Raw genomic sequence first — 144,179 nt, 5'->3', positions numbered from 1 at the left:
AGGTTTAAAATTCTCATTAAGTACTTCTGCTCTCTTCTTGTAACTATTGATATGTAATCTGGTTTTGCACTGTCAAAAATCACTCATGCATACAAAGATGCTCAGATTTTAGTACACATGTTCTCCATCCCTTTCCTAAGTCCCGTAGTCTTTTCTTTATAACACCCTTCTCAGAGGAGCGGAAAATGTGATTTATGGCCAATTTCAAGATGGCAGCACTGAAGAACAACCAATAAATTAGCCCATAAACCAACAAAAGGGCCAATGTGTTTCCGTAAATGAAAGTCTCTTCATTTCCCGGTTAAAATTTGTTTTCAACAGGCGTCTTGAAAAGGGGTTGAAAAGACATACTTCCAAACAGAACTGGAATGTTGTAAATCCACTGTGGAAGGAGGGATGGGGACACAGCGGGAAAACCTCAGCCTAGGTTTCTCAAACTAGCAGCATCTGTAGGATGTTTAATGGCTTTTTGGTGAATAGACAGCTCTCCAAATTTATTTTAAAATTCAATATATTTTAAAAGTTATTATAGTTCTCTGCTTGGTAAACAAAATAAAACACATTTTAAAATTAGGAATAGCAGTTGTTTATATCAGTGAACAGGCTAGTGTTGTCCCTTCTTTTAAGAAGGTATCCATAGTTTGTTAATGATGTATAGGTTGAGCCAAAAGTCTGGCTACAAATCCGACTGGTTTTGTTTCTTATTTTTCATTAGTTGCTTTATTGGCCGGTGCTCTCTCTTGCCAGTGATAAATCTCAAATTAGCTTAATCTGAAAACAGAATTTATTGGACTTCCCTGGTGGCTCAGTGGTTGAGAATCTGCCTGCCAATGCAGGGGACACGGGTTTGATCCCTGGTCTAGGAAGATCCCACATGCTGCGGAGCAATTAAGCCTGTGTGTCACAACTACTGAGCCTGCACGCCACAACTACTGAAGCCAGCGTGCCACAATTACTGAAGGCCACGTGCCTAGAGCCCATGCTCTGCAACGAGAGAAGCCACCGCAATGAGAAGCCCGCACACCGCAATGAAGAGTAGCCCCCCTCACCGCAACTAGAGAAAGCCCATGTGCAGCAACGAAGACCCAATGCAGCCAAAATTAATTAAAAATTAAAACAGAATTTATTGACTTGCATAATCAGAAAGTTCAGAGGCACTTCCAGTTTCAGGCATGGCTGGATCTAGGTGCCCAAAAGAAGTCAAGAACAAGTCCCTTTTTAGCTTTTAGCTCCATTTTTGGTTTTGGTTTTGTTTTTCCTGAGTTGCCTTAATTCTAGGCCCTCTGTCCATGTGGCAGCAAAGATGACCCCAAGCTACTCCAGACTTACATGACTTATTGCCTATGTTTCCAAAAGGACAGAGAGTGTCTCTTTCAACAAAAATCTTGCAAAAGTCTCCCGAAGGGCGGATTGATTACAGATCCATCCTCCTAAATCTAAACCAATCACTGTCCCAGGAAATGCCAGACCCACTGGACAGGGCTGGATTTGTCCCGATCCTTCAAACTTAGAATGACAGCCGCATGAATGACACAGACTGGGAGCAAGGAAGGGCCATTTTCCATATAAAATTTAGGATGCTGTTATCAAAAGTGGGGCATAATGTCTGGCAGGGAGAAACAGTACTGGTCCACTTGGTACACTAAATTAGAAAATCCTCACTAACAGTTTGTGTCATTGAGAATGGCAGTGAATATTTGGTGGCTCTCTCAGATAGTAATGAACAAGCCAGAACAAGGACAAGAAATCATGGGCAGGTCTCCCAGGAAAGTCTCTTTCCAGGGCTCGTTACCAGGTTACCCCAACCAGCGTGTGTCACACTCGTTCTGAAAGATTCCATTTCCGCTTGGCAAGGAGCCGAGTATGAATTCCTGTCTCCTCTTTGGTTGCTGCTGGCATGGAAAGCATCTCTTCTTGTGTTAAGCATTTGGATGTGATATTAAGATTATTTCCAAAAACACATCATTGAGTTATTTCTTCATCGAGTGTAGAAAAGCATTGATTTTTCAGGGAAAAGAAAAGCAAACTCTTAATGGTTGAACCACGTGCACCAGAGTTTAGTCTCCTTAAAAATCCAAATCCCAGGACATTCCTGGTGGTCCAGTGATTAAAATTTCGCGCTTGCACTGCAGGGGGCACAGGTTCGATTCCTGGTCAGGGAACTAAAGATCCCGCATGCCTCATGCCACGTGGCACGGCCAAAAAAAAGAAAAGTCCAAATCCCTTATGGACTCAATGTTAAAGACCGTGCAATCTCATCCTCAGGTAAGGGGTTCCAGCTTGTGCAACTTAAGTACAGAACCAGTCACAACAGAAGTGGTTTTTATTGGATTATCGAGGTTATGGAGAAATGTTTTCATTACCATTCAGTTCTAAGAATTTCTTAATTTCCCTTTTTCATTTCCTCTACAACCTATAGAGGTTGGAAAATATATAGTTTTCCAGACATATGGCATTTCTGTGGTCATCCTGCATTCTTAAATTCTCGTTTTATTGCATTATGGCTGAAAAACATGGTCAATATGGTGTATGTGATCCTGATTCCTTTGGAATTTATTGAGGGTTCTTTTATGGCCTAATTCATGGTCTACGTTTTCAATATTTTTTCCATATGTATGTAAAAATGTGCAGAAAAAGATGGCGTGTTCTGTTTTTTTGGTTTCTTCTCTCTCACTACATGTTACACCTAGCAAAAATCTGAAAAGTGCAATTAATAAATTCAAGATGTATAAATATCTATATATATTACATGTGTATGCGTACATATGTTGCACATGCACACATATAATATACATCAACACCTCAGCCCAGCAGGGACTTGTGGTGCTCTCAGACACCAGTGACCTAGGATTTCTGTGGTGAAGGGGGAGATCATAATTGTTTCAGAGCATTTTGGGGAAGAACCAGGAGCGGAACTTGAGATCTTTCCTCCATCCTGATCTCTTAGTGCCCCTGCAGCTACCATCATGCAGGCTAGAATCACTAATATTCCCACAGCCACATCAAGACAGGTGCAGGCTAGAGTTTCCAAATGTTTGTTATTGTTTTCTATTCTTAGTTTATAGAAGCCACATCCATGTGTGTGAGTGTGTGTGTGTATGTGTGTGTGTTTCATAGTTTCTCCAAGGTTGGTTTTGGGAGGAAAGAAACAGCAACCTAGATTGTCTTGCCATTTTGACAGAGATCGGAAGACACTCTTCAGATCAAAGAAATGTATCCACTTAGCTTTCTTTTCTGAGTTGTCTGGGAAACGTGTGCTGCTGGGATATTTCAGAGTACTTCCTGCTCGTTTTATTGCACACCATGCTGAAAGTATGCAAGTCAACGACAGAGATCTGATTGTCTTTGCAACGGAAACAGTTGAGGTATGATCCATATACCATACTATTTTAAAGTATACAATCAGTGATTTTTAGCATATTTACAGAGTCGTACAACCATCATCACTATCGAATTCCAGAAATTTTTCATCACCCCAAAAAGAAACCTTATGCTTATTTACAATCACTCCCCATTCCTCTCTCCCCCCAGCCCTGGCAAATACTAATCTGCTTTCTGTGTTATGGATTTGATTCACTTCTTCTGGATATTTATTAGACATGAAAGCACACATATGTGGTCTTCTGTGTCTGGCTTCTTTCACCTAGCATGCTGTTTTCAAGATTCATTCTTGTTGAAGCATCTATCAGTGCTTTATTCTGTTTTATGACTCAACAGTATTCCATTGTATGAACATAGCACATTTTATTTATTCGTTCATCAGTTGATGGGTTGTTTGCACTTTGGGATATTATACATAATGCTGTATTGAATATTTGCATACAAATTGTTGCGTGGACATACGTTTTCAATTCTCTTGGATATATATCTAAGAGTGGAGTTGCCAGCTCCTATGGTAACTCTGGGTTTGACTTTTTGAGGAGCTGCCGAATGGTTTTCCAAAGCTATCCTATAGTCCCACAAGCAATATATGAGGGTTTCAATTGTTCTAATCACTCCTTGCCAACACTTATTATTGCCTGCCTTTTTTTTTTCTTAACTCTTTTTTTAAAATTAATTCTTATTGGAGTATAGTTGCTTTACTATATTGTGTTAGTTTCTACTGTACAGCAAAATGAGTCAGCTATACATATACATATATCCCCTCTTTTTTGGATTTCCTTCCCATTTAGGTCACCACAGTGCATTAAGTAGAGTTCCCTGTGCTACACAGTATGTTCTCATTAGTTGTCTATTTCATACATAGTATCAATAGTGTATATGTGTCAATCCCAATCTCCCAATTCCTCCCGCCCCTCCCCTTTCCCCCTTGGCAGCCACACATTTGTTCTCTATGTCTGCGTCTCTGTTTCTGCTTTGCAAATAAGATCATCTATACCATTTTTCTAGATTCCACATATATGCATTAATATACGATATTTGGAGACTTCCCTGGTGGCGCAGTGGTTAAGAATCCGCCTGCCAATGCAGAGGACACGGGTTCAATCCCTGGCCTGGGAAGATCCCACATGCCACAGAGCAGCTAAGCCCGTGCACCACAACTACTGAGCCCACGTGCTGCAACTACTGAAACCCGAGCATCTAGAGCCCGTGCTCCGCAACAAGAGAAGCCACTGCAATGAGAAGCCCGCGCGCCACAACGAAGAGTAGCCCTCGCTTGTCGCAACTAGAGAAAGCCCGCACAGCAACAAAGACCAAACGCAGCCCCAAAAAATAAATAAAATAAATTTATTTTTTAATTTTAAAAAAATACGATATTTGTTTTTCTCTTTCCAACTTACTTCACTCTGTATGACACTCTCTAGGTCCATCCACATCTCTACAAATGACCCTTGTCTGCCTTTTTGATGATAGCCATCCTGGTGAGTATGAAGCGGTATCTCACTGTGGTTTTGATTTGCATTTCCCTATGACGAATTAGGTAGAACACCCTTTCAGTACTTATTGGCCATTTGTATGCTTTGTTTGGAGAAAATCAAATCTCTTGCCTTTTTGAAAAATTGGGCTATTTTTCTTTTTATTGTTGAGTTGCAAGAGTATATATTCTGGATACTAGACACTTACCAGATATGATTTGCAAATATTTTCTCTTGTCGTCTGAGATGGCTTACACATTCTTGACAATGTCTTTTGTCTTGATGGACAAAAGTTTCAAAATTTGATCTAGTCCAAGTTATCTTTTTTTGTTTCTTTAGTTGCTTTTGTTGTCACGTCTAAGAAACCATCTACTCAAGGTTCCTGAAGATTTACTCCTATGTTTTCTTCTAAGACCTTTACAGTTTTAGCTCTTGCATTTAGGTATCCGATCCGTTTTGAGCTGATTTTTGTGTGTGGTGAGAGAGGTAGGGGTTCGACTTCCCTCTTTTGTCTGTGACTATTCAGTTGTTCCAACACCATTTGTTGAAAAGACTATTCTTTCCCTATTGAATTGTCTGGCACCCTTGTCAAAAATCAATTAACTATAAATATATGGGTTTATTTCTGGACTCTCAGTTCTATTCTACAGATATGTATCTGTCCTTATGCCAGTACCACACCCTTGATTGTTGTAGCTTTGTAGCAAGTTTTGAAGTTGAGACAGAAGAACCTAATTTTGTTCTTCCTTTTTAAGATTTTTATGTGTTTATTTGAATATTTCATGCAGTCACCATTAGTTACGATATGTTTCTTTTTACTCTTTTTTAAGGAGCTATTAGAAATGTTTAAATTATATGTGTAGCGTGCATTATACTTTTATCGAACAGTGCGGATACGAGTTAGGGCAGGTTCCCGACATGCAAGGTCAGACACAGCCTCTTTCGTCATTCTCTTGGTCCTTCTCTCTTTTGTATGTAAACATTATGTCCAAGCTGTTTTCACTCATAGTCACAGTAACCGCCAGGTAATATTCAGGTGACATGGTTTTTTGTTCATGTCTAGCAAGAGAGAGGAAGAGGAAAGGGGAAAGAAAGAAGAGACTCGGGCTTCCCTGGTGGTGCAGTGGTTGAGAGTCCGCCTGCCGATGCAGGGGACACGGGTTCGTGCCCCGGTCCGCGAAGATCCCACATGCCGCGGAGCGGCTGGGCCCGTGAGCCATGGCTGCTGAGCTTGCGCGTCCGGAGCCTGTGCTCTGCAACGGGAGAGGCCACAACAGTGAGAGGCCCGCGTACCGCAAAAAAAAAAAAAAAAAAAAAATGCCAATAGTGAAGCCAGGACATAAGTCTTGTGAACCAGAGCATCCCTTCCAACAGTGCACTGTGTATACTTGAGTTTTCTTCATCCACAAAACAAAAATAACCATCATCTCAGAGCTATCTGAATGAATAACTGCAATGAGCTTTAAAAAATAAAATCTATTATAAGCAGGAACTATTCTATGTACTTTTTGTGGTTTGCTTCTTTGGCATCTCTCCCCATCTTGAATCCCCCCAGACTAACCTGATCTTCCTTTGGGGAATGTATCCCTCTCCCATTCTCAGCCATGAGGGTTAAATAAGATAATGTTTATACACAACACATAATAAATGCTCAAAAAATGCTACAAGTTATTACTCTTCTTGCTGCTGTCACTGCAGATATTGTTGCAGGAAGGGGGACCCCTTCCATGGCCCGAGAGAAGGCTCTTGTCTAACGCTCAGAAATGAACTGTCTGAGGAGAAACACGCGCTGACAAAGCAAGAGACTTTATGGGGAAGGGGCACCCGGGTGGAGAGCAGCACGGTCAGGGACCCCAAGGGAACTGCTCTGCCACGTGGCTCGCAGTCTCAGGTTTCATGGTAATGGGGTTAGTTTCTGGGTTGTCGCTGGCCAGTCATCTTTCTTGGCCCATAGTCTGACCCAGCGTCCTCCCTGGTGGTGCAGCTTTGCATTTCTCTGCCAAGATGGATTCCAGCGTGAAGGAGTCTGCGAGGTTGGTCACCTCCTCCTTTTTTGGCCCCTCCCAAATCCTCCCGGGGGTTCAGAGGCAGCACCATGTTCCCTATCTGGACCTCCTGTTGTGAGACAGCTCAGGCAAGCTGTTATCCTGCTTGTCCAAGGTGGGAGGTTTCGGTCAAGATTCCCTAACAATATCACTGCTTTTTTACATATGTATCTTTATAATTATTACTTTTATTATTCTAAATATACACTTAAGATAGTAAACTTCTTGAAGGCAGGGACTATGGCTAACAGATCTCTGAATATTTTGAAGTTACCAGCACAGCCCTTTAATAGGATGATCATTTAAGTAGTTTTTAAAAGTCATGTGTCACAATATAAACTGAATTACTAAAGCCATTTAAACAGGCTAAAACTGATTTTTAAACTAAAATTAAAACCTTAGACTAATATTTTCATGCATCTACTGCAAAGATTAAAAATATTAACTTATGAATATAATAAACATGAATATCATACAATAAAAATGAATATCTGGATGAACCTGAAAAATACTAGTTATTTATAAATTTGATAAATAACAAAAGATCATTAAAAATGTGAATATGACCCACATGTGCAGTGATATCCTTCTTTAAGAAAAACCCAAACTGGTATAAACAGTGCCATAGATCCTGAAAATCCTGACTTATTTTTAAGGTTTCCTACAATGATCATCATGGAATTTAATGCCTAATGCAGACAAGAAACTAGAATCAAGACACTAGGAATGAATTTTAAGTGGCACGTGGTAATCTATTTGGTGTTTCTCTCTGGATCTGTGGTTTCAAAGTTAAGTCATTGGGCTGTAAGTTCAGAGTGCCTGGTTCCATGGTGAAAGGTGAAAGGTGGGGACAACTTGCTTTCTAGACCTTTCTAAGGTTATAGGCACAGAGTCTGGCATCCCAACCAGCGCCTCCATCTCTAGGTCACAGGACCATCATGTGACATGGGTTTCTCTGCACACTGACCACCTTTCTACCCTATATCCATGTTACTGTGACTGCTTTCTTCTCAACGTTAGTGCCAAATTGGGGATAGGATTCACCTCAATTACCTCTAATTAAGAAAAGAGTTTCTGCTAAAGTCAGTTTCTCTGCCAGGGATGGCATCAGCCTCTTTTTCCTGCATCCTTCCCAGAGGTTTGCTAGAAGTGCCCATGGCCTACCCCTCCCATCTCGGGCTGTACCAGCTTCTGTAATGAGGAGTCTTGGATGTAACTTGATCCTTGGAAAAACAAAACCACACTTTCTGTTCTGTTTGAATCAGTATTCAGAAATTGCCAATGTTGCCTGAGATTATCCTGCCTGGTTTCTAAATGGAAAAGAAAGTAATCATATGAAGGAGCATAAATGAGCAATTAGATTTTGATTCTTAAAACTTTTTAAAAAAAGAATTTCACCTTAAAATAGTTTTCTCTCTGAAATGCTGAGAGAATTAAAATAAACGCTTTCACCTATTTTTATTACCTTGGCGAGATCCATGTCAGCTTCATCCTCGTCTGGTTTCTTGCTCTGCTCCAGAGTGAAGGACGTTCTTCAGGTTCATATTCAAAGATGTCATTTTCACAATACACTAAACTCATCATCTCATCTTGCATTTATTCATTCTACAAACATGCTTCAGTACCTGCTACAGGTAAGGCACAGTGACAGACACAGAGGAGATAGAAATGGTATCTCAGTTTAATGAGCACCTTGATACTATGTGACAGATGCCATGAGAAATGCTTCATGTGCATTCTCTTTATCTTTATGATGACCCCCATCCCCGCCGCTGAGGTAAGTTTTTTTATTATTATTATACCTTTGGTATTATTATTGTTATTCACTGAGGCCTAGAAAAGTTTAGCAGCTCTCCAAGGTCATCCAGCTAGTAAGTGGTAGAGATAGGAGTCAAACTCAGGACTAGCTAAGTGCAGAGTCCAAAACAGCCCCAAGTAGCAGAGTCAACTTTCAATTTTACAGAGGTGAGTAAGTCACAGTCCCTACCCTCCTGCATCTAATGGCCTCCTGCGGACAGACTGACATATACCAAGTAACTGGAGGAAGCATGCTAACATGAGGGTAGATTAAAAGAGATATACATTCCGGGGGACCCAAAGAGGGTTTCCACCTAGAGGTCAGGAAAAGCAATAAGAAGGCAGGAAGAAGAAGAAGAAGGAGAAGCAGAAGCAGAAGGAGAAAGAAGAAGAAGAAGAAGGAGGAGGAGGAGGAGGAGGAGAAGAAGAGGAAGAAGAAGAGGAAGAAGAAGAGGATGAAGAAGAAGGAGAAGAAGAAGGAGAAGGAGAAGGAGAAGGAGAAGGAGAAGGAGGAGGAGGAGAAGGGGCTTCCCTGGTGGCCGCAGTGGTTAAGAATCCACCTGCCAATGCAGGGCACACGGGTTTGAGCCCTGGTCCGGGAAGATCCCACATGCCACGGAGCAGCTAAGCCCGTGTGCCACGACTACTGAGCCTGAGCTCTAGAGCCCGCGAGCCACAACTACTGAGCCCGTGTGCCACAACTACTGAAGCCCACATACCTAGAACCCGTGCTCCGCAACAAGAAAAGCCACTGCAATGAGAAGCCCGCACACCGCAATGAAGAGTAGCCCCTGCTCACCGCAACTAGAGAAAGCCCGCACACAGCAACAAAGACCCAACGCAGCCAAAAATAAATAAATAAATAAAGTTATTTTTAAAAAAGAAGAAGGGGAAGGAGGGGAAGGGAAGAAAGAAGAGGAAAAGGAGGGAGAAGAAGGAGAAGAGGAAGGCAGTAAGTTGAATCTGGTCTTGGCTGGAGACACTACAAAGCAGTGAGCGAGGGAAGGACATTCTGAAGAGCAGTAGTGTCAAAGTAGTAATGCAAGAACGTGAGGGGCTTGAGGAAACGTGCGAATTCTCACGCACTATGTCTGGGTGTGGGGGGAGCTAAGGCTGGACAGGGAGGTGGGAGCAGATCGGCGGGAGAGCATGGAGCCAGACACAGCCTCAGAGGAGGGGACAATTTGAGATGTGAGGGAGGGGTTGAGAGGGCTAGATTTCTGCACACAAGGAAGACAATCCTTGGGGCTGACAACCTCTTCATTACTGCCTTCGTGAAGGTCAGCTGGGTCCAGAGAAGGCAGGGATCAGGGACCAGAAAAGCTTGTTCTGCACCCTTTCAGCTCAAGGTTATGGATCCAGACTTCCATATGTGATTGCGATATGGTTAATTAGATCCTTAAGTATCTAATTTAAGGATTTAAAACAGGTGTTTGCACCCAAATTCACTTTTCAGACCAGACTAAATGAGGGTAATTTATTCATCCCATCCACAGCATCTATTGTATGCAGGACACTGTGACAGGTGTTGGGGCAGGTATAAACGTAGCCTTGGACCCTGTCCTGAGATAATTAATAGTCTAGTGGGAGAGATATGACGTGTATGCAACTAATGAGGATTACGGGGGAGAAAGGTCTAAATGCGATAAAAGAAGACCATGAGGCCTAGGAAGTACAGAGAGTTTAGAGATGGGTGTGGGAGGGGCGGGATTTCTCTCCACCGTGGGATGAGAAAGGACCAGGGAGTGGCTCACAAAGAGGCAGGTGGAGACTGAATAGGATGTGAACACATGGACACACGGGAGAAGGGTTTCCTGGGAGAGGAGGAGTTGGGAAGAAAACCAGTCTGGGGGTTGGGGGGCAGAGGTGAGTCAGAGGGAATGAAGCTGCAAGGTTAGTTAGTGATCCTCTTTCAGACAGGACAGACTGTGAATCTCAATCCCATGGGGACAGGACCAGGGTCTGTCTTGCTCTCACTGAATCTACTCTGAGTGAATGGATGAATCTGGACTAACTAAACCTCACCTCCACACCTAGTCAACTTAGTGATATAGTTAGCAACTTTGTCACAATTCTGGCTCAATTAATCTAAATGCGAACAGTGGGGTGAAAACAGGTAAAGAAGGCAAAATGAAAGGAAAAATTTGAGAGTAAAGTACATCAGGTTCGTTCTTATAGAATTTCCAGAGAAAACAGTTAAGAGAAAAAATAATTTTACACTTAATGCTCTATTTATCTGTTTTCTTATTTTTGCTATTAGAGGTAATCTCATATAATATTTTTCTTAATAAATGCTGTGTGTGTGTGCATGCATGAGGGAAAAAAAATGAATTTTCCTCTAGGAATTTGTAAGTGCTTTAGGGGAAATACATTTCTTTCTACTGGTTGATAATGTTCTTTAAAGATGTTTATATTAAAAATAAATAATGTATAGTATGAAGCAGTAACAAATTCTCCCAGACCTCACATCAAGACTTGTCTGAATCCCACATGTTAATCTGCAGCTAAACATGTGAAAATGCTAAAAGAGCTGTAAACATGATGAAGCTTGTCTTTTCTTTGATTTAATACATTTTTTTCCTTTCCATAGGAATAATCTTCCCTTAGAAGTTCACATGCACAGAAAAAGAACAAAGTGCAACCAAGTGCAAAAGATTCAGCAGCGAGTATTTAGTGCTACACTTTAAGGAAAAATATTGTAGATCTGTGAAAAACCAAGTTTATCTGCAATCATGGCCTCCAATACAGAAATCACTGACAGAAAAAAAAATAAAAAGAATTCTGACTGTACTGTTATCTAATATTATTATAAGATAATACAAATAAAATGTATTTGGTAATAAAATATACCAGTGCTGATTTCCATTATATTAGGCATGATCAGATGCCATTTTACATTATTACTATATCTTTGTGATGATTAATTGTACGTATCAATTTGGAGGGTGGTTTTAGATGACATTAACATTTAAATCAGTAAAATTTGAGTAAAACAGATTGCCCTCCATAATGTGGGTGGGCCTCATCCAATCAGTTGAAGGCATGAATAGACCAAAAAGATATGCCTCCATGAGCAAGAAGGAATTCTTCAGCAGACTGCCTTCAGACTTCATCTGGACTACACACTACAGATATATATATATATATATATGTTATTTTAATCTTAGCCCTTTGCAGAATTGCTTTCTCTCAGCTACACTTTGTTGTTATGCCCCAGCTTGGCGATGTTATAAGAATCAGGCGTAGGACACTCAGTATATTTGGGCCACAGGGAGGTTGTTGAGGTACTTGTACAGAAACATTTGTTGTACTAACCTCTTGTTTTTTTTTCTTCCCCTTTTTTTCTTTACATATTTTTATGTATGCATGTATGTCAGCCACCCATACTATTCTAAGAATGAGGTGGAGTAGAATAAACAAATGAATACATTAATGATTTTTCCTTTATATGTTTTGCTCAGACATCTTACCAGAAAAAACAGCGAAGCCAGAAAGGATTAAAACACTATTACAATATTTATTAGTCTTGTACATACCATTCTTATAATTACACTTCTGCTTTTAGAATTGTAACTACTTGTTAAAATATACATTACAGGGCTTCCCTGGTGGCCCGATGGTTGAGAATCTGCCTGCTAATGCAGGGGACACAGGTTCGAACCCTGGTCTGGGAAGATCCCACATGCCGCGGAGCAACTAGGCCCGTGAGCCACAACTACTGAGCCTGCGCGTCTGGAGCCTGTGCTCCGCAACAAGAAAGGCCACGATAGTGAGAGGCCCGCGCACCGCGATGAAGAGTGGCCCCCGCTCAACGCAACTAGAGAAAGCCCTCGCACAGAAATGAAGACCCAACACAGCCAAAAATACATAAATAAAATTTAAAAATATATATATATATATACATTACAGACTTAGAGAAAAATCTTTCTTGCTATTTTCAAGTCAACTTTTGTTCTATTAATTCTGTAATCTTCCAATTCAAGGAGAGAATATACAATAAATTTTTTAAATTAAACAAGATATTATGTTATGTTGTACATCTAAAACTAGTACAAATTTACATGTCAATTAAGCTCAATAAAAAATAATAAATGTGATTATTGTAAAAAAAAGATTACAACTGATAGTCATTTTTTCTCTGATTCAAAATAGTAACTTTTATATATACATATTATACATTCTACGTTATATAAATATATTTGCCCATTTTATATTAAAAATTTTATGTTACATATATTTGTATGTTTATATAATAATTTTTTTTACATATTCCTATATATATGTTATAAAGTATTGAGTTTGGTTCTTGTTTTTTTTTTTTTTGTGGTATGCGGGCCTCTCACCGCCGTGGCCTCTCCCGTTGCGGAGCACAGGCTCCGGACGCGCAGGCTCAGCGGCCATGGCTCACGGGCTCAGCCGCTCCGAGGCATGTGGGATCTTCCCAGACCGGGGCACGAACCCGTGTCCCCTGCATCGGCAAGTGGACTCTCAACCACTGCGCCACCAGGGAAGCCCTTGAGTTTGGTTTTTTGTTACTGAATGTCCCTATTTGACTGCAAATGTCCAAGTTCCATAGCGACATTTAAAGAGGCTACAACATGAAGTCTTAAGTTATATAACATTATGGCTTTCTTTGTTTTGCATTTCCACCCATATGTCACTTGTAATAAAAGGTGAATTGCATATTATTTTTTACTTAAATAGTTGTTATTGTTGAAAAATGCCAAAAATTTAAAAAAACAAATGTTTATAAAATGAATTTTTAGAGTTTTTCTCATAAAGTAAGGGATACCCCAATTACTCTATTTTTAACCCCAAATACGTCCTCTTGTCAATTATGAAACTTTCACTTATGAAACTTTCCTGTAGTAATTTATATAAACACAATCAGAATAATAGATTTTAGAACTAGAAGGGTTCTTAGGGGTTTGGTCTAGCTCCTTAATTTTACAGATGTAAAAATCAGGCCCAGAGATATTAGGCACCGTAATTAAGGTCATACACATTCTTAAAAAATTCTTAACCACAAATTCTTAAAAACAAAACACTAAAATAGTTTCCAAAGTCTGAAACAAACATTTTAAAAAGAAACACAGGAGCCAGTTTTACATTGAAGCACCATTTATAATCCTACATAAAAGATTGGTTTACTCCCTGCTGAAATATATGTTTGCTCCGTTGTAACTGTAGTCGTAATATTACATCACAGTCAGCTATAAAAAGTGGTTGGGGTATTGTAATTTGTGATGCCACCTGGGTAAATAAGAAGCAATTCATACGTATGATTATTGCTACCTTTAATCATATCAGAAGAAGAAAACGTTCCAAAAACATTGCCCAGGGCGTGTGGGTTTCTCATGCGTTGGTCTCTCTCTCTGCAAGTAGATACAACCCTGACTGGCATTAAAGGATATTAAGAGGCTTCAGTCTTGCTAGTAATTTTTTTTGACATTTGTTCTCAGGTATTGTTAATATTAAACTTTCCATATTGCCATCTTTATGTACTGCACCATGAAATACGTCTAGAAAGAGTCAAGGTCCCTCTTTAGTCCAAATGGAGTCTGAGTTTGTCGATATCTTTAGCTCAAGTAAGCACAGTGTGAAGAATCGAATGTTCAGTTTTTTCTTGTTAGAGGGTTCTAGTTGATTTTGGGCAAGCTGCCTCTTTGGCTCTGCTAAGTGTAGTCCTGATCTTATAATAGAAAGACATTTGGCAGGAACAACATTCATTATTAAAAATAATTGGGGGAATGATATATTATGGATACAACAACACTATTTTGCTCAAGATTCAACCTTTGTACTAATCAATTTTTTCTCCCTCAATCAGAATGATGTTGATTAGAGTTCATGCATTCTCAACAGCGGCAAAAATTAGTTTCTTGGGGGACACAAAAATCTAAGCCACAAACATTTAAATATTCTTAGCATAAATTCTAAAAAGAGGGCTTCCCTGGTGGCGCAGTGGTTGAGAGTCCGCCTGCTGATGCAGGGGACACGGGTTCGTGCCCCGGTCCGGGAGGATCCCACGTGCCGCAGAGCGGCTGGGCCCGAGAGCCATGGCCGCTGAGCCTGCGCGTCCGGAGCCTGTGCTCCACAACGGGAGAGGCCACAACAGTGAGAGGCCCGCGTACCGCAAAAAAAAAAAAAAAAAGAAAAAGAAAAAAAAATTCTAAAAACAAAACACCAAAAATTTTTCAAAGGCTGCAACAAATATTTTTAGAAGAAATATCTGAGCTAAATTTATATTTAAAAACCATTTATAAGCCCAGAAATAAACCCTTGCATATAAAGTCAAATGATTTTCAGCAAGGGTGCTAAGATCATTCAATAGCAAAAAGATAATCTTTTCAACAAACAAAAGAATATTCTTTACTGGGAAAACTGGATAAACACATGCAAAAGAATGAAATTGAATCTTTAACTTACATCATATATAAAAATTAACTGAAAGTGGAACAAAGACCTAAACATAAGAGCTAAAACTATAGAAGAAAACTTAGGGGGAAAGCTCCACGACATTGAATTTGGCAAAGATTTCTTGGATATGACACCAAAAGCACAGGCAACAAAAGCAAAAATAGATAAATCGCAGTACATCAAAATTAAAAACTTTTGTTCATCAAAGGACACAATCCACATTCTCAAAAGGCAACCCGAGAATAGGAAAAAATATTTGCAAATCATATATCTGATAAGGGGTTTATATCTATCATGTATTAAAAAACTCTTACAATTCAACAACAAAAAACAACCATGATTGAAAAATGAGCAACGAACTTGAATAGATAAATAAATGGCCAATAAGCACATGAAAGGATGCTCAACATCAACAGTCATTAAGGAAATCCAAATCAAAACCGCAATGAGATACCACCTCCCACCCATTAGGATGGCTACTAACAAAGAGACAGAAAATAATGTATTGATGAGGGTGTGGAGAAACTGGAACCCTTCTGCACTATTGACGGGAATGTAAAATGGTACAGCCACCATGGAAAACAGTATGGCCGTTCTCAAAAAATTAAAAATAGAATTACCAAATGATTCAGCAATCACACTTCTGGGTATACACCCAAAAGAATCAAAAGCAGGATCTTAGAGAGATATTTGTACACCTGTGTTCATAGCAACATTCCACTAAAAGGTAGAAGCAACTCAAGCATTTATTGACAGATGAATGGATAAACAAAATGTGTCCTAAACATACACTGGAATATTATTTGGCCTTAAAAAGGAAGGAAATTCTCTCACTTGCTACAATGTGGGTGAACCTTGAGGACATTATGCTAAGTGAAAGAAGCCGGTCACAAAAAGACAAATACTGTGTGATCCCACTTATATGAGGTCCCTAGAGTAGCCAAATTCATAGAAACAGAAAGTAGAATGGGGGTTGCCAGGGGCTGGGTTTGGGGGAGGAATGGGGAGTTATATTTTAATCGGAGTTTTAGTTTCATGAGATGAAAAGAGTTCTGGAGATGGATGGGGGTGATGGTTGTACAACAATGTGAATGTATTTAACACCACTGAACTGTACACTTAAAAATGGTTTAGAGGGCAAATTTTGTTATGTATGTTTTACCACAATTTTTTTTAAAAGCTGTTTATAATCTTACACAAAAGATTAATTTATTCCCTGCTAAAATATTTGTTTGCTCTTAAGTAACTACAGCCATACCATTTCACCAGGGTGTAAAAACAACAGTTATACATAGAGTACACAAACAGATATGCAGTGTACCTATGACATTAAAATCTCATGGTAAGGAAGGGTCATTAGGAAAAAAATGTCTAAAAAGGCTTCTGGGATGGGGGAGGTAAGGAAGAACAAGTTGAGAAATACTCCGTTTCCTTAATGAGTTCCTGCTCCATATTCCAGTTGAGCAGACACATGTCTAATGGTGAGACTGGAAAATGCAGAATAATCTACAGTAGGGTTTCTCAACATTTTGACATTTGGGGCCAATATGGTTCTTTGTCATGGAAGGGGCTGTCCTGTGTATGGTAGAATGTTTAGCAGCTATCTGGCCTCTACCACTAGAGGCCACTAGCATCTCCTGTCCACCTATGACAACCCAATTTGTCTCCAGACATTGTGAAGCATCCATTTGGGGGCAAAACCACTGCTTCAAAATTAGTTAAAGTTCATCATAACTTGGACAATGGGTAGGTTTTGAGTAGGGGCTCACGTGTCTCAACCCTGCCAGGTATTGGCAGGTGCTGTCTTGGCTGTGACATGTGTAAGGCTGCCTTATATTAAATGGTGATCTCTGCGACAAAGGAATGCCATGCCTTCTGAACCTGTTTGGGAAGCTTTGGAAAGGTATCATTATTTCTATTGTTAGCCAAAGAATCTGGTGATGACAACGAAGTTTAAATGTTTGGGAGGCGTGGAGGAGGCAAACAGTCCAATTAAACTGGAAGAGAAGCGAATTCACAGCGCAGGCCTAGAGTTCTCGCTAATATGTTCTTGCTAATAAGTTCCTGCTAATAAGGCTAACATGTTTCTATTACACAGGTCACATTTAAATTACAAAACAGTGCACAGGTGTTTATCAATCTGCAGTTGTCTACCACTGTTAGGATAATGCAGGCATGTACAACCCTGTTTTCACTCTAAGGGGTGTAGAATATGTTTGGGACTTAAAAAATATATATGCAGTCCCACCACAATGGGAGAGAGTATTTGATTAATTGCTGATGGCTATTACGCAGGGATTCATATAAAGATGAAGCCATCATTGTGGGCTCGACTCCTGTACTGGGTTGAACAGTGTCCCCCCCAAAATTCATGTCCACCCAGAACCCCAGAACGTGACCTTATTTGGAAATATTGTCTTTGCAGATGTAATTAGTTAAGAAGAGGTCATATTGGACTAGGATGGGTCTTAAATCCAATGAATAGAATTCTCACTAGAAGGCCACACGAAGACACAGAAAGACAGAGGGAAAATGACCATGTGAAGATGAAAGATTGGGAAGGCTGTGTCCTCAAGCCAAGGAATGCCAAGGCAACCACCAGAATCTAGGAGAGAGGCATGGAACAGATTCTCCCTTAGAGACTCCTGGAGGAACCAACTCTGCTAACGCTTTGATTTCAGATTTCTAGCCTCCAGAATTATGAGAGAATAAATTTCTGTTGTCTTAAACCATCCAGTTTGTGGTACTTTGTTGACGCAGCCCTAGGAATCTAATATAAGTCCTAAGGGAAGATTTCATCAAAATGCTGAGGAGAGAAGGGGTGATGAGTGAATTCTAGATGAAAATCAAGGTGAAGAAAAACAGGGAGCAAAGCGTTTCCAGAACACAGGTGTGGGTGGTGAGACGTGGGGACTCATGTCAATGATGAATGAGCTCTGTCTGGGTAGGTAGGACAGGCGGTCCTGTCCATAGATGTCCTGGAAAGAGACACACAGGAGCTTCCAATCTGGGGAAACAAATGCAGGCTGAGGCTTTACCACCTCAGTGCTGTCTGCGTATTTCTCTACCTGATTTATCATCTATTCCTTCTCATGCTGTTTGCTATTTCCTGCTGAAAAATATTTTCACTTTGTGTCTTTGTTGCCAACCTATATGTTTTATTCATGCTCTCATGGTGATGTATCAGTGAATTAATTCTGCCTTCAAGGAAGATGAAGCCTTTAATAAACTTCCCTTTGTATTCTCTAGAACAAAACTACACTGGCCTCTGACCTTGTTACACTCGTGGTTCTGAAATAGGAGTGAATGCCGCTACTTAGGGACATCTGTGCAGGAAATTCCGAACATTTTAACAGATTTATTAATGTGTTTAGTTCTAAATATGTGGTATAAGAGGTGTGATGAAAAATCTTGATACAGTGCTCTGAATTATTTTTAGAGTATGGATTACAGTTATTTTAGGGGTCATGAATTTGAATTGGTTAGAAATGTTAGCATCTTGGAGTTGATTCTTTCTCTTCTTTTCCTTATTTCTACATGATTCTTTATTTGTTGCTGTTCCAATCCAGCAAAGGATACTAGACAAACCACTACTGTACAAAATACTATTCATTCACTTTTGTCCACCCCTCCCCAACATCCCTCCCTTCTAAAAAGATGATTTGATATGAGCATGTATTACGAAATGACCACTACGGTAAGGCTAGTTAACATCCGTCACCATACATAGTTACAGAAAGTTTTTTCTTGTGATGAGAACTTTTAAGATCTACTCTCTTAGCACCTTTCAAATATGCACCAAGGGATTATAACTATAGTTGCCGTGCCGGACATTCCATCCCCATGACTTATTTTATAACTGGGAGTTTGTACCTTTGACTCCCTTCACCCATTTTACCCACCCCTCACCTCTGTTCTCTGTATCTATGAGCATGTTGTATTTGTTGTTGTTGTTTTCTTTTTTTAGATTCCACATATAAATGAGATCATACGGTATTTGTCTTTCTCTCTCTGACTTACTTCACTGAACTGAATGCCCTCAAGGCCCATCATGCTGTCATAAATGGCAAGATTTCATTCTTTTTTATGGCTGAGGAGTATTCCATTGTGTGTATATATAAAAATATAAAATATATATACACACACACACAATGTATATGTATATGTATGTACATATATATGTGTGTATATATATACACACAGTGCATCTTCTGTATCCATTCATCTACTGATGGGCACTTGGGTTGCTTTCTTACCTTGGCTATTGTAAATAATGCTGCAATGAACATGGGAGTGAATATATCTTTTTGAGTTAGTGTTTTCATTTTCTCAGATAAATATCCAGAAGTGTAATTGCTGGATCATATAGTAGTTCTATTTTTAATTTTTCTTAGAAATCTCCATGTGGTTCTCCGTAGTGGCTGCACCAATTTACATTCCCACCAACAGTGCACAAGAGTTCCCTTTCCTCCACATCCTTGCCAATATTTATTATTTCTTGTCTTTTTTTCTTTTTTTTTTGCGGAACGCGGGCCTGTCACTATTGTGGCCTCTCCCGTTGTGGAGCACAGGCTCCAGATGCGCAGGCTCAGCGGCCATGGCTCACGGGCGCAGCCGCTCCGCGGCATGTGGGATCTTCCCCCCACATGGACCGGGGCACGAACCCGTGTTCCCTGCATCGGCAGGCGGACTCTCAACCACTGCGCCACCAGCGAAGCCCCTATTTCTTGTCTTTTTGATAGTAGCCATTCTAACAGGTATGAGGTGATGTCTCATTGTGGTTTTGATTTGCATTTACCTTATGATTAATGATGTTGAGCATCTTTTCGTGTGCCTGTTGGCCATCTGTATGTCTTTAGAAAAATGTCTATTCAGATCCTCTGCCCATTTTTTTTTTTTTTTTCTTTTGCGGTATGCAGGCCTCTCACTGTTGTGGCCTCTCCCGTTGCGGAGCACAGGCTCCGGACGCGCAGGCTCAGCGGCCATGGCTCACGGGCGCAGCCGCTCCGCGGCATGTGGGATCTTCACGGACCGGGGCACGAACCCGTGTCCCCTGCATCGGCAGGCGGACTCATAACCATTGCGCCACCAGGGAAGCCCTGCCCATTTTTTAATAAGGTTTTTTTTTTTTTTTGCTATTGAGTTATACGAGTTCTTTATATATTTACTCTTTATCAGATGTATTTTCTCCCATTCAGTAGGTTGCCTTGAAGTAATATTGAAAAAAAAAAAAGGTGTGGGGCGCAAACCCTCACGGAACACATGGGGAGCATAAGGACGCCATTCTAGTCTTACACTGAGCCCTGCTGTGCTTTTGTGAGCAAGTCCAGGCTGCTCCACTAGACCCTAAGTTCTTGGGATGCAGGGTGGCGTTTTTGTCCTTCTGTGTTCTCCCTAGTGCCTAGAGAGTGTAGTGCTAAGAACACCTTGATGCCTGGGAAGCAGCATGGCCAGTAGACAGATCGTGGACTTTGACCCTGGACGCGTCCTTGAACCCTGCCTCTCCACCAGGTGTGTCCCCCACAGTCTGCGCTTCAGCGTCTTCACCTATAAAACAGCAGCCACTGTTGTCATTGTCATGAGCCTTAAGTGAGAATGTAGTAGAAAGCACCCGCGCAGACTGGCACTCAATAGAGGTTCCCTCCTTTCCCCTTCTTACCTTTAAATCTCACCACGGCTAAGATTCGTCTACACATTTGGAGGCTGCAGTTTTTGCACTGAAACTGTGCAGCCAAAGGAGTCCATCATGCAATAAGCTGTATCTTTAGTCCCCAGAGTTTCTATCTTTGAACTTCATTCATTCGTCTTTAATCTGAACCCAGAATCCAAGTATCGAATCTTCCAGTTGCTGGTGTGCTTGCTCAGATGTCATTCCTTGCTTGGGTAAAGGACTTGGCAGAGGGATGGTGAGTGGCAAGGGTGAGGTGGAGACACTGGAAGAAGAGACTCTGGATCTCGTTCAAAACAACTTGCATTCAGGGGGAAAGGGGGCTCAGTATTTTTTAAAAAGTAAGTGATGTATTATTTGAACAAGATATGAGTTCATCTGATGCAGTTGCTCTTAGACACTTAATCCCTTTCCCCCTGATGTTCTTGCTTGACAGTCCAGGGAGAGTATTTAGAATGGTCTCTTTATGGTCTCTTTAGATATTTAAAAAAAAATACTTCCCAATTCCTACCCCAGTTATCTTGGTTGAGGAATAACTAGTTGAGAGCATGTAGTAGCAGAGCTGCCTGTAGCAGTTCTCAAGCTTTTTCTTGTTGGGGGTTGTGGCGTGGGGAGTAGAGTTTACTTGTTAAGCCCGCAGCTAACGAGGGAGCTAAACTGTCTAGGTTCAAAACCTGGTTCTGTTACTAACTAAGCTTTCCTGGCCTCCATTTCCTCATCTGTCAATGAGGATAGTGCTTATCACATAGTCTTTGGTCAACACATACTTGCTCCAATCCAGCCACATCCGAAGAGGGAGGGAGGAGACTTTTTTCCCACTAAAAATATCTATGTAGCGTTTGTTACATGCCAGACACTCTTCTGGGTACCGGGATGATGAATGGTGATGACTGTCCTCTGTAATGGTACGTCATGCCAAGGTACAAAACTGGCCGGGACCTGTGCTAGATGTATCTGTGTAAAGTGGAGTTTCATTCCCATTGTAGCTCCAGACAAAGAGTGCATTTTATATTTCCATACCCCTAATACAGAAATGGCCCATGAGATGTGATGAAATGTCTCAAAATCCTTCCCTCATCCTTTAGCAATCTCTTTTACCTTTTCAAAGAGACAAAAGAGTAATATTTAGCATATCAGATAATAAACATTCATGAAATCACATTGTATTATCAATAGTTCGTATCTTTTTTGGATTAAGTCGACAAAATATATATAATTATTTATCCTGAGCAGTGGCACAAGTTGAAAAATATAAAATGTTCAAGAAACATATGCAGATGAAAAATAAACGATGGCTGATGAAGGGGGGAATTTAGGAGTGCTGAAGATATACTCAGTGTAGCAGGCTAAATAATGGTCCCTAAAGATATGTTCATGTCCTAATCCCCTATGGAAAGAGGTTTTTGCAGATGTGATTAAGTGAAGGATCTTGAGATGAGGGGATGATCTTGGATTACCTGGGTGGGTCCCAAATGCAATTACATGTTTCTCTAGAAGAGGAGGCTAGAGGGAAATCCAACCACACACAGAGGAGAAGGTGATGTGAAGATGGAGCAGAGAGTTAAAGATGCTGGCCTTGAAGACTGATGCAGCCACAAGCCTAGGGACACTGGCACCAACTAGCATCTGGACGAGGCAAGTAAAGATTCTCCCCTAGAGCCTCCAGAGGGAGTGTGGTCCTGCTGATGCCTTGATTTTTGGCCCAGTGACACTGATTTCTGACTTTGGGCCTCTAGAACTGTGAGAGAATATATTGAGTTGGCCAAAAAATTCATTTGGGTTTTTACGTAAGATGCTATGGAAAAACCCGATCGATCCTTTTGGCCAACCCAATATTTCTGGTGTTTTAAGCCACCCACTTTGCGGTAATTTGCTGCAAGATCTACAGAAAACTAAAACACCCAGTCATTTTAGATTAATGACAGGGAGGACAACCACTGACTACTCAACCATCTGACTGTCAACCATCTCTTGGCATGATGCTATCTTGTACATGTTCTGGTTCACTGTGTCACTTCTAGCTTAATGTTCCTTTATTTTCCTTTGCATTCTATTGAATGCCACACGGCATATAGCTTTTTAAAAAAGGTTTTTGATTTGTACATTGGTGTTTTGACTGTGGATGGAACGGTTGAGTCTCCCTCCCGTTCTTTTTTTTTTTCAGATACTCCAAGTAATTTCGATGCAGGGATCACGTTGGGAGGCACTGATTTAGGTAAGGGATGGAAGACTCTGATGTCTGCTCTGATCCACAGCAGAGTACACACTTTTAGTGACATGCATGCAAGTATCTCTTAAATCTAGGGTCTCTTTCCCTTGAATATCAGTGGAAGAAATAAGTAAACGCTTGAGGTCTGATTTTATTTTTTTCTTAGGCTCTGTGCTGACCCTGTCACTTTTTAAGACCTTGATAAAAATTTATCTGATGAGATTATCTTCATTTGTTCAGTATACCTGACTAGGTCGTTAGCATCATCCCTCCACAACAAGATGATAATACATGTTGACTCATCATGTTTTCTTAAAATTAAACCCTAGTTACATAAACGGATTTGTGTGCTCCTTCAGAAGTTTCCAAAGAGTAACTGCGCTTTAGTATGTCTCCTCCTTAGGGTGGGGCTTTTCCACGGAATCTAATGTCACCCATTTCATTTAGATTCTTCCTGCTTTCATTCCCAAGGCTTTATCTTGAAGTGATCATGGCTTTAAATACCATCCATACGCGATAGACCCCCAACTTTCTATCTCATCTCCAGCCTGCACCTCTCTCCCCCACTTCAGACTCCTTGCCGACTGCCTGCTAGATGTCTGATACACATCGCTCCTTGGATGTCGAAACAGACATCTCCAACTCAACCCTGTTCATCTCCATGAGAGCAGTCATTCGTTGTCACCCAGGCTGTCTGTTGGCTTCCTCGTTTGTAAATCACAAGTTCCACAAGGACAAGGCCAATGTCATGTTCTGTGCTGTAGCCCCAGCACGTAGCACAGTGCTAGACACGTGGCGGGCAGGCAAGAAACACTTGTTTGTAATGAATGCGCAAATAAACCCAGCTGCATCCACCCTCTTGGAGCTGGGTCTTTTTTGGGGGAGGCTAGACTGGTCCTTTAGGAAACAGGGAAAAATGGGGTCTGTGTTTACTCATTTGACAGGGACATAGTGATGAACCCATTTTCCTTCACCCTCTGCCTTTTATTAAAGGCTGTGGGTTCTTGCAGTAACTTTCGATCGCGCAGAATCCCAAGCCTTTGGCGCGGACAGACTGGTGGCGGCGAGCCCCGGCGCTGACCGCTGGGGTCCGCGGGGTCCCCGTGAGGATGGCGCGCGTCGCGGCGCGTGCGGCCCAGGTCGTCGAGCCCGCGAGAACAGAGGTCGGGGCCCCGGGGCGAAGACGCCTCTGAACCAGGGCGGCCCGGGTCCGGGCCCTCGGGGTGTGTGCAGCCCGGGTCTGGGCCCTCCGGCAGCGGCGCGTCGGGGTCTGCTCAGCCGGGGGTCGCGGCCCTAGGCTACCGCGCGGGCAGCGCGGGTCCCGGGGGCCGTGCGGCCGGCGCCAACCGACGTCACTTCCGACCGGAGCCAAGATGGCGGAGGCGCGGCCGCGGGCTCCTGGGCCGGCGGAGGGGCGGCGGCGGCTCGGGCGGCGGCACTCGGCGCTCTGAGGCGCGGGGCGCGGCGGGCGCAGGTAAGAGGCGGCCGGGGCGGGTGGCTTCCGGGACGGCGGCGGGCTCGGCGCCGGGACTCTCGTTCCTGCCCGCGAGGAGCGAGGCGGCAGGGGCGACACGCCGGGGACCCGGGCGTGCAGGGCCGGGCGGGCCGGCGGGCGCGCCCCTTCCGAGGTTCCTGTGTCCCGCGCCCGCGGGAGCCCCGGAACGAGGCGCGGCCCGCCGGTAGCCCGGTGGCGGTCCGGGGTCAGTTCGTCCCGCGACGAGCACCTCGGCCCTGCCTTGGGGCCCGGCGCCGGGAAGTAGTAGGGTCCGCTTTGTCGCTGTTGGTTTGCCGCGCGCCCCGCGGGGAGGACGCGTGTGGGCTGCGGGGCGGCGGCGCCGGGCGGGCGGCTGCGACCCCAGCGGGACCCCGGGCGCCCGCGGGTCCCAGGGCCGTTCCAATTTCAAGTCGTCTTGCTTCTCTTTTCTGTGTTGCAGCCGAACGTGTCTCTCACACTTGCGTTCTGAATTTTTGTGTCTCGCGTCTTTGTGTTTCCTCAATCCACAAAGTGTGGTTTAAGCCTGGGAGTGTTCTCCCTCGGTAATCCCATCATAGACCCACCGGTGTTTTTGTTTTTAACAGACGTGCAGTTCTCTCTTACTCATTTTGTTACCAAAGATACCCACGAACCTGTTTTTTCATGGTGGCAAGTGAGACACGAAGTAGACCAAACAGGTCAGCGTCTTTCCCACACCTCCGTGGTTGCTCCCGACCCACATGTGAACCACTGAACCGGGAATAACCCCACATCGACCTGGGAAGCCCACGTTCCCTCAACTACGCAGCTGTGATTTCCCCAGAGAGGACACGCATGCTGGCCCCTCATCTTCCGTTCAGCGTTGCTTTGGGGTTTTGGTTCTATTTCAGAGGTGGAACGCCCTTTGGTGAATCCCAGTTAAGTCTTTAAATCCCTCTAATCAGACTCTAAAATGGTCCTACCCAGAAGGCGATTAAAGTGTTACTTAAAGTTTTTGTTTACTACAGAAAAGCAACCACAGTGTTTAACAAATGGAACCTTTCAGTGATTCTCTTAAGATGCCAGACTTCATCTCCGTTTGATCAGTTGTGTGCAAGTATTGGGGAAATGTAGGCCTTTAACCGTTGGTTGATTTTTTTTTTAACATGTTATGAAATGTGCTGTACAAATATTAAGGAGGAGGAACTGAGAGACATATCGTATGTTCCTTTTTAGTAGGGTCTTGCTTTTGAGATGGCATGCAGCTGCCCCTTCATTCTCCAGAAGCTAACTTACACTCATTTGCCCACATTCTTTTACATGTAGAATCTCAGTGTAGCCTTGAGAGGACCTTTAAAGGTCGTCCAACTCCCTCATTTCAAGCGATGGAAACTGAGATGGAAATTCATAGCAGGACTAACATTTGTTCACAGGTTCTGGTGTTCCAGGGCTCTTTTTACACATCTTTTTTGGTTTGGTTTAAATAAGTTAATACATTTTAGTGGTTAGAAAAGGGCCAGGCACGTAATCATAACACTCAATAGAGGTTCGCTTTTGTTGATTCTGAAGGTGGTTTCTTTCATTGAAAAGTTGGCATATTCACATTTGTTTTTTCTCATTTTGTGGCCAGTTCCTGAAACAGTTTGGTATAAATTTGTAATAATGTATTGATATTCGTTTTGTAAGTACAAAACGTAACAAAAGATTCTCACTGTAGCACAATTTGAGAATGGAGAAAAGCACAAAGAAGGAATAGAAATCAGCCATTCCCTTCCCACTCCTCAGATAACCACTGTGAACATTTTGGCAGACCTCATTCTCCTCCCTGTCTCTCTTGGTGTGCAAGAGTATTTCTTTCCTTGTATATATTTATTCACTTCTATATATTTACATTTGCTACAGTATTGATATCATATATACTGTTTGTCTTCCCTTACGATATTGTGAGCATATATCCAAGCCACTAAATCTTCTTCAATATGATTTTTAATGGCCATGTCATATATGCACTGGCCATAATTTATTTATCAATTCCGTATTGATCAGTAAGGTTTCTATAGCCTGAGATTTTCTTTTCGTTAAGATTTGTTTAAAAGGTTTTTCTATTGTGAATTTTAAAGTTCTGTCATCTTTTAAGATACGTGAGAATGTAAATTCTGTTTTTTAGCCTCTAAACACTCATTCTTCCTGCCAATGCAGTTTTAAGAAATAGCACTCCATTTCAGCTCCCTTTTTTTTTTTTTTTTTTTTTTTGCGGTACGCGGGCCTCTCACTGTTGTGGCCTCTCCCGTTGCGGAGCGCAGGCTCTGGACGCGCAGGCTCAGTGGCCATGGCTCACGGGCCCAGCTGCTCCGCGGCATGTGGGATCTTCGTGGACCGGGGCACGAACCCGTGTCCCCTGCATCGGCAGGTGGACTCTCAACCACTGCGCCACCAGAGAAGCCCTCAGCTCCCTTTTATTCTCCTCCTTCAGCCGGGTCTGTGCAGTTACATACATATATCTGCACGAATATTCTTTTGATGATTATTTTACGTTAGATGTTTATTTATTCATGGGGCTGTTTCTTTAAGCTGCCCATCTCTTTTCAAGTTCCAGATCTGATTTACAAACCTTTTAAGTCCTGTTAAATCATAGACTTTCTGGGATGGAAAGCACCTTAGGTTATTTACTAGTTTCATGTCTTCTGACTTGATTTTCATGCTATTTTTAATCCCCATGCAGAAGAAAAAAAGCCTGTGGGCTGCACTAGAAAACTCCACAGTGGGGACTGAAAAGGGAGTAGGTGGACAGTGGGGGAAAATTGTCAAGCTTGCGTGGCAATGTGTAGATCCAGGGAGTTTCCAAATGATGGGGATGTTACCCGACAGAGACTACTACTGATACTGCTGACGTGTGTCCGGGGCTGTGCCGTTTGCCTGGAGCTCCTCAGTTATGCTGTCACTCCTCCCGGCACTTGGTGAGAGGTCTGGGGTCCTGTTCTGGCTCTTTACTTTTGAAGTTAGTTGTTTATAGTTAGAGCCGATAAGATCATCTGAAGGCAGTACTTAGGTTCCACTAAAGCAGGGTTTCTTGGCCTCAACATGGTCGACTTCGGGGTTGGGTAATTTGTGTGGGCTGACCTGTACCTTGTAGGATGTTTGGCAGCACCCCTAACCTCTGCCCCCCAGATGCCAGTGGCACCTCCGCCAGGTGTGACAGTCGACAGAGTCTCCAGGCATTACCAGATGTCCGTCCCTTGTGGGGGCAAAATCGCCCCAGTTCGCAGCCACTGCATTAAAGGAAAGTCCATCAGACTGGGTGGTTGAATCATTGAAGCGGTTTATGGAATCACTGTAGTCACAGAACTGGCAGAATATACTATTCAACGCATGGTTAACCTCAGGTCCCCACTGAAGCCAGGGAATGGACCTACTGTGGAAGTTCTTTCCTGAGTTTGGTTTTATGACTTTGTTGAATGGTCACTTTCAGAAATTTTGCTTTGGCGTCCCTTTCGTGGCAAGAGGTAAAGCAATGTGAGGTAACCTGGAAACTACGGAGGAGTTTTCATGACATAGGATCAGCGTTCCCAGTGTGTAGGTTAAATTATTAGGAATTTTAAATAAATTTGCATAGAGTTGATACCTGGTGAATAATTTAAGCTTGTGGTCTGTTATACTGAATAACACGGAAACAATGGTCTTTCCTAGAAAATGAGACTTAGTGAAGCAACCCCTTAAAAACTGATGATAAAAGTCTAGTTTTTCTAAAATTTTTTTTTTTTTTTTAAACCACCGGTTCAGGGTTATGTACTGAAAGTGATAAATTTGTCCTGAAGAAGTAAAGTTTACTTTTGAAGTGCTTACTATTACTTTATAATTTAGAGATAGGTTATTGATTTTTATGGCAAACATGCAACTTCCCCTGAGGAAAAAAGTATAAGTTGTCAAATCTTTATTTGAATTATTTAAAAGAACAGTATAGATTGAAATTTTATCGAGGAATAAGTAATCTTTAATCAGTAGTAATAATAATAATAATGAGTAATTTAGCACTTAACAGATAAATAAAGCAGAAAAGAAGAGACGTGCTCTTGGACCACATTTGGTAATGGGCTGGTTTTCTGAATTACAGAGTATCTGAATGTACAGAATCACATTCATGCACTGGGATGAATGCATGTGTCATTTAAATATTCTTTCTTAAAGAGAATGCCTTTCATTCCCCACCCTGACTTCCCTGAAGCATGTATTAGAGTTATTGTATGTAATAAATCTGGTTCATTTGGAGTGAATTATACTTACAATATTTTTCTCAGTACTATATAATACTTATTCTCAGGGTCTTGGTTCACGTCATCTACTCTGTTTTCATTTATTAGTCCTTTGGAGCCTGCAGTAAAGGAGGTTTCACTGAATACTTATATACTGGCCAGCCATTTTGGTGAAAAACGTATTTTGTAGCTCTTGCAATAAATCATATGATAGGCTTTGCTTTGGAAGAGCTAAATTACTTCTTGGCACGGTTTGCCTGAAATATGGAAAGCTAAGTGCAACTGTTAGTTTGATTACGGTGGGCAGCCTGTCTGGAAATTGGCGAAACTTACAGATTTTACATGTGCACATAAGTAGTTCCACTAAGACTTCATTAAACTCTGGTGGGAAAATTCTGTGGCATTTTGAAATAATGTAAATGATGCCATCAATATTTGAAGAGAATTGTGAGATTCACCAAACCCTTATGTATCAGTATGAATTCTGCACATTTCATAAGACCTTAGTAAGGCAGTGTAAATTAGGCATAAATTGGAGTATCAGTATAAAAATGAGATTCTAAGTGTTTCCCATTCCGTGAGTCTTATTTTAGGGACTTTGCCGTAATTCTGAGAGGCCTAATTTTGAAGTACATCTAAAAGTAGGAATTTTAAAAAGAAGGACTCCTGGGATAAATTTAGATTCTTCATTGTGAAGCTCTGTTACCTCTGTTAGAGGTTATTGAGCAGGTCAGGTCACTTGTTCTGGGTGATAAATATTGTATCAGTGCAATTCCCTGGTAATTTATTTGAGCGCTGCCTCGATATACAGAATAAACTATCTCACAGATCAAGCGCAGGGACTTCGTTATTTCGGGCCGTGGTAGGGGTAGGACAGTTATCTTCTCTCTGTTCTTCCTGTTTGAAAAGTGTGGACAGTGATTACTTCTGTCTTTTCCTGGGATGTTTTAAGAAGAATAGGTGAATATGTGAGCAATTTGAGATACCTTAGGTTTTTCAGAAACATTAATAGCGTTTTTCTTAGGCACCTGTTTAATGTAATAGGTATTGAGGGATAACGCGGCAGTTATTTTCAAGAGAAACACTTCCAAGTTCTCTCTCAGTCCTAAAGGTTTTTGGCCTGTCCCATCCTCCCCCTACTGAACATGGTGGAGGGGGCGACTTTTTCTCCTAGTTTTTTCCACGCCTTTTGCACAAAGGCCAGTCCTTCACCTTCTACTCTTCTCTCTGGATAATTTTTCTCTTGGCAATTTCCTCTGTCCCTAGGCACCCCCTTGTGGCTGAAGACTTTTAAATCTCTGTCCCCCCACCTTGAAGGCAGTCTGTGGTGGGACCTTTTTTTCCCGTTTGATGGATGCAGCCTCCCCTGAATGTCTGGCCTCTCCTCAGAGCCTCTAACATGGAACTCACCACCTTCCACTTAAATGCCATCCCTACTCCTGGCTGCCCTGTCTTTAAAATGTACACATTCTTCTTGTCAGTCACATTCCAGATTTTGAACTCATCTTCACCATCTCTTTTTACCTCCTGTTCAGTTAGAAAACACATTCTGTTCATTCTTCCTCTGCGGTGCTAGTCATATTTTTTGTTTCTTTTCAGCTGTCATCTGTGTTTCAAACCTTTATCGCTTATCATCCAGATTCTTAACCGGCTTGCCTGGCCCCAGTCTTTCTGGCTGCCCTTTCCTCTCCTGCCTCCTCACTCTTTCCTGTCAATTTAACCTTCCTAAACTGTTAGGCATTGCTTTGTTTGTGGCAGTTCTCTGTCGGAAACTCCTCTGGGGCAAGTTGCCCGCCCCAGGTGGCCGAAGCTGCCTTGCTGATGGGCAGTCCTGAAAGCAGGCTCTTTCCCTGGCCTCCTGCCTGCATACGTTCACCGGCTCTGCTTTTAAGTAATCCCTCTTCCATCTTTCTCTGAAGACCCTCAGGGCCTGTGGAGTGGGTCAGGAGGCAGGCTGGGTGGATAATAACTCCTCCCTCACTACCTGGGGAACGAACGTTACACACAGGCCAAGTTTACTTTTAACCTGGAACTTAAACGCCCCTAGAACTATCCCATCTAGCCTATCACTGCTCTGCACAGACCCTCACTTGAGTGGCACTGGCTGGCTTTCTATAGTGGATGGTACCAAGGGGTTGTCTTTCATCCTCTGTATCATACATGGGGGGCGGGCATTCCTCTTTACCTTGAAACAAGAACCACAAATAATTTATTTTGAGGAAACATACTTCCCTTTAAACAATAAAAATTCATGTGTGTACAGAGCTTCTTAAACTGTAGAGCAGTACACAGACATTACTCTGCAAACAGTAGGTGTTGCTGTTATTTTAAAATGCTCTCGAGAACAGAAATAGTTACATATTTAGAGGATAGGCTCCAAACCTCAGTTTTATTTAAAGTAGAAGAGTCACTCCCTACCAGAATAATAATAAACTCTTGGGAGAAGACCTCTAGGATCTCGTGGTGATTGTGAGCCCGGCATCTTAGTGAAATCTAGTTTCAGTTGTCCCTGTATGTGGTGTAACTTGTGATTTTGCCCTGTTATTCGCTTATGAATTTCAGAAGCCTCCATGTCATTTATGTGTAGTTTGTGGAGGCTGAGTTTTTCTATGTATTTTATTGTGTAGGAAAAACCAAAAAAGCTCCGAGCAGCCACGTGTAAGGTGACTGTATTAATGCTCAGAAAGTGAGAAAGTGCATACTTGAGAGCCGGGACAAGAGCCTCACGTTACTGAAGCCTTCTTCCCTTTTAAAGGAGATTCAGAAGTATTTTGGGCGTTCTTGAAAATCTCTCAATTTTACATGTTTAATCACATAAGTAACATCTGCATTGGCAGCTCCAGTGGAAGAACAATAACTCAAAGGGCTCAGTTGAGAACTCATTTTATTTTGGGAATTGTGAAGTGAACTGTCACGGGGCATCTTTTGCTTTTAGAAAATTTGTGTTTGATTTGGAAGCTTGGCATTTGAGTGTTAGGAAAGAATCGACTTAATTTTCCTTTTATAATAATTGGAAGTTTTTACACATCTAACATAGGGGAAATGTTAGAGAAGTATCATTTCATAGGAAGTTCTTTGAGTTTAATGCTGTTTTGTAGAATATACAGTCAGCAGCTGGTTCAGCTGTCCTTTTCTGGGGAGAGATGGGAGTTGTAATAATGATCTTGAATCTGTGCACAGTTCTCATCAGACAGTGGGGACTCGCTGGAAAGATGGAGAAATGGAAAGCATTTGTAGAATTATTGTAGAAACCCTAAACAAACCCTGAAATTTTTGATGTAATAAATTAAACGTTCAGCATAATATAATGACATAGATGTACACATTTAGTCAAAAGAATAGGGAGAACGTATAATAGTAGCCATCTATAACAGCAGCAGGTAAATGATAAATAATCAGCAATTGCTATACATTTATTGCTAAGCTAGCTCTTTATTAGTGGATGCTTGGAGCAGTGTTTTTTGAAAATTTTCCTTTTAATTTTTTTTTTTTCAAGTGGAGAGATATTCTAAGGGAAGAAAAGAACCCTAAAGTGCCGTAATCTAACTTTGGATTTATAGTACTCTCCTAGTTTATCTGCTGGTCTCTTATTTAACATTCTACTGTGGTGTTGTTTAACTTAGATGTTTCAAACAAAAACTCTAATCAACCTCGTTGTCTCACCGGAGCTCCGTGGCTCTGAAGCCATTCAAAACAGCGGACCTTCTGGTTTTCCCCTCAGTTCTGCGGAAACTGTTGTCAATATCGAATTATCTCACCTGGAGTAAATTCTCTAATCTCTGCTTCCTTATTTAGGTTGGTGTCAGGACACTGCTCTTTGAATTTGGGGAATCAGGCTCAGGGATATTTGCCTGTGGTATTCTGGGCCTCATTGAGGAAACCAGTTTATTGAAATGGGAGAAATCACTGGTTTATTTGTGAGCGTTCTGTTCTCTTTGTATCTCTTAATATACACTTTAGGTGGGGAAATTCCTCTGTGTGATATGGTTTGTTAAACCATTGCCTTTTGCCTTGGGTGGAAATCATTCTAGAGGGTAAGAAACATGAGCAGTTTAAAGCAGTAAGAGTTCATATTCTCTGATTTACCAAAGAATTACCAAATCCTTGCTGTATTCTCAGTCTCTTTACACGCACACACACACACACACACACACACACACCCCAACACACAGACTCCTTATGCTGAAAATGATAAACGTACCAGTTGTGATGTTTTCCACCTTAGCGTATTTAATTTGGTGATATCGTCTGCTTTTTACAAGGAAGGTTGGGGGTACATATTCTTCAGTGTGAAACCGGATGTTCTGGATGATTATTCCTGTGAAATTTATATATTATTTCAGAAAAGGAAAATGAATGATTTTTCATTTAGCAAACTGCTAGGCAGATTCAATATTTATGAATTATGTGCTTTTGCTTAATCCAACGAATAGATGCTAAAAGTTTTCATATTGATAGCTAGAGTTTATAGATTGTAACTTGGTGATTCCGTTCTTCTGATAGGAATTATGAATGGTAGCTTTTTATAGTGAGTACATCAGCTGTGTTTGTTGATAAAAACTGCATTTGAGAAGTTGGCATAATTTAGATATTTTGATTATTTTTCTAGAAGTTTCTGGATTGCAAGAATCTTTTGGTTGAGAAAGCTGAGTGTTAAGCACTGTAAATCTACTCCGCAAAAAGCTTAATCATCTCTGTGCTTACTACAATGATATTCATTTACCATGAGAGCTCTACTGTATGTAGTGATGAGTTTTAGAATAATTTTTTTTATGTAGGTCATAAACTTTCCAAGACTCCTTTTACAAAGTGATATTTTTAAAACTTTTTTTTGGCATCTAGTCCATTTTCCAGTGTATTTATGATTTTAAACATTTTGATACAGTCATGCTAGTTCTCTTATTTCTGTTTTACTCTTTGTCCATAAGCTGTGTGTTGCTTCCTGAATCTTAAAAGTTAGTTTCTTCTGACTCTTGATGTTACAATGTGGGATTTTTTTGTAATCTAAGAGAATAATTATAATATTAGTGACCCCTAAGTGAATGTTGCAAATTTGATTATTTTCCAAATAGCCCAAAAGATCTAAATTGATTCAAAAGAATAATTGTAAAGTAATTATCAGTAACTTATAGGTGAATATGCGAATCAAATGATTATTTTCCTCATTCTTTCCCTTTCCTCCCAGACTTAAACTAATCTTAAAGAATCTGCTATTGCTTTTTCTTTAAAGGCTTTTCATATCGTTTTGTAGGTTTCACAAGTCTACAAAGGACAGGTACGACAGATTGACGTGTTAGACGTATTGCATTAATGTTAGTTTGTTGTCTTTTTTTTTAATCTGCCTTATCTCAGAGGATGCGTGATAGAGGTATGGCTGGGGCTGCAGAGCCGGTCTGACCCTGGGACTGCATATTTCTATGGGGTTTCCTGCATATTTCTAGATTTTCTAGTCTCTGGCCTCCATGTCAGATGACAGCAGCTTAACAGTTGCTGAGGTTGTCTTGACTTTCTAAGGGACTGGCATTTGAATAAAGACCCTAATTATTTTATTGTTGCTGTATTCATACTGATCATGTATAATCAAATCATCTTTATGGTATTATTAAGCTAAATATTTGTAATGAAGATTTGCCCTGGAATTTGAAAGCAGTATCTTGAAAAGTTAAGTACGTGTATATTATTAAAACCTTGGATCTGTAAAATCAAGGTTAAGCTCTTAGTTTTGTAGGAGTGTATGCTGTTAGTAAAGTATAGTTGGTGATAGAAATTCACATGCTCTAAATCTGTATATCTGTCTAATATACTTTATCTGAAAAGCGTCAACAGGTGGAATAGAAGGGAAATGTAGACATACTAAAGAAGATTTGGTCAGGCATAGAAATCCAAAAAAGAAACTAAGACAGAATCCAGGGTCAGAGAAGTCCTGGGGATTTTAAGATTTTCATTATTTACCATTGGAAAACTGAAGACACTTAATTATTAAGCATTTTTTAAGGTTTGATAGAATTATTAAGTTTCGGTGATAGGTGTGGAAAGATTTCTCTTTGCTTCTACACTGATAGGATTGATACTTCAAGTTCTCACATTTGATAAAACTTAGACCTTGAGATATCTGAGTTAGATAAGGGGGTATATAAATCAATGCTATTGAAGTCAACACTGAATGTGAAAGGTACGTAGAATTGCCAGGCACTTCCACAGGGGTTTTGCAATCCTGGAGGAATCTTAAGGAAGTTATTCCAATGACAATGTTTAGAATCTGTAGTTGCTCTAAAATATATTATCATATTGTAGCTAGGACATGATTACTACAGTTCAGAGGTTCTCCACTGGGAGGGTATCTGGGGATGTGTGTAGGTATTTTTGGTTGTCAAAATGCTCGGAGGGACTGCTGGCATTGATTACGCAGGGCAGTGCTGCGTGGCCTTAATGGAAGGGACAGTCCTGCACAAGAGTTCTCCAGCTCAAAATGCAGTGGTTCTCTGTTGAGAGAGACTGCTAAAATCTCAGTTCTTTTCTTGTAACGTCCCTTGTTTTTAGTATAGTTTAATAAATCTAATTTAAAATATCATTTGAGAAGTCAGTGTCAGATTTGCAATGTTTTTGATTATTGTAAAATATTTTAGATATATAATATGACAGTGTTGTGAGTCAAGAGGGAGAAAGAAAAAAAATGAGGGTGTGGTTTTTAGCAATTAGGATTAGAAGTGATGGGAGGATCTAAGCATACAGGGTAATTGTGAACCCTTAAACAAAGGTGTTAAGATCCTCTAGTCTCTGGAAAGAAATGATAGGTGCATTCCTATTTGGACCGAGAAGGAACAGACAGTGTAGAAAGTCAGAGAGAAGATTATTAATATCTGAATTGTATTGTAACTTTTTTACTAAGAAAAAGATTCATTGAGATAAATGGAAGACTAAGATGTTTCCAGTACTTTCATATTTTAGTTATTCAGTTTTAGATGTCACAGTATCTAAGTGGTTTGGTTTGTGCCTGTGAGCCAGCAACTACAAAACGGGAGGAAAAGGAAGGGAAGATGTTTTAAATAAAGAGGGAAAACAGATGACAAGCAGATGGAAAGAAGGAGGCAGCCTCTCAGAAAATGGCAGCTCCATTCTTCCATGTCCTTAGGATAAAAGCCCTGGTGTCATCCTTCACTTCCTTTTTTTCATACATAGTATCGAATCTGGCAGCAAATCCTGGGGACTCTATTTTAAAAATAGATCCAGGATCCAATGACTTCTCATATCTCCTCTGCTACCTGGGCCAAGGCACTATCATCTCTTGCCTATATTGGGGCATTAGCCTCCTAAGAGGTCACCCTACCTCCTTACGGTCTCTTTTTAAATCTAAGTCACACAAGGTCACTTCTGCCACCTTAAGCCTCCCAGTGGCTTTCCATCTCTGGTTGGAAAAGCTATAGCCATTCTGGTGAACAGCGCTTACCTTGCGAAGCCTGTCTTAAATCTGCCTCCCCTGTACCCCTCTCCACTCTGTACCATCACCTCCTGCACTAGGCCTCTCCTCTACTGTGTACAGTCTTACTCCCTTACGATGCTCCTCCCCCATCCCTTCCTGACTCTCAGCTCTTCCCCTTCCAGCTTTTAGCAGATGTCCCTTCTCAGTGAGGCCTTCTCTGACCATACTGATGGATTCACAGGCAGTGAGATAGAGACAGTTTAAAATCCCTGTCTCCCTGTCCTTCGTCTCCATGTGCCTCTCTGTTTTTCTCTAAAGCACTTTCATTATCTGACTTACTACACATTTTACTTGCTTATTTGTTTACTGTGGTCTCCTTCCTGAGAGGGCAGGGATCCGTGTGCTCACTGTTCAAAAGCAGAGCTTGGCACATAGTAGGTGCAAGGTGAGGCAAGAGTAAAAAGCTGGTGAAACATGGTTAAGAAACCATAGCAGAAACCAACATTCTGATACTGTGGCGGAGTTACCTTAACTTCCTTGAGTTTGTGTCGTTAGTTGAGAGACTAACCTTGTGAAAATTAACAGAGCTGATTTATTTGACGGTAGCGCAGTGCCTGCTGGTCTTAGAAGAAGCTTCATAAATGATACCGATGATTCTTGTGAGAAGGAAAAGGCAAACCAAGGGAAATGATAAAGCATCTTTCCAAAGATCTTTTTCATTAAAACATTTGCATTTTACTGCAGGTTTTTTCTCAAAGCGAACCCTTCGTGGCCATCGTTAGTAAATCCACCTCTGAAAGTTTAGTGAGAGGGCAGGTGAAACCCCTGCCATTTCATTCACTTCTGGAGCCCTAAGGTGTCACACAAGGTCCTCCTGGTGGAACTGTACGGCTGTCAGTAGGCATTTGGTAGAGGGGGTCGGGCGTGCACGCCTCAGGGGCCACTAATCTCATCACTGTTTGACAAATACACATTTTAAACTTTATGATGATTTCAAGTCTCATAGAAAAGGATGATTATATTCAATAAAGGATGTATGTACTAAGGAAGGACATGTTAAAAATATGTGAGAAAGATGCTTAATGTTAAAATTTAAAGGAATGGACTTCATGGGTTAACCACCAGTTTTCTGAAATTGTATTCACTGAGTATTTACTTCATAAAAGTTTATGTTTGTATAGCACTGAGCTCTCTGACAAATTCCAAGTTATCAAATACATTCCCTGTGCCGGTTATGAATAAAAACTAGTTCAGGTGACCAGGCCCTAGCTTAAATATAGTTCCTTTGTTAAAGGTGATCCAGGTGAGTGTGGTTAAAGAGCTCAAGGAAAAAAAAAAACCCCAAACGATCCATATTAATGAAATGGGGTGAAATGTCAAAGCACTATTCTTTAGGATAGTGGGCAGGCTATCTGTCCAGTGGCAGGTATATTCTCGGGCGAATAATATCCCTGAATTATACTTTCTTTGGTTTATTAGCAGTTAGAACATGAAGTTACAATGTGAACAGAGTCTTGTGGGTCTAGGTAGAAAACATAAATATAGGTAAATTCATGAAGAAATAGAATTATGCTTAATGATGTGTATGTATACATGCTGAAAACAAGAATATTACAGTGGAAGTGCTACTCTCATGATTTTCATATATTATGAATGACATCAAATGACTCCTAAGAGAGAACGTTGCAGAAAGGACCATCTTCATAGGTTGTTATCTAGAGACAGGTATGTCATTTGCATTTCCAAGAAATGATTTTGTCGTCTTGTTACTATACTCTGAATAAACTGAAGAAAAATTTTAAAGGAATAAATGTAGGTCTTTCCAAACAGCTTTTATTAAAACATTTGCATTTTACTTCAAAGTTTTCATTCTTTTCCTCAAAGAGAACTCTCCATGGAAATGTTAGTAAATCCACCTTTCTACTTCAGGAACTTGAAAAACACAATAACTATACGTTATTGTGTTTTTCTAATTGTGTTTGTATTCAACACAGTATTGATATAAGTAAAAGAAGAACATTTACATTGCATAATAAGTTACTCAGCACTGCTTTGTGTTTCTGTTAACAAAGCTAATTTATTTCTTCTTAGGGATGATTCCGTTCCAAAGCAAAAATTTGATGTCATTCTAATGAGTCTGCTTTCAATTGTAGAGTACAGTGAAGCCTCAGTAAAGAATAGTAAGACATCTATTTTATTGTAGATAATAAATCTGCAAAGTAAGTTCTCAGCATATATTGAAGTTGACCTGGCACGGAGTTGCTTTATGAGTAGCCCTTTGAGCAAACTCTGCAGTTCTGTGTGTAGTTTTAAATCACTGTCAATTTGTAGGCAGGTACATATCACAATTGTCTGTTTTTCTTTTTAGGGCTCATGTAATCAAAGAAGTTTCTTTGTTGTGTGTATCTTTTCAGAACACAACAGGAATTGAAAATGAATCAGGTGAGTTTAAAAATAAGAATTCATACAAATACATTACCTAGATGTTAGACCAGTTCTTGATTTTTAAAAGATAGTAACACACACCTTCATTCCTCCCAGATTTTCCTTTCTGTTTCTTAATACCATTCATTAGTTCATCATTTCCATAGTGTGTGTTTGTTCGTGGAGTATGCATTGTTTTGGCATGAGTTGGCTTTTCTGTGGAACCCTGAGTAGAGGACTCATTCTTAGGGACCTTAGTTCAGACTTTCTTTTTTTACCTTCCCTGCCACACTCTAGTGTTATTTTTTTGTTTTGAAGCTTATTAAGCTTTCATTTTTAGTACTTTTTATTTTGTAATAACCCATTGGTTGCACAGGGAAAATTGGAAGTTATTTTTAGAGACCAAAACTGAATGGGAAACTTTAAGCTTTCTGTCCTTGAAAAACCCGTTTAGAGGGCTTCCCTGGTGGCACAGTGGTTGAGAGTCCGCCTGCCGATGCAGGGGACACGGGTTCGTGCCCCGGTCCGGGAAGATCCCACATGCTGCGTGCGGAGCGGCTGGGCCCGTGAGCCATGGCTGCTGAGCCTGCGCGTCTGGAGCCTGTGCTCCGCAACGGGAGAGGCCACAACAGTGAGAGGCCCGTGTACCGCAAAAAAAACCCCAAAAACAAAACAAAACAAAAACCCGTTTAGAATAAAAACAAGAGGGCAGATATTGAAATGTAAGATGTATTTCTCCTTACAGGAGGGTGTGGGGTTACCTGGAGATTAAACAATTCTGTATTTCTGTAGCCTCAAGGGTGTTCTGATAAGTAGAACCAGTTATATAGATTTTATATGTTCTAAAGTAGGATTCTTATTTTCTGGTCTTAATATCATTTCACTTGCAGTTCTAGAAATGTATGGATATCAGAAACATTCTCTTTTGAAATCTTTATAAAACTCTTTTTTTAAAAATATGAAGGACAGAACTTAAAAGTGTGTAGTCTGTTATTTTTGGTGTTTAGCTTAAAACTATCAGGCTTGAAAACATTTTGTACTCTCAATCAACTGAAACTTTGGACACCTTTTTTTACCATTTACAGGTGCGTCTAACTGGAGCTCACAACTCCAATTTCATTAAGTGACCAAGTTTAATAAATTCAGTCCTGTGTTGGGGTTGAGAGGTGTGAAGTTTTTGGAATGGATTCTTTTGATTTCTTTTCATTACTTTCTTTATCAAAAATTCGTTGATTTTAATGCAGAGGACTATACATCATAAAAAATGAATCTGGCAAACACATGGGGCACATGGTTGCTATTATTTTAAAGCTTGCAGATTTACTGACATGCTTTTGAAGGCAAATTATTTTTGAAATGGTGAGATGGGGGAGGGAAAAGAGAACAGAATGGATTTTTCATAGTCACTGTCCTTCAAAGTTATGTGCGGATATATGTCGTAGAGTTCATTTATTTTCCTTTTTTAAGATTGAGTCTTAATGCTGACCTGGTCTCCCCATGGAACTTGCTTTCCTCCTGCCTCGGAGCTGTTGCTAGAAGAGTCTCGATTCTGGAATGGAATGATGGTGAATGCTTCCAAAGTGGAATCTAAATACTGACATCACTTAGGTTACATCACTCTTCAACAGCCACTTACTTCAGGTGGCTAACTGTGCTAAGCTAATAACATTTCATTTCGAATGTATTTAGACCTGTTTGACGCCTCACACTTTCGCTTTAATATTCCATTTGTATCAAAAGGACTTGTGTTTGAAGAAAGTGCACATGCCATTCAAAAGAGTCGTGGTAATAACCGTTTCTTTTTTTGGCTCTCTTACAATTTGGTTTTGCTCTTGACAAGTTTTAATATCAGATCTACAGAGGACTGCCTTTGATACCAAATGCCAAATATCAGTGGGGAAGTGTCCTCTTATGTTTCTAGTGGCTAGCACATTTTCTGATTTGGGTGTCATTTAAATGCTCTGGTAGCAGTGAAACTTTTATTTGGATTATAAAAATTGTCCGCTTTTTATGAGTAAAATTTTCAGCATCATTAGTTATATTTTTATTATTTGAGGAGTATTAGTTCCATGATATTGAGACCTGATTACTATAGCATGACATACAATCTATGAGTGTTTTTCAGTAATTGTCCCAGTGATCTTTAAAAATTAAGAATTGTTTCAGGACACTTCATGTTTTTCCCTCTTGTATTTATTCTTATTTTCAGCCAGTGAAATTGAGCAGTAAGTGCTTGAAAAGCTTCAAAACAACTACACAAAAATTCAGATATTAAAAAAGTTTTAACTTGAACCAGATTGATTTTTAATTAAAATCTTGATGGTGAGTTTAGGGTTAGATTTTTCTCTCTAGGGACTTGATCAGCATTGCTTTGGTGAATTGTAGCTGTCAGATCTGTCTCTTATGATTGGTGTAGTTTCTAAGACAATAGCACAGAATCTTTCATTCATACATGCCTGACAGTTGAGTTTTAGGGACCAAAGGATCCCAGGAGTGAGCATACCATATTGTTTACAAGTGAGTCCTTTAGAAGAAACAGCAGAGTCCAAAGCCTCCTGGCATTTTAAACACTGACTGTTGAAGCAGCAGTTTGAACTGCTGTCTTATCAATATGTTTCAAGTCGTTCCTGGTATGGCTAGCCGGGCTCTCCCTCCACTCTCAGCCCTGGGCTCCACAGAGCTCCAGACCCACATGCTTTTTGTCCTTCATTCTCTTTCTGTCTGTTCTCAGCACTTAGCCCCTTCTTACTATCTCTTCTCTTTCTAATTTAGAATCCAGCCTTTGCAGCCACTGTATCTCCTCCCCTCACTCTCCATTTTCTTTTCTTTCCACTTTCAAATCACAGATATCCTTTACTTGCTTCATTGTCATTCCACACCCGTCCCTATTAACTTGGAGTTGTTCCACTATTCTTCTTATCTTTTCCTAGATTTATCTAGGAGAATCCAGAACTTTATAAATGGCTGTCTCATGGACAGAGAGTTTAGAATGCTTTACTTTATAGAGCATCCAAGGTGAGCAAAGTTCCGTAATGCACATAAGCTCACAGTCCCTTAAAGTAGGTGTTCTGGGGTTTAATGCCACTTGCTGCCTCGTGAGCGCTTAACCAACACGCCAGGCACCGCGATGCGTATTACAGATATAGTCTTTCAATTCAGTCTTTTGCAACCACTCTATGAAGAGTAGGTATCATAACTATTTTATGGATGAAGACATTAAGGCCAGAGGCCTGTGATTACTCAAACAGTAAGTGATAGAGCTCTGATTCACTCAGACTCAATCTGAATCTGATTCTGATTCAGGCCAGTCAGATTCCAAAGCCCAGGAGTTCTTGGTCACCATGCTATACTGCTGTACCGGTCAGGATAAGCTGTGTTATGCTGCACTTACGGACGGGCAGCTCCAAAATCTCAGCGTCTTACGCAGGAACCATTTATTTCTTGTTCTTGCTGCACATCCAGTGTGGATCTGCTATTTTAGTTGCTTAAGAACCAAGGATGATGGAGGCTTTGTCTCAGTATTTGTTTCTTCTTCTTCTGCTTAACTGGCTAGAGTTACTCCCATGGTTGCATTGAACTTAAAACTCAAGTGGGGAAAGCAGTGCAAACCCATCAGGTGCTTGGGAGGAGAAGAGAACTGTAATATTTAGGTACAGCCCCAGTGATTTTTTTTTTCCTGCTTTATTGAGATATAATTGACATATAGCATTGTGTAAGTTTAAGCCCTAATGGTTTAATACTGCTGTCTTGATTACTAACTTTTAAAGAATTTTTATATAACTCAAATTGTTACTAATATATGAAACTTTCTATCAGTGTAGTAGTTTTATGATTGCAGCATGTCTGTATACTGATCAGTCATCTATGGCAAGGGTCCCCAGCCCCTGGGCGGCAGACCGGAATTGGGCCGCACGGCAGGAGGTGAGTGGTGGGCAAGTGAGCGAAGCTTCATCTGCAGCTCCCCACTGCTCCCCACCACTCCCCACCGCTCCGCATCGCTCCCCACCTCTCCCCATCACTCCCCACCGCTCCCCACCGCTCCCCACTGCTCCCCATTGCTCCCCACTGCTCCCCATTGCTCACATTCCCGCCTGAACCACTCTCCCCACCGCCCCCGTGGAAAAAATTGTCTTCCACAAAACTGGTCCCTGGTGCCAAAAAGGTTGGGGACCACTGGTCTGTGGTATTGCCAGTAATCAGTAGCAAAGCAATTTAGTGTTCCAAACTTGTTTTAAAGTTTTACTTACTAAAACAACAGAAGAAGCTTTTAATCACTGATGCTGCAGATCCAACCCTGAGAATTGTGATAAGCCCTCAGAATAATGGAAAGATCCATATTCCATTACTGTAGCTGTTCTGAATGTTCTCTCATCCGCTCATGCATCCTGCATAGACTGCATCCCAGTGTGTTCTGCCTGCAGGGAACTAGGTAGGCAAGGGCTCAGCTTTGTAACACAGAGTTTTAGAGGGAGACAGTTAAAAAGCAGGATGACAAGCAAGATAATTTCAGACAGTGAAAAGTGCTGTGAAGACAGTGAAATAAGGTAATGTGATAAAGAATGATGGGTGGAGAGGTTCTCTGGATTACATGGTCAGGGAAGGCTGTTCTGAAGAAGTGATTAATAACAGAACAGAGACTCAAGACATAACTAAGAACCAGATATATGAAGATCTGGGGAAAGAAATTCTAGGCAGAGTGAACAAACAGTGAGTGCAAAGGCTCTGAGGTGAGAATGAGCTTGCTGGTTCAAGGAACGGAGTGCAGGCCAGGGGCTGGAGCGTGACGAGCAGCAGGGACTCTGGACAGGATGAAGTTGGTATGAGGGATGAGGGCCAGATTTATAGGGCCTTTAGGGCCATGAGAAGAAGTTTATCTTTTTTTTTTTTTTGAGGTATGCGGGCGTCTCACTGCTGTGGCCTCTCCCGCCGCGGAGCACAGGCTCCGGACTTGCAGGCCCAGCGGCCATGGCTCACGGGCCCAGCCGCTCCGTGGCATGTGGGATCCTCCCGGACCGGGGCACGAACCCGTGTGCCCTGCACCGGCAGGCGGGCTCCCAACCACTGTGCCACCAGGGAAGCCCAAGAAGTTTATCTTTTATTCTTCTAAATGCAATGGGAAGCCACTGGACAGAGACATCATCTAATTTCCACTTGTTAGAATATCGTTCTTCCGGTGCTGCAGGGACTGGATTGTTAGGGGCAAGAATGTAGTACTATGTTTGTTCACTATTAACACCATATTTGAGGACAGTTTCTTTAGTTGGAAGCTTAATAGACCTGCCAGCTTTTTGAAGGAGGGTACTTTTGAAAGTGTTTTCAGAACTATTTGACTGCTGTTCTTTTGTGGAGATGCTGTATAAGATTTTCTTGTTCTGTGTCCCCATCTGCTTGTTGTTAGTTGCAGTTGTACTCATTCCTTAACCAAATACAATTTAATGCTATTTTAGGAAACTGAAGCTTGTTTGATTTTTTTCCTCCATTGTTTGCCCCCAGAATAGTAACTAAGAGTATTGTTTGCCAGTCTAAACAAAGAAGAATTTGAGTGTTTTAATACTCTCTGATTCTTGGATGTCTTTTGCTGGTGACAACAATTGCTATGGTGATTAGTATTAGTCTGTTGTAGCAGGGATATGTATCTTAGTGTGAATATACAATGTTGTGTTCTTAATATTAAGGGATGTTGAATCTGATCTCTCCTGTCACCCACTGCTGTTGCTCCCCAGTGTTGGTTTTGATCAAATCGATATTTAAGAAACGAGGAGCTTTAATTAAATAGGTTAAAACTGATGTAGTAATTTATGATCAGTCTTTGGATGAAGTGTATAAAAGGAGTTACTGATATAAATTTAAATGAAATACCAGTAAAGCTTGCTTATTCTCATATTAAAAAAAATAAAGATATTAGGGACTTCCCTGGTGGCGCAGTGGTTAAGAATCCGCCTGCCAATGCAGGGGACATGGGTTCAAGCCCTGGTCCAGGAAGATCCCACATGCCGCGGAGCATCTAAGCCCGTGTGCCACAATTACTGAGCCTGTGCTCTAGATCCCGCGAGCCACAACTACTGAGCCCACGTGCCATACTACTGAAGCCTGCGCGCCTAGAGCCTGTGCTCCGCAACAAGAGAAGCCACTGTAATGAGAAGCCCGCGCACCGCAATGAAGAGTAGTCCCTGCTTGCCACAACTAGAGGAAGCCCACGCACAGCAACAAAGACCCAACGCAGCCAAAAATAAATGAAATAAAATAATTAAAAAAAAAAAGAGGGACTCTATTTAGCATCTTTAAAAAAAATAAAAATAAAGACATTAGTATGTGTTGCCTGTGTAAGATGGTACATGCAGCCTTATGTAATAGCAGCCAGTGCCAGTGTTCTGATGCATATTAAATGCAGTGACTGTTTATTTGAGAGTGTGAAGAGAGGGGTGTAGGGAGGAAGTGGAGCAGGCTGGGTCCAGAACACACGTGCCTGGAGCAGAGCGGATGGGGTCAGACCTGTGGTCATTGTGAGGACCAGAGTGGACTTTGCTCAGGGAGCTGGGACACCTTTGGAGGCTTTTGAGCAAAGTAATGCTTGACTTGGGTTAAAGAAAAATCTTGAAAAAAATTTTTTTCTATGGCGTTGGTATTTTTGTTCTTTATTTTCTCAGAGCATTAACGTCTCATTTTAGCACGATTTAAAGAGGAGGGTATAGGATTCATTTACTTATTTTACTTTAAACATCAACTTTGAGGTATAATTTATGTGTAATGAAATAGTCATTCGAAGTGTTGAGTTTTGACAAATGTCTACACTCATGTAACTACCATCACTGTCAAGATATAGGACATTTCCATCACCCTCAAAAGTTCCTTCTTGCTGTTCTGCAGTTAGTCCTCCCCCGAGCCCCTACCCCAGGCAACCACTGATCTGCTCTCTGTCCCTATGGTTTGGTTTTTCCCATTCTACAATTTCAGGTAAATGGAATCATATAGTATGTGCTCCTTTGTGTTTATCTCCTTTTGGTCAGCGTATGTTTTTGAGAGTCATCCATTTGTTGTGCATATTAGTGGTTTATTCCTTTTACAGGAAATATTTTATAGGAGACCATCTGACCATCTAGATAAACCTGTTCATAATCATATTTCTAAAGATTTGGTGAAACTGTGGGATGGCTATCTTTCGTTTTAGGTATCTCCCCTGCTTTTTTTCTAATCCTAAAAATATATATGGTGTAAAAAATCAAAAGCACTTTTGCTGTTGTAGCATATTATTAATATAGAATTATATTTTTGTAGGTAACTATAAATACAGATTTGACACTAAAGACATTTTTAAAAAAGCCTTCCAATTAAGGTGATTCCAATCTGTTGTTATTACTTAAACCTCAACTAGTGAATGTATAGTTTAGGAAACTAATGCATTGAATAATGATGGCCCTTAAATCTCATTTTGAATCATGTATTTTACTAGGTAAATTAGCAATTTTTATAAAATCCAGGACATTGTCTTTCTGAATGAAAATATTAGATTATTTCTGAAATTTGAAAAAAGAAATTAGTAACTTGAATAGCATTTCCTTACATAACTGTGGAAGGAACTGTGGCAGAAGTCTTACATTTTTTGTTGTTCTGATATTAATGCTTTGGTAGAGAAGGTTCGAGGGTTGTTTAGCTCTGCCTCACCTTTGGTGTTGTGACTCACATTCCCCTCCAGCTGTGTAAACTTGGGCAAGTCACTTGCCTTCTTGGTTTTTGTTTCTCACCTGTTAAATAGGGATAATAGCGGTGCCCATTCCATGCGATTGTGGGCAAGAGTAAATGAGTAATAAATGTAAAGCGCTAAGACTAGTGCCCGGCACATAGGGAACACTGTAAGTATTGTTATTATCATCTTCAGCCAGTAACCAAGTCTTGATTCTGCCCTGTAAAATACCTTCTAATCACTGTTACTGCTTGAGTACAGACCAAGACATTCCTTGTTTACTAAACCTCCTAGTTCATCATCTCACCAACAGTCTGTCTCTCCTCATGGTATCGTTCTCCACGTGCCTTGAAGTACTGTATGTATAGAGCATAAAGCTGACCGTACAGGAAGCCAGAAAAGTGGACAATCCTGCATTGTTTGGAATGTCTTCATGGAGGAACTGGGATGTGAACTTGACCTGGAAGGATGTAGAGGTTATTGACTGGTCAGAGGAATTGAGGGTCAGAAGCACCAGTGCTCTGGGTCATTGTAGGTTGTGAGACCCCCAGAGGAGTAAGAGGACCTAGGCTGGTGAGGGCAGGAAGAGCCAGAGGGTTGTGTCTGTAGGGGCCAGGAAGGAACTTTGAAGAGTAAAATGGGGAGTTTTCTTCCAATAGAATTTTTTTTTTTCAATCTGTGGGTATAGCAAACAAACTGTCTGACTTGAAAGGCTGTAGGTCCACAGTTTGCTGCTTTGGATGAAGGTGGTTTGAGAAGTTGCAACTCAGTCTTGCCAGTAACAGACTCACAGAAAGCTCCTTTTCCTGCTCAGCCCCCACTCCATTCCCACCCTGCATCAGAACCTTCTGGACAAGGGGCACGGGTATGTCAGGGTGAGAAAGCTCTCAGGTACCTCATTTTCTTTGCTTCCCTTGAACTGTGAAAGTTTCTAAAACCAGTAGAGGAACTACAGGACTTTATTTAGAATGTTTTTAGAAGAGTTTTGAACCAGATGCTTTATAGGTTGACTAATAGAGAAGGCAGAGCGTTTGGAGAAGTTGAATATGGAATAGACTAGAAGCCAGAAGACTTCGTCACATCTCGTCACTCCCCTGCCCCAAACCCTGCAGCGCCCCACCGCTCTCCAAAGGCCGTCTGGTCTCTGTACCTTGGTCGTGAAGGTTCTGCAGGATCTGGTGGCCGCTGCCTCTGCTTTCTCCCTGGCTCACTCTGACCTGGCCGCAGTGGCCTCTTTTTGTTCCTGAACTTGCCAAGCCCTTTGGTCTCCTCAGGATGTTTCTTTGGAATGCTCAGGCCTTCACACATGGCTCATTCTCATCTTTCAAGTCCAAGTCTCTGTGTCATTCTCTGTGTCATTCTCTGGGATGCTCTTGCTCCCCCCCAGCTACCCTAACTAAAGCAGAGTCCCCTCCTTAGCTCTGTCACACCCTTTCTTTCAGCGGTCCCCAAGGGAACACACCGCCGGTCTCCCACGTTAGGCTGTGGGCCCTGCCCTCCTTGTCGCTTTCCTAGGTTCCTAGGGTAGCGCTGTGGTGGCACGTGGGACAGAGACTGGGCGTTTGTTGGATGGGTGGGATTGCTGGGCTGTTCCAGCTTTAAAGGAGGGCGGCGGTGGGCCCTGGAGGGAAGGGATCAGGTACAGCAGAGTTTGAAGCGTCACCAGCAGTGTTTGACTGTTGACCTCTCTCCCTTCCTTGAACCTTTTCCTGGCCTTTCTGGTACCTCACTGCCTCTGGGCTGTCTTCTTCTAGGCCTCCTCTGCTGCTTTCACTCTGAGATAGTGGTGTCCTGAGGGCTCGTCCTCACTCTTCTCTTGCTCTCCAATCTCATCCACTCCCCTGGACTCCGTTACCAGTCGAGCCGTATCCACTTACAGCCGTCTGTGCGCCTGGACCTCTTGACATCGGTTGCCAGACACTTGTTTATTTGACTGTTCACTGCAACCACTGCTCTGCGCTACGCATCCTGTGCTGGGCTCCGGGGGCAGGGCGAGTGAAACAGACCTGCCCTGTGTGTCTGGGACCTCGGCTTTGCCTCTGGTGGAGAGGCCATCAAACAGGCCAACCCATCAGTGCGTCAGGGTGCAGCGTGCAGTGAGAGACGAGAGCGTGGGAAGCTGGCCTGATGGGGACCCTTGCCCGGTAGGACAGTGGAGACAGGCTTCCTCTGGGTAGGGCAGGGGCCTGGAGCACCGACACACACTGGCTCCCTTAGGAGTCCTCAGGCCTTGATGGGGTCGCAGTCCCACCATCTGGGGCTTAAAGCAAAGGGTAGGAACTCTGTCCTCCTTGTCCATCCTTGCAGGACCCCTGACGGGCATCGATGATAAGTTGTTGCCTTTAATATTTTGAAGCCACTTAACTCAGTTTGTTCTAGCCTGTTTTACTTGTTCTCCTTTGGTGATTAGCAATGAAACCTTAAAAAAACTGAACAAACCCTTGTGCCTATAGGGGAGCAACCCCTCCAGTTGCACTCAGGAAGCTTGGCATGGGGGGAGGCGGGGGGGGCACAGATATGTGGGTCCAGCCTCTTCCGACGCTCCTCGCATCACCACACTCTCCTGTTCTCTGCCTCTCAGTCCTGAGATGGGAGGTACCGGAAGGTCAGGGGTGGTCTTCCTCAGTCCAGCCATTCTCAAGCTTTTTGTTTACGTGGATTATGTATTTGGATATTTACCATGAAATTGAAACAAATTTTAAAACTTTGGGGGTGGAATAATTATAGATACACAGGAAATTGCAAAAGTAGTAGAGTCCTGTACGGTCCTCTGCACTCACCTTCCCCGGATGGTAACGTCTAGTACGATATCAGTACCACGGAATCCACTTGGTACAGTGATGTTAGTCAGACTACAGCCCTTATTCATGACTCAGAAAAGCTAAAGCACAAGATTAAACAATCACACATTCCATTAGCCGGTGGCATGATGACATCAGCACATGTCAGAGCCTCCAGAAAACTCCCCTGTACACATCTGAGAGTGAAAAAGGCAGATAACGTCTTATTATTATTATAAAAATGGCTCTGACCTTGTGGACCCTCGAAAGGGACTTCCCAGGCACCACCGGATTATAGTGCGCGACCCCACTGGTTTAGTAGTTAAAAGGTGGACTCCTGTCTGTTAAATTCCTGTCTGGAATTTACCTGCTCCACTATTTTATGTAATTTGGGAAAGTTACTTGACAGGGCTACTCTAAGACTTGGTATTTGGGATTCCTGCTCCTGAAGCATGACTGTCTGGGTTTGAATCCTACCTCTGCCACTTACTAGCTGTGAGTATAGGCAGGTTTCAGCTTCATCTGTAAAATGGGGTTATAAAAGAACCCACAACCAGCATGGTAGTGTAAAGATTAAATGAGGTGCTGTAGAAAGAGCTTGGAATAGTGTCTGATTAGTATCCTGAATACTTCATCAGCATTACCTCTGATATGGTGAGGATTCGGTGAGGTGATGTGCAGAAAGTGCTTGTTAGCACAGAGCTTGGCCCAGAGGAAGGTGTGCGAGTCATGTTCCCTGAGCTCCCCATTATCCAGCATGGGAAGGTCATCCTCGGCCAGAGGAAGAGTATTGCAGGAAAGCGTAGAAGGACCTTTAAGAGGCTCCACAGCAAGGTCAAAACTGGAGATTCCAAATACCTGTAAGGTTTCTTGTGTTAGGAAGCAGAATAAGAGTTCCTCTGCTGGTGAGCCTCTTAAGAAGGGGGCCTGGGTCAGCTGTATTAACCGTAGTATCTTCACCACCAGCACATGCCAGCCCAGAGCAGGCACTTGGGAAGTGTTTGTTAGTGATTGAAAGATGGACAACTTGTGGCCATTAGTTGGGGGAGAGAGGGGATATTGACTTTCTTTAACTTTGAGGTAGGAAGTTGGAGACATGGAATTAAGGAGGTCAATTAACAGTTAATAACTAACTTACTAACTTAAACTTACTATGTTAAATTTAATACATACCAATCCAGATCAGTTCACTGATACTTGTTTCATTAAGTAGGGAATTAAAGAGTTCTTACGTTTTCTATTATATAACAGGAAAGTAGAGAAGCCCTCGTAGCTTCGCCCGTGCTTATCACAGTGGTCAGTGTCAGAAACCCTTGAAATGGGAATGTGCCTTTATTCTGGGACAGCAGGGGTGGGGTGCTGGGAGGCCGTTGGCCCCTCTGGAAAGAGGAGCAGCCAGGGTTCCTTCCTGGAGTGTGCAGCCTGGCCTCCGGCTGCTTACCTTCTACCCCTCTCATTCTGTGTGGTTCACGGTTCTCCAATGGCATCACCCCCCCCCTCCCCACACACACACACAGCGCTGGCCGCTCTTCTCTTCTCCGCTCTGCTGTGGACATATTGGTCTTGTTGCCTGTCTGTTCTCTGAACACACCACACTTGTTCCTAACTCAGCAAGGTCCTTTCCTGACCTGTTTATCCTGCATATTGTCACAAGATTCCCTTCCTACTTCTAGAGAGGTCTTCCTTAAGCCCTCTGTCTAAAATAGCACCCTGCCCCTTCTCCCATCACTGTGTCCCCTTGTGCTTGATTTCTCTTCAGAGCATCAATAAGTACCAAGCACTGTCTGTCTTCTTCACTAGAGTAATAACATTGTTAAGGCATATGTGATGCTTAAAACATTGCCTGGCCCACAGAAGGGACTCAGAAATCTTTTAACTAGATGTTACAGTTTCTTTTAGACAAAATCAACCTAAGAAGTATTCCCAGGATTGTGATTCTTTAGTGTGAGCACCAAGATGACTCTGTTTAGAGTATGGTATTACATCTAATACTATCTATCTGTCTATCTATCTAATACTATATATATATATATATGTATATATATACATATATATATGTATGGTATTAGATGTATATATATATATATATATAAAAGTGATTATGTGTGTGTGTGTATGTATATGAAAGAGATCCCAGTTTATGAGTGTGTTGGGAAGAGAAATTTTCTTTTAAATATTCTTTTGTTCCAAAGGTTTACTTGTAAACTGGTTGCTTGGAATTGAGAGCATATCACATTTTCTAAAAAAGGATCCTTACATTGACCCAGAAACACCTACCTCAAATTCAAGAAATTCAGGCACTCATAGAGAAAATGCTTTCAGATAGACAACTCTGCTATTTAATTTTTTCCTAGCTTTCTTTTTTCTAAAAAAGGTTTAAGTTAACTTGCAAGAATCATTTATTCATTCAAGTACTTAAGTGACAACAAACATTTCAAGTCTGTTGCTGAGCATTGGGAATGCAACATGGAGTAAGGTGGACACAATCTGTCTTCCCTGCAGTCTGACGGGGGAGGTGCATTAAACACATAATTATACAAGTAATTATTTAAAATTGTGGTAAGAGCTATGAAGGAAAAATAGGGAAGGGGGGAGAGGGTGGTTCTGTTTAGGCAAGCCGTCCTACCGTCTTCTACTTCTGATTCCCTGAAGATGTTCCATGCAGTTTGCAGCCACAGCCACTGCAGTGGCGATTGCAACAGCCGGAGAGGTGAGAGGAAGGCCCTGGAGCTGGCCAGTGTCTGGACTGAGGCCCTCCGGTTTCAGTTGAGTCCCTTTGGAGTGTCCAGGGTACGGAAATAAACAGGAAAAAAAGCTTTCCTCTACTAACTAAAGGAGCCCAAATTAAAAATAATGGTTTTGCTGAAAGCAAGTAAATACATGTATGGGAACTTTCCTTATTTCTTTTTCCTGTGGCACCTCTGCTGAGGTCCTTTATATTCACAGGTGTCTCAGAAATTTTAATATCCATGATCTTCAACTTATCCTCAAGTTACAAATTTCCTGTGGGAATGACCAGTCCTGCCTTAGGTGCCATCTCCTGTTGACATTTCTGGGGAAGTTTGGAGGTTTTAGGACAGAGATTCTCAGATGATATTCCAGCAGAATCTTTTCTTTTTTGAAATCTTTGCTTTATTGAGGTATAATTGACAAATAAAATTGTAAGATGTCTAAAGTGTGTATACATCGTGGTGGTTTGAGATACCTATATGTTGTGAAAGAATTCCTACCATCTAGTTAATTCACATACCCATCACCTTGCATATTTATCTTTTTCTTTTTTTTGGTGAGAACATTTAAGTTCTACTGTCTTAGCAAGTTTCAGTTCTGTAATACATGCTGTCAACCATAGTCACCATGTTTTATATTAGGGCCTCATACCCGATCCAGCAGAATTTTAACATACCCAAATACCACAGTAGTTACGGGCTCGGGCTCTGGGGAGAGACAGACGGAGTCTCAAATCCTGTCCTTGAGCAGCCTGGACCACTTCCCTAAGCCTCAGTTTCCTCCTCTGTGTGTGTGGTGAGGGAGAGGGGAGCTGGGAGGGGGCATTGACAGTGCCTGCCTCTTGGGCTGTTTGGTAAGCTTGCACACAAGAGGGTTAGCACAGTGCCTTGCACTGAGGCCTGAGGAAGTTCCCGGTACACATTAAGTCATTACTATTATTGTAATACTGCCTGGAAGTATCAGTTTGAGTTGGCTGACGCACTGTCTTTTCAGAGCTTCTGGGGAGGCTAAGTGGTGTCAAAACCTTTAAAATCTTCGCCTGGGTCCCAATCTGAGAAAGGGGAAGAAAATTCCCACTGACTGTGCTAACTGGCCATGTGCTAATAGGACTCATCACTGCGGCTAGTACTTGTTAATATTGTGTAATTTATCCAAGTTAAAAATAATTATTATGTAGCCTAGGATAGCAACTACCAATTTAACACCTTTTCCCTCTTTGGAAAAATTTATTCACGTTTCCGAAATTCCAGTTTATACGTGAAAATTTTTAGAATGAGGGCACTGTATTTAGAAGTGAGAAATTTGTGTGCTAAATTTATTCACACTTTAGCTAATGAAAAATACCATAAGACCATTTCCTGGCCAGTTTTGATATTCCCATGTCTGGGAAGGCATTGAACTTGTGCTTGGTGATACTGTCAGGACCAAGGCATAAATCAAGCAGGATGGAAGTATTTGTGCTTCTGGAGTGTATGCACCATCACCTCGCCCGGTCCAGGGAATGAACCCTGGCGCCTCGATGCCCACTTTTGCACATTTCAACTCAGAATAGCACAGTAGACCCTCCTAGTGACATGCTTGTTGCGGCGGGATTTATTTCTCTTGAAGCAGCCTATTGATACGTTTTTTTAAAAATTGAAATGCTAGGAGTACAGAAATTTGGATGATATTCTTTTCTTGGCACAAAACATTCTTAAAAACTACAAGATCTTCATTGTTCTGGGAAAATTAATCTTTTTAGCTTGGAGTTTGCTTTTTCCCTATGTTGGTTTCTTTGAAAGTCCTTGAGAAATGTTTCCCTCTGCAGTGAAATAAAAAACATTCAGACTACAAAACCCATCCTTCTTGGCGGGGTCACGATCTGCACATCAGTTCTTCAGGGTATATGTGGTGCCAGTTAATGGCCACTTGATTTTCCTTTAATTTGAAAGTTATCTTTAGACTAACAGTCATGTTCTATGAGTTGGCTCAAATCTCCCCTTTCCGTTACCTGACATACATCTATCTAATAGTAATCTTATTTCTTAAGAATTTTGGCATATACTTAGTAATTTCTAAATTCTCTCTTTCTTAGAGACTTTGTGATATTGTGGGGACTTTGCTGTTTAGTTACTTGGTATACAGTCGTATAGTATACCGTTTCCTGGAAAGGTCTCACTTCCATGGAGGGCCCAGAATAAATTGTAGTGTTCTTGCTGGGAATCCTCAAGCCCGTCAAGGGGTTGTTGCTGGAGGGATGAAAGCATGGATGGGATGGGGGTCCGATTGGCTGGCATGGCCTTTACAGCATGTGCCAACAGTGTTCGTTTAAGTAGGGAGTGCTGGTTTTTATTTTTTTAATGTCCTTAAATGCTGATGGTAGCCTAGGACTTAAAAGTAAGCTTGAGCTGTATTTTGCTGCCAGATTCTGTGGGAGTTTAAAACAATATGGTGCCAGAGATTTACATGTTTTTAAAATGGCCACAGGTGGCTGGAACAAAATAGATTAACACAGACATGCTTGAAGGTTACAGTGGTTTCCTTTGGAGACTCACAGACAACCATCAAAGCCACTTCTCAAACGCTTGACATCATCATCTTGGTCTGGCTTGCCAGCTTCGGGTTTCAGTTACATTTTTGCTTATTTGCTTATTGGGCCAGAAAAAAATCAAAAAGGAGCTGGGTTTTCTTCCTTTTGCTGTTATCCTTCTGCTTCTTCACTTGCAGAACGCTGAGCCTGTGGCAGCCGCCGAGACCCTGGCCGAGGTACCTGAACATGTGCTTCGAGGCCTTCCAGAGGAAGTGAGGCTTTTCCCATCTGCTGTTGACAAGACTCGGGTTGGTGAGCACTGGGGTCAGAGAAGGAGAGGGAAGGGAGGGCAGGCTGTGGCGAGGCTTCCTCTGGGGCTTCTCAGGTAGGGAGCTCACTCTAAAAGCAACACATCTGTACTCTGACTCAGAAGATTATGTTTTCCAGTTAAGAATCCAGGGTGGACATAGATTATAAAATTAAACCAGAAGCACACCTTCACCCATCCACCATCCTCGGTGATTCAGCCTGAGCAGCCCCCTTCCTCCGTGTCTCCCCGGGGCTCTTCTTCCCGTAGGATGGATTGCTCCCTCCTCTGATTTCACTGTGATTTGAGTGTGATTATGCTGTTATATTTATTTCATTATTTTGTATTTGTTTTCACATCTGTCCCTTTCACTGATTGTGAGTGCCTTCATTTCTTATTTAGCTTATGTCTCCAGTACCTGACGCTCAGTAGATATTTTAGTGAATGATGACATGAGTGTATTCCAGTGCTTCTGGCTGGAATTTCTTGTTGAATACAGCCAAGCTTTTTTGTATTTAGTCTTGTTTTTGTGTCCTACTCTTTAGACAGAAGGCTAAGGAAATAAGTTATAAAAATTAGTCAAAGTACAGTCTTGGAATATATCATGTTTCTGTCCTGTTTTCTGTTTTTAAAAATGTACTTCTGATATTCCAGTTTATGTGTGTATGTGTATGAATAAATTTTTAATAAATGCTTTTCCTAATTCTCATTGAAAAGTATTCAGTGAGTAATTTGAGCATTTATATTGTATTATTCATGAAAGTAGTTGATTTTATATCTCCACTAATTACTTATTAGCTGGGATAACAAATGGGATTCATAGCAGACTTATAGGCAGTGGAATTAGTTCATTGTAGCTGGGCAGGACTGGCTGAGACCACAGCCTCCGTCTGTAGGTGAGGTACCTGAGGCCAGAAGGTGACGGAACCTGTTCACAGTAAGAGTCACCCACGCGCTGGTTCCCTTGACTCCAGGGCATCTCCTGCCATTTTCCCCACTGCTTCTGCATCTTGTTTGTTTGCCTTATGGTCAGTGTGGAGAAAATAGAAGTATCCCTGAGAATACCACAAAGCAGCATACATCTGAGTTGCCTGAAACTCTGAAAAGTGAGTTGTTCAAGTTTTCAGGAAACAGAGAGAGGAGAGCGTTTTCGACTTTGAGCAAACAAACTTCAAAAATATTTATTCGAAACTATGTTTCTAACCCTTTATAAAAGCAACTTATGTTCATTGGGGACAACTTGAAATCTGTAGAAAAGCAGAGAGAAGAACTTAAAATTTATTTGTAGTTTTGCTACATTCCAATATTTTTTTCTCTTTTAATTGTTGTGATTTTGCTCTTCTCCAAGTGTTTGTAATTATGCTGTCTGGGTAGTTTTACATGTAAAAATTAAAAACAAGCAAATATAAAATAATCTGTCCTACTTATAAAACAGTATAGGTTCTTTGCAGGCTATTAGGAAAATACGGAAGAACATAAAGAAGAAAAATAAATATCCCCATTGAATACTTGATTTAATTTGATCTTGCGTGATCTCGATTAATTTAACATTGTCTTGCTTTTAGGCTGTCTAGCCTTTTAAGTATTTTGTGAAACCGAATTGCTTTTAATGCTTTAGTCTTTAAAATAACCACAATACATTATGAAAATATTGGTTTTATTTTCTAGGTGTCTGGGCCACTAAGCCAATTTTAAAAGGCAAAAAGTTTGGGCCATTTGTTGGTGATAAGAAAAAAAGATCTCAGGTTAAGAATAATGTATACATGTGGGAGGTAAGAAATAATTCTGGTCCTTTGTTTATCAGAGTTCTGTACATTTTTTAAGATATTCTATTCTCTTAGGATTTGACATTCTGAAATTAAAATAATCATCTTAATATGTTCTTTAAAATCAAGAATATTTTTGTTAGAGAGAAAATGTGTTTCCTTAGATACAGACTGATTTTACGTTTGTATTTTGAAAGTGCTTGGCTGTCCTCAACAATAAATGTCAGATCTACTTTTTATTTGCCTTGTTCAGGACTTTGCAGCCAGGACTTTGGTCTGCCACTTTACAGGCTTGCAGACAGATACCATAAAAGACACTCCAAGGTGGCCGCAAATACAGCGTTGTTAGGGTCTTCTCCATATTTTAGAAGCTAATCTCTGTGTTGCTGGAACATTCAGAGTTGGACATATTTAGCACATGGTATATTTATATAGTGCTTTGGACTTTTAGAAAGGCTTTCATTCTGTTCATTTCACGTTCTCACAACAGTCGTAGAAGAGAGGGAGTGTTCGCACACTCCGTACTCAGGGAAGCCATCCAGAGCAGAGGGAGCAACTTCTCCTTGTGGGGCCCACGTGTCGAGAGTGTTGTCAGTGCAGAACCAGAACCCACGTCTCCTGCCTGGCAGTGCGGCGGTTAAAAATGTTTCATTGGCTTGCCTGGGTTCACATCCCGCCTTTGTAACTTTGGGCAGGGCACTTAACCTCTGGGCCCTAAAACCCTCAATTTAAAAGTGGGGAGAATAAAAAATAATCTCATTAAGAAAGCTGTAAAGATAAAATATCTTGTTATTGTTTCCCGGAGAGTTGCATGTGAATTCAGCATTTCTGTTGAACTTAATTCAGATCAGGTGCCCACGGGAAGCTCCTCATGTTCTTGTAGAACTCAATGGTGTGACTCCTTTTTAAAGCAAGTGAAATTTTTTGATGGTAAGGAAAAGCATTTCTTTCAGATTGTCTTAGATTGAATCACATCTTTTTCATATGTAAACATATAAAAGTCTAAAAATAAGATACGCCTAGGAAATGTCCGGACACTTTCCATCAAGAAGTTCGGTGGCATTTGTCCGTTGGAGGTGTGTTGCTATTTTCCTCAGTGCTACGAACAGTGTTTCTTGCCTTGAAAATTCTGACGGTTTCTCTAAGTAATTTTGAGAGTTTCTTTGAATCCCTTATAATAAATCTAGTGACAGTTAACCCAAGGGGACTTAGGAAATGACCGTTTACCAAGGGAGTGATTACTTTGTGTTATTTCACAACTTTTGAGTGAAAAGAGTGCTGTATTTGTAGAAAAACTGCCCAACCAAAAAAAAAATTACTCAAGATAATGCCTGAACACTTAAAATTGTCTTGACCACAAAATTATGTTCCAAAATAAACAGCATTTTTAATTTTAGAAGTTTCCCAAGTGAAACCAACAAATATGCTCTACCAGGTTAGCGTTAATCCTAGTTAGGATATGTCAGGGAACCAGGAAATGCTTACTCTAGTTCTGTGTGTATCTAAGGTTGAACAAATGTCAGTAATAGTAAACCTAAGTTTATGGTACCTGTTTTACTCGACATAACAATTTGATATTGTTGGGCATATTGTATAAATTATTAACAGTGCCTTTTGTAAATTAAGCTTCATTTGTATTGAAATTCATACAGAGTATGAATTCATAGTAGCTTGGTGAAAATTATAATTTGGAGCCATTATGTGTTAGAGATTCGATTTTTCCTATAAACTTGTTAGCATCCCACTGTTAATTTAAGATGCTTCTACTTATATACTGCCACAGTTTGGGAATCCTTATGACGTTGCCAATTCTTGTTAGTCAGGTTTAAACATTTAGTTCTTATCAAGGCTGGCTTTTCCTCCCTGCAATTAAAAAAAAAAAATCTGGCTGTCATTCAGATAGTTTCAACTCTGAGGTATATAGTCCGTGCAGAAACCTTTAAGCCTTTTGCTGTGTTAAAATAAAAGTAGATATATATGACATACACATGTGGAGGTATGTATTTGGCAAAGTATAGGAAGTGTAAATTATAATGTACATATTTCTTATAAAGAAGAAAATAAAAATCCAGGTAAAATTTAGTGTTTCCCCATTAACTTATTCCAACCTTGGTCTTATCTTCAGAGTTGCAACAGAACGCCCCCAATTAATGTAACAGAAACGGCTTATCATTAAAATCTCATCTTGGCATTTGTTCTTCCCATTAAAGCCCCTTAAGGCCAGTTTATCTTTTAGCAGCCTGGTCTTTTGCCTCAGCTAAAACTCCATTTTAAAGCTAATCTGAGAGAAAGTGTTAAATTGCTTTTCTTGAGCCCTTTATTATCTAAGGCAGTCTCAAGTCCTCTAAGTTTTCACTGAAAGCATTCTATTAAATCAGAAATAACGAGAGAAACAGTAGAGTATCCTCAGGGTGAATGCACAAAACAGTCAGGTTCTGGAAAGAGGAGAGCACTCTTTGGTCAGTTCCTGGTGGGGAATTGCTGGCAGGCTAAAGGCTGGACTTCATGTAATACTTCTCTCAACTACCCCCCTCCCCCCGAAAAAAACCAAAAAAACCAAAACGCGCACACACACGCAGTGAGCAATGTGCAGTATTCTAAAGCCACTTCTGGTAAAAGCCTTTCACATTCACTTCCGTGGGGCTAAAATTGCTTCTGATGAACAGAACTTTTGAATTGTTTGCATGTTTTAATAAGTCCTTTTTTAAAAAAATGAGTCTTTATTTTTTAGAGAGTTTAAGGTTCATAGGAAAATTGAGCAGAAAGTACAAAGAGTTTTGAAATCTCCCCCATGAGCCCTATACACACAACTTCCTCACTATCCACATTTCTACCAGAGTGGGACATTTGTTACAATCGACACACCATTATCACCCAGGGTCCATGGTTTATATTATGGTCCACTTTTGGTGTCGTACCTTCTAATAAGTCCTTTTTAAATTATAAAGGTAATACATGCTCAACCGTAAAATAATATAAACAATACAGAAAACTATAAACAAGAAAGTAAAAATCACCAGTGAACGTCATGGTGTGCATTCTTTTAGTTCTTCTCTGTCCTGTTTTTTTTTTCTCTCACACACACTGGTACGTATACAAACACCATATATAGACATTTCATACAGTTGAGATCAAACAGTATATGTATGCAATTTTGTAACGTGCTTTTTTCTCTTAATATGTTATGGATGTGTCCATGTCAAATGCTTATCTACATCATTATTTCTTATATAGTACCTAGAATTCCATTGTATCCTTCCACTGTTTAACCAGTGGACATTTAAGTAGCTTTAATCTTTTCATGATATTAACAATTCTTCGGGAGGGAAGGATTGGGAGTTTGGGATTAGCAGATGCTAGTATAGGATGGATAAACAACAAGGTCCTACTGTAAAGCACAGGGAACTATATCAATATCCTGTGATAAACCGTAAGAGAAAAGAATATGAAAAAGAATACATAGATATGTATAACTGAATCACTTTGCTGTACAGCAGAAAACACAGCATTGTAAATCAACTATACTTCAATAAAATTAAAAAAAACAAACAATTCTTCAAAGTATGAAACTCACTGTATATACATTTCTGCTCACTTGTCTGGTTATCTTCTTAAGATAAATTCCTAGAAGTGTAATTGTTAAGTCAAAAGTTATGTACATTTTAATTTTTGGTACGTTTTCCTAACAGGCCTCCAAACGGATTGTACTAATTTACATAGCTACCAAGAGTAAATATTCCTTCCTATTCTTTTTTTGTTTTTTGGCCGTGCCAGACGGCATGTGGGATTTTAGTTCCCCGACCAGGGATTGAACCTGTGCCCCCTTCAGTGGAAGCGTGGAGTCCTAACCACTGGACTCCCGGGGAAGTCCCTTCCTAGCTCTTTAAAACCAGTACTGTTAATGTTTTTAATAGTTTCTTCCCCCCATTCTTATAGATGAAATCTGATAGTTCACTGCTTCCATTTGCATGTTATTCATTTAGGCAACAAATTTTGAGTCGGGTGGATGGAGGGAAGAAGTAGAATTGCATTTCAGCTAAAATTGATAGAGAAATTATTTCTCTATAATGAGAAGACTTTAATTTTTTCAGAAGTGAAAACAAACTTTTTATCATTCACACTGTTATGATCAGATATTAACAAGTACATTTCATAATCATTGCTATCTCAACTCTTCTAATTTCAAATTATTTCTAATTTAAAAATGGAGGCAAGAAGATAGGAGACTAGAGAAGTCAACCAGCTGATTCTACAGAACCTTTTTTCAGAAAGTACCACTGAGCTCTTACTGCTCCTTTCCAGCCTCTAAACCATGCCTAGTATGCTAGCAGAAGACCTAGATCACTAGGGAAATCCAACCTGCCACCTGTTTTTTTTACAGTCCGAGAGCTAAGAATGGATTTTACGTTTTTAAGTAATTTTAAACAAAGATCAAATGTTTTGTGACATGTGAAAATTATATGAAACTTAAACTTCAGTTCATTAATAAAGGTTTGTTGGAACTCAACATTCATTTGTTTACATATTACCTGTGGCTGCTTTTGCCCTGCAGTGGCCAAGTTGAGCAGTTGTGACAGAGACCATATGGCTTGTAAAACTGAAAATATTTTCTGGCCCTTTACAGAAAGTTTGCTGAGCCCTGGTCTCTGTGTGTGAAAAAGAGAAGCAGTGGGAGTGAGGTCATGTCTGGGGTCTTAGGTTTACTGTGAAGCTGTGTGGTTAATAGGAGTGCAAAGATTTGGAACTTGGTACTTAAAAGTGGGCTAGCCATAGATTTCATTGTCATAGAAACTGCTATACCAATCATATTCTTTCAGGAACTTCAGGAGGGTGAGGACGTTGAAGTGCAGAGAATTAAGCGACCTTTTTGAATGAGTTAACTTGTGCTTAGATTGGCAGCTTGGTATGGTGCAAGAAAAAGATTGTCTTTGAGAGTTTATTTACTTATTTAACCCCTCTTTGTGAATAAGCTCTTACCACGTGCTGGGCACTTTCCTCAATTCTGGAGTGCTGAGCTTGGCATATAACATTTGTGGTATTGTATAGACTACTGACAATGCCCCATGGGGATTTTTGTTTGTGGAATAAAAGAATACTAGAAACACCCTAAATCTTTCCACAGATGAGAAATCTGAGATGAGTGCAGGTGACCTGCTTAATGTCTGAAACGGTCGGTTTTGGAGTTAGGTCTAGAGCCCAGATATCTCGGTTGCCTATTCAGTGCTCTTCCCACCAACAGAGCCTAGAGATTATTATTCTTTTTTGTGTTGTGGACCCTTTTGAAAATCTCCCCGGAAAATATACAAATGCACATATATACACAACATTTTTTATGTGATTTCTAGGGTTATATGGAATTTTTAAACATCCGTCATCCAGAGTTAGAATTTCTGATTTAACAATGAGTTATTTCATTCATCCTGTGGAGGTTGATTGGGGCCTACTTTGAACCTGTCAACATTTATTGAGCATCTGTTGTTGTGCGGGTTTCCAGAAATATTTGTGTGGTCGTAGGTATGAAACTTACTCAGAGTAGTTTCAAATGAGGGTCAAGGGTCAGGCAGTGTGGGGTTTTGGTAATGATGGCTCTGGGACTGGGCTTTGCAGGTTTGAGAGGCCCAGCTGTTTAGTTTTCAAATTTGTATTTTAGAATCACCTATAGGTTGGCTTATGGTAGTAAAATGTGCTACCACCTATTAGATTTTTTATTTCCCTTATTCTAGAATCTTCAGAATATTTCAGATACAGTGATGCCTTTGAATAGCTCTTAAAAGAAGCCCTGGTTTTCTAAAGCAATCTGAAGAGTGAAGTGGTTGATACCAAAGATCCATTTTTGTCTATAGCTCTTGGAAAGTTACTTCTGTAGGGTGGTGTCTTATGGTCCTTAACAAGCCCTCTGGGCGTCTAATTCTGGAGCTCAAAAACAAATGGAATGTGAACAGACCAAGAAGGTGTAGTGTTTCCTAGGTAGCAGTGTTAATACAATTCTTTATAACTTATAAAGACATAATTTTTATTAAATGTTTTCCTTGAAATGCTCTTATTCCAAAAGGTTATCCTTTTTTTTTTTTTCCTTTATCCTTACTTTTAAATGAGGATAACAAGCTCCTCATAGATTTGTTTGGCTACAAATGAGATCATATATATGAAAATACTTGACATGGATGACTCTGGCTAAGTAAATATTAGTTGAACCTGAACATCAAACAGAAACTCTTGAATGATCATGTAGAGGATAAAGACACTTTTTTAAAAAAAATGGTTGCGTATTTAAAGATTACTGATCTTTATTTTTTGCTTAGAATTTCATTCTCTTCTAATGTTAGAGTATGGGCTGTAATTTGAACCAAGAAGTTAGAGTACTGTGTGGGGGGAAGTCCTGGAATCGACTTCTGAATGCACATTGAGTTATTATTTACTTATGGAAATGCATTGGGAGGTAAATGCCATGCAAGTTGGGCTAGTGGGGATGTGAACCTCCTGTCTCCCCTTTACTCCTTTTGTCAGTCTAAACACATGGAAATATAATTAGATGTTGTCTGTCTTCCAGGGACAGACAGGGAAAGTGGAAAATGATCATAATGTTGGAAATTCAACAAGCTAGATCCCCAGAGAAAAGAGATGAAAAGGGACCTCAGACAATATGACAAACCAGAGCCACTGGAATGGAGCTTGGACCTCCAGGAGAGGTTTCTGTGTCCATCAACAGTGCGTTAGAGCTCTAGGCTACATACAGGTGGAGGGGCAAGTCCAGAGAACAGCCAGCGGAAGGCTTTATTTCTGTAGACTCTGTGGCGGGACTGGTTTGAATGAGTAAAACACTTACCTCAGAGTGAGGAGGTGCTCTGCCTTAATTCCTGGGAGTGATTTCTGTCAAAGAAGGTTGGTTACTGCAAGTTAAGAGTGGGTAAGGACCTCAGGCAAACAGTTGAGGGTTGGAATGATGATACATTCATGTTAATTGAATGAGGATTTTTTTTTAATTTGCATATTTGAATTAATGCATGTATATTATAACAAGTAAATGATCAGTTAAAACCCTCACCCCCAACCCATGAGGTAATAATAACTATGTTTAACAGTTTGGTTCTTTACAGACCTTTCTCTGTCTGTCATGAGGGTATAATTTTGAATGTGCTTTTAAATTGGAGTGTGCTAAAATGTGAATTTAGATTATTTTTAGGGCTTTTGAAATGATTGGATTAAATTGAATTGAAATTGGGTGGTGTGAAAATTACATTCTGTTTGACAGTGAGTTAATACCTAGTCTTTGTTTAGTGGTAGGGGCGGAAAGGAGGTTAGGCCTGGATGACCCAGGGGAGGTTAAGGATGGGAGGAGGGGATTGGAAAGAGAGAAAAATAGAAATGGAGCAGTAAATGCGGGAACCAGGTTTGAATCCTGGCTGTGACTCTCAGTGACTTCAGAGTTCTAGTAAAATTATCATCTCTCCCTAGTGTCCTCATGTATAAAAGGGACTTAATAATATTTCATAGGGTTCTTGTAAAGGTTAAATAAAATAACACGTACAGCATCTAGCCCAGTGCTTGGCATAGAGGTGCTTCCCTTCCTTCAATTCTTTCTCTCCAAATAGGGAATTTCCATTTGAAAGTTAACTTGTAAAAATTTTTTTATAATAGTACATAATCAGGTACCCTTGCTTTGTTAAAAGGGACTGTTTATAGAGGAAAAATTATTGATTATATGGAAGTATTTCTCCTTGGGATCAAGTCAGCTGAGTATTTCTTAGTCATTATCAAGATTTGGAAATAGACTTGTTATGTATCATTGTTGAGTTTGAGCTGGGCTGGGAGTTTTACCTGCCTTTGCATTGTCGCTGCCCGAAAGGAAGGGATTCTAATTCTCCCTGTCTTTCCACTACCCGAGCCTCGTGGTGTTATGGTACATGTGCAGTCTAGTACTTTGTACTTACATTAAGCAAAATTCTGTCACATTTTAAAAGATAGGTTCTTTGTGTCAGTCACTGAAGTTAATTCTGATTGGAAACCAAAGTTTGACCAACTGAGGTAGGAATTGTATGAAAACACATTTTCATCCCAGTTCCTAATTACAAGGTTTGACTCTCAATAAAAGTGAGAAAGCTACATATATATTTTTAAAAATAAATTTGTTTATTTATATATTTATTTTTGGCTGTATTGGGTCTTCGTTTCTGTACGAGGGCTTTCTCTAGTTGTGGCAAGCGGGGGCCACTCTTCATCGCGATGCGCGGGCCTCTCACTGTCACGGCCTCTCTTGTTGGGGAGCACAGGCTCCAGACATGCAGGCTCAGTAGTTGTGGCTCACGGGCCCAGTTGCTCCGCGGCATGTGGGATCTTCCCAGACCATGGCTCGAACCCGTGTCCCCTGCATCGGCAGGCAGACTCTCAACCACTGCGCCACCGGGGAAGCCCAAAGCTACATATTTTTTAAAAACTTTGTATGTGTGATGATGATGATGGGAAGAGGATGGGGAGTGTGAGCCTAGCATTCAGCAGATCTTGGCTGCCTTCCTTCAGACTTGGGTTTTCATTCATTCTCCCCACCCTCTTCCCCTTTTTTACTTAGAGATTATACTAAATCAGTGGAGGAAAGGTAGAAAATTCAGGTGAGCAGAAGAAAATAAAAATTATGAATAAATCCCACTTCTCCGAGAAAACCATTATTAGCATAGTCACGTATTTAAGTTTCAGATTATTTTTCTCTTCATATATTAATATGTTTAAAACAAAAATGGTATCATCTAAGCCATACTTTATATAAATGGCTTTATTCAGTCATCAGTGTATTATGACTTTTATACTGATAAGTATATTTCCACAACTTCTGGTTATCTTTGTTTTCTCCTAATTATAGAGATAATGTGTATTTACTGAAAAAATTCTTAAGGAATACAAAGATAACAGAAGATACAGGTTTCCACGTGAGTCAGTCATTCACACACAGTATTTGTTAAGGTCTGCTTAGTATTCCACTGTATGCCTGGATTGTCATACTGAACTAATCTGTGGTGGTCTCCATTTAGCAATGAATTAGAAACAGTCTGTAGTAAACCACGTTGCTGTGAACATCTTCGTACATACATCATGGTATGATTGCCCAGTCATCTCATGAGAATAAATTCCTACAAGTGTATATGCTGGTTAAAGTGTGTGTACATTTTAAAGTTCTTTGGTCAGTATTTCTTAATTCCATCCAGAAAAAATTAAACCAGTTTATTCTCTGATTAGCGTTTTGGGGGAATGTCTGCTTTCTAATGCTGTTTTTTGGGGGGTTTTTTTCCCTTTAAAAAACAATTTTTACCAGTTTGACAGGTAAAAACATTACTTAATTTGGAGTTATTTTTGATTATTAGGTAAATTTAATTTTTTTTCTGTGAGGTTTTGGCCATGCGTATTCCTTTGTGAATTACTTGTTTGCACGTTGTAAAAAAATTGAATTGTTCATCTTTTTATATAAAACTAAGTATTTTAGTTTAAGCATGACTTAGTAGATGCCTTAGTCTCTTTTGTAACAAAACGAGCTGTACATAAATACTTCGCTCAAGTGGAACACCTTGCTCTTTGCAAAGGTCTTCATTGACCTGGGAGCCAGGAAATGTCGGCACAGCCTTATTATCATTCTCCAGTTGGCCTATAGACTCTTGATGCCTCTCTCCAGCTGCCTTTAACTGTGTGGGATTTTCCAGCACCATCTCTGCGTTTGTCTGTAGCTGTGTCAATATATGCGTGGGGAGTGAGTGGGACTCTGCTGTCTATGGTAATAAATCCAAACAAGACTTCTTATTCCTAAGTTAATAAAAAGTAACTAATATGGACTGTTAAAAGACCAACTGACTACTCCATTTTCCTTATTTTATCATGCTGGCAAACAGGGCAAAAATATCTCTTAAACATTTTAATGTAAAGTAGCTTAAGTTATTTTGGTGTGTAAAGTTTAAATTTTGTATTGTGATTCTGTGTCTTCCTAACATACCACGTGGGGCTGCACTTTCTCTTTGTTTTAAAGGGAGAGGAGCGTGTCAGGCATGCTCGCATGTGTACAGGCTGAGGGTGAGTGTGACAGTGAGTTTGAAAAGGAGTGAAGTGTGACATGGATAACCTCTTATTAGAATGGTGCAGTTAGGTGTTTTAGTAAACAACCAGTTTTTGAATAAACTCACTGTGGGTGCTTACGGGCTAGTGAAAATATTGACACTTCGTGGTGACTAAATAGAGTAACCACAAAGCACTTTCTAGCATGGCACCTGTCACATAGTAGGTGCTCATTAAATGATGACAGTTATACGTTCGTATATCATTTCATTAATTTCATAGTTATTTATTGAGAGCCTATTCTCTGCCAGGCACTGGTCAGGGTGTTGGAGGTACTGCAGTGAATGAAAAGACTGAAATGTCTTCTCATGGAGCTAATACTCTGGTGTGGGGAGATAGTCACTAAATAAGTAAGTAAGTAGATGATCCCACACTTTAAAAGAGCACAAGTACCATGAAGAAAAATAAATCGGGGAGATGACTGGAGGTGCTGATGGGAAGCGAAGGATTCACAGCTTTAGCTAGGGTGGTCGAGGAAGGCACTGTTATGTAGAGGTCAAGCAGAGCTGGGATTAAGCCCATCTTTACTACTGATTAAGTGAGTGACTTTGGGAAAGGTATTTAATCTTTGATCCTTAATTTCCACGTTACAAAAAGGGATAATAATGAACCTGATGCATAAGGTTAAATGAGATAATACAGAAAGCATGTAGCGGTATGTCAGATATCTAACTTGCAGCAGGCAGAAAGTGTTGTTCGTGGCTAGGAAGGTGGGCACTTCCCTGGCAGTCACAGGCTGGGAGACACAGGCCTGCCCAGAGGAGCCGAGAGTGGGGGCTTTGTTCCTGCAGGAAAGCTGCCGCAAACAACAGTGTTTAATGTGGGCAGGAGAGAAAAGAAGAAATGAGTGGCGGGAGTCTTGGCTGTGTATGTGTAGGGAAAACACAGAAGCATCAAGATTCTCTCCTTTCTTCCAAAAGCGAAAGTAAAAGACTCATTCCTTTTGCTTTGTTTTTGACAGGACTGTCACCAATTGATTCTGCAGTTCTATTTCAGTGCCTAATCAAGTGTTTTACAGTCTAATTTTGGGGAAGTAAAATCTAGATAAATGGATGTATGTATATACAAAGAAAGTTAACAATAGCTGCTCAGTAGATTGTCTTTAAGATGAAGGACTGAATGCTGGAAGCATCTGGCAGGAGGAATTCACTGAGAGAGGATGATCAGGGGAAGCTTCTTGCAAGAGTAGAGTTGATCTGACTCCTCAAAGAGGGGTCGGGTTTTTGGTCTTGTTTTGGAAGGACACCGATATTCCTTGCTCTGGATAGAGAAGGTTTTAAGGTCAGCGGAGTTTGCAAAAGCATCATACCCTGTCACCCACGTGGAGGTTCACACCGCATGTTCACTTACTGAAGTTTCTGTCAGCCCTGCAGTAAAGGCAGTAAAGGCACCTGCTGAGCTGTGAGCCCCAGCAGGACTGGGCCTCCACACTCTGACTTGCAGAGCAGCCCAGAAAGCTCAGGGCATCCGGGTGCTGTGGAGCACCGCTGCGGGCTCACTCTTCCTCTGTTACCCTGAAGGGAGTAGAACTGTCACTTGTCTTTGTGTACGTATTTGCGAAGCATTTGGAGATCATCAAGTGCATTTCCTTATAGCACTTGAAGTTTAGGAGAAAAAAATTACACCCAAATAGAAAAATAACTAATGAGGATTATACAATTTTGGATCTCAGTTTTCATCTTTATTTTCCTTTTTTCTGTTGCTTATTTATTTTGTTTCCGTGAAATGCTTTTATAGAGTATTTGCGTATAATGAGCAAGAACTGTCTTAGAAGTTGAAAATGGAAACCTTTAAACGATATTTTATTTTAACAAAATGTGTTTTTCCCCCTCCCAAGGTCTATTACCCAAATTTGGGGTGGATGTGCATTGATGCCACCGATCCAGAGAAGGGGAACTGGCTGCGCTATGTGAATTGGGCTTGCTCGGGAGAAGAGCAAAATTTATTTCCACTGGAAATCAACAGGGCCATTTACTATAAAACTTTAAAGGTAAGAGTGTTAGAATTAGCCTGCCGGTAGTTACTCGGCATGCGTTTCTGCAAACGCTGTCCTCAGTCGTGACCGTCGGGAGTGGATTTGAAGACCTTGAAAGGGTTCTATTTGAAAGTGGTTCATCAAAACAGTGAAAGGTCTGTGTTTTAAATATGCAGTTGCCACTGCTTCGTGTGAGGACGGGCACTAAAGCGGGAAGATCGTGTTGAGTAATTACGTACGGCGTCTTCCTAGGTACTGATGAGTTAAGCATGTGGCAGCTGCTTCCTTCCTCTTAAGGTACAGATGCATTGGGCACTGGCTGGCCGCTTACCTGACTGTAAGAAACTCTCAATAGCTCTGGTGGTTCTGTGTTAACTGAAAACACATTCTTAGTCTTCAGTATAGTGTAGCTTTGGATTAGCTTTTCTTTTCCCTAAATTTTATTCAGAATGGAAATTACACAGAACATGTTTCTTACTTCTGCCAAATTTTTATTTGGAGACATTAATTGTTGAGGAAAATCAACAAGTAATGTAAAGAAGAGGAAAATCATGTTTTAGAGTTTGTGGTGAGGTCAGAGGTCACTGAGTACATTCAGGGAAGTTAGAATTAGGAAGCGTTGTCATACCTGCAACAAGCAAGCCCACATCTGTCTCCCTCGTTTTCATGTTCTCCTGGAAGGCAAATCTGCACTCATCCTGCAGGGAAATGTTCTCTCAGGCAGAGTCTTGAGGCTCTAAAGATAGATGATTGTTGCTTTTTGCTTTTTGGAATAGGTATGTTTGCCAAAGTTGCTGTAAGGCAGATTTTTCCTTACTCACTTACTTCCATTAAAAATGTCATAGACTGGGGGACAGTCCATGAAAAAAATTATCTCCATGTAGGTGAAAACTCTTGATGAACAAACATTTAAGATGATGGTCAGCTTTGTAGCATGCTGAGTTTTGCCTGTGTGTAGCACTAGGACTTTTGGAAGTTAGCTTACAGCTGTTTAACTTTCCTTTGTATTTTTCCCTGTCATCTTTAGGCAGTTGGATTGCCCTTTACCTCATATAAACCCACGTCCTTGCTTTCAATTCCTGTAGGAAATATTTTTTTTTGTGGTACTTCTTCATTTAAAACTTCTATAACCTTCTTCCTGCTGGATTGTAATAGCATGATTTTCTGGTAGGCATTACTGTACAATTTTGTTACACTGGAGTTTGAAATTGGATTCAAAATTTGATTCAATAATTCATTCTGTTCTCAAATTAATTTAAAGTGAGAGTTACATCTGGTTGAATCAGTGAGGCAGAATTCTGGTGGAGATGAAGTACCAGCGAGGGGATGCATATGAGACAACTGAGGGAGTAGGAATGAGGTTCCAGGGCAGAGGAAGCCCAGGAAGATACTGGGGCACTTGGCAGTTCTTTCATCAGACCTCAAGTTATGATGTGTTCATCTCTGATAGCAAAGCCGAGAACCATTGAGAAGCAAGAGAGAATAGTGTTTGGGAGTGAACTCTGGAGCCAGACCCCTGGATTAAATCCTGGCTTGCTGTGTGACCCAAGGCAAGTCATTGTGATTTTACTAGCTGTGTAAATTTAGGCAAGTCACTTTCCTGTGCCTCAGTTTCCTTATTTGTAAGATACAGATAATTATAGTGTCGACCTCATATGGTTATCATGGGTGATTGTGGGTAGATTTCTAGCACCTAATAAGTGCTACATAAATGATAGCTGTTATTTTTGGCAAGGCAGTGTAGTGTCATGGTTAGGATTGGGGACTCTGGAGCAGACTGCCTTGTGAGCAAATTTTGGCTTCGAGATGTGTGACCATGAGAAGTTACTTATACCCTCTGTCTTAGTTTTCTCATCTGTAAAAATGGAGGTAATAGTAAAAATTAATAATACAGTTGTGAAAATTAAACAAACCAATATGTGTAAGATTCTGTGAAGAGTTCCTAGTCTAACCTAAGTACTCAAAGTGTTAACTAGCTATACTACTACTGTTATTTTTACCTTTCTTTGTTGGAAGTAACATAGCTCTGATCTTTGCAGACCTCCCCCAATCCTGACCTTTGATGTTTGCTCAAGTATGCATAAGGCCTTTCAGATTCCTTACTTGTGATTATATTCTTCTAGATTAAGCTTTCTGTGGGTTAGGTTTTGTAAATAAATTACATGTGATGTTCTGTATCACCTTCTCACCTGTAATCTAGGTAATCACCTGGTTTTGTTTGTAATATGATTAAAAACTGTTTTAAATTCCTGAAGGTTAATTGTTAGCTTGCTCTCCATTCATTCATCTATTTATTAGTTCAGCAAATAGTGAGTGTCTACTATGTACCAGGTATTCTCCTATAGTAGTGAACAGAACAGACAAGGTCTCTGGTCTCATGGAGCTTCCATTTTATGGGGGAGGTGGCAGATAATAAACAAGTGAACAAGTAAACAAAATAATTTCAGATAGTGATAAGTGCACTGAAGACAATAAAATGTGATAGATTGTCTAGGTAGGGGGAGGGCTGCTGTAGCTCTGGTAGGTCAGGGAAGACAAGACATGGGGACACCTCTTCCCTTCCCCCACTGGCATGGGAAGGAGCCAGCCACTCGAAGATCTCTGCTGGAAGAGCAGTTCAGGAAGCAAAGGTATTGAAGTGGGAATAAGCTAGATTTTGGGGGGTTTTTTGTTTGTTTCTTTTTTTTTTTTTAAAGGAATAGAACAAAGGCTGGTTTGAGTAGAGCAAGGAGAGGCGGTGAATGGGGCTGGTAAGGTGGGCAGGGGCCAGATCGGGGGGCCTACTGGCCTGTAGGGAAACATATGAGTTTTAGTCTTCAGTTCACCCATTTGAGAATTGAAGCTGTCTGACCCATGACTTTTAAAAGATCATGCTGGGGGATAGATGGTAGGTGGGTAAGCGTGGAGTGCTTTGTGTGTTCTCATAATTCTGGAGTATTCCTCTTAATTTGACCTAGTGTCAGGAATATTTGTGGCAACCCTTGCCTGTACCTAATTGGTCTGGTAAAATTTCAGGTTTATATTTACTGATATTTAGAGAAGAGAGTGTGCTTCATTCTATAAGCCTGTCAGAACCCAAAGGAAGAGTTTAAAGTCTTCCTGTTGTTGTTTTTTGTTAAATATCAAAATATATTTAAAAAAAGGTTGTTTGGACTTTTGACTTCATTTTTTTAAATGTGGGTTTGTATTTCCTGTGTTTAAGGACATAAATTTTCTTTTCTTCTGAAATTTGACTTACAAAATCTTAAATGCGCTAAGCAGTGCAGAAGAAAAAACTACAGTACAGAAGAAGCAAGCAATCGTTCATTTTAAAAGATGTATTATTTTCCTCTTCTTCATAAAGCCCTGTTATTTGTGTAGCTGTTTTAATAGAAAGTTGGGAAGTACATAGCTCAATAATGTCATGATCATCTCAGTTGCTAACAATTTTGAAGGTTGTTCAGTAGCTGACAAATCAGGTTGCTCTTAATCTAGCTATTCAGTTCATTAACAACCATTTAGAAATTGTATATTAGATTTGAGGTAAAAACAGATACTGGGGTGTTTTGTGGTTTTTGCAAGAACAAAATCGGACCCTCCTAAGTAGAGAGTCTGTGCTGATATTTAACTTCACCCAGTTGCTAGTACAGTTAGTCCTCTGCACAAGGTTGGAGTGGCATGAATGTAGATGCTTAGGCTGAGTCGGGGATCAATCTCGAAGATGTCCAGTAGGTTCTTCTAGCCAGTGTTTTGGTTATGCTGTTTGGTTTAGGAAGAAATGGGGAATATATTTTCCCTCACTCCTTTTCATGTTCTTTTTTACTTTTGTTTTATTTAAGACTTTACATATCTCTGCGGACCCTAATCATTTCAAGTATTATATGATAACACCATTTCATAAATATGTGACTTGTAACAAAAACATAGAGAAGAAGCATACTATATATACATTTGGAGCTAGAAATAGTTTACTTAAATAAAGAAGCTCATTCCTTCAACAAAAACAGGTTAGCTCATAAGAGTGCCAAAAGGCATCTGTAATGGCTATTTTAACTCATTAAGATTTTATACATTAGATTAAGTTTTTTTGTTTTAGGTGTAACTGATTCAAGAAGGGAAATAATACATTGGTTTAAAGATTTAAAAAATGGCAGGTTTTAGCCATCCTTGGAGGAACAGAGGAAACAGTGGCTTGTTCTTTTATCTTAAAGAATTTAGAATATTTTAAAATTTGGACTATATAAACATTGAGTTCTGCAGAGAATGAAACAAAATAATATTTACTTTCAAAGACCTTATCTAGACTAGAAGGTATGTTGAAGTGACTATGTTGCTTCTAAATGGACATCTTAGATGGAATTCCTCCTGCCCCTAAAACAAGGGTATCCTCTTGCATAACTATAGTGCAGTGATCAGAATCAAGAAGCTCACACAAGCTTAGTGTTTTATAAGCTAATCTATACTTTATTCAAATTTCGTCAGTTCCAATCATGTCATTTTAGGCAAAGAAAACTCCATTGAATTCAGTTGTGATGTCCCATCAGTCTCCTTAGTTTGTATAGCACCTGTCTTTGTCTTTTATAACATTTCAGTTTTGAGAGAATTGATCAGTAATTTTTGTAGAATGTCCCACAGTTTGGCCTTCTCTTAAGTTTTATCTTGATTGAATTACATTTATGCATTTTCAGCAGAAGTGATGCTTCACTTCATCTCCAGAAGTGATGCTGTGTTCTTTTCTGTGCATCATATCAGGAGGCATATGATGTTGACTTGTCTTATAAAGGTACTGTTTTTCTCTTTGTCATTAATAAATGTTTTATGGGGAGATATTTCGAGACCATGCAAATATTTTGTTATTCCTCAAACTTTAATCTACTAGTTTTAGCATCCATTGGTGATTCTTGCCTGAATCAATTATTAATCTGTGATGATTGTCTAGTTGTGATTTTCTAATTCCATTATTTCTTTTTCATTGATTAGTTGGGATCTACTATAGGAAGAGCTCTCCTTATTTATTTACCTGTCCGTTCATTCATTCATTTCTTCATTCATTCATATCAGTATGGACTCATGGATTTTTATTTTATTCACTGGGTTTTAGGTGGAATTTTACTTGTGTTCATACTCTTGGAACTTTTTGAACAGATGAGTCATTGTGAGAGAAACCAATAAGCCATTTCCTTCAGTGTTACTTAGGAGTGTAATCTTTCCACTCAGTATATTTTTTCTTCACGATCTTGTTCTCTAGGTATAATCAGCATGGTGGTGGTGTACATGACTGTTAAGAATTCATGTTTTAGGAGCATGACACGTGAGGTATTTTTAGGCATTTCTTTCTAAATTTAAAAGTTGTCTTGTAGACTCGAGGTGTAGTACAGAGGGCAAGGCAGTGAATTCTCCAAGGACCGGAGCAGGTTGGCAGCAGCGCAGAGACAATACACTGCCAGGACGCTCGGGTCCTCAGCACCGCCTCTTCTTTTAGCATTTCCGTGATATAATTAGCGGTGCATTATAAATGTGCACTGGCATGTAGGTCTTATCATGCTTAACTTGCTCTTGGACTCTGAAACCTGCGCTGATAATTAGCTTTCATCACGTCTTCCAAACTGCCAGGGTGTTTTAAATTATGCTTTAATTTTCTCATCAGCTTAGGTTTCGTGGACATTGTGGTTCCGTGGCATATTTTTCCTTCTGCGTGGTTAGTTGTGAGGCTTCCAACAGTAAGATTCCGGAACATATGGCAGTTTTAAGTTTAAAGCGATCCTATCAGATCCCGACATCCACCGGACGGACTCCGGGGAGGAGGCGGCCGGGAAGTGAGGTCCTCCCTCCAGCAGAGGGTCCCTTCCCGCGTCGTCCGGCCCGCGGCCGCCGAGGCGGAGGAGCTCTTCCTGCCGGGCTGGCCTCGGGCGGCCCGGCTGGGAGCGCCGCCCGCCTGCCCCGCCCCGCCCCGCCAACAACCTTCGCTCTGATTGGCCCGGCGCCTGTCTCTTCTCTCCCCGCAGCCAATCGCGCCGGGCGAGGAGCTCCTGGTCTGGTACAATGGGGAAGACAACCCCGAGATAGCAGCTGCGATTGAGGAAGAGCGAGCCAGCGCCCGGAGCAAGCGGAGCTCCCCGAAAAGCAGGAAAGGTAGGAGCCCGCTGCCGCCCCTGCTCCCCGCGGCTGCCCGGCCCGGGCCGAATCGGGGCTCGGGCAGCACCCGCAGCTCACAGTGACCTTTTCCGGACCCGGTGCCAAGCCTCCCCCGCGCCCCCCCCCCCCCGGGTGCAGTTCCCCCCCTCCCCCCCCGGCGCTGCTGAATCACGGCGCCGGACGCCGCGCTCGAGCTCTTTTCTAACTTGGGGTGGAGGAGCCGGGCGCTGAAAAGTGAGTGGACGCGCACCGCGAGGGGCCCGAGGCCAGTTGTCACTTCCCTTGTCCACAGCGCAGGTCTCTGGACTTGCGGGTGGGAGCGGCGGTCGGTCTCTCCAGAGCCGTACACTGCACGCCCGGTATATTCTTAGTTTTTTGTGCTGTTCGCCAGCAACGCGTCATAAAATGTGTTCCGAGAGTGACATTTCCAGCTCCGCAGATTCGGCGGCCTCGTGTCCATCCGCCCGGACTGTGCGGGAGGGCCGGACGCGCTGCGGCCGATGCACTGGCCTCCCGGGGCAGGGAGAGCCGGCCGGGCCGTACACTGCCGCTACGCCCGGGCCGGGCCCTGCCATCCGGCCGCCCCACTCCTCCCCGGGCCGGGCCCTGGGCCACTCCACGCCACTCAAGACTGCGCTGCACACGATTGCAACACTCGCGGCTGGCGAAGGTTTCAGCGCAGACCTTTTTGAAATTAGGCCATTAACAAAATGGAAGTTGAACGGTGTGCTGTTACTTTTGACTCAACTCCAACAGTTTTATTTTGTTTAATAATGTTTTCAAACAAAAGGTGAAGTGTAGTCACACTTACAGAAGGCAGGGGATAATTTCTGGGAGGAAGATAGTTTGGTTGGATATATCATATTTCCAGCTGGCATTCTCCACGTTGTTTGTTTTGTTTTTTTCTTTTAATGAAGAATTTCAATATTAATCAGTGAATCTTTCGTAGAGCCCTGTTTGAATATATGCCAAGGCGAGGGGTATGGTAGTTTCTTACTAATATAAATCTCCTTTTTTTTTTTTTTTTTGCCCGCCCTAAGTCTTAAATAAATGTTTGTAGCCATCTGAACTTGAGTCCAGCCTTTACTTAGAACACTGCAAAGTGAATTGTGGCAGTCATACTGTAAATAAAATCATAATGTAAACTTGACTTTGGAAAAATGTAAAAGTAACATTTAAAAATGTAGGCGAGAAGTTAAAAAAGTCTATTCTGATTTTTCCATTACATATTCTTTGTATTTTACGGTATAATCAATAACCCATCCAAGGGAGTTTGTTAGGCCTTTTACTGAATACATGTTTGCTGTTTATCTAACTCGATTTCGTCAGTTTTAGGTCATTAAATGCTTTGATCATGAATCAGATGATCAGGGTCTAGAAAATTGCCAGGTGTTTTTTGTTTGTTTGCTTTTGTTGTTGTTTACTGTTTTGAGGTTTGAGATTTTTGTTGCTGTTAGGCTTAGCGCATAATTGTTTGCAAACTCTTCACATAATTCAAATGGTTCCTTTATTTAGTGTTCACTTTGTGTATAACTAATGTCACCAGCCTTTCTAGGTAAGCTGTGATTTGCAGGGGCCGGAGTTTGGAGGGCAGCGAATCTTTACTCTGTTACTAAGCATAACTAACTCATGTAAATTTAAATATAGTCATAGGTTAATAGGTTAATAGCAACTTCATCCTAATGCTTTTCTCTGTTCAGCGTACTTTGCTGTGCATGTTTAGAACATTTCATAGATTTTTATTTATTCCTTAATTTTGTTTTTTTATTTGAATGTGGGGGAAAAAACTGAAAATAAGTTTTATTAGTGGTACATGAACTTACACATCTTCATTTTTATACCTGCCCATATTGCTGGGTTTTTGCATTGAGTTAAGTAGTTCATATTTCTTATTATCCTGTTATTTATAACTACTCCGAGCTGTGTATAACCGACTGAATCTTAAGTTTTAGTTAAAATACTTATGTGAGGCTGCCTCTCGGAACTTAACAGTCTGCTTTGAATAGCTTACTGGTAAGGAGCTGTGTTTGCTCTTTATGATCTAAAGTTTAAATAGTCAAACCTTTTTTGTTTTTAAATTAAGTACTCTGTGAAAGCTAATTTATAGCTTACAAAGACCTGAAATGGAAAACTTTTTATGTTAACTTGGTTCTATTTAGGTCTTATGTGTGACCTCAGACATTTAAATACCTTTTCAGGCAGTGATGTCAGAGAATAAATCAACATAAATTTCATTCAGTAGCAATATTAACTTAGTATTTCTGAAAGCCAGATGTTGAAGACATGCAGCTGACAGGTAGATTGACAGTGGACCTAACTTCATTTTGGTTAGGAGGCAGGCAGAGAGAAACAAAGGGCTGAATTCTTCATAGTTCTGGGCCTCTGATCCTTTGCATGACAGCTGCTGTGCCTACAGCTGTGCATTGCATGTGGTGCCTTTCAGAATTCATCAGATCGCTGGTGGGTCATGCGGCGTGTTCTGGGCAGTGGAAAGCCCTGATTCCTTTGCATACAATGTGGCCCCTCCTCTTCTCTCTCCCTCTCTGTCTCTGTCTCTCTGCCTCTGTCTGTCTCTCAGTCATTCATTGAACTAATGTTTGTTAAGCCCCTGCCATGTGCCAGGCGCTCTGCTAGGTCGTACAGGACAATGGTGAGCAAAAAAGCAGCAGTAACTTTTCTCCTGGCGCCTGTAGTCTAGTGGGGGAGACAAACATTAAATCAGTAAGTTACTGATCGGGGCCTAGATGGTTGGCATGGAACAGGCCCTCAATAAATAATTTGTTGATTGGCAAACGAAGACTCATGCAAACCTGCAATGAAGGAAGAGAACACAGTGCTGTGAGAACACAGTTCATATTGTCTCTGACCAGGGAGCATGCGGTTCTGCCAGTGGCCAAAGGTGTTCATATGTTAGGCATTTTGAACTAGAATTCTGGATTCTCACCTTTGTAATTCAGCCTAACTTCTTACATGTCTTAGCAGCCCCTGTAATGAGATTGAGCGTGAGAAGTTCCTTGGATGGGACAGATTAAACTTTCCAGGTGGAGAGGAAGAGAGGGTTTTCAGTGTTGGGTTTTCAATATTTCACTGAAATATTCGTATTTAATCCACGGGAAGATTGTGATCTGAACATAGAAAGGCCAAATTTAGAAGTATTTATCGTCTTGATTTCTGTTGAATTTGTTTGTTAGCAGTAAATGACTGTTGGCAAATGTTCTTTTAAAATATAGACTATAATAGAATGTTGTTGCCCTGCTCTCTTTTGGCTACATAAGAACCTTACCCAGAGTTCTTTTTACTCTAAAGCAGCAGCAGTGTCTTGATGCACATGGGCTTAGTGGAAGGAATGAAAAACGTGGGACTCTCGGGCTTTTACCAGGTGTATGGCTGGGCAAATCATGTCACTTTTAATGGGGGTGCAGTTTCCATATCTTTAAAAGTAGGTGTCATAACATGGAATGGTCCTTGTGCTGTATACCCAACCTCACTGGGTTGCTGTCAAGAGCAGGAGAGATAATAATAAGGAACATCTCTGTGCAGCATGTGGGTCCGTGGTACCTGTAAGTGCCACTGACAGAATGTGGCTGATGGTTGGCTACCTATGTGATTCTTGCAGAGGAGCTACTGAGCTTGTGAGTCAGTTAATCAGTCAGTATTTATGGAGCACTTGTATTAGCGCTAAGGAAGCAGTGGGTCCTCCCTCTCCCTTCCCGTGGCGGGGCCTCACTGTAGGCTGCTTCTCTCTTACTTTAGGCCTACTTCTAACCTGTTGACTTTCCTGTCTATAGCAAATTAGAAGGAGGAAATTAGAAGAGTTATTTGTAGCAGCAAGTAGTTTTATAGCTAATAGCCAGACAGTTAAGAAGACAAAGTTTGTAACAAAAACAGTAACGAGCTATAAAGAGCACAGTGCCGTGAGATCCCTTAACAGGTTCACATAATCTTTTCTAAAAGCTGTAAATAGTCCCTGAGATCAACTAGTTTTTAGTATTTATCTAAGGTGACTTTTAGTCACCACAGAACAGTTAAATTATAACCAGTTTAAAAAGGAAATAGTTCATGTTTCCATAATTAAAATTGTTCACATAAAAAACCTGGAGATATCCACCACCCATCCCCTCGCCTTGTTATTTAACAAGTGTATTCTGTGTCAGACACTATGTTAGGTGCTGGAAGCTACAGCAGAGAACTAACATAACCCAGGTCCCTGCTTTCATGGAATTTACATTCTGGAGAATGAGGGGACAACCAACCAACAGATGAACAAGACAAATCTTATAATGTTAATAAAGTGTGTGTGTGTTGCAGGTGGTTACGTATGGTGTGACTGTGGACGGGTAGCCAGGGATAGCCTTTCAGAGGCTGTGACTTGACTGACACAGGGGTGGGCCCTGTCAAGTTCTCGGGGCTGAGAGCTCCAGGAAGAAGGACCGGATTGGGTGTTCTTTTAGCAGTGTTGGTTATTTATTGCTGGGGTGGTGTATAGGGAGAGCCACCTAGAACCCCACATGAGTCTTTCTGTTTGAAACTCAGTTGTGCAAATGGACATACTGGCCCCTTTCCCACCAGCACTGCACTCAGTGGCAGGATTGGTAGGGGAGATTAGAGAGATGAGTAAAACATCCGGGGAGGAGTTTATCGTCTGTTTTATTGCAGCTCAGTGTGGGTCAGGTTTACTAGGTGTTCTAGTTGATGTGTGTACAGGCTCTAGAATAGGGAAGGGGTTGGCAGGAGCCCTCTGGGAGAGGAGGTGATGCTACTTTGTTGTCGAAAAGCAGAGCACAGTGGGGAGGATGCCTGTGAAGAACATTGAGGAGGGGAAGAAAGAAAGATTTGGGGAAAGAAACTCACGGGGACATGAGAGGTCACAGGACATTGCTGGACAACAAGTAGAAACAGAGATGCGGCAAGAGGCTCTGATGGAGACGTGGAGCCTTGTGGGCTGTGTGGCGCTGCAGCCAGACGGAGCAGTGAGCCCTGAGTAGTGCTGAGTGGTACTGAGCAGTCTCGTGGGCATTCCCATTTAGCCTCTGCTTCTGCGTGGTTTGTACCAGCTCCAGATGAGGAAATGGACACGTAGCAAGGGTGGATGACTTGCCCAAGCTCTGTCTGCCAATGAGTGTCAAGAGTCAGAGCTTGAGCCCAGGTTTTGCATGCCTTTTCTTCTTCATAATACTCTGCTTTCTGTCTACTTTTGCCTGTGGTGGACAACAGCAGAAGTGATAGCACTGGTTCCATTTAAAGTTAACATTAGAGAATACATTTAACAAAAGCGAACAGGTGGGCTTCAGTGGAGTTTGATGTCTTGACCTTCCCCAGTAGCCGACAGCTCTTTTCGAGGTTCCTTGGCCAAAGCTGAAGAGTGGAGGCCTGGCTGGATGACAGAGGCCTAGCCATGGTGCCTGAGGATGATTGCAGATGGGCCCTGAGCTTTCTGGGTGCCTGGCGGGCAGGTCCTGTGCCCACTTACAGGGCGCTCATCCCTAGTTCTTGTTGGCAAGTGTTGGAGCAGGGCTTGGGGCAGTTGCAGGTGGCTACGATCCTGTGGAGATAGGGCCCCAGCGTTAGATGTTACATGGCTTGTGAGCTTGTCGCCTTGGGCCCAAGTGAGCAGTGTCCTAGTCGGTCCCCAGTGGAGCTCTCGCTGCCACTAGTTTAGTGATGCCTTTGCTGAACATTGGGTGACCTGTCTCTGAGGGTTTCCTGCCTGGTTGATCCTGCTGTTTTTGTGGTCTGTTTTTAAAAGCTTAGTGCAGCTTTAATGTTTTTGCAACAGTAAGAATCTAGGAATTTTTTTGATTTCTAATTCTACTTCTACTGCTACTGAATTGCTCTAAATTTAGGTAAATAAGTTGGTTGATTTTTTTTTTTTTTTTTTTTTTTGCGGTACGCAGGCCTCTCACTGTTGTGGCCTCTCCCGTTGCGGAGCACAGGCTCCGGACACGCAGGCTCAGTGACCATAGCTCACGGGCCCAGCTGCTCCGCGGCATGTGGGATCCTCCCGGACCGAGGCACGAACCCGTGTCCCCTGCATCGGCAGGCGGACTCTCAACCACTGCGCCACCAGGGAAGCCCGGTTGATCTTTTTGTGCCTTTGATTCTTGCTGTGTATAACCTTGTTCATAGGGAAATTTATGGATTAACTACAGGTTTTCAAAGCATTTTGCAGAGTTTCAACTGTATTTTAGTGGATGAATTTGCAAAATTCTTAATATATACCATAATGGAGTGTGTTAGGAAATATGCTGTGCTCTAAGGTTGTTATCCTGGTTCTCCTGTCCATGTGGAAACTGGAAGGTGAGACTTGCCTCATACAGAAGAAAAGGGTTAATTATTAAGTTTCCTAAAAGGTAAAAGGACCTTGAATGTAGGGAGTTCAAAATTGTTGATTTTTAAAAATCCAATTGTAATTTGAAAGTAAAAAAAAAAATTTGCTGTGCTTTGCCTAGATAAAAATACTGGGTTCTTTTTCTACATTATGAATTCATTATTGTTTTTAAAACTTATCGAGTTTTTCCTTTTCTTAGACAGTTTTACATTTCTGTTTACAGAGCTGTTACAGTATTGGGTTGGCCAAGAAGTTCGTTGGGTTTTTGCCGTAAGATGGCTCTAGTAAGTGCTTAGTTGTCTTTAACTTCACTTGAAACGGTTTTGTTAGATTGCATTGTGACAGCTGTCATTATCAGCATGCATTTAAAACGAATCTTATCAAAATTGGTGATTCCCCCACCCCCACCCCTGTACGTGCGGGCCTCTCACTGCTGTGGCCTCTCCCATTGCGGAGCACAGGCTCTGGACGCCGGACACGCAGGCTCAGCGGCCATGGCTCACGGGCCCAGCCGCTCCGCGGCATGTGGGATCTTCCCGGAGTGGGGCACGAACCCGTGTCCCCTGCATCAGCAGGCGGACTCTCAACCACTGCGCCACCAGGGAAGCCCAAAATTGGTGAATTTCTGTGTAGCCATTTTAATATTGAAGATGGAAGAAAAACGGCAACATTTTCGGCGTATTATGCTTTATTATTTCAAGAAAGGTAAAAAAGCAGCCTAAATGCAAAAAAAACCCAAAAGATTCGTGCAGTGTATGGAGAAGGTGCTGTGACTGATCAGATGTGTCAAAAGTGGTTTGTGGAGTTTTGTGCTGGAGATTTCGCGTTGGACGATGCTCCACGGTCACTAGACCAGTTGAAGTTGATAGCGATCAAATCAAAACATTAATTGAGAAGAATCAATGTTATACCGTGTGAGAGATAGCCGACATACTGAAAATATCCAAATCAAGCGCTGAAAATCATTGGCACCATCTTGGTTATGTTAATCACTTTGATGTTTGGGTTCCACGTAAGTTAAGCGAAAAAACCTTCTTGATTGTATTTCTGCATGTGATTCCCTACTAAAACATAACGAAAACGTTGCATTTTTAAAACAAATTGTGACTGGCAGTGAAAAGTGGATACTGTACCATAATGTGGAACGGAAGAGATTGTGGGGCAAGTGAAATGCACCACCACCAACCGCACCAAAGGCCAGTCTTCATCCAAAGAAGTTTTTGTATATGGTGGGATTGGAAGGGAGTTCTGTATTATGAGCTCCTTCTGGAAAGCCAAACGGGTAATTCCGGCAAGTACTGCTCCCAGTTAGACCAACTGAAAGCAGCACTTGGCAAAAAGCATCCAGAATTAGTCAACAGAAAATGCATAATCTCCCATCAGGATAATGCAATGCGTGTTTCTTTGATGACCAGAGAAAAAAGCTTGGCTGGGAAGCTCTGATTTCTCTGTCATATTCACCAGACATTGCACCTTCGGATTTCCATTTATTTTGGTCTTTACAAAATTCTCTTAATGGAAAAAATTTTCTTTTCCCTAGAAAACTCTAAAAGGCACCTGGAACAGTTCTTTGCTCAAAAAGATAAAAAGTTTTGGGAAGTTGGAATTATGAAGTTGCCTGAAAAATGGCAGAGGGTAGTGGAACAGAACAGTGAATACGTTGCTCAATAAAGTTCTTGGTGAAAATGAAAAATGTGTCTTTTATTTTTACTCAAAAACCGAAGGAACTTTTTGGCCAACCCAATACATGAACTTCCATGTTCCCAGTAGAACTACAGAGAGGAGAGTGTATATACTTTTACATTTGAAGTTGCCTCTGAAGAACTGAGGAATTGGATAAATACCCCAAGGATACCTTCAAGCTGGTTAAAAATTAATAGACATTTCCTAACCGTTAAAGGTTGTGTGGGGAACTGGGAGTTGCAGCTTCAGACAGGCTCACACGGTGCTCCTGTTGGCATTCATGTTATCTGCTCATACTCTGCGTGCCGCCAAGGACAGTTGCTTTTATTAATGTTAATAGCTTGGTCGACATAGTTTAGGAAGCTGAATGACTTGGAGAAGCAGGAGTTATTTGAAAACATTACTGTTGTTTCTCAAAGTGAAGAAGATAAATGTGGAAAGCAACCGTTTTTCTTTATTACTGCTCAGATTAAACCAGTGTCAGACATTACAAGAGTTCTTGGCTGAATTCATTCATTACAGTGTATTTTGATAGGGACACATCTCATGATTTGACACTTACACGCACATCATGTCGTCAAGTGATGAACCGCTTTCTGTTGATGGTGACAATGACAGCAGTTACTCGTTTCTTTAGCACGTCTGTCTTGTGCCTAGCGCTGTGCTTGGTGCTCCGTGTACATCATTGCTAATCCTCCCAATAGCCCTGCAAAGTAGGGAATCATTTTCCTCCTGTGTGGATGAGGTCACTGATGTTTGAGGGGTTCCATGGTTTGCCCAGGTTCGCCCAGCTACTAAATTGTTCAGCTCCGCCTTGCCTAAATCTAGTTTTTGTTTATAATGTTTCTAAGCAGGACACTTACACTGAATAAGTAGCAGTGTTTTATAAGGCTTTGCTAATTAGCCAAGATGAATTTTCACTACTCACTTTAGAATTGCCCACTTTAATCCTAAATAATAAGGCAGTGTGATTAAGTGAAATCTTTGGTATTGGAAAGCTAAGTTATGGTGAAAGCTAATGCCTTGAGTTATTTTTGCTTTGGGGTTTATGGATTAAACAGATTTATTGTATTCCTTTGAGCACCTCAAACAGTTTTTAAAAAAAATAACAGATTAAATTTTTATCCCTTTCCAGCCCTTGTCTGTTAAGTGTTTTGGTTTTTTTTAATGACATATTTGTTGGTTTGAGCTTCTTATAAATATTTCATTTCTCTTAAGTTGTGTATTATTTTTGAAATCCGTTTGGAAACCACAGGAACCGAGTGAGACATTGCCTTGGCCTAACTCCCTCAGCATTGTGGATGGCAGAGGGATTGTGTCTAGGATTGTGGAATTCTTCCATTTTGTTTTATTGATGATTTCAAGAAGCCACTGATGTTTAGTGTCCTCTTCTGCACTAGTGTTCTTTTGTTGAGAATGACTGACTCTTCCACTGAGTAAAATATAACTTTAAAAGTTTTGTTAAGCTGAATGTTATAGATCATGAACGTGTTTTAATTAACATACACTCTAAAAATTAAATCTAGAAACTGATTTTAAGTGTAATTCTGATTTGTTTGTGGTAGAATTGAGTAAAATCATGCTTATTAGTTTCCTTCACTCTCATGATGTGACACCAACAAAAGATAGCGATCTTGTTTGTTTTGTCAAAATGTTTATGGGGGCGTGGCTTTTTATTTTTTACCTTTTCCTTTAAGAATTCATGAACTGTTTGAAGCAGTAGCTTCTTAAGAGGTTTTGTTTGCTGATAAAGCTGTTCCTATTCTAGCATCTTGGCTCATTCTGGAGGAAAAGCAAGAAAGGAAATAAGAATGAGAAAGGAGTTGCCCTAACCTGTTTGTGTGCACTCCTGAATTCTCCTCATGTGGGGCAGGGGTGATTCTTAATTGTGTTTATCCCACAATAGAGTCTTTAGAATATGCGTGCATGTATAAAACTTAAAACTTCTTGGATTTGTAACAAAATGTAATATGGCTTTTTCCACCTGAAACTTTTACTGAGAGTTCTTTATTCAGTTGTTCCTTAAAGGTTTAGTAAGTCCTTAACACCCTTACCCACACTGTAGGCCGGACGGAACTGCTGCTTAGTAATCTGTGCTTTCATTTTTCAAATTTCTTAAGCATTTTTCTTTCTGTTCTGTTTAAATTTTCCCTAAAAATTAAGGGGAAGTAACTTTGTTTAAAAGGTTAAAACTTGGCACATATATTGAGAAAAAGTCCTGAGGGATTATGGGTAAGAGACTAGAAAATCCTCAGCATTCTGAAGCACTTATTGTAGCTATTTATTTCCTCTTCTCATTTTTGTGGTCATGACTCTGAAATTTAAAAATATTTTTTGATAGAAGTTTTCATTATATGATGGTGTAGTTATTTTAATTGTTATGTAGTAAATTTAATATACTTTAATATTACAAAGAATATTTGAATAGCTTCAGAGGTAAGAGATTTATTTTAATGATAAAATAATGATATTGTATGTGTGTGTATATAAAAATACCAGTTTCTAAGATAAGATTATGACGTCTGAAATCCTTGCTATTTTGATACTTTAAGAACTTTAAATTTTATATGTTCTTATTAGTTTAATCAGTATCTGAATGACCAAAACCTAATCTCACCCTTAATGAAAGAGCTGTATGTTACCCGTTATGTGGAGCTGCAGAGGATTATCTTTGCTTTGGTTAAAAAGAAAAGCAGTAAATAATACTTAGACTAAAATTCATCTTCCCCCTTATTTCTATTAAAGCTACAGTGATAAACAATCTTTTCCTCTTGTACTTATAATCCTACCTCTTGGTGCAGTCTTTTGTAGGTTTCCTGAGCCACCACATGCCACAAAAATGAGGGCAAACTGGTTTGTTCACCCGTGTTTAGAACCCCCAAACAGAATTATGTGTGGTGTTTGAAGTTGAGGGACAGTTTAGAATGGGCAACACTGAAATTTCTGTGCCTTCTGTTATTTTTCTACCATTTGGTTTCTTAGGTTCAGTTTTCCATCTCTTGCCAGTTTGAGGTATAGAATATGCCTTTCTAGTTCTGTTGGGTGTATTTTTGTTTTTAAGCTATGAGGTTTTCAGAACCTGTTTTCCTGTGAAGTAAAGCAGAAAGTCTCAGGTCCCTGTGAGGAATGGGAGGTCACTGCGCTCCACCTCCTGCCTTGGTCCCTTCGCTGTGAAGATGTTAGTGCCGGCATCAGTGGAAACCCATGTGCATTTCGACCAGATTTATGCTGCCGGCAGCACAGTGGTCGTTAGTTGCAGTTTTGATCTTTGTCGGTTTACACATATGGATTGTAATTTTTGTAGGATTAACACTGGAGTTGAAATTACAGTTTCCCCTCTCACTGTCATCCAGACAGATAAAAAGGAATAATTACCAGTAGTCTCAATCTTGGTTGGATTTTTGAACGAGGGGTTTAAGATTGCAGATTTGCTTGCTTTTAGGAGTTTTATTAGTTGCTAAATATATTATTCAGGAAGTATCTCTTCCTTGCTAGGTGTGATCATAGGAGTATTCGATAGCAAGATCAGATTTGAGTGTTAAGCTTAATAACATCTATTTGTGGTTTTGATTCCATCAAAATTATAAATTCCGGAATTGGCTGGAAAATAAATTACTCTCTGTATGCTAAAGCAAACTAAATTCATGGTTGAATCAGAGCGTGGAAAGTATTGACTCAAGAAAAAGTGACCCTTAACTAACACTATTTCTGACCCCTTTCAGTTTTAGAGAGGTGGAGTCTTCTAAATCTCATGGGCAATTGTCAGAAAGTACATGGAATTGGTAAACTTTGTTTTCATAGTAAATGACTGTTATGTTCCCCTCCAACTTCTTTCTGTGTTAAAGCACATTAAGTATGTTGCTCAGGCTTCACTGTTGCTTCTGTATTAAATACAACTGGATCAGTACTTTGCAAATGATACCTTGTTTAAACGAGCCTGATGTGTGTATGTTGAGGGGAGGAGAGAAGGGAAAAATTGCTGACCCAGCTAAACCTTTGAGTGCTGGGAGATGTACAATGTGTGGATTTTATTGTGGCATGCTAGAACAGAGCCTTGGAGTTACAAGGCCAGATCTAAATCCTAGCTCCACCAGTTACCAGCATGTGACTTTGGGTGGATTACTCTACACGTTTTGATCTTCAGTTTACCTGTCTGTGAGATGAGGGTAACACCTACAGTGTAGGGTTGCCTTGAACATTAAGCGAGAGCCTCACAGGGGCATGTGTGGCATACCGACCTTGGTCCACTTCATTGTAATTGGTGGCCACCGGCAGAATTAGCTCTGTGGTAACTCTGCCTGTTCTTTGGCCTATCGTGGCACTTCTGGATTTAAAAAAAAAAAACAAAGAAATGAACAGTTTCAATATCTTCTTTAAAAAATCCATATATTTTGCTTTGGCAACATGGAATGAATTAAGTATAGATTACAAATTAGGTGAGAGTAAAGAGCCTCTTTGGATCTGTAACTAGATACACATTGGGACACTAGAGAATTCCTCAGTTGCTGGAGATCTGCTTCTATCTTGAAAGCTGTCTTGTTTCACTAGTTACCCCAACTAGGACACCTGTGATCACACAGGGTGGTGGATTAGAGAACTCTTGGAATTTGATTTATTGCATAGGCAGAAGTAAACGTCTCACTATTTGCTTGCTGCCCAAATGAAGGGCTTACTGTCTTCCTGTTTCTCTGTCTTGCCTTTATGTGATCCAAATCACTCGTGACTCTACTGTTACAACGAAATTTTATGCAGGTGAGATTTTGGATGAATTTTGGATACATTTTCTTAGATAGTAAACTATCAGACATCCTTGAAGGTAACTGTGTGGGAGCTATTTCAGTGCTGTTTATGACAGATTAGGAAATCTTGACATTTTACATCTTTGTGGATATGAATTCAGGGCAAAACTAAAGTGTGAAAGAGCCATTCTCTTCGGAGAAGTTACTATTTAAGTTGACAATGTCAGTTTTATTTATTATGTATTGTACTTATTAAATGTCCTGATTATCTGTGCAGTATTTTTATTGAGCAGTCTGGGGAGTCGGAGTTCTTTTTCAGGGTCACACAGGAGTACTCCTGTCAAGATGCATATTTACATGAACTCACAACTTGACTTCATAGTAACACAGGTATCCTTGAGCCCCAGATGTTGTGTTTACGGCTCTTCGTGACTGTGTGGGGAGAGGAGCCTTAGGTGCTATCTGATTTTCAAAGAGGTCTAAGATTCCTTCCCGAAAAGATTAGGAACCAGTAAAGTGAACTAGTATGCTTAACTTAAAAAATTAAGAGCAGAGTGTTCTTTAGAAGCCGTAAAATCAGTGGATTACAGACTTTAAAAATTGGCGTATACTCGCAACTTCCGCTGTTAGAGCATTTATATATATTAATAGAGATGTTAGTGAGTGTTTGACATAATTCTCTCTTATCTCAATTAAACGTCTGTCCTCATTGGACTTGTACATTTCTGTAATGATATCTGGGTGGGATCCTGTGAATCGATGTAGAACAAATGAGTAAAAGAAATGGATGAATTCGGATTTGTTAGGGAAGCAGAATTGTTATTGTCTTCATAAGAAGGAACATATGCTGACAATTTAGACTTGTAGGCGTGGGATTTCTGTAATTTGTTTAGTAGAATCTACTGTGCGTAATCCGTACAATTGATTCCATTTATCGAGTCTGTCAGCCACTGTGCAAAGTTAGTTCTTTGTGCACGTTATCTCATGTTCCCTTCCCTAGGACAGTATCAGGTAGTTATCACCAGTATGTATCATAGTTAGTTCCCCTCTGCTCTGAACAAGATTACTTCTCCTTAATCATGTCTTGGCCCATGGCTGCGCAATATAATTTCAGTTCTGTGAATTTCCGTTTTGTGGGCTATTGTCGTTTGGGGACCTATTTTATTCAGAATGCCACCCCAACACCAGGGAGGGAGAGCGGGGAGAGCCCAGTCCGAGTCTCACTTTAGTTGGGGTCAGCTCTTTGCAGGGAAGATGTGTGACCTTGGTGACACAGGAACCTTTGGGGGCAGGTGAAGTGAGTGACTGGATTGAGAGTGAGACCGCTTCTCCCAGCGTGGACACTGGCCTAGGAGGCAGCTGTGTTTCAAATCCTCATCCTTTTGCGAGCTCTTCCTCCTGGACTTCTTTGTTGCCTGAGGGCGTTATTTTACCTCTACGCTGGCAAAAGAGAGAAGCAGCATCAACTCGGGACCCTGTGGGATAATCCTTGGAGAGCACCGAGTAAGATTTAGTGTTTCTAAAAGGCTGTGATCTCAGTGCCGGAGCCTGCTAGCAGAGCTGGAGCCCCGTGGCTGTGGGCTGTAGCTTGTAGCTTGGTTACTAGCAATTCCCTGAGCCTCCTCACTGTACCTGGCTGGATGGTTATTTACATCACCCCACCCCCAGTCTCTCTCTCTCTCTCTCTCTCTCTCTCTCTCTCTCTCTCTTTCTCTCTCCCCCCTCCCCCTCTCTCCCCCCCTCTCCCCCCCTCCCCCTCTCCCCCCCACTCTCCCCCCTTCCTCCCTCTCTCTCTGCCATCCCCATCCTTCCTGCCAGCTTCCTCCCTCCTTCATTCCCTTCTTTATATTTTTAATGAAATACACATTTTCTGGAACATTTTTTCCACTCAAGATTTGCTTCTTGTTGACATTAGTAGGGCCTTTTTTGCAAAGGGGATTGCTTTTCACAAAGTTAGACATATAACTTCCATTTAAAATATCTTTGGGGCAGACATCTTTGTAGTAATATGTATGTGTTCCCTTATAGCTCTTAACAAAGTGCCTTGTAGGTAATAAGCACCCAAGAAAATGATCAGAATACTTCTACTTCACTGTTATTCCAGAAACTTCACAAAGTACGTAGCGGAAAATTTTTTTATCTAGCAAGAATAATGAGCTTGGGGTAAATTTTCATAGTAGTCCGATAAAGGCTAATACATGTGAGGATGAGATGAGTTGTTAAATAGGCTAGTAGGATTTTGTTTTTAGGTGGAGGTCTGTAAGAGAAAAAATCTGGAATTGAATTTATATGTAACTTGTGGTTTTAGAAATAATTGCTTTGTGAAGAGAATACAATACATTTTAGTTCCTTCTCTGCTTCTTGAATCTGAAAGACAACCTCCGCAGTTTTGAGTTAGTCAGAGGGGTGAATTTGTGCTACCCCGGCTACATGCCTAAGCCCTGGAGAGCTCCAGCCTCTTTTCCGATGGGAGCAGAGATGTGTCATTTCATACGCTCTGATAGAGGCGCATCTGCAGGCGTGAAAGGGGCTGGAGGACAGTTGAGGTCTTGAACAGAAGGGAATGAGCTCATTTAGCGATAGTGATGAAGAATCTTAAAAATTATACTGGAATAAAAGCGTCTCATTTCATGGTAGATCCCAGTGATTTGGTAGTGTAGTAGCTATAAATTCTTTTGTGTTTATAAATGAATTGCTTAAACCTCTTCCAAAATGTGTCATATTCAAATGCCATTGCCAAATTTTTACATTTTAGGAGAAGCAAAATAAAAGCTAGTGAACAAGACTCTCATGGTGATCAGAGTTGACTGCCAAGACATTGACCCTCAGCTTATACCTGGGAGGTACTCAGGGTGATTGTTTAAGTTAGATTTTTGACTTAAATAATTATGGGTATGGTAACCAAGTACATTGAAACAAGAAAAAGAATAGGGGGTGTGTGGCTTTTCAAAAGGAGGAGACAAATCAATTTTTTGTTTGAAGTAATGTGGTGCGTGGCAAAGAGAATTGAAGGATATATACCAAAAGGCTCACAGTGGTAATGTGAATGCTTAAGCAGTTAGGGCTATTTAATAATGTCTGTTATGAATACAGTTGACCCTGAACAACATGGGTTTGAACTACAGGGTTCCCCTTATATGCGGATGGTTTTCAGTAATGAATAGTGCGGTACTCAGTGATCTGAGGTTGGTTGAATCCGAGGATGCAGAAACCCAGCTAGGGAGGAGCCGCGTATACGGGGGGCTGACTACAAGTCATACAGAAATTTTCAGCTTTGTAGAGGGTCAATGTCCTGAACCCCCCTGGGCTGTTCAAGGGTCAGATGTATTTTAAACCCCAAATGTCACTGTATCTCTGTTGTGGATTTGGTGTTCCTGGGGAGAGTGCATTCTGGACACTGCTGCAGGGTACAGGTAGGAGATGGAAAAGAGAAACACTTCGATACTTTTTTTTTTTTTTTTTTGCGGTACGCGGGCCTCTCACTGTTATGGCCTCTACCATTGCGGAGCACAGGCTCCGGATGCGCAGGCTCAGCGGCCATGGCTCACGGGCCCAGCCGCTCTGCGGCATGTGGGATCTTCCCGGACCGGGGCATGAACCCGCGTCCCCTGCATCGGCAGGCGGACTCTCAACCACTGCGCCACCAGGGATGCCCCACTTCAGTACTTTTTGCTGTGCAGGCAAAGTGGAAAGTTGAGGCCTTTTCCAGACTGTACTGATGTAAAATTGCATACGTTAATCTCAGCCAAAAGAAACATTTTCTCTTGTCTCATTAATTTTGCTTTTGTAGGTATTTCTTTTTAAAAAATCATTTATTTTTTGCAGCATGTAACCAAATGTTCATCTAGAAAAATTAGAAAATACAAACAGATGGAGAAACAGGTATCCTACCCTCATCAATAATCTTGTCACCAGGAGCCACCTGCCAACATCTTAATGCAGATCCTTTTGGTTTACATCTGTGGATAAATTTTAGCCTGATTTTATTAATTGGTGTTATGGCTTGACCATTGTTCCTGTGGGCATTTCTGTATACAAATGTAAAGGATGAATTTTACATGTTGCAATTGTGTTGCCTCAGATTTATATCTAGATTTTACTTCCTGAAAGTATTTTTAAACTAAGTTTTATAATTAATTCATCAGGGTATAGCATTGTAAAACTTATCATGGGCTTTGGGAGGAGAAAATAGACTTTCCTTTTGCTGAAACTGACCAATTCTCGAGGGTGTGGCTGTCCCCTGTGTTTTAGGGTCGCAGGCACTTGTAACAGACCACCTCCCTGCACAGCTCCCAGGCCTGGTTTGTTTGGCCACAGGGGACTGACACCTGAACTTTGAATTAAGTTCTTTACTTTGCAGTTGCCAATTCACTTTTTATATGTAAGGTTTTCAGACTTTAGATACATTTTTTTTTCCTGTAAAATAAAGGCTACTGAAAATCCATGAGAAGAACTTGAGAAATTAAAATGATTGTAAAACAGAACAGGCTAGCAGCTTGTTTAAGTTTCAGAGGTATTTAATTAGTCTCTAACATTTTGTTTATGCCACAAGACTTTTTGAGGTTCCCAAGAGTGTAAGGAAATTTGAAGCTTTCTTAATTTGAATTTACTGAAGTTTATTTGGGGAACCATTTCTAGTGTTTGGAATTATCCAGTCAAAGCCACTAAAAGCCTTTTTTAAAAAAAGAAATTAAAAGCTCCCTTCAGATGTGATCGCTGTTCTTCCATCAGCCTGACATTTGGAAGAGGCAGGGAGCCAGAGCCTCCACAGCAGCAAAGACTGTGCCCCGCTCCCCCGCCCCCCCCAATCCCTCACTCGGGCTGCAAGCATTCCAGGAATTTATACTGTGATCTGCAGCGCTGAAAAATCCAGAACTTTGTTCCATTGTTTCTGTTGAAGCAAAGCCTAGAGTCCTGTTTTAATACCATGAGCAACTTAAAACCAGAGAGGTTTTATTTTTATAATTTGCCTCCGGGATTGCAGACAGCTCTTGGTGAGGAGTTTTAACTACAGAAAAAGATTTGAAATTTTGCCCAAGCAGCATAACAGAATTTTTTACTACCAGGTACATTTCAAGGTTATTTTCTGTGTGAAAAAAATCTGTAGAAAATGTATAGCGTATCACTTTCGTAAAAACCAACTGTTGCAGCATCTTACTGCTTTAAATTCCTCTCTTTGAAACACAGTGGACTGATGGGGCTAAGGCCACAAGTGGTTTGTTTACCCACTGGTCTCACCTTGGCCAGTTGTAACGGCCACTTCTGATCATCTGATAAACACGTTCTTGCGTGTGTGGTGACATTGTCGACCTTTACACAGGGAAGCCTTTCTGGTTGCAGTTTCTCACGTGTGGCCTGCTGCCACAGGTTTCCTTCTGATGACTTCCAGGGTAGTAAACTCAGTATCTTTTTCTTTTTTTTTAAAAGAATACATGAAAGGACTCCCCTGGTGATCCAGTGGTTCAGACTCTGCGCTTCCACTGCAGGGGGCACAGGTTCGATCCCTGGTCGGGGAACTGAGATCCCACGTGCCGCGTGGCACAGCCCAAAAACAAAAAAAGAACAACAAAAAAAATGAATATTATTGAAATGACCTGTTATTCTTCGTGGAAAACCTAGTTTTGTATATCCGTTTCCAGCTTCTTTTCCCTCTACTCATCACACCCACTGCAGAATGTTAAACCACTGCCAGATGTGAAACAGTGCTGAGGTCTAACTCTGACCACCCTCAAGGAGCTCACACAGCATCATTTTGGCCATTCTTTCAGCTAACAGTTTTGCTGTTGTCCATTGGTTCCCCTTCCTTACTACCTGATCTGCTAGAGATCTTGTTTGTTTGTGGTGTTTTTTTTTTTAATCCTATAAAGAAGTCATTTAACATGAACTTTATGCTTTTTCCCCAGTTAAGCTTTTCATCTTGTTTGGGGCTTGCTGTCGTGAAAACCACTCCCTTGCCTTTCAGATATTGAAAAAGATGCATAATGACTTTGTACGTTCATGATGAATTTCTCAGACTTGCCTGAAATGCATATGGCACTGTTAATTCTTTTCAAGGGTGAAATTGGAACCCACAAAGTGTCACTAACAAGGCTGTTAGAACACGGTGGATAGAATGGTGAGTTGGATGGGAATAAAAGTCCCAGTTTTACTACAAACTTGCTGTGAGATTTTAGGCAGTTCTTGTAAATGAGAGAAAGCTCAGAGAAGTGTGTTTGTGACGTTTGGTTAAACCGTCTTCAGGGCTCTTTCTACTTCAAATCTTAGGGTTCTTCTCTCTCTTACCTTTTAATACAGCCCATTAATTCCATTATTCCATGTCTGTTGTCATCTCTAAGATCTGTGTCCTCTGCTTAGCTGAATACTTTGTTGAAGCCTTTCTTCAACCTTGGGTGAAAGCATGCCTCCAGTCTTCAGATTTCCTATGTGGGAGCCTCTCATTTCAAGATAGAAAGATTTTTGCCATAGAATGGTCACAGAAGGAGGACAGTCTAGATGGTAATGTCATAAGGCTCGGGAGAGGGATTTTAAGATGTTAAGCCCATCAAACTGATCAGACTGTCAAATGCCAAAGAGAGACTTGGGGGCAGATAAAGAAATTAGGGGTTTTGTGATTACAAGATCAGAGGTAACCGTCCGAGTGGAGTTCCGGTAGCGAAGAGAGGATGAAAGTTCCGTTGCAGGGATGAAGGGCTGAGTGAGTGAGGGACTGGAGGCAGCAGGCACACCCACCCTCTGGGGCGTCAGGGTTGGTCCCTGTTCAGGTCAGCCTATTTCCTTGATGACCTTTCATGGTGTGACTGTGGGTCTTGCCTGGTTTGGAATCATCTTTGCATCTGAGTAAGACGGTAAGCTCCCCAGACAAAGATGGGCTGGACCTGCTTCCGTGCACTGATACTGAATTCTGATTTTAAGCTTCAGAGTGGGGTAGCTCCCCAGTGAGGAGGCAGGCAGTGCACGTAGAGTTACATATGGTTCTAAATTTAATTCATTTCAATCACCAAATGCATGAGCCTTCACTGTTGTGATGAATTTTTAATGTAACTTGAGCAGGCCTTCTAGAATTTTGCATTCTCTCTGATGCCTGAACATTTTTAACTGAAACATTATTCTTTAGAATTTCCTGGTGTCTGTCTAGCTCATCGGAAGAGTAGAAAATAGTCCAGAACTTAAATTATTCATGTGATGCTTTAGGCGATTTTGGTTTTGCACCTTGCATTGCAGGCACCAGCAGCATAATGCCACATGTTGTCTTTAAAATGTAGTTATTGTGGCCGTCTGATTTCTCTATATGGTAGCTGTTTCTCTAGAAAATCCAATTTTATTGATATTATTGAACATATTTGCTCAGATTGGGGTTCCGTGCTGTTGACTGATAACTTGCTTCTGGCATAAGATAAAATTGAACTGGAAAAAAATCTCCATTCCAACTTGATCATTCCTTTTCTTTAGATGTAATGAAAGTCTTTATATCACTTTACTTTCATTTGCCGTTGAAAACGAGTGAAATAATGGATATAAAGTGCTTTGTAAAGAATGTTTATATTATGCATTATTGTTCTGAAGAACTAATTTTATGTAGTAGAGCACTTTCGGTATCGTCGTGGTTGGGTTTTAATTCTGACTCCTCCAGAGATACTTCAGTTGTGTGACCTCCGGCAGATGACTTCATGTCTGTGGTCCTTGGGGTCTGTAAAATGAGAGGCATGGATTGGGACTTTCGGGCCGTCTAGTGGAATGGCACTTAAGTGGTAAGGGCATCAGTTTTACAACATGGGCATGGGATAGGCCTGAGAGTAAGTATACCACATCCGATCCCCAACTAAGAACCAAAGATTATTATTTGGGGGAGAGTGGTGGGGGGAGAACCTTGCTGCAGTGGATAACTGCTCCTTTCCTTCTGTTTCATTCAGTTTTCTTCATCTTTATGTGTGTATTTCTTTTCCTTATATACATGAAGTTTTGTCCTGTCCTTCATTATGTTCTTTGTCATTGTCTGCATTCCACTTTCCTTGTGTTTCATTCCTGTATCTTTCTTGTTTAGACCATCTGGAGCACGCAGCTGGCAGAGCCTCTATGTAGGACCCTTCAGGAACCTGAGGGTAAGTGCACACGTGTACTTACCAGGCTCCCAGCGGCTCTGCCGGACCAGTTCTCCAGGCACCTCCTGCCTCACAGACAGGAACTAACACATCTCCCTCCCTTTGTAAAAGTCCTTACAGGTTGTTTTTGGTTATGAGTTGTTTTTGGTTTTGTTTTCTTTTAATTTGATTGCATATAGAACGAAAACCAAGTATCAGGGGGGGAAAATGTATTGATTTAAGGAAATACAGCAGGTGCCACCGGGTGTTATTACAGTATTTGGCTTTGTGAGTGACACTCGGCATACCTAGGTGTGAGTCAGGATACCCGGGTTCAGACTTCTGTCACAGATTGATCGGTCAGTCCCCTTGGGACCCTGGTCTTCAGTTTCTCTCAGAAAAAATAGCAGGTAGGACAGGTGATTTCAGTAGCCCCTTCATCTCTAGTCTACACTCCTAATGGGAAGTAACTCAGGTATTAGATGATTCTGATAAAGATTGAGAAAATCACTTTATGTATCACATAATCTCAATTCCATGAATGAGTGATGATTAGATTCATGATAGACTCATTTTCATCGTAAACTAAGTCTATCAGTGTTCACCAGAGGCACTCAGGAGGTAAATTTAATTGTTCCATTTCTTAGTTTTTAGAATTGGTGTATTAGTGTTACTCGAATACTTCAAAAATGTTTATAAATATGTAGACTGTGGAGCCCCGTATTGGTTTAGCCCAGTGGTTCTTAATGTAGAGAGACAACCCCTCCCTCCTTTTGGGTGAGACTTAGGCCACGTCTGGAGACACTTGCTCGTCACAGGTAGAAGGAGGGGCATGCTATTGGCATCTAGTGGGTGGAGGTCAGTGATGCTTCTGAGCGTCCTCTGATGCTTCAGACAGCCCCACAGCAGCGAGTGATCTCCCCAGATGTCAGGCGTGCTGTGGTCGGGACGCTTGTAGCAGCCTGTGGTGGGTACTCTTGTTTGTCCTCCGAGTAGAATGCACATGTCCCGCAAGTGGCGTGTCTTCCCAGGGCGCAGATCAGGCTTTCCTGGTCCTGGTGTTGAAAGAGGATACCAGGGGTGGCACGGGGGTGGGGGGATCTGAGGGTGGTGCAGCTTCTCACTGCTTAGGTTTGGAGAGTCTAAAAATAAGGCATTTGACGTTCAGTATCAGCTAGGTGTTCTAATATTCTTTTATGCAGGGAATAAAACTAAAAATAGCACTTTTACCTTTTAGTTATATGATTTCATTCTTAGTACATATTAATGAAAGGTACTGTTCAAGTTGTGCTTTGCTTTATGTAAATCTAGAAATTTTACTTATTTAATAGTCTATTTATACATATAGGCCAGTTTATTTTTTTTGTACAACCTGCTACCAGGTTCATATAGCACTTGATAGGTTTCAGGAAATTTTTTGAATTGCTTTTGCAAGGGATTGTATTACAACAAATTGACATCTGTTTTTCTATTATATTTTACAGTGTGACTTTAAAAAAAAGTATTTAAGGTTTATGCGTAAGAGGTAGGGTTTACACCTCCAGTTTTACTTATTTCGAAAGTTCATACCTGTACAAAGTAGAAAGTAAGAGGTTAGTTAAAAAGAAAAGGGTCACATTCGTTTGTCCTGTTTGGGGTACATGAGGTGGTACTGATATAAAAATTTGGGGGTTTTGATCCAGGGAAAAAACTGTCTGAATATAACTTTTGAATCAGGCGTCTGTGGGCACTAGGAGCCCTTTCTGTGAACCTCATCAGACGTGAACTGCACTTGCTAGAGCAATTATGTTAATAGCTAGGTAATCATTTATATTTGCATTGTTTGCTACCAGCAGTCTGATGTGGGCGGGGCATCACAGACAAGGAAGGGCATATATCATCATGAGGATAAGAAAACTGGTTGAATCCAATTCCCTTAAAACACAGCTGTAGTTTTCAAGAGCCTTTGTCATCATTAGATTTAGGCTAAGTGCTATTAAGTTGACAAAGGGAGAAAGACTTGAAAGAGGAGGTTACTTCTTACAATATGAAAAGGTGTATTCATGTCCTTGCCCCTTGCAGAGGGGATTGGTTTATAACCCTTCCACCTGGAGACTCAAATGGGCCATCTCCAGGCAGACTCTCAGCTTCTGTTTCCACCAGAGTGTGTGGTTCCAGTGAAGTATATGCTTGTGTCCTGGGTTCCACTTCAGCTGCCTTTAGAAGTGAACGGATTGGTGTGTTGTTATCAGGAATTCGAGTGAAGGTTTTACATAATTGCAAAAAAACAGCTTCTTTTTTTTTTTTTTAAACAGGCTGAAGAGTTAGGGATTTAAAATGGTATTTTAGAATTTGTTTTTTAAGACTAACAAATTAAGTGGCTGATTATTAAGTACTCTATACTTTATTTTTCTTGTTTGCATCTCAAGTATTTATCAAAATCTGGGGATGTTTTTTAGGGTTAATATTTGCTTTGTATTGTAATTGATGTTTCTGTTTTTAATCCTGATCTTTGCAGTGGTGGTATTTTGTATCTCTGACCTCATTTTCATCTGTTGTCTGTATTTTAGTTAATTATTCTCCTCTCTAGTGATTCTCTGTTAAGGAGAATACCGTTTTCCAGAAGCTCTGAGTGGTTTCTAGTTTGTCGTTTTACTAGACCAGAGATAAAGGTGTCAGGAGGCTTGTTCTGAAAGAGAAAGGACAGCTCTGAGAGCTATTTGGGGCCTGGCTGGGGAGAGCGTTGCAGAAAGAGAAGGAAGGTTTGGGGAGATGGAAAGGGACTTACTCTGAATCTGAAACGGAAAACCAACAGCCACCAGGAGTAAGAAACGTAGAATGGAAAAAGTGGAACAAGGTCGCAGATTCTGACTAAATCCCAAAGAGACTGAGCTTCCAAGCCTTCAGTATTAGTACTTCCACAGAGAATTGTTTTTCCATGTTGAATATCTCGGTGACTTTAGTTCATTTTTCCAGCTCATCAGATATGTGTTGCATTTCAGTCTTATCTTCTGAACTGTGTTGTCACTTGGAATGCAGTTAGTGTTTCCTGACTTCATTCTGCGAGTTGTTAATGAAATGCTGAATTGTGCTGGACCTGGGACCCTCAGAGTGCCATGCGGGCTGACAGTGAATTATCCAGAGTTACTGTGCACTTGATATTTGAGCCGTGGTGCATGGGAGCATCCCTTGCCATTCAGCAACACCTCTGCTTCTGTTGTTTTACTTTGACAAGTTTGAATAATGTCTTAACTAAAAGGGCCCAAGTTATAACATGTTATTTTTCTCTAATGTGCTTCTTACAAATATCTAGACTTCTGCCAGTTCCTATTATTTGTGTGGCGTTGAAATTAGTGCTCTTATCTAATTTTCCTGTTACATCAGTGTTGTTAACTTTTTTAGAGTATTTTACATATTAGTTTGATAGCTATTATAGCTAGGAGGGGAACTGTTACTCGAGATTCTCAAAAATATAGGATTTCTGGGTTCCTTGTCTTTGACATAACTTAAAAGTATTCATATTCATTGTCTTTCTTCAGGAATCTGGGGTGATAATTGCCTAGAAATATACAGTTTGCTGTGTTTGAATTAGTAATTGTCCCCAAGAATTCAGGATAATAATGAGAGACTGAACGAACAAAACAAATAAATATTGTGTTTCAGGGAAGAAGAAATCCCAAGAAAATAAAAACAAAGCAAACAAAACTGAAGACATACAGCTGAAGACAAGTGAGCCAGATTCCACCTCTGCAAATATGAGAGATTCTGTGGAAGGTAAGCTTGGGTTTTGGACCCGTATGATTCGGGTATACATTGCCACCTGTTACTTTGACTTTGTATCTCCTTGGAACGCCCTCTGAGAATCATCCAATAACCATAAAGGGTTAAACAGCAGAAAGGTCGCCTGGATTTAATGTGGCAAGTTGAACCTTACACGTCTCACCTCCCCTTCTAAAAAATCATTGAAGACCTTCCTTGTTAAAAATGAAGTTATTCCCCGGTTAAAATAAAATGAAACATACCGTGTGATTGTATTTACTGGCAGGGACAGGAGGGGCCTCTGGGGTGCCAATACTAGTCCATCGCTGGGTTGGGATGAGCACATCAGTGTATTTACTCTGTAGACATCTCACCTTGCTATACTTTTCTTTACGTTTTTTACTTTAATTAAAAGCTCACTAAAACATATCAAGCACCTTTGATTTTATATATCAGAATGAAAAGTATATAGAATGAAAAGTTTCTGGTTTTTTTCTTAGAAATTAAATTCCTACTTTATCTCTTCATGTTTCTCCCCACAAATTTTTCTTCTTTAGAGCCCCTTCCGAGAATTCATATTCTAGGCCCTCCACGATGTAAGAATTCCCAGAGACGGGGATTGAATGTTACTTGGGAAGGCAGATTGCCCTGTGCCTGGTGCCGTTGAGACACCATGTCGAGACTCTTGCCAGTAGAAGTGAGGGGGACGGTGTATGTCTTAATTTGTTATGTGGCAAATTCATGCAACAGACTGGGCTTGCTCAAGAGTTCGTAGTGACCCAAACAGGCAGCTTTCAAAATACAGGCTGTGACTCTTTCAAAAAACATTTGCAGAAAAAAAAAAAAACCCCAGCAAAATACTGTGAATGCCTTTTATAATCATTTTATTAGCACTGTTTGTGGGGATGACATTCGTAAAGGATTGTAATTTTCTGTGGCATCTTACGAAGCAAGAATAGACAAATTTATTTCCCAGAGCCCTATAAAAAAAAGTTCTGCCTGCTAGCAGCAGGTTTGCTAAGACGTTTGTTTGAACAATGACAAAAATACTAAAGAACCTTACTACTATTAGTGGCAGAATTAACAATCCAACAGTCCCCTCTCCCATTCAGTAATTCAGGACAGTTATTTTTTCCTGATATAACATCAGGTCCTGTGAAAAAAAGATACTTAATATTTTGCCTGCTTGTGGTGCAGCTGGTCAGTATTTGATTGGTTCCGTACCTTGTGGTTGTCAGCTTCTCCTGCACGTTCTGTTTGGTCCTCAGAAAGTAGTCTCTATTACTGAGCAAACAGTTCAGACTCTTCCTTGTGTTTCCCAAACCACTGTTTATGTTTAAAACTCACCAGACCTCGAGTGTGGCCACGCTTTGGTTCATAGAGCCGTGCACATTTTGGTTCATATTACTTTGGGCAGTTTTAAATCTGGGATTGTTTACCAATCATAGAAAAAATACTTCCATTAAAAGAAGCCATGGATTTTGGCTAAAAATGAACTGTATAAAGAAATTTTTGAGTCTTAGAGACGTTATTTTCATTTCTGTTGTCTCATTTTGATTTTTTTTTAGCAGTGTGCTGGGTCTTTGTTGAAAATGTATTTGGAAAGGGAGTTAGCCCCTAATTTGAAATACATTACTACCATCAAATGACTGGTTTCCCAGTTTGAGGAAACCTCATGCAATTTAAGAAATATGTCTGGAGGAAAGAAGGCTGGTGTCCGTTTAGAGGCAGAAACCTTAATTGCTAGTGGATGGTAGCGGTAGATGGGGAAAAAGGAAGACCGATATTCCTAGGAAACAGCAGGAGGACTAGGACGGAATCACTGAGCTTGCATTAATACCTTGCATGTGCAGAGTGTGAAAAGGTTGGCTTTTAAAACCCTTCCTTGTCCCCTGTATCCAGGCAGTCACCAAGTTTGTTTACAGGACTCTGGTAGCGTATCTCCATGATCTGACCGCTTTTTTTTCTGCCTCTTCTGCTTCTTTCCATTTCCATCTCTCAGTGTAGGTAGCCAACCTCTCCCTTCTAATGCCACTGCATCAGTATTGGTTTTCTGCCTCTCCCCAACCCCTTGATACACACTGCAGCCAAATCTCCCAAATGGCACTCTTCTGCTTTAAAATATCTTAATGGCTCCCTGTTGCCTCCAGCTAAGTCCACACTAATTTACAGTGTGCTGCATGTTTTGATTGCTCCTGCTTGATTTTCCTCTTCTATCCTTGTCCTTCAGGTTCTCCCTGCTTAGTACTTTCTCTAAGAAGCCTCCCCTGATCAGTTAACCAAGCCGCTGGATGCTCCTCCCGTGTGCTTCTGTCCTGTACCTTGTTAACCATGTACTTCCATAAGCTTGACCATTAATTCATTGTAGTAATGTTGCCTGCTTGCCTCGCTCCTCTTAAAGTGGAGCTCTATAAGGATAAGGATCTTGGTGGCTTTATTCACCTAGTACTGATGTGTAGTAAATACTTGTACAGTGAATAGGGGGAGAGCCAGTTAATAGAACCAGGAGAAGTCAGAGTAGCTCTGCTTCTTCTACAGACCCATTCTTAACCTTGAGGTATCTGCAGTAAAAGGGGTATAGTTCAGCAGAGAGTTAGGTGGTCCTGTAGAGAAAGCGGCATCGTGGGCCATCCCCACCAGCGTTAAACGCTCTGTACCAGCCCCTGTCTCAGAGGCCCTTGCCGTCCCTGTGTTTCCTTCTAGCCGCTACCCCCATTTTTCTGCTTTCCTTTACAGCTAAACTTGAGAGAGTTGCTTATAGTCTCCCTGTCTCTCCTTCCTTCTGTTCTCTTCTGAACTCCTTGAGGCCTCTGCCCCCACTACTCCACCAAAACTGTTGTTGTCACCATCACCACAGCTCCACCGTAGCAAATGGAATGTTCAATTCTCACTCCCATCTTACCCAGCCCATTAGCAGTTCTGGACACAGCTGATCACTCCCTCCTTAGTTTAAGGGCCGCCACTCTCTTGGCTCTCCAGATACCTCCCTGGCCATTCCTCTGAACCCTGGGTACTGGAGTCATCGAGGGGACACAGCTATCCCCCCTCTTCTGTCTGCATTCGCTCTCCAAGTGACCTCGTCCAGACCCGTGCTCCAAGTGCCATTTCTAGTCTGAGGACTTAGCCATTTCTAGTCGTAGCCTCTTTTGGACCGTGAGTCATATATAACTACTTAATATCTTTACTTGGATATTTGTAAGGTACCTCAAACTTCAGCACATCCAGAGTAAACTCTAGTTTCCCCCCAACACACACAAACGCACACAGACCAGACTTGCTTTTCTCTCCGTCTAATACAGTTTAGTGAGCAGGGTAACGGCAGTTGCTGTGGAATCCTCCTTGACCCTTCCTCCTGCACCACCACCCACCGTAGTCAGTCAACAAGCACATCTTGTCAGCTTCATCTCCAAAATAATCCAGAGTCTGACGACTTCCTACCACCTCCCCAAGCCACTCTCATCTCTTCTCCTGGAGCATATAGTAGGGTTGCCTCCACCCTTGTCCACCTACAGTTTTCTGTCTTCCTCGTAGCACCTGGAGTGATTCTCTTGTATTTCAGTCGATCATATATTTCTCTGTTAGAACTTTCCGATAGCTCCCTGTTTTACTCAGAGCAAAGGCCAACAGCCTACAAGTCTCCGCATGAGCTGATCTCATCTCCTGCTCTCCTTTCTCACCCCGTATGGACCGCCCCCACTCGCCCTACGGCCTACGACTTCTTGGCCGTTCCTTGACTACATCTAACATGCTCTTGACTCAGAGCTTATGCATTTACTGTTTCCTCTTTCCAGAGGGCTTCCGTCCCCCAGATATTTGCATGACTCATTTTCTTTAGGTCTCTGCTCGCCTGTCACCTTGCTAGCGAGTCCACCTGTGCACCATTAACCTCAGGTTGGGCTGGGCTGGATTCCTCCTGGGCACAGAGACTCAGAAGTGACTTCAGATTTCTTTTTCCTTCTCTGAGGTACTCCTGAGTCCTCCATAATTTAATCAGCCTTGGAAGAAGTGAGCTCCGAAGTTCCTTTTACATGAAAAATGATGATTGCATGATTTTGGAAAATGTTCTAGCTCTCAATATATAGTTTTAGTCAGGAGGAGGGAGAGAGAATCATTGCATTCAAGACAGACCACTGAGAATCTAACCTGGTAATATGTTTAGCAATTTTCTGGTTTCCATTCGGAATCATGAAAAATTGGAATTCATGACCATAGTATCTTGAATTTCAGTATCAACTACTACAACACAGTTTTTTTTTTTTTTGTGGAGCGCGGGCCTCTCACTGTTGTGGCCTCTCCCGTTGCGGAGCACAGGCTCCGGGCGCGCAGGCTCAGTGGCCATGGCTCACGGGCCCAGCCGCTCCGCGGCATGTGGGATCTTCCCGGACCGGGGCATGAACCCGCGTCCCCTGCATCGGCAGGCGGACTCTCAACCACTGCGCCACCAGGGAAGCCCTCCGACACAGTTTTAAGCACTACAGTTTCTGTAAACAAAAATGTTGTTTATATGTATGCGATGAAACACAAAAGAACCTAAGCTCCTTCAGGCATTTATTGTTCACATTGTATCCTCACTGCCCACGAAGCTGCCTGGTACAGAGCAGGTGCTCTGTAAACATTTGTTGAATGAGTGAAATGGAATTTTATGCAGTACAGCTTTATGACCGAGAAAGCAGAGCTGTGTGTTGTTACGACCTCCCTTACACATTTAGGGGATAAGAGAAATAACGTGAATAATGGAAACTGATCACAAGTGGCTGGTGTGTGCCCTGACTTCCATGCTTCTGCCTCCCTGTGCTTTCCAGGCCCCAGAGACGAAGACGAGCAGCCTTCCGCGTCCGCCGCCGAGCAGACGGCTGCCCTTCAGGAGGTGGTGAGTCAGGATGTGCCTCTGGAGCCCGCCCTCCCGCCCCCTGCCCAGGACCCCCAGGTGGGACCGGCCGCAGAGCTGGACGCGGCGCGTAGCGATGCGAACGACGCGGAGGAGGAAGAGGAGGAGGAGGGGGAGGAGGGGGAGCTGGACGAGGAGGAGGCGGCGGCAGCTGGCGTGCCAGGCGGGAGCGCCGCGGGAGAGCTGGAGATGCGGTGTGACGAGAGCCCAGAGGATCTGTTAGAAGAGCCACGGACTGTTCCGCTGGGCGCTCTTGAAGACTCTCCGGAGGTAGCACCTGCCGTCAGAATTCCCAAAGCTAAAGAAGAGGCCAATGGTGACGTGTTTGAAACGTTTCTGTTCCCGTGTCAGCACTGCGAGAGGAAGTTCACGACCAAACAGGGGCTGGAGCGGCACATGCACATCCACATATCCACGGTAAACCATGCCTTCAAGTGCAAGTACTGCGGGAAGGCGTTCGGCACGCAGATCAACAGGCGGCGGCACGAGCGGCGCCACGAGGCGGGGCTGAAGCGGAAGCCCAGCCTGACACTCCGGCCACCGGAGGCCCCAGCCGATGGCAGGGCGCCCGGGGACGGCGCTCCTCCGAAGGATGACGCGCAGCCTCCCAGTCTTGGGCAAGACTCTCTGACCTTGAATTCAGAGAAGGCTTCCCAAGACACGGTAAATTCTTCTGTTGTAGAAGAGAACGGAGAAGTTAAGGAGCTTCATCCGTGCCAATACTGTAAAAAGGTTTTTGGAACTCACACCAACATGAGGCGGCATCAGCGCAGGGTCCACGAGCGTCACCTGATTCCTAAAGGTGTGCGGCGAAAAGGGGGTCTCCTCGAAGAGCAGCAGCCCCCGGCAGAGCAGGCCCCGCCCGCCCAGAGTGTCTACGTACCCAGCACAGAGCCAGAGGAGGAAGGGGAGGCAGACGACGTGTACATCATGGATATTTCTAGCAATATCTCGGAAAATTTAAATTACTACATTGATGGTAAAATTCAGACCAGCTGCAGCACCAGTAACTGTGATGTTATTGAGATGGAATCCAGTTCGGCAGACTTGTACGGTATCAACTGTCTGCTCACTCCAGTTACAGTGGAAATAACTCAAAATATAAAGACCACACAGGTCCCTATAACAGATGATCTTCCTAAAGAGCCTTCCAGCAGCACGAACAGTGAGTCCAAGAAACGGAGGACTGCCAGTCCTCCTGTGTTGCCCAGAATTAAAGCTGAGACCGAGTCTGATGCCGTAGCACCTTCGTGTTCCTTGAGCCTGCCTCTCAGCATATCAACCACAGAGGCCGTTCCGTTCCACAAAGAGAAAAATGTGTATTTGTCATCGAAGCTCAAACAGCTTCTTCAAACGCAGGATAAACTGACTCCTCCTGCAGGGATTTCAGCCACTGAAATACCTAAATTAGGTCCTGTCTGTGTGTCCACGCCTGCGTCAATGCTCCCTGTGACCTCGAGCAGGTTTAAGAGGCGGACCAGCTCTCCCCCCAGCTCTCCACAGCACAGTCCTGCCCTTCGAGACTTTGGGAAGCCGGGCGATGGGAAAGCCATGTGGACTGAGGCAGTTCTGAGTTCCAAAAAGCCCAAATTAGAAAGTCATAGCAACTCACCAGCATGGAGTTTGTCTGGGAGAGATGAGAGAGAAACTGGGAGCCCTCCAGGCTTTGATGAATATAAAGTATCTAAAGAGTGGGCAGCTAGTTCTACTTTTAGCAGCGTATGCAACCAGCAGCCACTGGATTTATCCAGTGGTGTAAAACAGAAGGCTGAGGGTACAGGCAAGGCTCCGGTCCAGTGGGAATCTGTGTTAGATCTCAGTGTGCATAGAAAGCCTAGTAGTGACTCTGAAGGCAAGGAATTCAAAGAAAACCATTCGGTGCAGCCAGCCTGCAGCGCTGCAAAGAAAAAGAAGCCAACCACCTGCATGCTACAGAAGGTCCTTCTCAACGAATACAATGGCGTCGACTTACCTGTAGAAAATGCTCCAGATGTGACCAGGAGCCCCAGTCCTTGTAAACCCCTAGATCCTCAGCCGGACCCTGACCTTGGTCCCGACTCTAGCTTACCTGCCCCTCCTGGCGAGTCTCCTCCTTCGTCACCTGCCCTGCAGACATCTTCCCTTTCTTCCGGGCAGCTGCCGCCTCTCTTGACCCCAACCAATCCCTCTTCCCCCCAGCCCTGTCCTCCTGTGTTAACTGTTGCCACCCCACCCCCTCCGCTGCTTCCCACTGTACCTCTTGCAGCCCCCTCTTCCGGGGCATCCCCTCATCCGTGTCCCTCTCCACTCTCGAACGCCACCGCACAGTCCCCACTTCCAATTCTTTCCCCAACGGTGTCTCCCTCGCCATCTCCCATTCCTTCCGTGGAGCCCCTCACGTCTGCTGCCTCACCGGGGCCTCCGACGCTCTCTTCGTCTTCCTCCTCATCTGCTTCGCCTTCGTTCTCTTCTTCGTCGTCGTCCTCTTCTCCTTCGCCACCTCCTCTCTCAGCAGTATCGTCTGTGGTTTCCTCTGGGGATAATCTGGAAGCCTCTCTGCCCATGATATCTTTTAAACAGGAGGAATTAGAGAATGAAGGTCCGAAAGTGAGGGAAGAATCCCAGTCTGCCACTGCGCGGGATATCGTTCAGGAGACATTCAACAAAAATTTTGTCTGCAACGTCTGTGAATCACCTTTCCTTTCCATTAAAGATCTAACCAAACATTTATCCATTCACGCTGAGGAATGGCCCTTCAAATGTGAATTTTGTGTGCAGCTCTTTAAGGCTAAAACTGATTTGTCAGAACATCGCTTTTTGCTTCATGGAGTTGGGAATATCTTTGTGTGTTCGGTTTGTAAAAAAGAATTTGCGTTTTTGTGCAATCTGCAGCAGCACCAGCGAGATCTCCACCCCGATACGGTGTGCACACACCATGAGTTTGAAAGTGGCACCCTGAGGCCCCAGAACTTCACAGATCCCAGCAAGGCCCACGTAGAGCATATGCAGAGTTTGCCGGAAGATCCTTCAGAAACGTCTAAAGAAGAAGAGGAGCTGAACGATTCCTCAGAAGAGCTTTACACGACCATAAAGATAATGGCTTCTGGAATAAAGACGAAAGATCCAGATGTTCGATTGGGTCTCAATCAGCATTACCCAAGCTTTAAACCACCTCCATTTCAGTACCATCACCGCAACCCCCTAGGCATTGGTGTGACGGCCACAAATTTCACTACACACAATATCCCACAGACGTTTACTACGGCCATTCGCTGCACCAAGTGTGGGAAAGGTGTGGACAACATGCCTGAGCTGCACAAACACATCCTGGCATGTGCTTCCGCTAGCGACAAGAAGAGGTATACCCCGAAGAAAAATCCAGTCCCGCTGAAACAGACTGTGCAGCCCAAAAACGGTGTGGTGGTTTTGGACAGCTCTGGGAAGAATGCCTTCAGACGAATGGGACAGCCCAAAAGACTGAACTTTAGCGTTGAGCTCAGCAAAATGTCCTCAAATAAGCTCAAGTTAAATGCGTTGAAGAAAAAAAACCAGCTTGTCCAGAAAGCCATCCTTCAGAAAAACAAGTCTGCAAAGCAGAAAGCCGACCTAAAAAATGCTCCTGAGTCGTCCTCGCACATCTGCCCGTACTGCAACAGAGAGTTCACGTACATCGGGAGCCTGAACAAGCACGCCGCTTTCAGCTGTCCCAAGAAACCCCTTTCTCCTTCCAAAAGAAAAGCTTCCCATTCATCCAAGAAAGGAGGACACCCATCACCTGCAAGTAGTGACAGGAACAACGGCAGCAGCCACCGCAGACGGACAGCGGATGCAGAGATCAAAATGCAAAGCATGCAGGCGCCTTTGGGCAAGACCAGAGCTCGCAGCTCGGGCCCTGCACAGGTCCCGCCGCCCTCCTCGTCCTTCAGGTCCAAGCAGAATGTTAAATTTGCAGCTTCGGTTAAGTCCAAAAAACCAAGCTCCTCCTTAAGGAACTTAAGCCCGATACGAATGGCCAAAATGACTCACAGCGACAGCAAGAAGCCCAAGGCTGCAGCCAGGAATCATGCAGCTCAGCTCTCGGGCAAGACGTCTCGGAGCCTGCACGTGAGGGCACAGAAAAGCAGAGCTGTCTTACAGAGCAAGTCGGCCTTGGCCAGTAAGAAGCGGACAGACAGGTTCAGTGTAAAATCTAGAGAACGAAGTGGGGGGCCGATCACCCGAAGCCTACAGCTGGCAGCTGCCGCCGACCCGAGTGAGAACAGGAGGGAGGACGGCAGCGGCAAGCAGGAGCTGAAGGACTTCAGGTAAGCGAGGCTCCAGGGCCGGAGGAATTCAGAGCTCCAGAGCGAGGGGGAGGACAGTTGGAAGAAAACACTGTCCTTGCCCAATGGCTTCTCTTCCTTTTTCCTGCACGATTTTGACATAAGCATTTAAAGGAAATAGCTATTGCTTAAGGTGTAGGCCGGTGTGCAGGAGGGTCAGTGCTTTGGCTGTTGTAGAGATGGATACATACAGCTCTTACTTCAGGCGTAGGACTCACAAAGTGGTACAGTTTCTCTAATAGGGCCAGTTATGAATTGGATTTGAAGCCATGAAAAGCTCCCCAGAGCACCCTACTATGAAAAGGTGAAATTCTCTCAAACTTCCTTTATATCTTGGGTGGTTTCCCAGTGTCACTGGTATTATTTTCTGATCGTAGCTTACTTCTTATGTTAAGATGGATCATGGAGTTCATTAAAACCACAGTACAATCTGGTGTAATATTTCTGTGACTTAAGTGCAGTTCTAGCAGCTGAGACTGCTTTTTACCATTCATGCTTGCTTTTATTGTGTTTTAATTTTAAAAACTTGCCTCTTGGTTAAAATAAATCAAAACACAGCACTCTATTCCTTTTAAAAATGCCATGTGTCCTCCCACTCGCTCCTGTTCTCAGGCATAGGGTGGTAAACAGCCAGATTCCCACGGGCGGGAGGAGGAGAGAGTGCCTGCCGAAGGGCCAGAGCATGGTTCTTTCAGGTGCGGGTGGGGACGAAGGGCAGGTCACCCCGCTTGTCAGTGCCTTTGTTTCCCCGGCGTGATGCCAGAGCCCGTCTTAGCTCAGCTCTGAGGTGGTCCCAATGTTTATCCTGTGTTCTTCCTATATTAAGAACCGTTCTTGGCGACCGGTGAAAACATAGGGCAGGAGTTAAGTTTGCTCCATTGACTTCTCAGACTTCCGGAGTTAGTTCAAATGTGAGTGGAGTGCACTCTTGGTATCCTGTGGTTTCCTGAACGATGCCTACAGGTTCATCTCAGGTGAAAGTACTCATCATCAGCTAGAATTTCTGCACAGTATTTTAAAATCCTGTCCTTTCAGAGTGAGCTGCAGGACTCTATGCTCTTGGCTATAACTTCCAGTGTCTCAGAATTCTTTGGTGTTTTAAGCAAATAGAATCAGAGTTAACTGGGAGGTGACTGCCGTTTGGAAAGGTCACAAGGGCTCAGAGATGCTGTTTATCACTGCGCATTCGATGAGGCAGAGTTCTCGGTGCTGGTGCGCCATAAGTCATGGCTGAAGATGGAGACGAGAATCATTAGCCAAGGGTTGATTGGAATGATTGACTGTAGGAATAAAGGATCAGATTTTTTTTAAAGCTACTTCATAAGAATACTAAATAACCAGTTACGGTAGACCTTACTGACATACGTGTATACAGCGTCTTGGAGCTTAGTTAGTCCTGGTGAAAGTAAACACCTGTTTATCAGCTGTCCAGACTTCCTGCCTGCAGCAGTTTCACTGTGTACCTCCTTGTGCTCAGTCTGTGTTCGGGAAGTTCCACAACAACAGGACATTCTTGGACTGTCCTTTTCAAGGTTAAACCACCCAGAACATGCCGTCATTTTCATGGACTGTACTAAAAGACGTTTCCCAGGTGGTTGATGCTTTAGAATGTATATGTGTATTCTCCTTTGTTTCCGATAGAATCTGAAAGAATCACTTATTTTGTACTGGATCCCATTTATACAGTTCAAGGGTAAAGTTGATAAGAAAAAATTAACGTACTATAAAGGAAAACTCTCTGAGTGAAGTTCATCCAGGGCTTTTGAAGAACCCTTAAGGCTGCAAAGGACTGAAGTGCCTAATAAAATTGTGTCTCTATTCTTTGCTCCACTTAGTTTTAATTATTTTGCTTTGTTTGAAAGTTAACGTTGCTGGAATGAAATTTGGCCTAAAAGGAAACAAGGAACAAACAGTTCAGAAGACACGGGTATTATTCTGTCTGTAGATGGTAGCAGCAGGCTTCCGTGACCATAAACTTGGGAAGTATTTTTGGGAATTACAGAATGAGCGTTCAGGGGGCATCATATTTGGATCATCTGGGCAGAAGAGTGGGCGATTCTTCAGAGAGTTCTTAGTACCTTGTAGTGAATTTGGTATAAAGCCGGGATCCTAGGCGCAGGCCTGGGGATGTGATGGTCCATCGGTGTCAGCCCAGGGCTCTTAGTGGAGGCTTCGTCCTTTTCCACGTTTGTTGTACTGCACTGGCAAGGAGTTGCTCTAACTAGTCTTCTTCCCTTTTCAGTATATTTCTATTTGTAAATTTTATTCAGGGGTGATTTCGTAGCACAGGTTTGGAAATATCCACTTTCACTCTGGTTTTCAGTGATTTCGCTGTCCTTGCTCCATTGCATGTTCGAGGACTTACCCCGGGCCTGGCAGCGCACCCTTTCCCTGTGTGTTTGATCATAACTGTGATTAAGGGCTAGTCCTCGGCACTCAGACGTTTTACATTCAAATGCCAGTTTAGGATTCCACAGATTTTCAAGTATACACTTGCAGTCAGCCGTGAGAACGACGTCAGTTTTCCATTCTACACCGAGAGCTCAGCAGAATTTGCCGTTTGGTCATTTCCTGTAGCACAAGCCATTGTGCCAATCCGGGTGTGAAAAAGGCGTGTGCTCCAAATCCTTTTCTTAGGACAAAGCCGCAGAGACATACCACCGACTAGATTCTCCTGTTACAGCTCTTAATCCAGCGAACGCTGTGTCGGGCTCACCTTCTGCGGGTCGGGTTGGAGCCCACCTGTGGCTTGTCGGTGGGACTGCATTTAGAGCTGGTGGCTGAGGGCTCACTTCCACGGACTGTAAGACAGAAAGATAAGGAAAGAGGTACATTTTCTACTCCCTTCTTACCCATCTTTGCTCTTTGTAAATCCCAAGGCATTTTTACATTCTTCAGCGCTGCTTCTCCAGCAGCTTTTCTTGTTGTTGTTGTTTAATACTGTGTTCCCATTGCAGCCAGTTAAGGACACGTAAATAAGTGATGGAGAAGCAGAACGAAATTCCAGACCAAGCTTTTCCATTTACCGTGAAATGGGCTAAAAAAACCAAAATGGTGCTGATTTCTCCCATACCATCTCCGCCACATCACTCCAAGGAGACTGTCTGCGTCCCTCTCAGCATGTCTCTTTTGCGCGGGACACCCACGTTCCCACACACCTTCCGAGCCATCCTGTTGCTGTCTTAACATTCGTCCCATGGTCTTCCCACCTTTTCTTTACCGTGGTCAGTTCATACAAGGTTGTGTTATGTTGTCGTTTATCTTCAGTTTTCTTATTTTCTAGGAACTTCCTGTAGAAAAGCCCCCCAAACAAAACAAACCTTAATTGACTAAATAAAGATAATGCATGCTCAACTTAGGATAAGCACTACGGCAAAGCGTACGAAATCTACCAAGCTTGCAAGACCAGTTGAAGCTGACTCAGAAACCCTAACACACAGCCGATTGCCAGTGAGTGGGCTTCTTGTTGCCCTGGTTAGAGTCAGGCATCCGCTTCTTCGCTGGCGCCCAGCACACGTGCTGGGCTCACAGGGGATTAAGATGCACAGAGGAGGGCGCTATAGGACAGGCTAGCTGACCTGGCCCCTCATCACAGGACTGGTAACTCAGACCTGAGCGTGGCCCTGGCTTTTGGCACAGAGCGGAGAAAGGAATGAGTTGAACCTAATCTTGCAAAGCAAGTTCTCTGTTTTATCAGTAGTTTGTTGTAGATTTCAGGGATGACGGATTCTGATGCACTCGTTTTATGATGTTTTGGTCACACCAGCTCTTGATGCCTTTCCTTTAAATGAATTGTAGACAGAGGCATTTAGCTTCTTTCTTAGCCTGTTTCTTATTGTTGTTGCTGTTGTTGTTTTATCACAAGCCGATTGCCAGCATAATGGAGAGGAAACCAGATTGGATATGGACTCTTTTTTATGCCTCTTCCAGTGTCATGTTTATATATCCAAATGGACATTATCCTCTCAGATTATTATCTGGCACTAATTTATAACTGTTGTATTATCGGAGACGGTAGCAATATTATCAGTGCCCAGGATACATCACAGGCCTGTATAGATGTATGTCTACACCTAAGGGTAAATGAATTCACTTACCAGGTTTTACACATCAGTCTCTAATATAGAGATTTAAACAGCCCAACGGATTGGCCTATTTCTGAGTATACAAGTGTCATTTCTCCACGCATTATTATATGCCTTCTCTCTAATTAATGACGGAGTTGGTGGACAATGGCTAAGTTTTATTCGTGTTGTTTTTTTTTGTTGTTGTTGTTGTTCTCAACTTTAAAAGTAATCTACCTCTTAAAATTTGTAGTTTAATACTTGTTTGGTGAATTTGTGCCACTTTAACCCTTTCACTATCATTCCCATTTTGTTACATTTCTGTTATGGGGACTTTATGTTGAAATATTGTATAAAGCATTTGTAGCAGTTTAAAAATAAAATATTTAAAATTATTTAAATTGTTTTGGACGCTTCAATTGTATTATATGTGATTTACATTTTACATTTTGTTTGAGTTGTTAATCTGGAGAGTGTTCTTGTATTGAAGTTTGCTGTTAGTAATTTTATTGTTTCTTGTTGCAGAGTGATATAAAAGACTATTCTAATGAAAACATTAAAATCTACAAATTGACATACAAAAGGGGTTGTCCGTTGATTTTAACCAACGTAGCCTTGAGAGAGAGAGAGAGGTTAATTATAGACAAGTTAAGAGTGGTGTTTGCTATTTTTCCCCTTCCAGCATGAAATAAATCATTTGAGCTTGTCAGATGTACAGAAAGTTTTCTTATGCTGTTGCTAGCAAGCACTTACTGACGGGGGAATTCAAATGATGCATTTTATATCATTGTAACCAATAAAAAACTTTCTAAAAGCTGTGGAAGGACTGTATTTTGTACATCATTGGGAGCAGTTAAGGGGGAAAATGAAGGTGCGTGTGGGAGGGGTGCTCACAGGCTGCATCTCTAAAGTGCAGTTGTCGAGCCCCACGGCCGACCTCTTCCCACTTGTTTCTGTTTGGCATTGATTGAATATTTGTGAATTCACATCGCTTCCATACCACCTAGAGAGTAGACATGCAGTTGGACGGTGGTGCTAAGAAGTGCGTGGAGAACTTACTTTGGTAAGAGTGAAATAATTTCCTGTATGGGGTGTCAGTTTCCTCTGTGCTTGTGACCAGTTCGCTCTGGTCTGGAGGTTTTTATATTTACGGCTCCCCTGAAGAATGAAACAAAGTTGTTGTAACATTTGTATTAGGTTGATATGGAATTGCTGTTTGTTTGTTTGTGTTTTTAAAGATTAAAAATGGCTGAAACAAGCAGTTTATTCATAAAGTCCTACGTGGGACCACTTGTCCTCATTTTTTTTCTCCGCCTGTGTCCTTCCTGCTCGGAACGGTGGTGAAGCTGAAGGTGCGGTCAGCCTCCCTCAGCGAGATGTGTTCACACTTGTGGCTTACGGATTCCTACCTTAGGAAACCCCAGAAGGGTTGTGGGCAGGTGTATGGGAGGAAGAGGCAGAGGTACGGAGCGGCTCTCAGCGTTAGCTGTGTAAATGTTCTAGAAACTGAGCGCTGGGCACGCACAGCACCCGGGGAGGAGCCGGACGCTGTGAGCTGGAAAGGGCGCTTCTCTGGGAACCAGGGACACCTGTCCCTCCAGGGCTCTAACAAGCTCCTCCTCCGTCCCTGCCTCGCTGGCTTAGCCTCGGGTAGGTATTTTGCCTCAAGGTTGTCAGTTCCTGGTCTGCCCAAAGTGGGGAGTGGACAAGGTGGTCCCGAGTTTTCCTTCTAGCCGGAAGCCTTCTTCCCAGGCTGCGGACGCTGACATTTCCTCGGGTCTGAAAGAGCAGGGTGAGGTCTGTTGTGTCACCCCCGTTCTTACAGCAGGGCCTGGATGTGGCAGCACCCACATACTCAGTTGAGGAGTCCCCAAGCAGGTGGTCAGCTCCCTCTCGACAGGAATGAGCTGCCCCAGTTTGGTTGCTTTACTCTTCACAGAGTTAAAACATTTTGAAAAATTTAGAAAGCTCATAACGAAAGCCTTGTGTCCCTGCAGCTAATACTTTGAAAGATCTGTCAGTGTCTCTAGGCTGGCTGTTTTAATTTGGATGTTACAGGTACTTTCTAGCAAAATGTTTTACAAAATCACATTAATTTATCGAGCACCTACTGAGGTAATTAGGTTACATCAGTGGACCAGAATCCCAGCCTTTGTGAAGCTTATATTTGCGTGGTGCCTTTTTTTTTTTTTTTAAACACTTCATATCCAAAACCTCCCTCACTTTGTCACAGTTCTCCCAAGTCTGGGTGGTCAAGAAGGTGCTTCTACCTTCATATTTGAGGGCAGATATCTAGATAACTGCTGACTTCTAATACTTACGTTAAAGCGACTCTTCTAAAATTATATCTCAATGCATTCGATATTTGATTTCTGTCGATTTTGATTTGATATCAGGCCTCACTTTGAATCGATTGGCTTATATCCTTTAAGTACAGGGGGGGTGAGGAAAAGGGTAACTCGGATATAAAGGCCACGTATAAAGTAGTCCAAAAACCAGGCCGATGGTTAAGGAAAACGGTTTGCCATCTCTGTCATTTTTTTGGACACCTAAAGTATCCCCACACCCACCCCAGGTAATGTCATTGCACACGGAAGAACTTCAGAATTCATGTGGGATAATCATAACGAATGTGTGTAGCTCTTAATTGCTGAAGTACTTGAGTGTTCTCATTTGCGCCTCAAGTGCCTCGACATTTACAGTCGCCCTGCTGTAGGATTAAAAGAAAGAAGAAGATCCAGATTGGTGAGAAGGGTGACATCCAAATTACCACTGAAATTCTTGACAGACTAAAATATCAAAAAAAAAAAAAAAGTTGAGAGGAACAAAACTTGAGGTTCGAGTGGGTGTGATGTAGGGAAAATGTGGAGCTGCTCATTGGCCGATCCCTTCCGTCAGATGCCTGGAGTCCTGTTTGGTACCGCCCAAGGGCCCACCTGGACCCCTGCTCCACCCGGCCCAGGCCACACCGGGCCCTTCGGTTCTCCCACTGCCCTCCCTCGTGCTGCTTCCTCTCCAAGAGGTGTTGAAACGATCTGTTAAGCTCTGGGGGGAACCTGACATAGCCTTCGGGTGCTTTCCGTGTGCGAGGTACTGTGCAAAGCGTTTTTCAAACTTGATGACAACTCCCTGAGGCTGGTATCATTTACAGATGGGGAAACAGACCCGGGGGGAAACGAGTTTTGCTCAGAGGTCATACAGTTCTCGAGTGGAAGGCCGGGATTTGAACTGCCTCCAAGCTGTACCGTCCTATTGATCATTTTTGTAGTTTCTTTTTTGAAAGCTTCATTTCCTCTCTATGTAGGATACAGGCCTTGATGTCTTCTCTAGTGAGGGCTTTCCCGGCATTGGTGAACAAGTAGAATCATCCCTTCTCTGTAAGGCTTCTTCCTGATGCAGCAGGACTGTTGATTAGTGTGGAGCTGCCTGGGAACATTCACGTCTAGTTCACTCTTTTAACTGTGGGACATGCTTCTACCTCCATCATAGACCTTTCAGGTTCAACTGGCTTTGTAGACCAGTCTGATTAGTCAACAAAACGCTGTTTAATAGAAATCAAGCGCATGATAATAATATGCTTTGATTCTGGAAGTGTTGGTCGCCAGGAGTATCCTCAGATGTGACTTAAGAACCTTGACCTGTTGGGCCAAAACCAAAGTCTGTCGGGGCTTGCCCTGCCACCTTGGCACATAGTCCATTGCGTGCAGAATGGAAGGTTAGGTTTCTGCCAAAAGTGAAGTTACTTGTAAAGTATAGGATTAGAGCCTGGAGGGTGCGTGTAGGTTTTATTTACTTTCTGGATGAAGAATAAGAATTGGAAAAACCATCGTGATGCTGCGTTAAATTATTAGCCGTTGCAAAAGTTACATTCAGTCATGAGCCATTAAAAGGGGCTTGGACACACTTATTAGAGTAAACTTGCCGAACCATTGGGGTGATAGGATTTGTATGAGCTTCTGTTTTCTGCCTCACTTGGACCAGCTGGATTCCTTTTCCACTGTCTCTTATAGAAAGCGAGCTGAAATTCAGGTGGGTGGTTCAGAGAACATAAGCCTTTAATGGAAGAAGTTTGTGCCTAAGTGTGCCTTCCCGTGTCCAGCTTATAATCCACAGCAGGAAGCCAGACAACGGACGGTTTTGAAGATTCCTTGATAGGCGCGCCCCGAGTTACTCAGTGGGGTGTTAACTTCAGTCATGACAGAAAGCTACAGGCAGAATTTAAAGTATCGGTTTAGGTCCTGAATCAGAACGTATTTAAGCTGAGAACATTTCCATATCAGTGTTTAGATAGGAGCCTACTGCATTAATACGGAGTTCTGCTTGAATGACTGCTGAGTCTTACCATGAAATCTAGATATAAATTTTAAGTAGAAAACGTTTTTTAAAAGACCTACAATTTGTTTCGCAGGTAAGTTAATAATAGAAGGGGATTTAGGCCTTCGGATACAGTTGTGGCAGTTTTAATTTTTTAAGTTAAAGTAGAATTTCAATTTAAAATTGCATTTGTTTTAGTATTTAATACTTGCCAAAAACACAACATTTTAATGCTCTCTATTGGAATGAAGTTATTTAAAACTCATATGGATTTGATTTTCCTTGCAGTAACATTCTCTTCTCACTTGCTTTTTATAATCACATCCAATCCTTGCCAGCCCAGCTCGAGTTGAGGCACATTTTCAGATGGCTTCTATTTCCAAGCTATTATTGGACCTGTGAATTCAGGGACATTCTCCTGTAGTGATTCAGTCGGTCAGCCATTCAGAAAACATCTTTAATGATCAGCCTGGATCATGAAGGTGTTGGTCTGTAGATCTGATGGACTCTGTCCTGTGTACGAGGGTGTTCAGAGGACCTTGGGGTGTAGCTGGCCACCATGGAGGAGCTGAGGGTGCTCCTGGCTGTTCCTACCCGTCGGGCACTAACTCCTCGGGAGCTCTCCCACCACTTGAGGGAGAGCAGTTGTCCCCATGTACAGACAAATTGACCGAGTCTGAGAGAGGCCACGGCACCTGCATTATGTCCCACAGCTGTAAATGGGGACCCCAAACCCGGCCATCATCTGACTCCAGAGCCATGCTGTTTGCTGCCATGTGAAACAACCTAATTCACCGTGCCGGTTGGGTAGCCTACTGGGAACAAACACTGGCCTTGAACTCCTAGCCACCTGAGTTTTAATTCCCTGGCTTCCGAACGTTTATCACTGAGGGGTGGGGCACGCTGCTGGCTGGGCCCCAGGCTTCTGGTTATGTGAGCGGTCGGGCTAGAGGAGGGCACGTGTATTCCCAGTGAGAACTCAGGAGATGATGACTGTGGTGGCGGTGTGGTGACGATCAGTGACCACTGTCTAGTGACCGGGGCTCGAGTCTCACAGTGATAGCGCCGGGGAGGCCCCGCTGAGGAAACCGACAGGGTGTGGTAACCGTCCCCGGTGGAAAGAGCCAGAGCATGGACGGTGGTGATCGCTGAGGAACTTCTGGAAGAGGCTGCAGAAGAAACTGCTCATGTGTTCAGAGGCCCAGAAGGAAAAAAAAGATTCCTTCATGGAAAATGACAAACCTCGGTTTATGTTAGTTTTAGAGAATGGTGGAGAATAGAGCTTTTTTCAGAATTTTAGAAACACTCCCAAAGGCTTCCAGGATGGTCTTAGCCCTCCGTCTGGTCCCAGGCAAAGTGAATGAGCCTGGGGCACCTGAGGGTGCCTGGCCTCCTGGGAACCCCTCAGGGTTTTGCTGTGACTTCATTTCAGGCATTGGGATGTAGGTAAGGGCACTGATGGGCCCTACACCCGGAGCCGCTGATTACCTGTCTATCCCGACCATGCGATCGGAAGGACTGCCCTTGTTCGTCCCTCTGCATCTCCTCACTCTGCTCTCCTGTTCTTGGAGGGACTTCACTCATCCGTACGTTCTGTTCTCGACTTGTTAGGGAGGTTTATTAAATGTCCCCCTCCTAGAATGAAAGTTCTCCCTGGGCGGGAACTTTGTTTCGTTCACTGCTGCATTTCCAACATCTCCCACAGTGCCTGCCATGTAGTAGCCGCTCAGTAAGTAACTTGCTGAATAAAATACTTGAATCCTGGCTCTACCACTTATTAGCTTTGTAATGTTGGGCAAGTTACTTAACCTTTCTGAGCCACGGCTTTCCTTTCTGTAAATGGCAATAACAGTCTATCTGACCAGGAAGGACGCTTGTGAAGACTGCAGCCATGCCTGCCCTAGGATGTGCTGCTGTTCCTATGGAGAGGCGTCCTGAGCCTCAGCGTGAATCTGATTGACAGTTAACGTCTGCTGCTCAGAGCTGACTTTTGCCACGTATGAGATTTCGTGGTCGCACAGATGACAGTGGCCGGAACCTTCCTTCATCGTCTCTTGCCTCTGCCCAGAGAGGAGGAGCTCAAGCATCCCCAAGTCCTGGTTCTGCTGCCAGTGACCCCAGGGCCCTTTGCTGTGTTTCAGCCAGGCCTGTGCTGTTCATATGCCCACCATAGCGCTCTCCTTCTCCCATCAGATGAGAATGAGCCATAGAACAGGAGATCATTTTTCAAATCACAACAAGAAAAAGAGATGATGATTATTCTGCCGTCTTTCCATATAACTTTATTTCCCTTGGTTTTGAATTTCAGAGTCAAGATATAAATTTTTAAAGCTAGGTTCAGAAGAAGACACTTCCTTAGCTCTGTGAAACCATGACCACTTAAACAAGGGACCCCGGTTCATTGAAATAATCGTATAAGAATGGTCACTGATGTTTTAAAGCACTTACTAGCCACAGTTTTCAGGGCTTTACACATACTGCCCCATTTAATCATTGCAGCAGCCCTATGAAATAAAATACTTCCATGTTCTCCCATTTTACATATGGGGAAAGTGCAGCACAGAGGTTAAGGAATTGGCTTGAGGTCATAGCTAGGAAAAGGGGAGCCCGGAAATGAGTCCAGCAGTCTGGCTCCATTTCTGAATTGGGAGTCTCTCCTGCCCCTCACCCACAGATCTGGGAGTGAGTTCATGCCTGGTTCACCACCTTTAAGGAGCGGGGAGACGTGGCCTGTTAGTACGTAGTTGCCCGGGGAAGCACCGGCTAATCCGAAGGAATCAAAACATGCTGGAGGTGAACACAGGTCTTGGTCCTTCCTGGTCGAGTCCAATTTGTAAGTTCTTGGGAGACCACAGGGAATGGTTTCAGCCAGGCCGGTGTGCTCACGTACCAGCTTTGTTAGGAAGGGAGCAGATCCAGGTACTGACTCATCCAGAGCATTAAACCTTGTTCCCTGGTGTGAACTTTTTTCTTTTTTTTTTCTGTTTTCATAGCAGTCTTTCCAAGCCATGGTTGGCAAGTCGGTTTCCATTTGTGCAAGGGGAGCAGCTGCCTGGGGGTGCTGTGAGCTGGATTCCCAGGCGGGGTCCCCTTCAGGAATACAGGGCGGGCCGAGTGCCCGGGGTCCGCCTTGGACGCGGGAAGGGCAATGGCTCTGTTGCACAGGCGTTTGCTGTCTGAGGTCTAACGTATCTGCTACTTCCCTTGCTTTTAAAAAGTACACGGGACATAATTTCACCTTTCCTGGTAGGCTCAAGGTGACCGTCAGTTCATACTTTGTTGTGGCGAAGCGACACCCTCGGAGTTCAGGCATACAGGATCCAGAAGCTTGAGATGGGGCTTAAGTATTTTTGGAGAAGGATGTACTTCTCACCATCTCCTTTTTCATCTATTATTTATGGATACTGTCTGTACTCCCTGGCAGCCTTCTGATAGGCTTCTGATAATCGTCTGTGAGCTAGGAAGCCAGGGAGGGGTCCTATTGATGGGATACATAAGTAAAGAAGCGCTAGGGCCTGAGAACACCCAGGGACCTCCCTTGTAAGCAAAGTGCACTGCAGAGAGGGGCGAGTTCAGTGTAACACACATGTATAGACTGCTCGCTTGCTTTTAAGCTCCCAAAGCAAATGTTCTACGTGTGGAGAGAATAAAAGGAAAGTTTGGGTGATGATGCACACAGTTACTTCCTCAGCAAAGGTTTGTCGCCCGGGGAAGCACCTTAATTCTGAAATAGAATAGTCTGCTTCGCTTTCCCAGATACCTCTGTCCTGTAATCTGTATCTGGGATGAATATTTTATTTGGTGCTAAGTGCTCAAAAGCGGTTAAATCTGTAAGGATATGCCTGGAGGTTTGTTCCATCCCAGTACTTGCCTCCCAGGCTGCTGGACCTGCTCGTGGATTGGATTTTCCCCTTTCATTCACAGTATTCCTCCAGAACCTTTTTAGAATTTCTCTTACAGCCAACGCATAGCTTATAGGTGTTTTATCCTCGTATCTTCTTCATTCACGTTTAGGCTCCTTTGAATGAATTTTACGAGTGAGTCTGGTGAGAAGAAGTCTGTGTTGACTTCGCCTTCACGCAGGAGCCTCTTTGGATGCACCTAAATAAATTGGTGTCAGATACTATAATTGACATGTAGACTCCGATACGTTTTTATGTCCTTAAAACTAAAAAATTACAGATACAGCCCATTGGTGCCAGCCAGCAGCAGGTGTTGTATTAAGGTGATGTCCTGAATCATGTTGGGCAGGTGCTTAGAGGGGAGAGTAGTTTGCTGGTCCAGTAGGTATTGTTAATTCAGGCCGAGGAAGTACATTTCCTGTCTGTGTTCCCAGGTGTGTGAAGGGACCCTAGTTTGGATTATCTCCCCAGGATGTTAGTGGACCACCTGCATCAGAAAACCACCTGGGAGCCTTCTTAAGAATTTCAGACCTACTAAACCATCACCTCTGGGAGTGGGTCTCTGAAATCTTCATTTTTATTAGCTTCTCCAATGAGTCTTACCCAGACTTCAGAGTTCCCTTATGGTTCTTATAAAGGGGGAAAAAAAATGACATGGTGTCACCACATACCATCATTTTTATTTGCTTCCGGTCTTCATTTTAAATTATTTTCCTTTGCTTATTAACCGTCTCTTTCATATACTTATAACATTTTTTCAGTTCTCAGTACACTTCGCTTGTATATAACCATGCTGTGACAGATGAGCCAGGGTCACTTCTGAGTGTCAGAGCCAAGGTGGACTTGAGGGTTCCCTGCCTTCCATTGTTGCTCTTTGTGTATCTTTTTGAGGGGAATATATGACCTTAGGTCATTCACTAGGACAAGCCTGATTATCGCACAGTGCCCTGTTGGTGTGTGTTCACTCTACCCCAGCACCTAGCACACAGTGGGTACTTAGTATCTGTGGAATAAAAAGAAAGGAAGAAACCTCTGGGAATAATGGAGCCAAAGCCACCACTCCACTTCAGTGACCTCTCATCTGATCCCACCTTATGACTTTAGGGCTTAAAATGTGTATTTGGGGAGCAATTAACTGTTAGCAGCTGAATAGAGAGCATCACTTGGATAAGTAAATGATCAATTAAGATCAGGTTGAAAGAAAAGACTCGGTTATTTGGTGGATAGTTAATTACAATTGGTCTTAAAGGGTTGCTGCCTGGGGGCACGGTCCTCAAGGTTAAGAATGTGTAGTGAAAGCCCGTCAAAGGGAATTGTGCGCTACAGCTCGTTAACCGAAGGTATTGGTGAAATTATATCCCCGCACCTCCCGCCCCCTGCCCCGGTCTACACCGGTGCACACACAGCCTGTCTGCGATTATAACCGAGCATCCTGAACTTCGTGAGGTAGGACAATCCAGATACTCCTTCACATTTTTAAATCCTTTCCCCCCGTTTTTGGCTCTGAAAATAGGGGTCATCCTCCCTCTGTCTCCAGCTTTACTTCCTGACATCTACTAAGGAGTCCTCTCTCATAGAGCCTCCCAAATACATGGCCGTGGATGGCTTCCCTTCCGTGTTTTTTTAATTTTTGCTCAAAATGAGGAATGCCTCCCTCTTAGAGCCTAAACGCTGATTGATTTCACGATGCCACACGCACTTGACTGGGCTATGCCGAACAAGGCTGTTGCCCAAACTGGACTCATGGCGCATCTCACTCACCTGGGCGGTTTCTCCATAGCGCCCATGAGTCAGAGCCGCTGCGTAATGGGATCCAGCCGACGGAGTCAAAGGGCCACATGCAAGCATTTGATGAAGGAAACACAGAGGTCTCCCATTTACACATTCACCCAACCATCAAGTCCGCGTGTTCACCATGGCCTAAGGAATAATTGGCGTGAGAGCGTTTTGCAGAGGACAGGGCCTGGGAGGGTGGGGTGGTACCAGAAATCTTTCTGAACTGTTGTTAGAATACCAACTGTGGATAAAATGAAATACAGTCGAGGCTCAGTTGATTTTCGTTTAACCAACCTGCTGTGTTCATGGATGCCCCTCACTCCCCAGTGACACAGGGAATACCCGTGCCCTTCGGTGTCCTGTAGTAAAGTTAAATGCAGCCAAAAGTCAGTTGTATTTGTTCCCAAACCTGTTTATGACACTGTTTTAATAACGTTGAATAATAATGTTAACGTAACCATGTTTATAATAAACATAATAACAAATATGCCAGTATTTATTATTGTACGTGTATGAGTTCATTAAATATCCAAACTGATGAAATGTGAACAGAGTTGTTTACGAAAAACAAGTTGAATGCATAGAAAGGCTTATAGTAATTTGCTTAAAAACTGCTGTCCAGTTAGGTGGGGGTGAGAAACAATGAAAAATTCACATAAAGACATAGAAGCATTTTGCATTTACATCGCTCTTAAAAATTTCTTAAGTTCTTGCCCCACTTGAAACAATAAGTGGAAAACAATAACTAGATGATGCATTCTGGGTGTGATTTAGTCAAAAAGACTGTAGACCTTGACCCTTCCTTCCTTCATTTATTCATCCGTACACTCAACGTGGGACCAGCGCCTGCCGTCACGTGCCAGGCACTGTTCCGGGAGGATGTAGCAAGTGAGCAAAACCAACACGATTCCCCACCCTCATGGAACTCACATCCTAGTGGGGGGAGACTGACAATGAACAAGCAAGTAACTATATGGAATGTCAGATGGTGAATGCTGTGGAGAGAAGTAAAACAGGGAAGGGGGAGTAGAGACTACGAACGTGAAAATGGGGGCTACCATGTAAATGTAGCCTGACTGTAAAGGGACTATATATATATATATATATAGAGAGAGAGAGAGAGAGAGAGAGAAATGGGGGTGGTGGGGGAGGGAGAGGGGAAGCAACCCTGTGGACACAGGGGATAAAAACACTTAGAGGGAATGGCAAGTGCAAAGGTCCTGAGGTCGGCACATCCGTGGTGTGCTCAGGGGAGCCAGGCCGGAGAGAGAACTAGGAGATGAGGTCAGGGAGGTAACGAGGGGCCAATTTATATTGGCACTTGCAGCCCTTGGGAAGACTTGGCTTTTATCCTGAGTGAGTGCGATTCATTGCAGGGTTTTGAGGGGCGGAGTAATACGGTATGACTTGCCTTTTAAAAGAATCACTCTGGCTGATGTGTTCAGAATAGGCTGAACGGGCCCAAGAATAGAAATACAGACTAGGAGGTGAACACAGTAAACCAGGTGAGAAATGATGGTAGTTGGACTGGAGTGTAGCAGTGGGGCTGGTGAGCAGCAGTGGAACTCTGGATGTGTTTTGAGGGCAGAGCCACAAGATTTGCTGAGGATTGGATGAAAGAGAGAAATCGAGGATGATGGCATGTTTCTGCCTCCTCACCCAGATGGATGGAGTTGCCATTCAGTGATGAGGTGATGGAACCAGTTTGTGGGGTACGTGTGTGCTGAATTCAGTTTGGGGGCGTGTTAAGCTTGAGCTGCCATTAGACACTCATGGGGAGGGTAGTTGAATACACAGGTTTGAGTTTCAGAGGAAGGGACCCAGGGGGGAATGTAAATTTGGGAGTCCTCAGAGTACACATGATACTGAAAACCATGAGGTTGGCCTCCCCAAGGGAGTGAGTACAGCTGAAGAGAAGCAGCCCAAGAATTGAGGCTGGGGGAGCTCTAGTGTGAGAGGCTGGAGAGATTTGGAAGAGCCTTGGCAGTGTCCTGGGCTGAGGTGTGAATGGCACAGCTGTGACATGGGATGGAGGAGACCTTCGTGGGCTGAAGGCTCCTCCCCTGGACTTGAGTAGGCACTCTGTGCTTTGCAGTTCTAAGTAGCTTTCCTCTTCACCATTTTGGGGTCTGCAGCACTGCTGGAAATGGTCCCCTTGACTTGTCCAGGCAGACACACCACAATCATCCCCGACTTTCCTTCCACTCCTCCAGGTGGTGGGCTGTTTCCACCTGAAAAACCATCTGCGGCAAGCCAAGGAAACCCCATGAAAATGCAAGGCTGTTCCTCAGCTGTTCCCAAACTCTCAGACCAGCTTCCTGGAACAAGTAAGAGACCCCGTGTAACCAGATCTGTTGTTCACGGTTCAGATAAAGGCCTGAGGCAGAGACTCGATGAACTCTTACCCCAGTCCTGTTCCCACTTGCAAACTCCCCAAATCCCCTTGTGTATAACTTGCCTTGAGGCTCAGGCACAGCAAAGAGGGCGGGAGAGATTTGGGGGTGAGGGTAGGTGGTAACAATGCCTTCTCCATCCCCGAGGAGTGGCCTTCAGAGACAGAAATGACCCCTTCTAGAAATCCTGTCTCTTTTCTTTCTGGGGGTAAAGTAAGTTACACGTTCTGTGCTTGCTTTTCCTTCCCGTCCCTCCCACCCCCAAATAAGTAAAGCAAAGGACAACATGGTAAAGTGAAGCCAATCCCAAAATGTGTTCCATATGTTCCACAGAACACGAACGCGCGCGCGCGCACACACACACACACACACACACACACACACACACACACTGTTTACACGGTGTTTCTGCGGTCAAGTCCCTTGTTCTGAGCTCTGGTAGCCTGTTTTTCTTCCTTCCTGCTAATCACACTTTGTAATTTTGTATTTATTTATGTATTATGCAGGTAGCTACCTTCCCCTTCTAGAACACACGCCCCAGTGTTCTAGAGACCAGATCTGTTTGCTTCACTGCTATATCCCCAGTGCCTAGCACGGGGTCAGGTGTATAACAGGTGCTTGGTGTACTGATCATCACGGGAATGCCCGGTCTTGTTTAGCATGTGGACAGGAAGGCTGACTCACCTTAATAGGCCGGAGGACACCTCTCCCTGTCGGCACATGACGCCACGTGTATGTGTACAGAGTTGGAAATCTGGCTCCCAATCTGATGAGCATTCTCGCTAAATCAGATTCAGGACACGTTGCTTCATATGGCTGATCTTAGAACTTTTCTGTCCAAAAAGACTAAATTACAAAAACAAAAGCTTCTGGGTGCTTAAAGGGCCCCCCCTGAGGCTCAGCACAGCCCACGCCATCCCCTTGCAGAATTGTCATTGTGCCTTCAGAGATCACGTCTGTCGGCACACCGCTGTACCCCACGGTACCTGGCACAGAGCAGTCGGTCAATACACTGTTATCAGATACATGGGGTAAATGACAGCCTGTGTCCTCTTCCTGGGAATGTACACTGCCTGTGGGCACATGAAACTCTCAGAAATCCTGCAGAGACATGTCTCACTGCATGAGCCCGTGCTCTGGAGTAAACAAATGGCTCTGGCTTCCGTCCTCCCTCTGCTGCTTGCCAGCTGTGTGTTGTTGCACAAGCTGCCGAACCTCTCTGTGCCTTTGTTCCTCATGTGTCAACTGCAGCAGTACCCATCTCATAGAGGTCTCGTGGAGACTCCATTTGTTATTCCATGTCAGGCAGTGGGCACCGTGCTCCACATGTAGGCAGCACGGAAACGCTAGCTGCTGTGATGCGCACGGTAATGAGGACGACCTGTGCAACATCTGGGCAAACCTTCCACCAAACCTGGCTTGGGAAATGCTGGTAACAAGGAAGGAAAATCAGGAGGGGTTTCATTCCACGTCTGCCACCGCCTGGCTGTGAGTTGGTGGGTTTCCCAGGAGTGTCTGGCTGGGCGGTGTCTGTCCCCTGCAGGGAGGGAGCCTGTTTGAGAGGCCCCTGCAACTGAGTGGTTTCCAAACCTAAAGGACTGCGAGATCCTGGCGAGGCCCGAGCAGCCCAGGGTGGAATCAGGCGACCCGGGTCCAAGTCATTTAGCATCTACAGGCCGCCTCTGTCTCCCGCTCTGTAAAAAATAAAAGGGTGAACTGTCCCAGCCATGACCACCTGACAACCTGTTTGAGGTCAGCTGGGATTTGGGGTGAGGGCTTTGGGGTTCTCGGGGCAGGGATGGGGAGAAGGTGCAGGGGCAGCCTCTGTATCCAACCCCCTGCACCCTCGAGGACGAGGCCCCCAGGCCCACAGCGCACGGCGCCCCTGCCCTTTGGTCAACCTTGTCACCCGCTGACTGGCATCTGGTTCAGGCGCGTAGCAGATGTGTCTCGTGTAGCTGTACCAGCCCTGCGTCTGGGCTGCCCTGCCAGCCAGGCATGCCCAGGCCTCCCAGGACAGACTGGTCTAGACGCCTTGGGTAGCAAAGAGCCCCCTGAGCTCCCACAAGGCTTTCCATCAAGGCAGCCACCTCTTCTCGCTGGCATCCTTGGAGGGGCACCAGACATCAAGTTTTAGAAATCCTGTGATCAGGGCAGATGCCTCATAGGGCTTCTGAGACTCTCAGTCCCAGCAGCTCCAAACCGTGCAAGGGTTTGTCCCTGGAGCTTAACTTCTTTGGCCTAAGACAACTTTAAAAGATGAAGTGTTCGTAATCATTAAATCTTAGTGTCCTTATAGAGTTTTGTTATTTAAAAGAGCTTTCACATCTGGACTTCGTGGGAGACCCATCAGTCCCTTCTGTCCGGAGTTGGAATCTGTTTGCTCTGCATCCATCGGTCTTGTCACGCTTGTATTTGTTTCTGTTTTCTTTTTGGCTTCCCCTCCGTTCTTAGAAGTTTCCTTTTGAAGAAAGCAGACCGTTCCGGCTCAGTTGGAGGGGAAGAGAAGGGCCGGCATCTGGGCTAGAACCAAGTGGTTCCCGGGGAGAAGGGCAGTGAGGGGCAGAGACACAGCCAGGGGCAGAGCTGGGTCTGCCCGAGGGGCTCACTCCTCCCTCCAGTCAGGACTCCTCACCCCCAGTTTGTACCTCACAGGCTGTGTGACTTCTCCTGCAGGTGTGACGTCCTCCAGACGTGACCCACTGCACCAAGTGGAGCGGGGAGGACCCTGGTTTGAGTGGGGCCCGGGTGGTGAGAGTAACCTTCCGGGAAGCTGCTGCCTTGGATGATTTGGTCTTGGAGAGACACAGCCGGGCACAGTTGGGCTTGGGCTGCATTGGGAGCCCGGCTCCTGGTTTGCCACTTATTGTTCAGGGAACCTTCTCTGAGCACCTCCTGGTGCCAGGCCTGGTGGCAGGTGGGTGAGAAGTGAATAGAGTCACCCTGGGCTCTCCAGGGTCGAGTCCCCAGTGAGAGGCAGGCAGGTGGAGGCAGGGACAGAGCTGGAAGTGCCCTCACCTGGGCCATGCTGAGAAGGGCACCTGCCTGCCAGGATTGCTTTTGCCCAAGTCCACAGGGGCCCCTCACTGCCCTTCCTCTCCATCATCAGTGTCCCCCAAAAAGCAGTGCGACCAGGCATGTCCCCCCCCCCGCCCCACTCCTTCCCAAGAACAACTTGCTGTGTGACCTTGAGCAGGTGACCACCTCGCTCTGGTTCGTTGGCCTCATCTGAGAGTGAAGGGCTGCTTGCTTGGCCTCTGGGGTCCCCTGCCCCTTGCTTGTCCTGGCAGGGCTGGAAGCAGCCCCGGCTGGGATCTCCCTGCTGGCAAACTTCCTTTGGCCAAGGTCATCGCGGGCCAGGCCAGCCTTCCTGTTGACCGGCTTGTGTCACGAGCTGTCACATGCTTGGTGTTTGGAGTTAAGCCAAACAGGTTTGGGGGACTCATGAAGACCTAGGAACCTGGCGTAAAAGCCCCAGGAGGAAGGTATGTGATTGGTTTTTTGGATGCACGGAGGCCAACCAGCAGCCTCCCTCAGGGCTGATGAGAGGAGCAGACTATCTGCGGAGCGGACTTCAGCTCTGGGGTCAGATTCCTGTGAATCCTGCCTTCCTTTCTTCCTCTCTCTCTTTCCTTTCTATTCACGCCTCTCTGTGACCTAAAAGGAGTTACTTCACCTCCCTGTGCAACTGTCCCCTCGGCCATAAGAGGGCACAATAAGCCATCTCACGTGGTTAAGGGAACATTAAATGGAAAAACCACCTAAGCTACGAGGGCCCGCGATGCCGACCCTTCATGCGTTAGCTGAGGGACCACGGCGACTGCCCAGGCCAGTGGTTTCGAACCTCTGCCCCATCCCTCAAGGACCACATTCATTTCCCTCTTCTCAGTCCGCACACTGCCAAGGCTTTCCCTATAAAACTTCACTAGGCACGGACGGGGTCCTGCCCCAGACTTCAGAACCAGGCCACCACCTATAGCACGCCGCCTGCACCTGACTCTGCTGAAGCTTTCTCCCAGCCCCACGCTCCCCCGGTTTCGGTGCACAGGTGCCTCTCCAGGGATCTTGTTAAAATGCAGATTCTGACTCAGGAGGTCAGGTGGGGGCTGAGTAGCTGTACTGCTGACAAGCCCCCAGGGACTGCCGATGCTGGTCCGCGGACCACACTTTGAGTAGATGGGTCCAGACCAGTGGCTGCTCTCAGAGTTGGCTTTTAAAACTCCCAGTGCCTGGACTCCAAACCAGCTAAATCAGAACCGGCAAGTCTGAGGAGTGGAGCGGGCACAGGGATTGTTTTCATGTCTCGAGGTGATGCCAGTGAGACCCCCAGACCCCCAGTTCCACCCAGAACTGCTTCCTGGCTTCATGGGCGGCTTGTGTGACTCTTCTGTGGGCAGACGGCCACCCCATCAGGCTTTTTGGAATATTGAAAAGAGCTCTTTGATCCCCATCACTACAGGGACTGTGTCTGGGAGGGGGCCCAGGCTTTGGTGTCAGGTGGTCTTGGATTCAGATCTTGGCCGCACCCTGTTGGCTGATAGAGTGTGGACATGGGCCTCCTCACCTCTCTGGGCTTCCGTCTCCTCCTCTGTGAGATGCAGGTCATCACTGTCCTGCTTCCTTGAGTGAAGCACCTGCAGTAACTCCCGGTGTACAGTAGGCACCTGTGTGAATGATGCTATTACCTTTTTTTCCTCGTTTGACATCCTCATTTTGCAAGCAAGACTACCCTGGCTCAGAGAGGTGGTGACATTTTCCAGAGGCCACACAGCACGTTACCGGTGGTTCAAGGGCTGAAGTTCGGGCTCCTGCATCCCAGGGCTGTGTCACTGCTCCCACCCCCGACTCCCAGCCTGGGAGACCCATTTGAGTGCAAGGGGCCTTCCTGGAGCAGAGGGTGGAGCCTGCTTGGATGCCGACGACCGTTCCTGGCAGTGGCAGGTGCCAGGAGGCAGGAGGTGGCTCCCGCGAGCTCCCTCCTGGGGCTTCACCCACCTCCAGGGAGCGTCAGTATCATCTCAGCTTGTCTCGCCTTTGACGTCGGCTCACACGCCCTTTGCCTCTCCCTTGCCTCCTGCAAAAGTGCTGAACGTCAGACGCCAACTTCAAATGATTTGCTCTCTCAGAATTTGTGGAGAGTTATGTAAGACGCCGGGCGGCCGTGTGGCCTAACCAGCTCTGGGGGTTGCATTCCACGAGGCCCCTCCTGACTCCTATGCAGGGGAAGAGGTGGAAGGCGGGGACGCAGGCAGGGTCTCCGCTCAGAGCGCCCAGGCAGCCTGGCAGGGAGCAGGGTGGGGAGGCACCCCGGAGCCCCGGAGCGCGCGCCCTGGAGAGTGTATCCCGGAGCTGGCAGCCCCTCCCCTTGACCTAAAAACTCCTCGGCGGGGTTCTCTGAGCCCCTGCTGCAGTTCCTCTCCTTCCCGTCTATCTTGAACTCACTTCTCTCAGGCATTTGTCTCCACCATGTCCTGGAAGCTGCTGTTGCTAAGGTTACCAGCAGCCTCTAGGCAGCTAAATACCGTGGCTGGTTCTGTCTGTCTTCCTGAACGTGTCGGCAGCGTCAGACACTGTTAATTCTCCCTCTTCCTTGAAATATGTGTCACCGTGGACACCGCTCTCACATCACCCCCTGCCCCTCTGCATCCCATCCTCAGTCCCTGGACCCGCCCCCATCTCCCCTCCCCTGGGTGAGCCTGTCCAGCCCCCCTAAATGCTGACCCGTCCCAAATTCATCAGTTTCATTTAACCCGCCCTCTTGATTTCTCCCTTGGGTGTGTAATGAATGTTTCAAATGTAATCTTTTCAAAACGGCTCTCCCCACAAAGTCTTCTCCTGCCATCGTCCCCTTCTCGGTCAAACAAACTGTCCCACCCTGGACTCCATCTAGACTGCCTCAGCGCTGCCCCGACCCTGACACCCAGTTCCAAAATGTGTCCTGATTCCACTTCTCACTTCTCTACATCCTCCGCCTCCATCATCTCTTGCTTGACGAACTGGTCTCCCCAGTTCCGTTCTTTGCTATCCTGCAATCCGTGCCCAGCACAGCGGCCGCATCGGGTCATGTCACCTTGCTGCCCAGAAGGATGAGGCCCTCCCCTCTGCCCGCTCTTACCTCCCTGACATTCCAGGCAAGTGAGAAGATGCTCTCAGGAGGTGGGGGCAGGTGGGCACGGCCTGCCCAAGTGTCGGGGAACCGGGGGTGTCCTCATCCCGCTCACGTTCCCTCACCTGCGGGTAACACCCATACGGCACCTGTCCCCCGTCTGCCCTGTGAAAGCGGCCTCTTGTGTTAACTGCTCTTCTTGGACAGTCGTAGGGCGGCCAGGCGTCTCTGCATGTTCCTCAGCTTTGGATTTCTCTGTGAATTGCCTTTTCGTGTCATTAAATGATCTATTCAGTGATCGGCAGCCTTTGCTCATTTTTCTTAGGCACTCCTTAGTTTGTGTTGTCACTACTTCATCTCCCTGGCCCCAGCATCCCCTGCCCCCGGGACGACCCCGAGATGAGAGGCCAGGTGTGGGCCCTGATCCGTGACGTCACCTTGTCCCCAGCTCCCCAGGGCCCAGTGAGGGCGAGCTCCAGTTGAAGTGCTGACCTCCTTCCCCTGTGACTCATTACCTCGTGCAGACACCCCTCGCAGACAAACCAACCCTGTTAGATCCTCGCCAGGTCCTTGCATCCCTCTCTCTGCTCGGGCCCCACACTGGGACCTCCCCCACATCCCCTTTTTCCCCATCTTCTCCCCGACCCTGGTCTTCCCTCCTGCTGCTTCAGTTTTGTTTGTCGTGTGTAGTCCAGTGTATCGGATGCCTCCTTTACCAGAAACCACTGGGGGCTGAGCGAGAACTGGAGGCCCAGAGGCCCCAGTCTCAGCCTCGCACCGGCATCTGAAAATGAGTTTTTTTCCCTCTAGGCATCGCTGAGTCACACGCAGACTGTGAAAGGTAACGACCTCTGTGTCATTCACCAAAGCTTCCTTGGCAAAGCACCTGGCAGGTAGTGGGCACGCCATCCATACAGCAAATAATGAAAGGCTCCCTACTGTATGCCAGCCGCGGGTCTAGGTGCGGGGGACGTGGGACAAAACACCTCCAGTGGAGCCAGAAAACGAACAGCCAGGTAGACACCGAGTGTGTCGGTGCAGTAAATACAAGAAAGACAGAGAAATGGACTCGAGGCTGGAGTTGCAGGGTAGGGTGTTTGCAATTTCAAATAGGGCAGCTGGGAGGGAGGCTTGCTGAGGAGGAGGCCCTTGAGCAAGGACTTGGAGCGGGGGTGGGGGGGGCGTGACTATGTTGGGGAGCCTTCAGGGCAGGGTCTGCAGGAATGGACCGAGGAAGCCTAAATGACACCCTCGAGGGTCAGGAATGGAACAGCCCTGCCTTTCAGTGCCTTCAGACTCTGGAGGGTTTCTGACAGTGAAGAAGTGACTGTCCAGCCCTTTCTCGATGCCCTGGATTCAGGATCATGAGTGTTATCCATTTTACCGGGCTGTGAGGAAGGATGCTCAAGGGGCCCCACTCAGCCCATGTTCTGGCCCCCGCACTGAACGGGCGCAGATTTCCGTGACTGAGAAGCCTGTGCAGCGGGGATGTCTGGAATCTAGGATCATCACCTCTTCGTTCATTACATTTTGGGGGTTTGCTGTCCACGCCTTCAAAATGAGGTGTTAAGGCTGCTGTGACGAGCAGACCCAGCTCGGTTCCTTGGCCTCACATGCACCGTGCAATCACGTAGATGACGTGGAACGGCCCGTGGAGGGGGCGGGGGTGTGTGCTGAGAGGTCAGTGGGGCGGGGCCTGGGAGCATCTGCAGAGCACTGGTTCCCAGCCCTGGTCCCACACTGGAACCGCTGCGGAGCTTAAAGATGCTGATGCCCGATGCCACCCCAGAGGTTCTGACGTCACAGGTCCGGCAGCAGCCCAGGCCTCCCCAGCGGACTCTAGTGAGTAGCCGGGGCCTCTAGTGAGGCCACGGGGAGGAGGGCTCCACGTGCATGTGCCGAAGGAAGCCCTGCGGAGCTGGGGAGACAGGAGCTGAAGGAGCGAGATGGCTGGGAGGTCGGCGGGGCCGGGCTGTGTGTGGAAGAGCTCGGTCCCCACCAGGAGCCTGGGGTTGAGTTTCGGCAGGGACATGTCACACCCCGCTGTACCTTAGGGAGGGGGAACAGATGGGAGGGGAGCCAGCGGGGGAGTGGGGAGGGGGCCTTGCTGGAGACCAGACCGGGTGGCAGAAGAGAGGGAGGAAGGCGGACGGAGCTGGCAGGGCCCTGGTGGATCCCCTGTGCTGGTGACCCCTGCCCTCACACCTCCAGAAATATCCCCCTTGTGCCGAATTCTTCTCAGAAGGCAAAGGGCCCCTGTATCCTGGTCCCCCGGGGCTCTTCCTAGCCCCGCTGTGCATCAGCAGGCTGCAGGGATTGTCTCCATTTTACAGATGAGGAAGCTGAGGTTGGGAGGCCGGGAGGCAGGGAGGCCCTTCCCGGGGTCACACAGCCAGTGAGTATGAGGATGGGAGCTCGCACTCAGGTCTCCGACGGCTGTGCTGCCTCCTCGGGGCTTATGACTGCTGCCCACCCCCACAGCGGCCACAGTCAAAACCCCATGCGAGTTGATGTTGGACTTGATTGTCATAATAACCCTATGAAATAAAATTGCTCTTCCCGTTTTGTGGATGGTGAAACTGTAGCTCAGAGAGGGTCCATGGCTTGCCAAGGTCACACAGCCAGTGAGTGGGAACCACGAACCACAAGGTGCTTGTGGGTTAAGCGTAACTGTGCTGAGGATTGGAGAATATCTGGTTTCTTAGCACCTCACCTCTCAGCCTCAGACAGCTGCTGGGCTCTCAAAGTCCTCTGACCACAGAAAGGGTTTCACAATCAGGAAGGAGACTGTCCTGCTGGGCATCACCACCCCAGTCCCTAAAGGAAACACCCAGGTGGTGACTTGGGGTCTCCTCCAAAATTGTGGCCCGTAGAGCTGAAAGACCTGGGCTCTGCTCCCCCAGGAAAGTCTCCATCTATCTGAGCCCCCGTTTCCTCATCCGTGAAATGGGTATAAAATCACTTGTTCCTCCTACCTCCTGGACTGCTGGTAGACTCCGGAGATAACAGCAGGCACGGCACTTGGGAATCACAGCGGCTGTTGTGTTGTCCAGCATGGGGCCAGGCAGTGTGTGAGGGGTGGCGAGAGGCACCTGCCTTCGGGGGCCTTGCCCCTGACCATTAGCGCTCTACCCAGGTGGACGACTAAGACTGGGGAGAAAGCCTGCTCCCGAGTAGAGATGGCTGTGCGGCCACAGGAGCTGGAGGGTGGAACGGAGCAGAGGGGAGCGGAGATGCCCGGCAGCTGCAGAGGGCTGGGAGGTCCACGGTGTTGTCTTTGTTTGACTGATTAGGTTTTTGAATGTTTCATAGATGTGTGATGATGGTGAGACGAATGAAATGGAAATTGAGGGTGCCCGCCCGTTCGTCCCCAAAGCTGCTACATCCTGCTGGAGACGTGGCCCCAGAGAGGGGACAGTGTAGGGGGACCTGCCACGTGCCAGGACTGTCCCTTATTCCTCAGCCGGACAAGGTGTGCAGGTCGTCCGTGTTTCCGGGCAGCCTGGCAGCTAGCTGACTGTCCCCTCCCAGCGTTGGGTGGGCTGGCCGAGGGGTCGTCGTCGTGCTCACCCTGAGGTGCCCCCTGCAGGCCACACCTCATGGGTCTTCTGGTCCATCCGGGGCGCAAGCTTGCCACCGAGCCTTGGGTCTCAGTTTTCCGCCTTGAATCTCGCTCGGGACTGATCGCACAGTGTCGGGGAGGAAGTCAAGCAGGGGCAGTCCTGAGCCATGACTGAGAGCCGGGACCTCAGAGGGGATCTCATCTGTGGAGAGAACAGAAACCTTCCCTCTGGCACCTTCCTTGTTGTTCTGTTTATACATTCGCCTATTCTTGTAGGTCTGTGTGAGAGCTACCTTGTCAGCTGTGGCACCGTTAACATCTGGGCGGATCAATCGTCATGGGGGCGTCCTGTGTGCATTTAAAGATGTTTAGTAGCATCCCTGGCCCTGTCCACCAGATGCCGGGTAGCAGCATCCCTCGCCTCAGATGTGACAACCCCAAATGTCTCCAGATATTGCCAAATCCATGCCCTGGTTGAGAACCACTAATTGAAACCCTGATGTTTCAGCTTTGAGATGGACCCCATTCCCAGCTCTTTCTCCCTCCCTGGAGCAGGCGAGGTTCCCAGAAGGGGTCGCCCTTCCTGCTTTCCCGCCCACTCACTTCCATTCTTCTACCTAGAGAGGCCGACTTGGGACCCGGGACAAGTTACTTGACCACTCTGTGCCTCTGTTTCCCCGTCTGTAAATTAGGGCTAACAGAGAACCCATCTCGTAGGAAGAGTAAGATAGTTGATATACATAAAATATTTAGCACAGTGCTGGGCACCACATGTGTTGTTCTTATTCAACAAATATTTATTTTTGTGATGCTAAGCCGGGGATGCAGCAGCGAACAGGACAAGGGCCCTGACCTTGAGATCTCACAGCTCCTGAGGGAGGCAGATGCACGATTCTGTGATTGTGATTCAATATAACAAGGGCTGTGATGGGCAAGCATGGGGGGCTGTGGGAGCCCACAGGAGGGACACCTCATCCAGGAGTTAGAGAAGGAAGTCTTCCTGGAGGAGGTGATATTCCAGCTAGGATCTGGAAGGTGAGTACGACTTAGCTGGATGCAGGAAGGGGAGGAATAATGGTCTGGATTGTCTATCTTTAAAAAAAAACTAATGCTTTCCTGAAAAAGAAATCCAGTTTAATGGGCTGTTGTAGCAAATAGGACCAAACCAGGTCAAGGGATCCAGGTTTATACCCCCTCTGAGATCCCTGACACAAAAGTTCTCCGCACAGTGAGGCCGGAACAGGTGCCAGGTGCAGAGTTCCAGCCTGGAGGGGAGCCGGACCTACTTCCTCTTCCTTCTGTAGGTGACGGTGGTAACTTGGTACCAGAACCCCCCCCCCCAGATGCTTTTGCGGGGAGCATAGTGCCCGGGGAGGCAGGCGGGGAAACGGTGAAGCTGCCCTCTGCACAGCAGTGTCCATTCCTGGCTCGCCTGCCCATCCAGTGGGGGTCCTGAGGGCGGGCCTGCCCGGTGCAGTGTCTCAGAACCCCGCTTGTGGACGCTTCTGCCGGCCCATCGCCTCCGAGTGGAGGGAAGGGGGTGGGCAGAGCATGGTGGCGCCCACTCCGGTTGTTCAAGGTGCCTGGAGAGACGGCGCCAGCACGAGACCTCCCGGGTGCTGTCTGGGTGCCCACCGGGCTGGGCTCCTGGTGATGCTGTGTGTTATTCCTCTCCCCACACAGCTACAGTCTCCGCCTGGCATCTCGATGTCCTCCGCCAGCTGCCCCGTACATCACCAGGCAGTGTAGGAATGTCAAGGCCACAGCTGCAGCCCAGTTCCAGGGATCCCTCTTCAAAGAGTAGATGCTTCGCCTGCTCCTTGACAGGTACGCGGAGGGTGGAGCAGCCTCCGGTGGCTCTGGGGGCCGAGGGGCAGGGCTTGGATTTGGGGGTGGGCTGGGCAGGAGAGAAGGGGGTGTGCTAGGTGGGGCAGGGGGCCTTCCTGCAGGGAGGGTATATAGTGGCTGAGAGTGTAGACCCTGGACCATCTGGTTCAAATCCCACCTCTGCCTCTTACGGGCTGGGGGACCTCAGCAAGTTACTCTGTCTCTCTGAGTCTCAGTTTTCCCATCTATAAAATGGGGATGACAGTAGTACCTACTTCATAGGACTGTGAGAATTACAAGTGTCAAATGTATGAAAGCACTTAGAACAGTGCTTCGCACAGATAAGCACCGGGTAAGCCTAAGTATTAGCGATCGTTATTGTAATAATAATAATGACAATAATACTCAGCACTTAATTGAGACCTTCAGCGGCTTTACGGCCAGAAAAGGTCTATGGAGTCCCTATTCCCACAGTGTATTTGAAAGTGGAAGTAATACTAATTCATAAAGTATAAAAACTTGGATTTATGTGGGACTAGAAGTCTCCTTCCAGATTTTCTGATGGTGAAACCTGAATTCATTCGTGGATGCTGGACTTTTCCTCTTGGGGGGCCGGGCTTTGCCAGTGACCTTGAGCAGGCTTGGGTTTCCCTGCTGGTGACATGGAATGTCTTTTTTCGTTGTGTCCCCGAGACCAGCATCTCAAGCATGATTGGGGCACCGGTTAAAAATACAGACCCCAGGATCCCACTCCAATTCACTAAACGAGCAGGCTGGTGAGCAGGGCCTGAGAATCTGCATTCGCAGGTGGCCCCGTGGCTCTGGGACACACTCAGATTCGGGGATGGATCCCCGCTTAACACGGCCAAGGTCACTCGGAATGAGACCGCAGCTGTTTAAGGCAAGATAGGCTGAATTCCGAAGCTCTGGGGTCTTTTGTGCCGTGCCTTCCTCCCTCACGCCTCTCCTCTCCTTGATGGCTCGCTCACTCCTCTCTCCCACAGCAGGTGGAGTTTCTGGGATTGGCCTTATTTCTCTGGGGGTTCACTCAGGAAGGGAGTGGAAATAAAAGCCACTTTCCCTAGAGAGTTTGTGCTGCTCAGCTGGCACTGAGCCCACCTCCTGGGCACCAGCTCCTGAGAGGGGAGGTGAGCCCAAGTCCGGAGCGCAGCGGAGCAACGTTGCGTGGATGCTGCAGTGCTCAGGACTGGACGGCCCAGGAGACCATCCCCCCTCCTGCTTTACAGCTGGAAGGGTTGGGCCCCGGAGAGGAGGCTCGGCTAGAGTCTTCTGGAGAGCGGCAGGCAGAGCCAGGATGTGCAGTTCCCCACTCTGGGTCCCGTGCGTGTCCTGGGATCATCCTTTTGGCAGCTGCGTGGACTTTCATGATGATGGGCTGGCAGGGTGTGGCTTCCAGCTCAGAGCAGGTGTTCTTTGCAGCCTGAGGGAGAGGCGGGTGCAGCTGGACTGATTCCTGCCCAGACCTGGGTGTTTCTGTCGGCCACTGCAGTCTCAGCCGTAAGCATGCCTTGCAGCTTCAGGCCCTCCCCTGGGGCCCGTGCTCAACCCTAGATGAATTCTCTTCCCTTAGTTTCAAATGTGCGCAGCTTCCCAAGCTGGGTGCTCGGATGAATAGAGGCCCAATTTCATTTGTATCTGCAGCTCACAGCTTCTGTTCACTCACCAACAGTGAATGTTCAGAACTCAACAGTTTACTTTCAAAGTGACTGAAAATTGCTCCTTAAAATCTTATTTAACTTTTTCCCTAATTTTTAAATTTGTATGTATAATAAGTATGTGCTACTTATTATTTCAAAAAATGACTTTTTTTTTTTTAAACACCTTATACTATTTGTCTTAGTCTGCTTGGGCTGCCATAGTAAAATACCACAGACTGGGGGGTTCAAGCAACAGACATTTACTTCTTACGGTTCTGGAGGCTGGAAGGCCAAGATTGGGGTGCCAGCATTGTGGGGTTCTGGTGAGAGCTCTCTGGCTTGCAGATGCTGCCTTCTAGCTGTGTCCTCACATGGCAAAAGGAGGAGGCTCTGGTGTCTTTTCTTATAAGGGCACTAATCCCGTCATGAGGGCCCCACCCACATGACCTCATTTAAGCCCAATCACTTCCCAAAGGCCCCATCTCCAAACACTATGACTTTGGGGGTTAGAGTACAATTGTGGTGGGGAACACAATTCAGTCCACAGCACTGTTTAACACAGTACCAAAATGATGTTTTGAGATGCCGCGGCAAAGGATTTTAGCACCAGAAGGGATGTGTAGGCAGATATCCTCACTTTACAGAGAAGGAAACTGAGACACAGAGGGGCAAGTGACAGCCCTGGGATCAGCTTTTTGAGGCCCAGATGGATGATGGATTTTAAGTGGTCTGTGCCCACTGTACAGGCTCTGGGGTTTGTTCTGAGGAAAGGATGACATCCTCAAAGCACCCAGGACTGCCGTTCATCCTGCTGCCCTTGCCGGGGTAGAGGCTCTGTGGCCAGCTTACTGGACAGTCTGACCCAAGGGGGGGACCAACACAGAGGAGCTTGGCTTTTCTCCAGCACCTGCCTTCCACTGCCTCCCTTTTCTGCGCTCTCATGACGTCTCGGGCAAAGCCCAGAGCTCTCTGCTCACTTTTAGGTATAACAAAGTGCCACGTTGCCTCGTCCAGCCTGACACTCCCATTGCCTCTGTCTCTTTCCCATCCTAAGGGGCCAGCTGGACTTCTGCCCTAGGGTCTAGGAGGGGAGGTCCAGGGCAGGGACTGGCACCTCTCACTGGTCTGGCCGCTGCCATGATCCTCCTCTTGGCTGTCACTGTTCCTTTGGCTAAGACTGGCCGGCCTTGGGGCAGACTTCCCGGTGCTGGCCCTCCCACAGGGTCGCAGGAGTGGGGTGTGTGGAGGGTCTCCGAGATAGGAGAGCGCCCCTCTGGCTCAGCCTCTGCCGACCTCCCCTCAGCTCCAGTCCCAGTGGTCCAGCCACAGCGCCTGCTGCTGGGGTCTCCTTCCTGGAGGGCTGCCTCTCGGGTGGGGGGCTGGCAAGATGGCTTCTTTTTTGGATCTCACCCCATGACCCACAGGGGACTCACATATACTAGCCACACCAAACCAGGGGAATGCAGAGCGCTCCACGCTGGCCCGTCTCTACGTCCTTCTGCTGCTGCTGCTTCTGCTTCGATGGGCGGGGCACATGCAGGCCTCCACCGGGCATGAGGCTCCCTCTCTCAAAGGCACCCTGCTCCGCTGCAAGCAGCTCTTTCCAGCCCCATCAAGAGGTCTTGGGGGGTTGAAACTGACATAATGTAGTGGTTAAGAGCACACTTTCTAGAGTTGAATCCCGGCTCCAGTAATCCTGGCAGGTACTTCACTTCTCTGTGTTTCAATTCGTCCGTCTGTAAAGTGGGTTAATAATAATAATATCACACTATACCATTTTATATAAAGGACTTGAGCATCTGTGGATTTTGGTATCCATGGGGGTCCTGAAACCAATCCCCCTGTGGATAGTGAGGGATGACTGTACCTCTCTCACGGGAATATTGTCAAGATTGCGTAGGTTAGTGCAGTAAGTCCCCTACATGTGAACCTTCAAGTTTCGAACTTTCAAAGATGGGAACGTGCGTTCGCATGTCCAATCACGTAAGTTAGTTCACGTGTCTGGCGTACATTGTCACGTGCATGCATCCTCTACAAGTGGCTGTGCTTTTGTGAACTTTACTGTACAGACTGTATAGAGTACAGTAGTACCCCTATTGCTGACCATCCTTCACCTCTACCATCTCCCACCTCTTCTCCCTCCTCCAATCAGTAACTCTTGCCTGTTCACTTGATGCCAGCCCCTGCAAGGCCAGCTGTTATACTGTACTATTGTACTTTCCAAGGTACTGTACTGTGAGATGAAAAATGTTTTAGTTTTTGTGTGTGTTTGTTTTTTATGTATTATTTGTGTGAAGAGTATTATCAACCCATTACAGTACAGTACTATATAGCCAATTGTGTTAGTTGGGTACCCAGGCTAGCTTTGTCGGACTTAGGAACAAATTGGACTTACGAACTCGCTCTTGGAACGGAACTCGTTTGTATGTAGGGGACTTAGTGTACATGAGAAGCACATAGGAAAGTGCCTGGTATGTAGTATTGAATAACTCTTCCATAGATCAGCTCTGCTATTATTATTGTTCTCACTGAATGATTATATTAGTAGTAGTTGTAGTAATAATAATAGTAGATAGTAGTAGTAGAATAGTAATAGTAATGATGACCAGGTCCACTGGGTGAGAGAACTGAGCCCCTGAACTTGGCCCAGCGCAATTCCAGGCTCATATTCAACCCAGTGCAGCAAATGTCATGAAACACTCACTCATGTGCCTGGCTCTGTGCCAGCTACTGTGACTGGGGTTTCCTTGTTGGAAGCCTGTGAGCTAAGCCGCTCGCTCGGAACAGAGAGCACACACAGGCTCTGGAGGGGGCTTGACCTGGGTTCAAGTCCCACCTCTACTGCTGGTCATCAGCCTGACCTTGTAAAAGTTACTTCTCCTCTCTGGGCCTCTGTCTCTTCCATCTGAAATGGGGATCTGTGTCACCTGCCACAAGGGTCATTTTGAGTATTAGCATGAAATGAAGTGACAGTGTAATTACTTTGGAAAACTGTCTGGCAGTATCTACTGAAGCTGCCCCTATGCATTCCCCAGGGCCCAACAGTTACAGTGCTAGGGGTACACTCAGCAGAAGTGCATACACGTGTGCACCGCATGTTCATATATTATATATGCACACCCTACTGCCTAGAGTTTCCTTCCACTCGGCATAAACACGTACACGTGGGCACTGTATGCATCTTCTAGACATACATAAGAACATTCTAGCGGCATTACTCATGATGGCCCCAAACTAGAAACTACCCAATTGTGCATGGGCAGGGGACTAGGCAGATGAAAGTGGCCTGACCCTGCACTAGAATCCTATAACAGAGAAAGGGAAAGAGCTACAACCACGTGCTCGAAATGGGTGCATCTCACAAACACGTTATGCAGAAGAAGCCAAACACAAAAGGATATGTATTGATTGATTCCATTTATTTAAGTCAAAAAATGGGTAAAATCAATCTGCGGTGATAGAGGTTGGCCGAGTGGTTATCCTGGCAGGGGGGCGCGGTGAGGGTTGGTGGGTATCCTAGAAGGGGGCCTGGGTGGGGCTGACAATTGGTCAAATTGTTTCTCCATCTGGGTGTTGGTTACACAGGTGTGTTCACTAACAGTTCGTCAAGCCGTACTCTTCCATACGTGTGGTATACTTCCAAAAATAGTTTAACTAGAAAAATGAAGTAGAGGGATCATGGTTGAAGAGCCCAGGGTAGGCCCTGAATATGTAGCCGTCATTATTATTTTTCTTTTCTTTTTCTCCTCAGCACCTGAAGTGACCTGGAATCAGTGAAGCCAAAGGGACTGGCCTTCTGGCCTCCAGGGAGTACCGACCTATTCCAGATCCATGAGCCTGCAAGAGAGAGAGAGTGCGTGTGTGTGTGCGCGCGCGTGCGTGTGCGTGCGCCTGTGGTCTTCAGATGAGGGTCCCGAACCCCAGGGAGGCAGGAAGGCAGCTGATTGCACGCCGTGGATGACACCTGGGTGCAGCCCCCGGCCCATGTTCTGCAGCTCAGCCTTCCTGTTGGGTTGGGGCCCCTCCTACTATGCAATTTTCCAAGAGCTCCTTGATCCTGCTTTTTGCTTCTCCAGTTGTCTTTTGCCACGGCGGGGACTTGGGTCTGGCCCAGGGGTCAGCTCCAGCCCCGTCCGGGGAAGGCCTTCGGGAAGAGGCCAAGTTCCCCTTCCAGGCAGCCCCGCCCCTGCCTTCCCTCGCCCCCAGTGTCTCTGGGAATCCGTGGTGTGTAGACACTTCGGAGCCTTGGTGATCATCCCCCTTGGCCCTTGCACTTGGAAGACTTCCTTCTTTGCCTGAGCAATCTGAGCCGCTGGCTCTCGAGTCGTTTCCAGATTTGTCTTTCTCATCAGTCAGGCCCTGTGCGTCCAGGAGAAAGTCCTCATCTCCGTTTATAGATCGGCTCCTCCCGTGGGAGAGGCACGGGACAGGATGCTGTGAGGGCGGTGCGGGGAGCTCTCCCGTGTGTGCTCTTCTTTGCCTCCCTTGGTGGGACCATCAACACCCTTAGGGTCTGAGCTTCTCCAATTGGCTGAAAAGGGAAACAAACAAGCAGAAATTGGGAAATGAAAAGTAAGCTGGAGGATTAAAAAGCCTAGGGGGGAGAAAAAGAGATTTCCGGAGGCCGTCTATCGCCTGCCAGGGAACGATGGACCTGGCTCCATCTCTGATGGAACAGTCCATGTCTCGGAGAAACGGGTGAGCTGAGCTAGGAGTTTGGACCCAGTTCAGTGAGGGTCTTGGGTTTTGTGCCTTTGGGGCAGACTCTCAGACAAGGATGTCTGAGACCACTTTGGCGCTGTGTTCTCAGCCCCAGTTTGGATGGTGATACGTCAAACCCAAAGCGGAAGGAGGGAACTCCTCAGAGTGGTCGTGCAAAAAAAAAAAAAAAAAAAGGGACTTTTTTTCAGGGCTACTATGGTTGATCTTGCAACTCTGTAAATATGTATGTAGACACTTTTAAAAAGCATGTATTTATGTCCCTGACTGTAAATGCCCCATTTTTAAAGTTTTATAACTTGTGTTATTTAATGAATCGGTCGACTGGCTGCAGTGTGCGATTTGATAACCGTCCAGGAGGAAGGTCTCACGAGAGCCTCACACGGGCAGAAAAACGCTGATCGTTGCCCTACGTCACAGTTTTCCTGTTTCCCACCCAGCTACAAACCGTGGTTGGTTTTAAATTCTCACAAACTGGAATCCTTTGGCCCACTCCTAAAATTAACCCTCCACAACCATGAAAATCTGGGGCTGTTCCTTAACCTAACAAGACGATTTTTGTCCCCTCAGTGTTGACACTCGTGAACCGTACCCCGGCCTCTCAGTTCTTGAGGGTGTTTTTCCTTTCAGCAGCGAGGGAGGTCCACGAACCCCAAGCTTGGAAAGTCACCTTCAGCCAGTGGCGAGTTCTGGAAAACGTTGTGAGGCCTGGGGAACACTCATGTTTTGCACGTGTGAACGTGCTGGTCAGCCTCCAGCACTCAGACTGTCAGGAAAACTGTCACGAATGTTCTAATCATGAAAATGGGGGGGGGTGTTTTTTTAAAAAAAAGCTGTGTTTGCTGGTCAGTGAAGGTCTCCGAGCGTGGGTCTGGATTGCAGAAGAGGACATGTAAAGAAAATTAACAATAAAAGTGTGAAGCGCGATTGCGAGGAACAGGCGTGGGAGTGATCATTTTGGCTCCTGTGTTTCGTGTCTTGTGTTTTGGTGACTTCTGTGTCTGCGGGCTGGGGGTCCTTGGCGGCTCCATTCCAGCGATGAGGGAAACCTAAGGTTCCCAGGAAGCCCCCTGTGGAAGTACCCCACCCGGTGAGCAAGCTTACTTACCCTTCCTTCACATCCCCTCCCTCACCCGCCAGCCCGTGAGTTAAGCCCTTTGGCTGAGACGAGAAAGGCCTCCTGTGATTGCAAACATATTCTTTGCTTTAAACAGCTTCATTGGAGATGGAATTCACATACCGTACCATTTACCCATTTAAGTGTACAAATCATTGGTTTTTAGTATATTCACAGAGTTGTGCAACCGTCACCGCAGCAGTCAATTTTAGAACATTTTCAATCACCCCCAAAAGAAACTCCAAACCCATTAGCAGTCACTTCTTATTTCTGCCCAAGCCCTTAGCCCTTGGCAACCACAAATCTGCTTTCTCTCCCTGCAGATTGACCTATTCTGGATATTTCATATAAATAGAATCATACAAAATGTGGTCTTTTGTGACTAGCTTCTCTCACTTTGCATAATGTTTTCAAGGTTCATCCAGGTTGTGGCATGTATCGGGAGTTCATTCCTTTTTACGGCCAAATATCCCATTGTACTGCATATGCC

General features: G+C 43.8%; 1 protein-coding gene across 2 annotated transcripts; it reads left to right on the top strand.

Moving 5' to 3' along the window:
- Window positions 1–24,374: 24,374 nt before the first annotated feature.
- PRDM2 (PR/SET domain 2) lies at window positions 24,375–143,496 on the top strand. Of its 2 annotated transcripts, XM_060141386.1 has the most exons (9): window positions 24,375–24,469; window positions 54,440–54,554; window positions 56,218–56,321; window positions 68,245–68,397; window positions 74,367–74,493; window positions 98,967–99,077; window positions 103,865–108,233; window positions 136,052–136,195; window positions 141,605–143,496. In XM_060141386.1, exons 3-8 carry the CDS (start codon window positions 56,313–56,315, stop codon window positions 136,170–136,172), a joined length of 4,890 nt encoding a protein of 1,629 aa, XP_059997369.1. In that variant the 5' UTR covers window positions 24,375–24,469; window positions 54,440–54,554; window positions 56,218–56,312; the 3' UTR covers window positions 136,173–136,195; window positions 141,605–143,496. The 2 variants fall into 2 exon arrangements, with proteins under 2 accessions (XP_059997369.1, XP_059997370.1); XM_060141387.1 differs by lacking the exons at window positions 24,375–24,469; window positions 54,440–54,554; window positions 56,218–56,321; window positions 68,245–68,397 and adding an exon at window positions 95,288–95,345 and having other exon boundaries at window positions 74,301–74,493.
- The last annotated feature ends 683 nt before the right edge of the window (window positions 143,497–144,179 follow it).

This window comes from Lagenorhynchus albirostris, chromosome 2, assembly GCF_949774975.1.
Source record: "Lagenorhynchus albirostris chromosome 2, mLagAlb1.1, whole genome shotgun sequence".
NCBI classification, from domain to species: domain Eukaryota; kingdom Metazoa; phylum Chordata; class Mammalia; order Artiodactyla; family Delphinidae; genus Lagenorhynchus; species Lagenorhynchus albirostris.
This window is presented reverse-complemented; position numbering and strand designations above follow the sequence as displayed.

Bases quoted from the DNA above. Each gene is read 5' to 3' on its own strand.
- PRDM2 (XM_060141386.1), top strand. The intron at 74,494-98,966 runs GTAGGAGCCCGC...ATTGTGTTTCAG, and splicing joins CTCCCCGAAAAGCAGGAAAG to GGAAGAAGAAATCCCAAGAA. The intron at 108,234-136,051 runs GTAAGCGAGGCT...CTCCCCACACAG, and splicing joins CAGGAGCTGAAGGACTTCAG to CTACAGTCTCCGCCTGGCAT.